The 144,179-nt window shown below is 28.2% G+C and overlaps 1 protein-coding gene, 1 long non-coding RNA gene and 1 other non-coding gene across 3 annotated transcripts; 2 read left to right on the top strand and 1 right to left on the bottom strand.

Moving 5' to 3' along the window:
• Window positions 1-9,653: 9,653 nt before the first annotated feature.
• LOC147815825 (uncharacterized) lies at window positions 9,654-15,833 on the top strand. The gene is made up of 2 exons (XR_015431404.1): window positions 9,654-10,000; window positions 12,480-15,833. It is a non-coding gene; the product is annotated as an uncharacterized LOC147815825 (long non-coding RNA).
• A 23,448-nt stretch (window positions 15,834-39,281) lies between these two features.
• LOC107457443 (neuronal acetylcholine receptor subunit alpha-10) lies at window positions 39,282-139,601 on the bottom strand. The gene is made up of 8 exons (XM_043046698.3): window positions 139,302-139,601; window positions 99,116-99,276; window positions 78,987-79,031; window positions 71,519-71,628; window positions 63,701-63,898; window positions 60,233-60,570; window positions 45,867-46,087; window positions 39,282-42,945 (listed from the first exon to the last, which is right to left on the bottom strand). The coding sequence occupies exons 1-8, from the start codon at window positions 139,420-139,422 to the stop codon at window positions 42,541-42,543; spliced, it is 1,599 nt and encodes a 532-aa protein (XP_042902632.2). The 5' UTR covers window positions 139,423-139,601; the 3' UTR covers window positions 39,282-42,540.
• Window positions 113,468-113,539, top strand: TRNAC-GCA (transfer RNA cysteine (anticodon GCA)). Its single transcript has one exon. It is a non-coding gene; the product is annotated as a tRNA-Cys (tRNA).
• Window positions 139,602-144,179: the final 4,578 nt, after the last annotated feature.

Below are 144,179 nucleotides of genomic sequence, written 5' to 3'. Positions count from 1 at the left end.
ATCTTTGTACAAATTGCTCAAAATGTTGACTGGCATCTGATTTCGTGGATTAGGTTTCGGCATTTCAGAAAAAAAAACTTTTAGAATGCTTTTTTGGAATTAGGTAGATGCTCAGCAGCTGCATTTCTTCAATAAATGTGAAATAGGTATTAATTCCCTAAATATCAGAACAGAATCTCAGATTACTTTGTCTCGTAAAAAATAATATTATTTTAAAATAATTAAATATAGCATGCTGGTAATTCATAGATTAATTTTTAAATCAGATCAGCAACTCTTCTACTGATTAAAATAAAAATATTTTGGAGCGGGAGTAAATTTTAATTGTGACACGAAAGTCAAAAAAAGATGCTCTATTACTTTTTCTTTTGCACAGTGCATTTTTTTTATGACGGCGATTTTGCACTTTTAAGTTAGCTACCGTACTCACTCGCACGTAAGATTTGAATCAACTGCGCATGCTCGTGTTGATTTTAGATGCTACGTATCTTTACGTTACGTTGGCGTAATTAACGCTACAAAGACGTAGCACGCTGTTTATTGCTGTTAAATGTTGTTTGCTGTTTAAGCCGATCTTCAAACTAAAAACTGGGATATGGAAAGCAAATGAGAAAAAATGTATTGGTTTTTTTTGTCGTATGCCTGTTTTAGGCAATAGGGGGGGCGATTGTTCCTGTTTTTCAGTGGCGCCATCTATGGCCAGGAATTCGACTTCTGCCACGCCATTTACACAACCACAACCCGTTTATAGGGCGGGTCACATTCACAGACAAAGGAGAAAGGACATAGAACACACACACACACACACAGAGAGAGAGAGAGAGAGAGAGGGAAAGAAACATCCGTGCCTTGCCCGGGATTCGAACCCAGGACCTTTCTGATGCAAGGACAGTTTCCTGCCCCCTACGCAGGCCGGTAGGAAAATGTATTGATGAAATTTAGAAATGAATCGTACCATATTACTACCAACTTACCTGTGTAATTTAAAGCAAACTACTGTAAGTAATGGCTATTTGTGGACCTAATGCAGAAACTAACTTTCTACAATCTTATCTTCGGTTACAAATCTAAATAATAAGCTTCATTCTTAATCGCTGAATTCATCAAAATCAGCTAAATATTTTTGCTTTCAGAACCGCAGTTTTACGTAAAGCAGAGCATCTTGAGTCGTATGCCACAGTTTTGTGGAGATCGTCTATGTCCATTGTAAGTGTTTGTTTTGATTTTGTGGTCAAAGTTAAAACGATATTCGACTACGTTCTACTACGAAAAAAATAACATCCTGAATAGCTTTTGATCTGATGATCAGATCTTCACTTTCTAGGACGCAACCTGAATTCTGCACGGGGGAGTGATCTTAAATATGCTACTTAATTAGCACAGACGATATTTTAGGTTACGAAATCAGACGTAAAAGCGTACTTTCTCTGATTCTTATTATCGACGGATGTGGATTTCTGATCCTCAAAATATAGGAAGTACCCGCATTCCCAATAGTTTGGTAAGGAGAGCGCTTCAAAGTTTGGACCCCATAATGTTAACTTTACTTTTTGCGTATTTCACCATATCTCGAGAACTTTTTAAGTGAACAAAAAAAAATTTGCACGAAATTTATAAAATTTGTTTATTCAAAGATAATGTCTTGTAAAAAATAACTTTTAGCAAATATTTATTATTTTATTTAAGAATGGTAGAAATTATTTTGAGTTGTAAGGTATACAATGTTTTGAATCATTTTAAAGAATGTAATTTCGCATGGCAAAATACAAACTTTGTGCTAAATCGGTTGAATAGTTCCTGAGAAATTGAATTTCAAAATTCAGATATTCAATATTGTCTTGACTTTTTACTGTACTATTTAATATCTTAAAATATTTTTTTTATTTCCAATGGCAGACATGAAAGACAGATTTGTAACTGAGAACAATACAAAGAAGGAACAAAAAAAACGGAAACAAGAGCTACAAAAAGAAAGAGTCTATAGGTCTCTAATAATGTATCTCGCCCACCAATAACGTTCCCACTAGGGCCCAGGAGGAAGTGCAGGTCAACATCTCAGATGGTTAGCGTCCACTTCTTCTTGCAGGTTACATAATGGACAAAAGGGGCTTTAAAAGATTTTGATTCTGTACAGGTGTTTTGATAAACAGTCATGGCCAGTGGCAAGGCGAAAATATCTTGTAAGTAATATCTTGAATATAAGTAATATCTTGAAATATTACTTATTTAAAAAGGCAGACCAGCTGGTCACTGGATGTAACTAGTAATATTTCAAAAGTGTCTTACAAATTGCAAAGGTTTTAATTTGTTGCTAAATTATAATATTAGACTGCCACTAAATGTTGCAAATTGCTTTAGTTTATTCCAAATTAGTGCAATGAACGTTATATTTAATGTACTGCATTCGTTATTCTAATTTTTATTCAAAACTATAAAACAAAGTTAAACAAAAATATCGATAATATCGATAGTTGATTTCATTTAATACAAGTTCTTTCGATAAGTTTTGAAACTAAGTTAACGCAGAAAATGAAAATGAGGGACTATTACAGAAACCAGGCGTTAATCACTTACTAATGCCCCTTAACCTATTAAAATAGTTTAACCGGAAAAAAAAACTTTTATAAGTGATGATCCCATTTTTCATGAGCATATTAACTATTTTTTGTTAAAGAAATATTTCTTCAGCTCATTTTATAGTATGATTTTGTTCAATTATCTTTCAGTAGTTTAGTAACGAAACTAATGTCTCTGAGGGTAATCTGAATTAATAGTATGAAAGAAATTACTCTTATTCGTAATAATAAGGTAAGTATTAGATATATTAATTAAAGAATCTATATATATATATTTTATTTAATTTTTTCTAATCTTTACCCTCATCTTAACGGTATCTTATCTAATCTTAGTTACATTTATTACTTCCCTTAGTATAAAGGAGGATATTTTTAAAAAGCAATGTAATTAAATTCTTTAAAGAAGAAAAGTTTTCAAAATTACTATTCCTTACTTCATGCAATTTTACACTTGTTAACGTAAATTAATAGAATTAAACTATTTAGTAGAAGAAGATATCAACTCACATTCTAAAAATGTGCTGTATTTCTTGTTTAAAAAGTGTTTTTGTCAGCTGTATGCAGATAACTTAGCAATGGTTAAAAACTTTTATATAGCAACTTTTATACAAACTTTATATACAAACATACATATTATATACAAAATTTTTATATAACTTCTTTAGCTTATTATAATTTTCTTTAGTTGTTTCTAAGTTTCAGAAAATATTATGTTGATTCATCTTCTCCTAAGCCCTCTAATATAATGTTTGTATGCGTGGTGCTCTGTTATGGCTAATCTAAGTCGAAAAACTTCAAATCATTTCGAAAATGAAGTAAATATAAAAAACATAAACTTTTAGATTCGCAAAATAGTATCTAGGCAAAAAGGAAAAAAAACGCACAACCTAAATTTAACGAATGACTACGGAGAAAGGTGGTATAAAAATCAAAACCAGTTTTATTGCCCGATAAAAGTTGCAGGTGTTTCGAATAATCATATTTAAGCTCCATTTTGTTCTTCTCGGTAATTAAACAGGTTTTTCAGGGTTGTTTTAGTCATACAAATTCTGAAAAAATCGTTCGTAATAAAATTTTTTATTCAGGGTGGTCATTACGAAACATCATGTATACTAATATGGCATTTTAAGCACATGCTTAATTATTTCTCAAATGGAAATTATGTATATTTATGTTATGTACTATTATTATGTTATGTACTATATTTTGCTAACAGCCAGATAATTTCTTTCTTTGAAAAGAAGTTTTATTTTATAAAATTCATGAATATTATCTGGTAGAAAAATATTTACAATTCAGAAAATGCCTTGATTAACTTTCAGATTTTCGCTGCAAGTGTGCTGTGCACTTTTTCAAATACTGTCACCGAAAAGTTTGAACTTTGAAGAAGCCTTCCTAGATGAGGATTAATCAGCGTACAACTTTTTTTGTTGACTCTCTATAACTAAACTAAAACTTAATTTGTGATTCTGGATTTCAGCTTTAGTTTAGCGTAAGCACTGACATTATTTTAATGAAATAACTTTTTTGAAGCAATTAATTCTTCAGGAAAAATTTGAATAAATTACGTTAAACAAAATACTTAAGTTTGCAGGCAATTCCAGGGTAGAAAATAAGTATGTTATATTTTCTGTTTTCAGTGAGTGCGTTCCAATATTTTTGCCATATTTTTCAATATTTTTTCAGTATTACACATGGTTTCAAATTGCTAAGAATGAAATGGGTCTTAAATTGTATTTTTTTTTCAAATAAAGAAGCCACAAATGTTTTAGATCTAGAAGCCTCTAGATCTCTTAATAAAACAGAATAATAAGACTTGAAAAGTCAATGACAATTGGTAAGATTGTGAAAGTTATTGCTAGTTCATCCACAAAGATTGGTAAGATTATCAAAGTTAAGCAGTTTCGTCCATGAAGATTGGTAAGATTACCAAAGCTATGGCAGGTTCTGCTTGCGTGTGTCCCAACAATATTGTTCAAACATTCTACAGCATTTGTATAAACTATTTTACAAGAGATGTCATTATTTTTTTATTTCGTAATTATTCAGTAAGTTTTTACCAAAATACTCATGGCAATAACTAAGAGCACTCTTGTAAATGAGTTGAGAGTAGTTACAAATTTCTTATTTCTTAAAACTTTGTATTACGTTTGTATTACAAAATTTTCTACAGTTACAGCATTGTCTGTTATAGGAAACATTATGATGAAACTATCATTGGTAGTTGCGAAATTTCAGGAATTATACGAGAGAATCATAGATTATTTTATAAGAAACGCACACATTTATAAGAGATTATAATTCGGCTTATATTTTACACTTTTACACTTATAATTATGCTTATTTTTTATATAATTCTGCTTATATTTTGCACTAGAATGGTTACCTTTACGTTACCCTTTTATATAATTAAGTACCGGTATTTGTGCCTTAAAGTATTAAAAATCACACAGAGAAAATATTCTGGTAAAATTACCGTACTATATGGTAATGATATTTTTGGTAAAAGAAACCATGATTCTGGTTAATAAGATCAAAATATACTGTATTTAATCCAGTCATTTGTTAATGTGTCAGTTCATGTGGTTTAGTTTGAACCGAGTTGGTTCATTGATTCAGGTTTTAATAATTATAGTTCTTATTACTACACATTTAGTAAAAAAAAACTAAACTTAAGAGTAAATTTAACCAAATAAATGGTTTTTATGTCATGCTCTATAGTATCATGATAAAGTTACTAAATTTTACAGCAATTTCCGAATTTTGTATATCACAAATTATAAAACGATCTTTTACTACTAATTTTTTTAAAATCATTACGAAAGCAATTAAGTAAAAATTACGGAGCTTCTTAGTTTTCCTACAGAGCTAGAAACAATGTAAGTTTAATCATATTCTGGTTGTTCTTTCCTGTGTGGTACTAAAAAACTCAGAGTTTCTAAAATAATTTTTATAAATAGGAATAAAAATTGAAAAAAATCAATCTTAAATCATTCACTCTCGCAAAATATTTTATAAAGCTCATAAGAAATATAGAGCAATATTTTCTCTTGAATACAAATAAGATTCGCTGCAGTGTATGAGACTATTTATAATCACCTATGTAAATTAATTTTAAATAATTATGAATATACTTCCAAATGTAACTATTATTAAGATAGCTAATTTGTTGAAATTTTATAATATATAAATATTCTAATAGTTCATTCTAAGAGTTTAACGTGAAATAAAGTTTTTAAATGTCAAAATAGTTGCAGTACTTATACAGCTTGTAGATACCTCAAATTTTGAGAAATGGATCATAAACTAAATTTCAGCGTTATTCTTGAATTTAAGAGATTTTTATTTCAATTTCTCTAAATTATTTAGGCTAGCGCACATAATATGCGTTCTAACTTTAATAAGGGGATTATTTCTTTGCTTTCCGAATATGATATTCATGAAAATGCTTGTGTTCAAAGAGTAAAATTTGCATAATACACTGCTGGACAATTGCTAAGGACGGATCACAAATTTGCATTGTAGCATAACATTAAGCGGGAAATGAGGCCTAGTAGGATAAAATATAGTTGCCACACTGTTTAGACGTTAGAATAAAGAATATTCATTGTTCTGGAAAGTACAAAAGCTATGAAACACCTGAAAGAAAAAAAATGTTCATTTGATGCTGTGCACGAAAAAATGGAACAATGCATCGAAATGTCAGCAGGCAACTTGAAGAAAGGTGTAATTACGGTATATGTCCATTGTGGAATGTGATGCAACATTCTATACGTCGTATCATACTTTGCACAACATTATCCAGCAGCTGCTGAGGCAATTTATCCCATTCCTCTATCAGTGCACGGATAAGGGTGTTCTTGTTTGTCGGAGGATAGTTTCGACCAGCAAATTGCCTCCCCAAAGCATCCCAAACATTTTCAATGGGGTTTAGATCTGGAGAACGTGATGGCCATACTAGGCGTTGAATACCCTCGCTGTCTAGACAATCCTGAACAGCGAGTGTTCGATGACATGTTGCGTTGTCGTCCATAAAAACAAATTTATCACCGACAGCACCACAGAAAAGACGAATATGAGGATGTAGAACTTCATCAATGTATCGTTGGCCCGTCATAGTCCCATTCGCAACCACATGTAGGCACGTGCGGCCAATGATAATGATACGGGCCCACACCATGACAATGCATGTCGGATATCGGTCCCTTTCCTGGATTTTTTCTGGACGATAACCAGTACTACTCTCGAGTCAGATCAGTAGGAGTCTACAATCCGATGACAGACTAAACCTACTCTCATCTGAGGATAGTACGCATGCCCAATCCAGTTCAGCCCAATTGTGATGCTCACGACACCATTGCAAACGGGCCGTACGGTGCTGTCTGGTCAATGGGACACACACAATAGGTCTGCTGGCGTATAGTCCTCCTCCCCTCAAACGTCTGGCAACAGTTTTTCGGGAAATCTGCTTTCCTGTGGCAGCAAGAAAGCGATTTGTTACCTGCTGAGCTGTGGTGCTCCTGTTCCTTTTTGCTGATAGGACGATGTATCTGTCTTCTGCAGGCGTCGTACTTCTAACACGACCTCCCCCGTGCAGCCTACTACAGATTCCAGTAGTTTTAAATGATTTCCACAGCCGTGAAACAACGCTTTGAGCGATGTCGAACTCCCTGGCAACATCTGTTATTTTTCGCCTTTCTTCGATCTTTCCAATAATTCGGTCACGCTTAAAATCATCTTAGTGATACCGGAAAGACATGCTGAGAATTTCAAGTTTGTCAACTAAATCTTTCGTGTAAAACTTTGACTTGAAACAACAACTCTCCACATGCGTCAAAACCTTTAAAGCTCTTATTAGCGCTATCACGTGATGAACAGACGTGGAAAAAAATTTCGCATACGCATACCTCTTCTTACTACATCCCGCACTTATTCTAATTTTCAACATTTTGCTTCCTTTCATTTTGAGGTTGCTATGAATGATAGTGTTATCCGTCCTTAGCAATTGTCCAGCAGTGTATAAGGGAATTCCAGAAAATTTTCAGTCCTCCTGTTTAGCATCAAAGCGCTTTAAATGCTTATCACATTGTAATGAAAGAAGATTAAGCTTAAAGTTCATAAGGTATATTTTATGAAAACAGTAATTATAAAAGTAATAACGTATGTAAAATCTTAAATTGAAATTTTCGTAAATGGTTTTGAAATCAGAATCTGAATTCAGTATTGAGTTGTTATGTCTAGAGTTCGATATTTCTTTATAGCCTCTTTCTTTATACATTTCCAAAGGTATTCTCTTTACTCTTTACGCTGAGTTCCAATTCAAAAAATATATCTAAAAATAATCAGTTAATGAAATCAATGAGTTACCAACAGCATTTGTAAAATTAGCGTACATCATTTTGAAGAATTTTTTTTCATTAAAATCGTTTTGCAAAAATTGTTTTTATTGTGCATTGTGAGCAATCATATAATGTTTATATCAATAAATATACATTTTGAAAAACATTATTTTGGCACATTAGAATAGTATATAACTTATTTCTAAAACAAAATGTAATTTGTTATGTGCCAAGTTAAAATAGAAAATCAGCTATATTAAAATTAGCGGTGTTTTCTACACTAAGGTGCAATGCATCGGTTTACATTGCATCTTGTCATTTTGGATTCCTTGAACAGTTTATAGATTGAGATCAGTTATAGTTTGAGATTTGGAACCTAGAACTACTTGGAAATTTTCGAATTAATGTATTCAGTTTAATTTGACACCATTTGTCTTCAGGTATTTTATTTGATTGAGGAACTGACAAACTATACATCGTAAAAATGAAAGAAAGAGAAAAAACTTATTGAACTAGAATTAAGTTTTATAACTAAAATTTTTACGAAGCAAAATTGCGAAAGTGCAGTAAAAATGTTATTTTAGAAGAAATACAGAAGTAAAAAAAAATTCAGAATTTAATCAAAATTTTTATCTTTTTATGAATATACTTTTTTTCTAAAATTAACTTCAATTAAATTATCTTGTAAAAACAAACTTTTTCTACATAGATGAGAATAAAGAATTCAAACATTGTTCCCATGCTTCACAACATGTTTAACCATTCCTCGTTTAATAAGTCTGAGGAAGCCAAATTCAGACTGACAAATGGGCTATATAATTTTAAATATAGCAACTGTATCGTCTTTTTTTTAAACAACGCATCTTTATCTAAAACAGATATTCTTAATATCTTATTAAATTCTGAATATTTGAGTTCATTTATTACATGATCTATTTTTTTGCTTAAGCTAGCTGTTTTGCATTTGCTAAAACTAGCTGTTTGAAACATCGCCTTACACTATAAGCTGTGATCAAATTTGTGACCAAAAACTAGTAATTGCAGAAGCTCAAGGTTTGTTTGTGTTTTCATATTACTTCAAAAAATGAGGTGTAATATTTTGTTGAACTTGTCAAGAAAAAACTGTCTAAAAGAACAGTTTATTTCAAGTTGACAACAAATAGAGGTTTCATATGCAACTTAAAGTTTGTAGTTAAATCCAAACTCCAAAAGTGGAAAAAGATACACCTAACTCCCACCCACTCACACAATACATGAATTATTTTTGATTCCGAAAACTCCAACGTTGGCACGCTTTGTGTATTGCTACTAGTGTATTTACACCGAGTGAGAACTGGCATAAATGTCTTGTTTTCTTCCGCGCTGCTCTACAATATCTACAGAAACAAAAGGTAGTCTTTAAAGAACGTACGTATGTTTTTAGTTGTGATATAAAGATAATTATATTTTAATTTTTAAATAGCTCTGAACTACACTGGTGGACAAAGTTACGAGATGGAAGGCATTTTCGCTCATTTCTATGACGCTATATTCTTCTATGACGCTATTTCTGGACGGTTATTGATATGGAGGGAACCTGGAACCCGATACCATCCCAGCAACATTATCGAAAGGGACCATTATGCTGGTGGAGGACTCATGGTTTGGGCAGGGATCATGCGAAATACCTGCACACCGCTCCATGTGTTTGACAATGGTTTCGTGAATGCCCAGAGGTACAGGCAGGAGGTCCTACACTCTAAAAACTGTACCTCTGATTTCAGAGGCACAGGCTAAATGTACCGTGTATTTTCTCGCGTAAGAGGCACATAACTAATGTGCCTTTAAAAATGAGAGGCACCACAACAAATTAAAGGTACCAAACGAACGCCAGTCAATGCGCGGTACAAAAAGACTTTCGTGCCTCTGAAATTCGCTTCATTTCTTTTTCTTCGGTACGATCATGTAACGGAGAACAAGCGCATGCGCACATCAGTGAAAAATTTTATGACGAAATACGTTTTCTGTCCCCTCGCATCCACGCTACCGATGGAAGAAGTTTTCTACAAATGTGCTCTATTGATGTTATAAAAATGCTTGAATTTGGTAAGTTTAATACTTGTATCTTATTTTTATATTAATTCCTAAGTAACGACGGCATCTTTTTTATTAATACATTTCAATTTTTATTAGTGAATTATTAATGCTACAAATCTTATAAAAATGTTTAAGCGAGAGAGCTAACCCTAGTTATGTTTACATTTCTGTTGTAGTTGTATTATTTATGTTTTATCATTATAATATTAAGAGGAATGTTTTTAAAGTGCCCTATATTTGTTCTGTAGTGTTTGATTATAATTTTGTATGAGGTTTTCAATGTGGCGATTGCTATGAATAAGAAATCATTTTTATTTGAAATACCAATTTGCTTTTTTGTTTATCTTAGTTTACATTCGAGAGCTATCACAGAAATTCTCTCACAGAATGATTGAATAATTTAAAAAACAACGAAGAATGTTTTCGAATTTTTATTATAATTATGAAAAGTATACTTTCAATCATTAGCTATTTTAGAAAACAATTGACATTGATATCTAATTATAATTATTTCAAACTGTTACTAAACTTACAATTGATATAAACCTGAAGAAAAAAATAAGATTATGCTTTATTTATATTTTAAATATGGTGTAAGCATGGGAGAAAAAGGCAATCTTCTAATGATTTATAAATTTTTAATTAGTTATTATTTTTTTTGAAAAAGTACTAATGTTTAAAAATGTTTTATTCTAACATCACAGCTTTCAGTGTATAATTTCAAATTTTAGTTTTGAATTTATGACTCAAAATAGATAACATGGGATATATAATTATTTATGACTGTGAAATTCGTTTTAAAAATTTTAGCATTTCAAATTGAAATTTAATTTATTTGATTTTTAAAAAGGATTAATAGCTTGCTCCAGGGTGCTCTTGTGGCACAGCTGGTTAAATTATCTTTCACACTGCTTAATGGAGAACTTGGGTAATGAGTTAGATCCTGGCAATGTATAAAACAACTGGCGTGTATACTTTGCATATAAATTATGCCACAAGTGAAAGTTCTCTCATTGGTTATCATGCAGAAGATTCAAACGAGCTAGCTCAAGCGGAGTCCACTTTATCTGACCAGTATCAAAATTACATGGCATTTTAACCATGGCCGTTAAAAAGTAAAGCCCTAGAAATAGGATTTTTGGTCATGGTTGAGTGATGGGCGGTGATGAGTACCTTGCTCTTTGTTTAAAATAATATAATGCCAAGTACTTAACAGCTTGAACTTTTTAAAAAATATTAAAGTATTGTTAACTAGAGCAGTTTAATTTACATAATTTTGATATCAATAACTATATATAAAAAATAAAAAAATTATTTGCATAACATTCATTGGATCACAAATGGATTAGATATGCAGAATCGCTGTTGTGTCACTGGCATTTTCCAAGAAAAATTCTTAATGCTTTATCGATATATACTGAATAATTTATTAAAAAAATATTTGGTACTTCATATTCAATGCTCAACACTTTATACTCCATGTTTTCTTGCTACGAAAAGCTACCTAGTAAAACTTTCTAATTCAGCATCAGTGATAATAATTTTTAAGAAACTTTTTTTTATTGTTATTGCTACCTTACCTGTGTTACTTAGAATAACATTATCAAAAAACTTTTATTAATCTATAACTAATGCTTTTCCTGAACTGTAGTAAAAAAAAATATGAAGCGAAGCAATTTTGATAATATTTAGAAAGAAAATATATTGATTGTAAGGATTGATATGTGTATAAACTTGATGCAGTGAAATTTTTTTATTTTTTATTTTTTTATTTATTTTTTTTTTTTGCTATCTGAAAGGCAATTTAATGTTTGTGTAATCTAAATTTATATTATTAGTATAACTAAATGATTAATAGTTTTTTTTTTGCTGTTACTTTGTCTTGACTGTGTTCCAGTAAATGCAAAAAAATGTTTTTAATTATTAAATATTTTTATAAATAATAATTATTTTTATAAATAATTACTTTTCGATTTACATTTGAATTTTCTTTGTTGACTCCAATTTTGTTTTGTGTTAAAAACAATCCTTGCACTTTCTTATGTATTTAAGCTTAGATAGATTTACACTTTTTTTTTTCTTTAACATGTTGAATGCCACACTAATTTTCATGGCTTGCCCGTCTGGCCAAAATGATTTTTTCAGTATATTCAGTATATTCATTTTAGTAATAATAATAATATAAAAAAAAATTAGAGCATTAAAAATTTGTTCGAATTATGTGTTTCGAATAATCGAGGTTTCGCCGTTCATCGGTGACCCCAGTGGCGCTACGAAAAAACTCAGCACCAGTTACCGGTGACCCCTATGGCATTCAACGTGTTAAATTAGTTCAATAATATTATATATTAAAATTATTTTAGCTAAACCTATTCTTAATGTAATAAAATCTTCATGAATGTATTTGTGTACATTGTGATAGAAACTTTTAACTACTTATTCAAATAAAATACTCTTACATTGATAAGTCCTGTTTTAAATGTTCTAGCCGAGCTGAATGCATGATAAAACACTTACATGGAGAGGAAAACCACTAAGCCTGCTACAGTTAGTCTGGCGTCCAGGGGACTCAAACCCATGATCCAACTACCTCTGAGGATATTTTAAATCAGCACTGTGGTCAATGCTAAACTATAAATAATGTGGATGCTGTGGGAAGGATTTGATCAGGCCTCCTCTGCAAATGCTTTGCCCATGTACCTCCCCCAGCAAAGTGTTTAACTTGAGCATTTTTTCTTCCGGATACAACCTTTAAATGTCCGTTGCTATTTCTCCGAATTATTGTGATTCTGTATTAATAACTAGTGAAAACTAAAAGAAAGAAAAATGTGTGTCATTTGATTTTTTTCAAAATTTGGAAAATGTTTTAATAAAAGTTCTCTGCGAAACATGTGGACTTTTTTTTATAAGAGTCTGCATTAAACGAATCTTACCATCTCCAAGTAAAATTGACTTACAGTTGTTCCACTCTGTAAAGCAAATTTATCTATATGTTATCACCTTTTACTATGATATTTTATTTTCTCATTATAGTGCTAATTTTTTTTAATTTTGTTTTATTTTAAACTGTAATTTTTGTAAATTTGGTTTAGGCTATTCTCACTGGTTAAATTACTCATTGTATTAAGTATGTTTGCCATTATAATTTTGCTTCCGGTGTTGTGTTTTCTTTTTTTACCAGCACTTTTTCTTTATTGACCTTTAATTATGATATTACTATATATATATATATATATATATATATATATATATATATATATATATACATAGCCTATACTAAGTATTTCAAATTATTTGCCAGATTTTAAAATTCTTAGCCAAAGGAAAATGTTAGAAATTTTTTATGATAGATTTTTTCTGTAGGAAACTTTTAAACATAATACAAATTTATTATAAATTAATTATTTTATAAAAATGCAAATAGAAATTTAGAGTCATTTTGCTGTTGGGGAGGAGTAAACGTGCAATGAATGGGGAAGAGATTGAAAAATGCAGCTGTTTTATCGTGTTTGAGGGGAGGAAATAAACATAGATTGAGGTTTATTTTTGGCAACGTATTAGATTAGTGTAGTAATATAAAGATAAACCTGAAACGACGCTATGTTCTGCGTTATTAAGTTAGTGCATATATTATTGTCATGAAAAAATATTTTTCTGCTAAAATAATCTGCATCTTGTTTTTCGTTTGAAAACAGCTTTCGCCAATACTTTCCCCCAAAAGGGAACAAGGTCTTTTTTCTTCAATTGTAAACTAGCCATTGTACATTTTCTCTATGGATTAGTTTTATTTTGTACATTAGATTGTTGTAATCAAGTTTAAGTTAAAATAATTTTTATTTTAATAATATTTATAAAACAAATGCATGTTTAATTATTGGGGATAAAAATGCGGAATTTCACGATTTTTAAAATACTATAAAAAATAAAAATTCTGAAACAAGCTTTCAAAAAAAATTGCAAAATGCTTTTCATATATTCAGAGCTCAAATAAAATTGTCAATTAAATAATATTAAGTGCAGTTAGTTCCAGGGTTTGTTGATTTAAATCAGCTTGATTTAAATCACGATTTAAATCATGATTTAAATCAAATGATTTTTTTAAAAAAATCATTGATTTAAATCAACTAATTTTTTTTTTATATATATTGATTATAAAAGTTAAAAAACAGTGTTTTAAATTATTGATACTTTTATTATTTTCTTTTCTTAGTTTCAAAATTTATTTTAAATAAATTGTTGCATTAATTAATTTTAGTTAACGAAATTACTTTCTTTCTTGGTGTGTGTTAAATTCCAACATATTGAAAATTACAATTTTAAAAGTCTTTTGATTCTTGAGATTGAAAGCACAGATTAAAGTAAACATTTAATGCTGTCTTAATATAGACTTGCATAGCTGTAGAAAGTAATTATTAAACATGAATTTTTTCAAAAAATAATGTAAATATTGTTAATTAAAATTCTACCGTTTGAAAGAAAAAGCATGGAATTAAAATCTACATTATATTTATTGGTGGAAAATGTATATTTTTGAAGCTTTTTTAAAAGCATATTAAAAAGAAAATACCCAATTTGCCAAAAATAGAAAGAAAAGAAAAAGGCCAATAAATTCAGATATTTTTTTCCTGATATAGTGTCATTCTTCCCTTTCAAACTCTATTTGAAACAGTAGGGTTATTAACTGGTATTTTTGCTCATAATATGTTTACAGTATCTTTGACATCTGATTTTCTATAACGAAATTTTGTGGAAAAAAATTCCTATGAGTACATAGATTTTTTAAAGAAAAATATTTTTAGCTTAACGTATCTATTTTGATATAGAATTAAAAGTGAATATTTTAATATAAAAATATATAGATTAAATATTTATTTTTTGATGAATGACTACATTTATAAACACAATCTGTTACATTTATTTTGTCATTTTAAAAATCAAACGGAAAAAAAAGGAAATTTTAAATTAAGATTATGGTTTGCTAATTGAAACTCTGTTTTAATAGTTAAAGTACAGGGGTCTGTCCAAGTGAAATTTACTACCGTTTACCGGTACCTACACAATTTAACTTTAGGAAAAACGGTAGAACAATTCCACAAAATACTTTTTTCTCAAAATTTTATTTTTGTGTCTCGTAAGAAAAGATAAATCCAAATTTTTAATTTTCAAAAATTATGTCTACATTTTCACAAAATAGTTATCTTTGAAAAACCTAGACAGACTACTAAAGTATTCTTTAAATTTTCTATTTGAACTAGTCCTTAAATTTCAATCATGCATTTGTTTCAAAATGGTTGCTATGCATTCAAAGCTATGTATTATAATGAAAAATTATTTTAGTAAGTTAAAATATTGTTCTAAATATTGTTATAATATAGTTTTATTATTAATTTTGATTAAGCATTTATAAAGTTTTTTTAATCATAAATTAAAGTTCTTACAGTGTATTTGAATAAAAATCAAAAAAATCTGATTTAAATCAAAAAAATCTGATTTTTTTAAAAAAAATCAAAAAAATCACGAACTTGGGTTAGTTCTAAAAAAATTGAAAGCTAATGTTCCCAAAATGGGAATGATGGCGCCTAATGGGTTAATATGCTTCGCCAAAATCAGGCTTTTAAAAAAAAAATTCATTTCAATAGAAAGAAATCTTTGATTTTACACTTGTAAAGTCATTTGATTAAACATATTTGATGTTATAAAACATACAAATTGTTCAAAATCTACATCTATAATTTTAAAATATTGTGAAAGTTCTATATTTTTCCATATTTGTGTGCAACTGTTACTAAATTATGTAATATTGTTCTTTATGTGTGAAAATAAAAGATATTAGATTTCATGATATTTAGTGTTTAATTTTGATTCTTATAAAGCTATTTTATTAAATCTCTAAATATTTAAAAAATATCTAAATTTATAAGAAATTTCCATTTTGAGGATACTTTTTGGAAAAAAATCCATGAATTATATTGACTTGGAATAAACAGAAATAAATATTATTTTTTTATACCTATATCTGATTAGAAAAACATCATTGAAATTGTTGAAGTATCATTAAACGCTACATAATTAAAGAAATTGTGTAAATTTACATATTTTATAATTGCCTATGAAAAAGCCTTAGATGGAATCCCTTGAGATGATCACCTCAAGTGGCCAATATTCAAAGAATTCAGAAATATTTTTCATTAAGAATTATTATAATTAATATCTTGGTAATAGTGTAAACCCCTTTTTATATGAAGTGCAAGCAAATTACAAATAGGTAAAAAAAAAAGTGTGTTCAAATCTGGTAAATAACAGGTTTTGGTACCACTAAATGCTTATTTCAATGAGTGGTTCATAAAAGCAAAATCTAAGGTACAATGTACTTTTCAAGCTAAGAGGTACATCTGATTTTGCCTCTGAAATCAGAGGTTCATTGTGCCTTTCATTTTTAAAGGCACGTTGTGCCCTTAAAATTCAGAGGCACAAACGATCCAAATGTGCCTCTGAAATCAGAGGTACATTGTGCCTTTCAATTTTAAAGGCACGTTGTGCCCTTAAAATTCAGAGGCACAAACGATCCAAATGTGCCTCTGAAATCAGAGGTACATTGTGCCTTTCATTTTTAAAGGCACGTTGTGCCCTTAAAATTCAGAGGCACAAACGATCCAAATGTGCCTCTGAAATCAGCGGTACAGTTTTTAGAGTGTAGAGGCCTATGTGCGTCTTTTCAGCGGCGCTGTTGGCCTCGAGTTCATTTTTATGGACGACAATTCGCGACCACATAAGGCTCTCATGGTTGATGAGTTTCTGGAAAGCGAGGATATTCAACGAATGGATTGGCCAGCCAAATCCCCTGATCTGAATCCTATTGAACATGCTTGGGAGAGCTATTACGATGCGCCAACCTCCCCCCAGAACCATTCTGGAGTTAAAAATTGCTCTGGAGGAAGAATGGGAGGGTCTTACACAAGTCCTCCTTAACTCCTTTATTGGCATCATGTATACTCGTTGTGCATGCTGTCTGTCTGTCAGGGGTGACCATACACCATAATAGAGGCAACACACATTGTACAAGGCTTACTTTTATTGTCATCTTTTATCCTTAAGTTCAGACTACATTGGATTTATTGGCAATAGGTCTTGCCAGTGAATGGCACTTTCATTTTTGTTTTGCGTACTTTATTATCATGGACTAAGCTATATCCATACCAAATTTCATTTATTTATATTCAGTACTTTCTGAGATATTTGAGAAAATGTCTTCCATCTCTTAATTTTGTCGACCAGTGTATAATAAATAATTACAAAATATTTCATTTCTATCCGCTTTGGTTTTGTTAAGCTTAGTGCAAATTCATATTAATATTTTCCTAGAGCGATTAATATTTTCCTAGAGATTTTATTCTAAGAAATGATGCATGCATGCATCCCAAATGTATGATTCTTGCTATGTATTGTATTTTAAAATTAACTTTGCGGATTTTTATGTGTATTTATCTTACTATAATTATAAAGTTTAGTGTTACTGAATAACAGACAAGGTGGAAACTATTTTACACCAAGTAGTGTAAAAGAACATTCTATGTGTTTTACTACGCCAGGAACTAACTTTGGTTCTTAGTGCAGTAGAACACCATTTAGCTGCAAAGTAGCATCTTAGTTGTCATCATTTTTAGTGTTAACTTTTACGTGGAAACTTTTTACAGTGCCGTATTGAAATCACCCTGCATTCAAATATATTCAAAATAAATAATCTGATATTAAAATTATGTTTGACATAAATAATACAGTAGCTGCCACCAACCAACATGTTTGTAATTTAGTAACACTACAATTTCTAATTACAGTAAGACATGATACACATAAGAACCAGGAAAGTTATTTTTTGCGAGACAATATAAAATGAGAATCAGAAATATAGGTTGTATACATACACTAATTCTTTATATGCATCGAAATTCGGTACTTAACATATGCTGGGACAGAACATAACATAAATCTATGGAATCTCAGAAATCTATCTTTCCAGCCTATTTATTAAGCCCTATTCCAACGATATTCTAGCTTATATTCCAATGAAAGAGTTTTCCATAGGATTAAGGAAATATTTTACTATAATAGGGATTTCCTAGCTTACATTTTTATTTTATCAAAAAAGAGTTTAGTTGGTATTTCATTGTACGTTTGTGTCATTTATTTTTCTTCAGTTTTACAAATTAAAGGCGCATAAGTAAAATCAACATGGATAATTTTTCGACACATTAGGGTGACGTTTAGGAACTGATATTTTGAAAGGCACAATCGTGTTTTTATGTTGATAGTTGCTCGCTTAAAACCATTTTGTTTATACCTAAATTCTTTAAAGTCAACGGACACTAATAAAATAAAATTGAAATTACGTATTAAATGACAACTCATGATGGGTTGAGCAATGCTTGTCATTGATGGACGAGTCGCACGATGGTATGCTACCTTTCTTTTGACCAGTTGAAGTTTTACAAGACTTCTCGTTAAATATAATAATGTAAAGTCTCTGGTAAGGGCAACAAGTATCAAAAAATGACTATCTTATTAATTTCCAATCTAAATACATAATTTTAACCTATCTAAAAACAGGAATATGTAATTTCATTGTATTAACTAATAAAAGTACTTGTGACTTTAGTAATTATTTTTATAATTAAAATAATGATTGACATAAATTTTGTTTCTCAGAAATCAGTATTGCGAAAACAAAAACATATAGCTAAGTACTAAGTGAAAATTAATCGGGAAATTTTATAGCAATGCTAAAAAGAGGTATTCCCTGGTACCGTAATGTTTTGTTTAAATATGATTAAAAATATTAATATCATGAGTTTTTTAATTCAAAATAAACACCAGCTACACTGGCAATTTAATATATAAGTTCCTTTTTTTGCTTAAACATCTCAAGAGTAAACTACTTGTTTTAGATAATTGCAATTGCTACGTAATTTAATCAAAATTTTCTTATTATTCATGAACATTTCAATCTCTAGAATATCGAATTTAAATTAAATCAGCATTATATTTACTATAATTATATAATGAATACCTAGTTTTAGTTAAATAAAAAATGACTAGTTAAATAATGAGAATGAATGGTTAAATAAGATAAAAATTGAATAACATTATATTTCAAAGTTAGTTATTTTTCAAAATTGCCATGATAACACAATTGATTTCTCTAAATTAATGTATTTTTGAACAAGCAAAATTCATATTTGCGAATATTGATTTTAACTTTATTATACTTTAATTATCAATTTTATTATCTATTCTTTTTGTTTGTTATAATGATCTTTTCGTTATAATTATGCATTTTGAATACTTTCACTGAAGGCAAATTGAAGCTTAATACTTAAAATAATTTTAAGAACTTTCAGTAATGAAGTTGGTGTTTTAAGCTTTAAACTTTAAACTGAAGAGACACTTTTTAACCATGTATGTTCACTCTCTAAGGTAAACTTTCCTGTTAAGGCAATTTAAACGGAGCTATGTTCGTTTAAATATAATTAAAGATTTCTCTTAAACTCTGAAACTTTAGATAATTAAAATTGAGTATCAAGGCAATAGTAAGGAATAGAGAAAGATATATTTTTATTAGTTTGTTATTAAAAAATACACATCTTACTTTTAAAGTGCTTAAGTCTTTATGCATATTATATAGTATGTAATTATAGAAACTGGTACTGTAAGTAACTAGTGACGGCATAGACTGAAAATATCGTATACTTTTTATAATAAATTGACAAAATAAAAAATAAATAAAATAAGGATTAGAAAAGTATATTTGAATTTCCTTGTATTCGACTAACCAAAAAGTACCGATAATTATTGGTTACAGCGTTGGGTCTTTCTTTTCTACGTCAGAAAATCGGAATCTAATTCGCACAAATAGCTATGGAACACATGGATAACTATTATACGCTAACAGATACTTAAGATTATTTTGACTAATACTTTAGTATTTTAACCAAATACTAAGCATTTTGACCAATAAAAACTTCGATTTTAACTAGCAGCAGCTGATAATCATTCATAAATAGGGTTTAGAGTGGTCGAAAGGATTGCGTCTGTTTCAGAGCAGAGTTGGACGTCAATTACAGACAATTACTTCTATGTAATTAATAACTTGTAATCACGATTACAGGTAATATCAATTATAAGTAATCATGATTTCTGATTACATCAGAGTCGGGCAAAAAAGTAATCGATTACATTATTCGATTACAGTAATCAAAACTTGTTATGATTACAAATTCTGATTACAACTGTAATTATGATTACAATAGCAAATAACAGTAATCAATTACTTGTAATCATGATTACGAACATTCATAATTTTGATTACAGCTGCAATCATGATTACATAACCAATTACGGTAATCAATTACTTGTAATCGTGTTCAAAAGTAATCAAAATATATGATTTCATGTAATAATAATATCATGCAATTATAATTGCAAGTAATTTAAATATACAATTATAAGACGATTGTATACCACTTAATATTATATTTTATGGTAAATATAGTAAAATGTATTGTACAGTGATAAATTTTAACATTTTTATATACAACGCATGTACGAATAAAATAGATGGCAAAAGTTGCTAGTGTGGATGGCAAGAAATTTTTAAGTATAAAAGAAAACAATTTGAAATAAGATTATCGTTTATTTTTCAAAACAAAAAGAGATTAAGTTTAATATGTTTTAAAAAATATTTTAAAACAAAATTAAACAACTTTACTGTGATTATTTTTTTAAAAATATAACTTATAAAACAATAGTGTTACGCTGGAGTAACATAATTGTTAAGAATATTTAAATTTTCTTAGTTTTGTGGGTAAATTTTGCGTACATAATATGATAAAAAGCAAACGAGGTTTTGCATCTCTTGATCTGTGGAAACACATTTTCTTGATGTCTAAATCTCACGATAACAAGTAATTTATTATAGAAATTGAAAAATGTAATCGGTTCTGTTTTTGTAAAATTCTGGCACTGCGTCAACTATTCTAACTAGATCGTCTATTTTATGCACGGTACACATCGACATTCGACACTAACACCAACTCACTGTTCCCATATTCTTTTATTTTGTGCCTAATTTTTCTATTATTTCGGGAATACATTGCCACTTCTTTATTTACAACTTTCTTACTACTCAAAACATTTGATTAAAGCAATAAAAAGAGAACTGCATTTAACTTGAAACAATTAGTAGTGATTATCATTTTCACTTAAATAACACAGTTCATTGTAATTTTCAAACGTACAGATAAAATTACAATCATCACTGTAAAGTATTTAATCAGAAAAGTATCGTTTGCATACTTTTAAGCATAATTATAATTTTCTTTGTATCGATTATCATATCGTTTGCATTTTTTTTCATCTTTTATAGAATTCTGGTTTAGAATATATTTAGTAAGTTTGTCTCTGTTTTGATCTACCACTCACTAGGTGAGCCATTCTTTTTGTTTTCTGTCGTTATCAGTAAGCTTTTCTTTAGAAACATTATACACATTTCTTTTTTGTAATATACAGTCGAACCTCTATTTAACGAAGTTGCTAAATCCCTATAATAAGTTCGTTATATGGAAAGTTTGTTAAACAGAAAATCGCCTTTTAAAATGCTTAAACACAAAACAGGTTAAATTCATAAACACTAGACATAATTAAAAAATAAGCGATGGATACACCTTTAGCTTGTAAAATAGTATCTACTATTTATTTTATAAATCTTAACCATAAAAGAAATCTGCATGGAAAACGAGAATAGAGCGGTGTTACACTATCACGTTATATACATTTTCAACTAAAAACAGCTAAATTTATGCATAAAATTTTAACTGTATTTATTTGCGGTATAAAATTATAACTGCAAAGTAATTTTAAATAGGGAAAGTGGAAGTTAAATAGGGAAGTGAGAAATAGGGAAAGTGCTCGTTAAATACCGTCATAAGTTTCGTTAAATAGATAATTCACCTCGCTATTTGGAAGTTAGTTAATGAAGAAATTTCCGAAATGTTTTTAGTTCCTAAAAAATTCGCAAAATGGAAAAATTCGCAAAATGGAAGTTGGTTAAGTAGAAGTCCGATTGTATATCTGTTAATTGTTTATTTAATATAGCTAAGCTGAAAGTTTTAATTAAAATTTTATCTATCACATCTCTTAAAAAATCAATTAAAAAAATATACATCTTTGAGAATAATCAAAATAAATGACATACGAAATTTATATTTCAATAGCATCTAATATTTGATATATAAAATTAAATATTTGATATGCAATCTTCTTTCTTAATTCAACTTAACATTTGGTATAGAACGCTATTTTGAACAGATATATAGATTTTAAATTTGATTTGTTTTATTACATAAAAAAATGCTATTTAAAGATATTATAAGAATTAAGTAGAGATAAAATATTCGATTAGAAATTCAACATAATGCAAAAATAAAACTCATTTTCATGTATTTTAATAGTTTTCTTGCTAATCCATGGCGAATCTCTTTTTCAAAGATTATTTTCAATCCTTGTCTGCTATCAACTGAGAAAGAGTAACTCTTCTTTTCCTGTTCAATATCCTGTAATAAGTATCTTCCTTTGCGATGAAAGAGAACTAAGTAAAAGAAAAATCGATTAAATGTTCCAATCTGTCAAAATTTTTATATTGCTATGAAAGTAAAAGATCGCAAAAACGTCTGCAAAGAATAAGAGAAGTCTATTATTTTCGCTACATTTAATATTTTAATACAACAGTTAATTTCAACTTTTTCTGTTTTTTAAAAACTTGTTTGCAGATTTTGAGTAGCAGTATTCATCAATACTATTTTAATATTATTATATAAAATGCATTCATTAATATTATCATATAAAATGCAAATATTCATTAGGAGTTAAAAAAGATTTTTATCTTTAATTTTAAGTTGGAACAGTATTTTTCTATCATGTTACACAAGTCAATAGCCCTTACAAGTACAAACTCTAATTATCTTGTTAGCTTAGAGTAGGTGACTTTTTCTATATATTCAATTAATAAGTTTTTAATAAGTTTGTAAGTTCAAACATAAGTTTGATACCAGCACAATACGTAATTTAAGAAGTTGAAAGTTACCACTGTTATTGTGAGTCAATACAGATGTTAATAGCTAATATTTTTTATATTTAATAGCTATAGTACTTAATTGTATGAAGAGCCAATTTTGTGTTGCATAATTAGAGTATTGAGTTTAAATGGTAAAATAGCATTTAAAATGTCTCCGTTACGGTTGAACGCAAAATAATTCAACTTTAAAATATAAGTTATAAACGTCTCAATATTTTAGTATGCTAAGAATCAGTTTAATTTCGTTGCAAATATCTATAAATATAAAATTTAAATCAATCCACTTATATTTGAACGTATATTGATTTTTACTTATTACTCAGTTTATAAGTTTTTCAAAAATATTAAATGTCATATCTTATTCATGTCTTATTCATGCCAAAGCTATTGTAATTTAACTTAATAAATGCTATTATTATTATTACTATGGATAAAGTTGTTGAATAAATTTTGCTAATAGATATTAAATTGAATTTAATTGGCATTAAGTATTTAAGTTTTTTAATAGCTATTTAATTTCTATTTAGTAGCTATTCAGTTGTTCCAATATTAATTAAAATATATTTCATTGTAAGTGAACTGCATTTAAAAGCTACGTAATTATGTTTAACAGCTATTTAATTATTAAATATTTAAGGCTTCAGTTCACCACTATTTTAAGAAAAAAAGCTGGTACCCAATATTTTAGTATAATTTAACACATACCTAAATAAAAATCTGTTAAATAGGCTAATTAAAATTGATCCTGATTTCCAGAGATTGTGACTCTTTATAGTTTCCTTCAATTTACTATTACATGGCTGAAGCATTCATTTTGTTAATAAGGAGTCAAATTTGATGACATTAAATGGAATAATTTAAAACAGGATCATTAACTGTATTATAATACACAAGTATTTATATCGCAAAGGATTGAAGTTCATGAATTTCATCAGAATCAATTTAAATCTAGTTAGTGAAATAAGTTTGTAGCAAAGACTTAAGATATTTAAATATGAAAATCATGGTGTTCTCAATTTTGTAAAAAATGTGCCTGTTCTTAAATTTTGAACGCTACTTAATACTAAAAATTATAAATAAAGACAATTTTGGGATTAGACAAATGTTAATCAGTATCCCATCGCTAGAAAAATCTCAAAAGCTAGGACAATCTAGAAAAATTTCTTGGGAAGATATGTACTAGTACTAAAACGGAAGAGAAACGACAGATCATTTATAGGTAGAACACTAACTATTATATATCATTTTGAGCGCAGGGTCTACTTTTAAAATATAAATAAACACACATAAATCTTATTTTACTGTGTTGAAATGATGCAGGAGGCTACATTAAATACCTTTAAAAAATTCTAAAAAAATTACTGCACTTTGTGTTAATGACATTTATGGGGAAATAAAACGCAATTCTCGTTAATAAAACCGAAATATACTATATTTAAACCATTAATTTAATATTTTTCAGTTCCTAATGTAACGTTTACCGGTAATTCCGGTTTCTAAGTTACAGTTCTTATTATCCCACATTTAGTAAAAAGTACAAAACTGAAAACTGCGTTTAAAGTAATAAATGGTTTTTGTGCCCGGCTATATCATGAGAAATTAACAGATTTTACTACATTTACCAAATTTTATCGCAGATCATTATACCATATTTTATTGTTATTTTTACCAAAATCATTACCAAAGGGCTTCCGTAAAATAGAGACAAAAATATGGTAAATTTTACAATATTTCGGTAGTTTTGACCACGCTTTTTATTCTCAGTAAACGATTGTATTTTAATTTTAACGAGCATTTTATTTTACCCTTATTTACAAAGAGAACTTTGATATTTTACCTTTAAACAGAGCATTTTTCGATGTGAAAAAAATAGGATAATAACCAAGAAAATTTTGTACTCAGATTGAAGTTATCTTGTTTTAAAAACAGAATTTTCATTCATAACAAGATTTTTTTTTTTGCTTTCTCAAGCACCCTAAGCCTTTTTTTACGTATCACGATTCTCTGATATTAAGATATTATTAAATATTTAATGAGTTGAAGGTATGCATGAGTAACAATTTAAAGCCTTGCTTGAGATTTTACATGTAATTTAATTAAAATAATTTTTAAGAGACAAAAATGCATCATTAAATTTCAAGAGCACGCTTTCACATTATATTTCTTTTCTGTTTTCCTGATTTAAGGATAAAACATGATTTATATTTTTTCTCGATAGCAATTTTAATATTTTGTTCTTAAATTTTGGTCTATGAAAGGAAAACTTTAAAACATAGATGCTGAGAAAACGAAGATTTTAAAATATTAAATTGCTATTATTATCTTAAACTACACAGTTGCCTAGAAAAAACTAGATTTTAGAACAATGTTTATTTTTCTGGATACAATCTCTCAAAAATGTATACTATCTCATCTCTAAAATGTATATGAAATGTTCTATTAGAGAAATGTTCTGTTTTTTGTCGTTTTTAAGCAATTTTTTAATATATTTTACCTTTGAAAAGGTAATATTTTAAAAGCTTTTTCCTATAATAATTGAAGAGGAAGTTTTATAATAAATAATGGATATCACGTTTCAATTATATATAAGATTTTAATTTTTTCATTCGAAAGTTTATTTAATAATGAATGCTTAATATCTCGTTTCTATGATTCATACGCTTGTAATTAAGAATGATTCATAAGCCTTTTTATCCTGGTGGATGAGCAAAATTGCAAAATGTGTGTAGTTCATTTATTAGTTATAGCTTTGATTTTGTTCAGCTGAGCAAAATTTGATTAATGTTTTCTCATATAATTTTGTGCAGTTTTTTTAAACTTATTTTATTAACTAATGAGATCCCCTAAAATGGATTGTAGCAAATATTTTTACCTAAAATTACTATAAGATTTCGTGCAATGTTTGTGAGTTTTTTCATAAACATGAATTCAAGTTTTTAATAGTGGTTGCAGAAGTAAGGGAAAAGTCTTCGAGACATTTATAAAATTAAAAAGTATTTTAAAACCAATTGGTTTTTATGTGATCATTTAGTAAGAATAAATTAATATTACATTTTATTCTATTAAATACCTATTGCTCAGATATATAAATAAAGGAATTTATAAATAAATGAATTTATAAATAAATTTATTTGCGTCAGTGAGATTACTTCTGAAACGAAATTTAAAAATGGAAAACTCATTATAAATTAATGTTTTTATTCAGCTTTAACATCATTTTATCATCTTTTCTATATCTTAATTATGATATTCAAAAGATATATTCAAATTTTAAACTTCTTTTCATTTAAAAAGATTCACTTCCAAAATCAAGTTATTTTGATGCTTTTAATCAAATTTTAATAACGTATTAGAATGTATACATCTTATCAGGATATCTATAACAGGTTATTCTTTAATAACGGAAAGCAATATTGTGTAAATATATTTTATACCAACTTTTTTTAATAATAAATATAGTTAGTGAGAAATGACTAACTATATTCGATGCTATCAAAAGACCTTAGCAGTTTTAAATAAAAAATTTTTTCAATCAAAAAATTATTCGAAATTTGGAATTATTAGTTTTTTAATCATTATCAAGATAATAATGTCTCAATTTTATATTTCTCTTTGCATCATTTATTTATTGACAAAATTACTTTTAATTATAAATATAATAATATTGGATTGGCTTTATGCATAATAACTAATTTATATACAAAATGTTACATTAAGTTGTTTTAGTATTGATGCATTTCTTTCCATCTCGCAGAAAGCGTGATAATACGAGGGAACTATTCTTGAGAAGAATTCCTCCTTGCATTTTTAATTCTGTCGCCTTTGTAAAAAAAAAACAGTGCTCGACTAATTATACAATTCTGCTTGATATAATATCAGTTCTTCAAGTTTCTTAAATAAAATATTTCTCAAAATTCATGGATCAAAAATTCCTTTGTCATGGTCGTTTTTATTGCAATTCTGTAATAAAATAAGTATAAAATTAATTTCTCTATACGTATTTCTAAATTTCAGTTATAGTTTTTTTACTTCTTTATTATTTTTGTACATTAAAATCGCAAATGTCAGTATTTTAACAGAAATATAGGTGATTTCATACATTTTATTTTGATATCATTTCGGAAACTATTAAAGATTTTCCTAAATTATAGCAATTTTCATGGTTGTTATTTACAGTCGTTGTAGTTTACGTTTATATTGTTCCATTTTCTTTTCATCAAAAAAAACCTATTTAAATTAGTTGTAATATTAATTTAAGCTAATTTCGATACTTTAAACACAATTTATACCCTGATCTAACTTTTATATTTACACTGTTGAAAATTTACACTATAACATTAACGTATTGGAATACGTGGCACATATTACGATGGTATTCAGATCTCATCCACTATAAAGTTAAATGTTTTAAATACACATAAATAATGTTTACTAGCCGCCTAAGGCGGCCAGCTGTCCGCCACGCTGTTGGTATCAATTTCTATTTCTATATAATTTCTTATGGTATCAATTTCTATTTCTATATCGCAACAAAAATTATTGTCTTCGGTTAAGAAAAAAAAAATAGAGCGTGGAAAGAAGAAGAAAAACTTATTATAACAATTATGAACAGCGACAAATATATCAAAGCGAAGCGTTCTATTTACATATCGAATATGTTGCCACATTTTTAATACAAAAGTTAAACTTTTCTCCACTTTGATAAATGTAAACTAATGCGAACCTTGCAATTAAATTATTTATTCCTTCGTATATTATTGGTTTAAGTTGTCAAAAATTAATTTTTCAATTGTAAGGTTCGCATTAGCATACATTTATAAGAGTGGAGAAAAGTATATGCATTTTTTAATAGTTTTTTGAATATGGTTCTCTGAAGACGAAAAAGCGTATGTAGGGGAGGTTTGGGTTTATTTGTATTTCTACCAATTCACATAAATAATGAAAGACTAGAAATTATCTAACTCTAAATATTTATTGAAAAGGACAAAACACATAAAAATAAAACAAGGATAAAAAATTACAAGAATTTGGAAGAGGGGGTTTTGGGCTCGAATTAAACGTCCGTGCTTAACGGCGGTTCCTGGCAGACTGTCTTAGTTCACCGCCAGAGGCGCTGTAGTGGGGGAAAGAGAAAAGCTTGTCACACATAGATTTTCTTACAAAATGACTGATAACTAAAAAACTAATCCAAATTTTTGAAAAAGAAAAAAAATACTTCTTCATTATGTCAAAACACAATTATGTTCCGAGTTTCGTGCCTGGGCGAGGCTTCTGGGGCGATATATTGTGATTACAGACAGACAGACAAACAAACACACACACACAGCCGCGTTTATTATTATGTATAGATGTATAGATAAACATTTTAAAATATGAATGAAAATAAAAAAATAATCAATTAAACTAGGATAGCATTATTTTTCTATCAACGATTTCCTTTATGATTACATTTATTTTTCTGTGATATATTTCTCCGAATAAAAACTTTCATTACATTAATATTTTTTTTTCATTTATATAATGCGTTAAACCTTTATACATTTTCTTAAAAACAAAGTTAACTTGTGAATGCATTCTACAAATATTTTAAAAGATGTGATCCCTTACTAAAACCCGGTGCCTCAAAGCTGCCCCCAAGCCGAAACAAATGCCCACCCTTGTTATAAATGCTAAAAAATAAATTTAAAAATAATTTTTTTTTTTATTTATGCAAATTTTGACATTTAATTTTGCAAGAGTGCACGGCTATCGAAGTTCAAACTGTGTTTAAAATATAAACTATTCAGAATAAAACGCTGGCAAATAAATAGATAAATAAGTACTATATATTTCTTCTATTTAATATTTATTGCAAATTTGGGTCTACTAGACACATTTAAATATACACATGCTTTTGAGTTACTGTTTAAAAGAGCAATATTTTAGAAAAAATCTTCCGACTTCGTCAATAAAACTTGTCAAAACGAACTATACATTATGAAACTCAATTTTCCGCTACATGAATAGTCTTTTAGTCTCGCTTAAATTTCTTTTTATAACCAAAAAAGAGAGAAATAGGAGTCCTGAAAACGTGAAAATATCTGTCAGCGAAAGAATAAAAAAGAATAACATGTCATATAAAATATTTGTAAATCAATTTAAAGGCGGAACGAAAGGCTTGAGTCCAATAGACTATTTTGAAACTAGATATGATTTCAGAAATACCGATTTATAAATTTAAGAAGTTTAGGAGCCTTTTAAGAATGCAATGCAAGAAAAGTATTAAAAAAATGTTTTGTTTAGTTGAAAATGTAAAAAATTTCTGTATTTTTTTTCGTATATCTTATTTTATTGGTAGTGAGATAAAAAAATATGATCAAAGCTACCAGAAAATGGTAAAATCTTAAAACTCTTGTCTTAAATACAGAATAACAAAATAGAATTGTTCTAAATAAGGCAAACAAGGCTTCATTTTGCCAAGAAAAGTTTTTGATTAAGCAGCGTATTGAAACTTTTTAATATATATCATGGTATTTTATTTTATATATTATCAAGCTCTTGCACGATTTTGCCTCTTAATGAAACTTATGAAAACATCAATTTGCATTTTAAGATGTTAAGATTTAAACTTCTTATATGTTTCGTATTAAACTACTCTCTTAAAATGAAAGAATTATTTCCCGTACTCAAAAAAGAGTTAAATTTTTTTAACTCCACTTGAGTGAAATACATTCTTATTTGAGCGAAATTCTTGCTTTGCATTAACTCAAACTTGAGTGGTATTTATTAAGCAATATTTGAGTGCTTTCAGCTCAAACTTGAGTGATTTATTTATTATTTAATTGTGTGCGAGATATAAGCTGGAATTTCTATCGCTTTATTTTAAAAAGCAAACAATAATAAATCTAAATAAAATTGTTATGTTCTGTGATCTAAATAGATTATGTCTTCCTTTTTTTTTACGTTTAATTCTTTTTTTTCTGGAGAATATGTCATTTAATATTTTGAATTAAGAAGAATTAAAACAACTTTTAGTTCACAGCGGTATTTCTGAAGAAGACGCTGTTTTACTTTTCAGTAAGTAGATATACTTTGTTGTTTTTATTTTGAAAATACTTTTATTTTGAATGCGTTATATACGCATTCCATTTAAATTAGCTGTTTTTCAGCGTTTTTTAATAAAATATACTATTCTTTTAAATTATTTGTCAAAAAAAATTTTTAAAATTTAAAGTGTTAAATGTGGATGATTATGAAATATTAAAAAAATTTGATTCCTTGCTAGAATCTTTGTCAAAGCATGAGGGAATATATTTTATCTGATAAGAGTTTTAGAATTTTTTCAGATTTCATATTAAAGTTTTAACATTTTATTTTAATATTATAAATTTATATCCATGTTTTAGTTTTTTTGATGTATAATTTTGGTACAAAACATTTCTGGATAATTAATTTCATATCATTCTATACTTCTTTTATAAAGGATATTTACGAAATTATTTTTCATACAGTCCATAATTGCTGTTATTTAAATTGCTTTCTATTAATAAAGTTGACTGTCTTTAATTTATGAAAGTTCACGTCTGCAACATCCATTCATTCAAATCAGAATCTTCAGATGTTCAATGTATTTTATTATAAATATATCATTCAAAGAAAAAGTGGAAAATATTATATTTAAAAAAATTAAGCAGCATTTTGAATTTTTCTGTTTTTATCCTGTTTTTAGCTTTTATTTAATTGGAATTCAGAATCAATACTATCTCCTTATTTCATAAAGTATTTATCACATTATACAAACTATTTTTCCTTTGTTGCTAGCATAAAAGTTCTTACCACTTTTCTTCAAATTCAATTTTCGAGGCAAAAGTGAAAATGCAGAATTAATATTTAATTAAAAATACAATGCTAATTAAAGTATTTGAAAATGCAAATAAATTAGAATTTTACAATAGTTATAGATTAATAGTAAAAAAATAGGAGAAAAATTAAAAGTAATATTTATTATGAGATATAGTTCTATTTGAATTTATATACCTATATCCCAGCTAAAAATAAACTGTAGTTATTCTACAGAACTGAAGTAATTTCGTAGTTTTTCTAGAGTTAACTGCAAATTTTTTGTAGTGCAATCTTAACTGTAAAAACTCTGCAGTTATTTTGCAGCCAATGCGAAGTAATTTCTCAGTCATTTATTTCGAAAAAATTTTAGCTATTGTCTACAAAATTACTGTAGTTTAAGTGAGGTCACTTGAAAATCATAAATTTAGAAAAAACTGAAACTTTAAATCCGTGGTCATTCTGCAGTAAATTTGAAGTAATTATGCAGTCATTGTTTCAGAAGTATACTTTCTGATGAATCTGCAGAAAAACTGCAGTTACTTTGCATTGTTGTAAAATTGAAAGAGTTTGATGTCTTCAATCTTGCTTTCCTGGCTGGTATATTAAATTTTTATAATGTTTTTTCTTTTTGATTATATATTAATTTCTTACAATTAGGTAAAAATTCTAAACGTATATATTGATAACGGAAATAACGTTTACTATCTATATTCATAATGCAACGGGTAGTTTATTTGTAGCACTAGATGGCGCTACCCCTCTATCCCAAAAACGATATCAACAACTATTTTTTTCTGACTTAATATGAGATGACGCAGGACGAGCTCTGTGAACCATCCTGGTTCCCCTTTTCCTACTCATTTTGAGTAAACACTTTCTAGTTCTTTTTGTTAGTTAATGTTATATTTTTTTTACTCTTCATTGTTAAATGTTTAATGTGATTTTATAATTAAAAATATTGAGCTCATAATGATGATATTTTTATTTCATCATCTTGCGTCTATTACAACTGGCGCCTCACGTTGGGGGCCATTTATGTAGTGTAACGGAATATCGGCTAGCTCAAATACGTTGTAAATTACGACAAAATTGACTAAAAGTGCACTTAATAAAGAATTTTAATTAATAACCACAGACACAAACATAAATTACACTTAAGCAAAAAGTAAAAGAAAGATTAAAATTTAAGAAAACTCGGGGATAGGGGAAAATTCATGTTTAGGGTTTCATATCTGAACTTGAACTGAGTCTCGGTGGTGAGGACATAGGTGACACCACAGGGCATCGCTTGGTTGCTACAGATTTGCTGCAATAATAGTTAAAATTCATAAAATACATACTTGATTTAATTGTAATTATTTATAATTCAGAAGCGATGCAATTTAATTAATTTAAAATATGCCTAAAATTAGGTATTTAAATATTTCTGTATTTTAGTAATTTTATTAAAAATGTCGTTTTCATGAATTTTTATTATTTATTTCTTTTTGACTTAAGAAAACTATGTTTGAGCAAAGTTTATGGTAAAAACAATATTAAAGTAAAGTCAAGTAGTTAATGTTAATTAGTTAATTTTTTTATTCGAATTCATACTAAGCCAGGATTATTGCAGAACAAAAATCATACTTATTTTTTTCTAATCAAAATAAATATATAGTTTGGATTTTAAACAAATTTATATCAAAAGAGTTTGTAAAATTGAGTTTGAAAAATGGTATTTAATCCAGATTTTTTAGCTTGTCTGATTTTTTAGATTTGTCTTAAAAAAATTTAGGCAATTTAAAACAATATACCTTTTTTATTGCTTGAAAATAAAGCTTTATAAATTAAACGAATAAATTTGTTCGAAAAAAAATGACTCATAGTATTTTCAATTGAACCTAAAGGAGCATAATATTTATAAAACTGCCAACTTTAAAAATTCTTTTAGAGCTCCTTTCTTTTAAAAATTAAACTTCAAAGAAAAATGACGTAACTTAGGGGAAAGAAAAAAAAACTCAAAACTACAGTGGTTAGGAATTTTTCATAAAAAAAAAACCTCTTAAGTAATAATTAATTTAATTGTTGTTTTATCGTATACAATCAAAATAATTGGATAACCACAAAATGCTGCTATTCAACCTGCTAACTCTGAAAAAATTTTTTAACTGTGTTTTCACCTTATATGATTTAACAAATAAAAACTTTATCCTCGCCAACAAGACCCAGCTCATGAAACTAATTAGTTCTTTGTAGCCGTCTTGTCACAGGACTGCAGCCCAGATGGTTAATCGGTCAATCTCACGACAGACGGGAAGCCAGTTCGAATCCCAGCCAGTGTCGACACAGCGAAAACTTTCACAAGTACTATATTATCTAATTCGATACTTAAATTCAATAAACATTAAGATAAAAAAAATTCCTATCTAAGGCTTTCTCTATCAAAAGGACTTTTTTTGAAACGAAAATTATAGTATTTTTTATCGCTTACGATAGATGGCACCACTAAATACAAAAATTTCGAATATTTACAGTAAAAATTTTGACTGCAATTAACAAACTGAAATACTGAAAATCGCTCAAACACGAGTTAAAATCACTCAAGTTTGAGTGAAAACGATTCACTCAGGTAATACTGAAAATCACTCAAACTCGAGTGAAAATAACTCAAGTTTGAGTGAAATTTTTTTCACTCAAATTGAGCTATTTCCATATAACTCTTTCACTTGAGTGATTTTAACTCCAGATGAGAAGGCCGGTTTTTTCTAGATGAAAGAGTTAAATAGCACTCAAGTTGAGTTATTTTCACTCATTCATTTTAAGAGAGTACATTATACATTGAAATATAAATTGTTTTATGTCATGTCGAAATAAAACTAAGATCCTCTGTTTGATTTCTTTATTTAAAAACTCAAATTTACAAAATATATTTGTATGAAGAATTTGTTTACAGAATAAATAACGCAGATAAATTTTTGAAAAACAAATCACAAATTACTCAAATACATGAGTTTGCAAATCCTAAGAAAGTGATACTCTTATTTCAAAATCGAATACTCTTATTTCAAAACAAATTGAAATATATCAAAACATTTATTTGAAGAATTTGATGGAAGCATTACCCAATCCATTAATGTTTAAGCATTACTATGATATACTAAGTTTCAAGAGTAAATTAAAAAAAATAATTTTTATTGTTTAGAAATGCTTTAATTCTCATCAAATTAAATAAAGAAAGTAAATGCCTTAACTATGAATTTAAAGATGTAAGAAAATGAAATAAAATATTGAAAAAAATTGTAGATAAAGGATGCATTTATATTTAATAAAACTCTTTTATATAAAAAAAAATAAACATGTGTTATTCATAACAATTATACAATTCATAATATAACAAAATAAGCATCTTAACCTGTAAAAACTTTTATAACCTATTAAAAAAGTAACTTCAACACGGTGATACATCGTGAAAATTACTAAAGTTTTAATTAATTCTTATGTCTATATTTTGAAATTTATTTTCGTGGTGTGTCGTGAATATCATGATTTGTAACATGTCGAACATACGATGTTGTCGAATATGATATTATCATGAATGTCGATAAATTTAATTTTAGCAACGAATTTATTGATTAACTTAAAAATAATTAGAAAAATATTTCGATAAATCGAAAATTACGGATGCTTCTTGTCGATATAACGCAATGTTAAAATTTGATATCGCCCAGTACTAATCATAACCTATTAAATACCGATATAGCCTATTAAAATGATTATTAATGTATACCTTTATAACTTGATTAAAGATCTTGCTATTGCTAAAATGTGATTTAGAGTAAAAAGTAAAATAGGTAATGAGAAAGTAGAACAATAAGTAAAACCATTTTATTATAACTTAAAGTTTTACAGTCTAACATAATACATATATCTGTGTTGATCACATTTAAATAATCATGCTTCATGTTTAAATCATATTCAAATTTATATTGGGTTTTATAAAAATATAATTGTAAGCTTATTGAGACGTCATCAACTTAACATATAGGTTATTCTCCTTTTATTTAAATTATATCAAGTCTTAATTTCATTTAATATAGTTTATTTAACAAAAAAAAAAACCACCAAATGTTCAAGAGTGTTCAGTTAATACTCTAAAATACAAACTAATCTTGAATTTAATTTTTAATAACTTTCTAACACTTTTCTAATTCCGTGGCTAAAATTCCTTAATTAAACAATAGCAAACTTAATCATAGTATCGTTTAAAAATATTAAACTTTAGAACAATCTACATTCATAAATTTATGAGTAGTTTCTAATCCATTCTCTGGTGGTCTTAGAATTTGATGAATTCTAAAAATTCTTATGGTAGTTGATAAATAATGCGAAAATGCGACTTCAATTTTAACATTAATGGTTTCAATATTAAACAAAATGCAATAGATATTAATTTTTGCATTTACACATTAAACGTAATATTTTCTCTCAAAATTTACTTTATAAATAATTTTACTGTAAAAAAAAAATTAATTAAAAAAATACTAATAAAACAGAAAAAAGCAGCATAATGTAATTAAGCTCATTAAAAATATTACGCTATTTTATTATTCTTATGACTAATAAGCTTAATTTAGTAAAATACTAAATTGAGGTAACAAAATATTACACAGCAAGATCCTACTAAGTAACCTTTAAAATTTTTAATACCCCTCCATAAATATTAAAATTTTATTAGTAATTGATTTGAGTACAATAATAATAAATAATATAAATTACTTTTTACCTAAAAATGCAAATAGTATTAACATAAATCTTTAGAACGTATGAGGAATAAATGTTTATTTTAATTAAATAATTGAAATTGTGGTATTGTAACAACATTACTATGATTTTCAGTTTGAAAATAGAAAAAGCAATGTTAAAAGTTAGATGTAGAAATAAATAAAAATAATGTCGTAGTTATTTCAAGGCAGAGTAGAAATCAGAACGAATATGCTTAAAGAGTTTCACGTTTATGAATTTTGAGCACTATTAATCCAGAAACGTTAGAACACAACTGGAAATAGATAAAATAGATCAAAGTGAGTAAGAGAAATAGAAGTCCATCATTGGGATATAAATATTCAAAACGAATTCATAGCTAATGTAATTTATCACACACGTATAACTACTGGAGGGTAAAAATATATTAAGTTCATTATTTAATTTAAGGCAATTTTATATAATATCTATGAAAATAAAAATTTAAACACCAATTCCAGGAAAACTATAAAGTTATTTTATTCAATGTAACCATCTTTTAGACAAAATTGTAATAATATTTATTAACCTTCCGTTAGTCGCGCGCACCTCACAGGTGCATCCCTACTGCATTTCCACCTCCTTTGCCGCCAATAAATTTTTCCGGGGGTCGAGCCTAATATTATGTTCCTAACTTTGGATTACTCAAATGTCCGTGTAAAACCGACCTTAGAACATGTCGATGGAGAGCTGGAACCGCTCAAATCACCCCTCTGGTGCAGCGCGTCCATTGACGCAAGTATTATGGATATAATATTTTTATGAATTAAATATATATATATTATCTCATTTTCTTTCCTACTCAACGTAGCAGGTATAAATGGTCAAGTCATATACACAGAAAATGGTTACGGCGTAAAAAACCGCAGAACCTTCTTGCGTCAATCGGTTGAACATCTTGTGATGGAGGAAGAGATCCGACGCGGGAGCAAGAAAAATTTATCTTCGGTACTTCACTAAATAAGTTTTTTGATATTTATCTCTCTAAAGAGCCTTAAATTGGTAACAATTAACTATTTAAACTAAACTAAATTTCATTTGGCTTTCAAAAAATCAGAAACACCTCATAGGTGCAACGCGATTAACCATGTCGGAAACAAGTGCGCGACTAACGGAAGGTTAATAACATGAGTTTTATATTATTAAATTAAAAGTGTTTCAAAATGTTTTCCTTAAGGTAGTCTCATTTATTAAAGCAATTTATATGACTGAACTAATATACTTACTAATTTAAATATATTAAATTCTCTTTACATATTTCGAGTAATAGTAAATTAGATTAAATGAAAAAAAAAACTCAAAATATTTAAATTTTCTCATTTTTAATTTACCCATATCTAATTTCTGCTTAAATTATTCTTGGAAATATAGATAATTTTCTAAATTAAAAGTAATTTTCATTTCCTGCATTATTCATTTACGAAGTTTTTTAAATTATATTTTTGAAATTGAAAACATGTTTTCAGATCGTAATCTAAATAAAAACCTAAATAACTTAAATTAAGATTTCAAACTTTTTATTACTAGTGTTTATTAAGCTCGATGCTATTTGAGCGAAATGTATTAAATTTCTTAAGTCAAGCATTCAGTCAGTAAAAATGGAATGAAATTAAAAAAAGGTACCTGGATATTTTCTTTAAATTTATTAGCGTTTTTTCACTCAGACAACTTATTTATAAAAATTAATTTATTACGTAGTATTGTAAGAATAGATTTGAATATAGTACCTCAAATTTTAGCGTAAAAGGAAAATTGAATCTAAGTGATTGATTCGGTTGCGTTACTTTCATGTTTTGTGTAGTTCATGTTTTAATGACAGCAAAAAATTAGTGATAGTTATTTTTGCTTCATATATTTTTATGCAATTTTGTTAATGTGGAACTTAAAATCTAAAATTAATCTTCAAAACCATTAAAAAACAATAAAATATTATAAATAATATAATATGGAAATAATAAAATATAGAACAAAAAATAATAAGATGTAATAAAAAATAGAATAAGTGTGATTAATGTATTATGAGTAGTAAAGAAGGTTAATTTCAAATTAAGCCTCGTCAATTAGGATTTTTTATCCGTATTTGTAAATACATAAATGCAACAGAAAGCAAACAATAGAAAAATTGTCTTTTACTCCTATAAATAATCAAAATCATATGAGTTGCCTCTGGTGGTTATAATTTATACTACAGGCAATTTTTTGTTCTATTTTTATAGATATTTTGCTGTTACATCTTCATATTCAGAAGAAAAAAATTTGTAAACTATTATTTTAACTTACTGTAGACCTTAGATATTCATTCATTAGGAATTTTTTAAATTTCTCAGCATTAAATTTCTCAGATACTCGAATAAATATCGAAAAAAGGGACGATGAATTTTATTAAAATATTCTAGAGATAGTTTGAATGAGATAAAAACTTTCTTCCATAAAGATTTTGACGAAGTTTATATTTACTTACGTATTTTAATTAATGTGGCCAAATCTTGAAATCGAGAGATCAGATATCAAGAATATTTTTTTTAAAATTTTTAACGGATTCACTATTTTGATAATAGGAAAAATTCGATTAAGATAAATACATTTTTCGCTAGTCTTCAATTTCACGCAATACTTTTTCCAAATCAAAATTTATAATTTTTATTAGTTTTAGAGTTTTATTTATTTTCAATGTTTCCTACATTAATTATACGAACCATTTATTTCTCTTGCTATTATTAGGAGAACGCAATGTGTAGATGAAATTTACTAGAATAATCCCTTTTTCAGACATTGTACAATTTCACATTGTTCAGTCCAGATATTGTGCAATTTTAAGAACATTGTAGAATATTAAATTAGAAATCTAATGTTTATTAAAAATTTGTGATGATTGGGAGGATACTTAAAGGGAAACAGAACAGTGAAATTTTTAAGAAATGAAAATGAAGCTAATCGCATTTTTCAATATTTTATCTTTTGAAGATTATTGTACCAAAATATTGAATTCATTTTCATAAAAATGCAAAAGTTACAGCATATGTCCAGCTTTACGCTCCACGTGCTGGAATGGACAAGTGAATGTAAGCTGATCAATGGATTTGCTTACTCTTAGCAAAACATTTTAATTAAATACGATCATTTATATAATTTCATTGAAATAATTTGTTTAAATTATGTAAGAAAAGGAATTAATGATACTTTCAATCGAAATAATTAAACCTATTTAGCTGCAATAATTTTAATGAAGGTTGCAAAGGGCTATTGATAGTTTTATAACAATTAGCAAAGAATTTAGGCCCAAGAGTCAAAGAATATGCTAAAAATTAAGATGATCGCTTAATTTCGGCTGTAATTCTTAAAACACACGAGCCTTCCAGTTGAGGATAGATTAAAAGAAAGAGTTAGACTAGCATTTAAGACTTTTGAAAATAATAGAGAAGAAGAACCGGTATTGATAATTCTTAGTTGCAATTATTTTTTTTATATTTATATAGATTATTAATAACTAAACCTTTAATGCTATTTAATCGCAACAATGTTTCTCTTTCTTGCTGTATCTCTAACTAGGACATTTTTAACTGATTTATTTTATATTTTGGTACTATGTTCACAATAAATATAGTTTTCGCAGCAAGTGTGGATTTTTTAATTGGATTGACTGGCTTTAATAAATGAAAAAATGTAAATTATTTTAGTTCAATTTCTCTTCAAAACACTATCATTTAGTGAAATTTTTTTTTAAAAGATCCAAGTGAAATGAAAACTACATTTATGTAATTTAAATTAATCAAAACGTAATCAAATTAGGATGGTTTGTTTTTATCAACAAGTACAACAATTTAAGGATAATTTAAAAACTAAGTTATAAACATTCTATTATATAAGAGCTAATTATCAAAATGTTTGCATTTTAAATATAATTAAAATGATGATTTAAGTATGTACAATAAGATAAAAAATGCACAAGTTAAGTTATCTCAATCATTCGTAAAAAAAATCCTTTTTTACAAGATTCCACTGTGTTGCTCTTTCTGAAATGATAAATGAGGTTACAGTATTAAAATATTAGAAGAGGAACTTGATCAAATCGGCTAATTAAGATACAGTGTAAGATTATTTATTAAATCTAGGACTGGAATGAAGCATGAAATAATTAGAGCTATTTTATGTTAGGGAAAGTAACTTAAGGGTTAATTCAATTAGCAGACCTTAATAGCCTTAAGTAAGCAGCTCATAAAGAATTCCAATTTGAAAGCGTAACTCTGCTGATCAGCCATAAAGATTATAAATTTCAACTAATTTCAATTGTTCCAAAAAATGCGTAATTTTATATTGAAAGACAAAAAAAGCAAAAGATTCCGAAAAATAATTTACAATTTAAGTAAAAGTAGATAAAATAGTTGCTAAAAGTTATAAATTGCTAAAAAATAAAAACACATAATATAAAATTGAAATAAATTTACTGAAATTGTTTTAGTTGTAATTTCCTTTAAAGTTAACCTAATGTTTAAATAGATATTTGAATTAACAACTTCAAAAAAAGTGTTAATTGAGACAGTCTATAATTAATGAAAAAATTCTAGCTGAAATAAATCATTAAATGGAACGAAAGTTTGAACATGCAATTTTCGTTTCAAAATATGATTTTATTAAATATAAATGCCTGTAAAGAAGGCTTAACATAGCCTAAATTATTTTGGTATTTTTTTCCTTACTTCCGCACAACACGATAACTGCTTTCTTGCTTAAATTTACCTTTTATTCACAAAAAAATCTTCAACGAAATTAGTCATCCCTTAATAAATTGAGGGCTGGGATATTCTTATCTAAAAATTTTTTTTTTTAATTTTAATATCAGCAATGAATATACCCAGTTGTTTAAAATAAGTAGGTAATTGTTTGCAGATAATTAATATTTGATATTAAAAAGACCGCAATTTGCGAAAAAATAAATAATAGATATAAGCAAAGGAAATAAATTTATAGGAATAAATAAATAGATATAAATAAAAAACGAACTGTTGTAACCCGAGAATAATTTATTTTACGCAGTATATACTTGATTTAAATATCATTTCGTATAAGTTGTTTTAAGCACCTTAAACAACTTGGTAAAACAATATTTTCCTTCCGCCAAGTACTCTAAAGCAGGGAGGCAATGTTCGCTCTGTTTTGTGTTATTTGCAATTGTTTTCTACTTGTCTTTAATTTGACAAGAGCTTATTGAAGACTACAATTTTTTTTCAGATAGATGAATAAATTTATTCTGTTATCAAGTAGAACAAAGATCTACTATTATAATTTGAGAGTTACTGTTCAATTGTTTATTTCAATATTTCTTAAAAATCGCAGGGTCAATTCTAAAATTTCCAGAAAATTTTGAATTTCTTGTGAAAAGGCAAACTTCCTTATAAAAAAATAATTTTTTTCGTCGTAGTTAACGTTGAATTTGTTTTACGATATCAACCTAGCTTATCAATGAAAATTAAAAAAATCTATGCATGAAAGTCCAATGATTCGATTTAAAATATTTAATTTCCTTTTCAGAATCCTTTCTGGAATTTTTTAGAGGTGTAAAACTTGTAATATGCATAGTTTGTTGCTTAGTCAACACAACATCTGTAAAATTCACCTTTAACAAAACTCGAAAAAGATTTTAATGTGGCGAAATAATAAATAAAACAATTAAAATAATATTAAACGATATATGCTTTGTTTTGTACTAGCTGAAAAGATTAAAAATAAATTTTTATTACAAGGTGTAGACATAAAATTATAAAAAATGTATATTTTGTAATCTTTTAATAAATAATAAAATAACATCTTTCGTAAAAGCTTAATTAAAGAGATAGCTTAAACATGAGTAAGTAGAATGAAGATAGCTAGTACTCATAATATTTCAATATTCGTACATCTGGATTAACATGTAGGAATCTAAAATTATTTCTGTGGTTTAATTCAAAAGTAAATCAATGTCGTTGTATCTACCCAAAAAAACTTTAAAGAAAATATTTAAGTTTTTATCTTTATTTGATCTAATAGAACACGTTGCCGTAGAAATCTATACTTATTCAACAATAAACTTTATTACGTAACCGTAATTTATATAATGATGCAAATACTATCATAAAATACAAAAAAGACAATGGTACGATGAACTAACAGATAATTTCCTCAGGGTTGCAGGATTAAAATAGACATTCTGTTTAAAGAACTTCACATCTAGAAATTGATTGTTTTTGAATTAGTCCACAGATTTAAGCTATTTGAAAGAAAGAAATTAATCTGTTTGTTATTTACTATTAACTATTGGTAATATATCCAGATAATATTTTCTATATCCCAGAAAAATCGTTTCAACTTTCATGAAACATAATATGAGGTAAATTTGCAGCAAATCTTAATAAAATGTTAAGTAGAACGATGTTTCCATATAAGTTGGATCACCGCAGCATGAATTACAAGTACGATAACACAGTTAAACTTAACATCAAATTTAAATTTAAGCAAATTTGCACAGTAATAAGGTTTAACACGTTCCAAAATTTCTAAGAATGTATCTGTTTGTATTTTTTTAAACACGTGAAAAAAGTATTAGATTAAGATATTTTAATGATCTAATGAACAGCATTAAGTAGCACGGATTTCTTGAACCATTTCTAAAAACACTTTAATTTATGTTAATCGGAGAATCCAATAATAAGAAACTTAATTTATCTTTGCACCATCTATTGCAAAGAACGAACGAGTAGGTATCTCACTTTTGGACGTTTTCTTAGAAAATTACAACTTTTTGTTAAAAGCTGCCAGCTCTTTCTACTTTTAAAATCCATGTGACGTTTTAAGTAAATCGTAATCCCCGTCGATGCAAGGGCACTATCACCAAGAAGGATAAGGAAGACACCACGGTAATAACAAAGAAAATCCAAAAGAGGATTCTGTCTATGACTAGCGCCATCTGCCTCCATTCGTTGACAACTCTTATTCGATGGTCTTCTTGTTCCTGCCTGTATAATAAATACTGAAGTGTTCTTAAGATCTCTTCCTGAATTTTAGTTCCGGGAGCTCCGCTGGAACCCATTGGTGAAGAACCGTTTGCTTGACCCTTATTAGTTGTAATGCCATGAGATCGACGCTTGTTGGAAGACATGTCTGTGCTGTTGTTACTTTCGTTGCAGGATAGCTCTGGATTCATCTCTTTTAGCTCTTCGTGCAGGCTGTCAATAGTCATTCGGAAAGTGTCCCCCTGTAGAATTAAAAAAAATAAAAAGTTACTGTAATGCTTATTATTACTAAGGATATAGGTTATGTAGGGATTTTGTTGCTTTTTCAGGAATTCAGTTGGTTCTGATTTCATTTTAAAGACGTCAGCTCGCGAATCTTAAGATTTTCTGTAATATGAAGATATTTATTGGAGGTATCCGGCAGCTATATCTCCAGACCTGAATTTGAATTAGAATGTTTGAGAGTACCTCAGTTAAATCTTTGTATCTTACCTTACGATCCTTTTATGAGATGGGGAAAGGATGCCAGGTCTATGCTTCCCATTTAGACTTATGACAACTAAATACAATAAAACTGGCGTTATGAAGAATCATTGTCACCAATGTATTTCAGTTAGAAGTAGACTCATTCCAAGCAAAACTGCATTCTAGTAATGTTTCAAAGACAATACGATGCATTTTGTAATGTTTCAAAGACAAAACGATGCATTTTGTAATGTTTCAAAGACAAAACGATGCATCTTATAATGTTTCAAAGACAAAACGATGCATCTTGTAATGCTTCAACGACGATCTTGTAATGTTTCTAAGACCGAATGTAACTGTGATATAATTTTTTCTGTCAGAAATGACTTTTCTGCCAAATTTACTTTTTTGTGGTAAATCATGTTTCTGTTTGTGCAAATTTTTATGTAGCAATAAAAGGGAACTGTTAGGACACTTTTTCTCTAAATTTCATGTTAATATGAATCGTTTTAAAATTGCATTTAGAAAACAAGTTGTTCCTTAACTTTTGAATGGCGACATATTTCAAATTAAAAGAAAACTGTTTTGTGAGTGAAAAATTTTCATGAATTTAAAATACATTTGGTAATGTTTACTCCACTTTTAAGTATCCTATTTTGTATAGCTCTTTGCATCGACTTTGAAACCAACAGATTTAAATATTTTTCAAGACAGTCTTATAATGTTAACATATTTAAACATAAGACAAAACGCAGTATGCTATTGATTGTATCATTTTTTTTCTTTTCAAATTATCTAAATCAACAATACAATCTAGCAGAAATATTTTTATATTATTTTTGAATTACTTTTTATTACTTGCTAATTAGATGGAAACGATGGTTTAATATTGACTGTTTAAAAAAAGTCTAGGATACTTTTTCCTACCGAGTTTGTAAGAACAAGCAATAAAATTATATTAACAATATTTCATATTATTATCCTCTAAATAATTTTGAATATTAAATTTTCAAAACTCGTAGAAATTTAAGTGTGTCCAGATAAATGACAGTCTGGAAATTCTTTCTTGTTTTAATGTACTCCTAATTATTAAAAACATCAAATATTGCGAACTAGTTAACCATTAAGTTTTTAAATTTAGTAAAAACCATTTTCAAATCCATTTTTTTTATTGTAATTTTTATAAAAATATCTATTGGATACTTATGGGTGTTGGTAGTTTTCTTCATGGAAATTCGCATCGAACTATAGATTTTTTCGGCTAGTAATCAATATAATAAATGATAATGTAATATTTATTAAATATTATGTAATATGTAATATTCATTAAAATATGTAATATAATATGTAATAATGTAAAATTAATATTAATATATATGTAATATAATATGTAATCTAATAGGGGAAGCTTGGGCAAGATGGGACCACCGGGCAAGACGGAACATCGCTTTTTTTTCTATGCGCATTCACGGTAGCGTTTTCGGAAAGAAAATATTATTGTTCTCAATACGCACAAGTTTTTTCATCAGTTCACAAAGTGTTACTGAAATGCAAGCATTGTTTTGTTTTTCTTACATCGTGTTAAAATATTTTTCCAGGTTTGTATGCTGATATTATTTGTTTAATACGTTGCAATAAATTTTTGAAATTTGTAGCCCTGTAGTGTTATTATTGTAGAAACAGAATGAGTAGTGTAAATTAGAATTTATTTGTTTAAACAAATTTTCAGATATTTTTTTTAAAAAATTACTATCCGGGCAAGATGGGACAGCCAAAGTAGAATAAAAGTGTAATATAAAAATTAACTCTCCGGATTTGGTAAAAAGCATAAAAAATAAGGTAATATTAACAAAGAAAAAAATGAACTAGCAAATATAACTTGACAAATTATTTAAAAAAAATTATTAAAAAAATTTATAATTAATTTCAATATTCAGACTATATTCAGATTGCTTAGAATGAGTTCATGAAGTGTGCAGTGCTTATTCCGGTTTTATCCGCATCTTATGCAGTTACTGTGATGTTTAAGAAAGTTTTTTTGTCGATTATTCTTTAATTTTGACATTAATTTCTGTAATTTTTGAAATATAATTATGTGTCCCATCTTGCCCGGGTATCCCGGGTAAAATGGACCAATGTTCTATTTTTGTTTAAAGTTATTACTACTAAACTTTATTGTTTATTTATTTTCTGTATGAGATATGTAAGAGCAATGTTCCCACTATATGTTTACAATATAAAATATATAAAATGGCTCTAGTATACTATTTTCTAAACTAAGTTTCCTTAAGCGGTCCATCTTGCCCGATCTTCCCCTATGTAATATTTATTAAAAATCTGTGTTGAAAAGAGCTTGCATTTTAAGATGTTGTTTTATTACAAGCAAGAATACTTCTTTTCTTTTTAATAAAGATGACAATATTTTTATAGAAATATGTTTAAATATAAAGGCATTCAAAAACAAGTTGATTTTTGTATGTATGTTACAACAGCATCTTTTTAAGCTTAATCTATTAAAATATAATTACTTTTATTCATTGTAAATACGCGTATTAAGGTTTCTAAGATAAAATTTAGATCCAGATATAATTATAATTATTTTTATGTATTTTTTCAACCAAGCACTGCCATTTTTCATAACTGTTCAGTTAGAATAGCTAAATGTTATACAAACAATATTATTGTGTTTCTGAATTACCTTAAAAACAGGTGGCAGATGAATGCCCGCAGTATCGTAAGTGTTTTTCTTTTTTGTTGGTGACCTGAAGCAGGAACAGGAGGCGAATCTCTGGAGGATTAGTTGCCTGAGGTAAGGGGGCACCTCCTTTCTGCTGGGACCACGATAATGGAAATTCAGCACCACAACCGTGACTACGACAGAAATGGACGTGATGGCCATCACTACCGTCAGGTAGATGCCTATAGGAAATAGAATTATATAATAGATAACCTTATATATTCAAGTATTTTGTAAGAAAGCATAATGGATGGAATACAATTTTACCCCCTGCAATCAGTTTGCGAACTATGTAACACAAAATGGGTTATCATTACGACTATGTACTGTACCAGCTAACTATTAAATACAAAATTAGCTATTAATATCTATATTATATCATAATGACAGTGGTACCTTTCGAGTTAGTAAATTACGCATTATACTGAAATTAAACTCATGTTTGAATTTATAAACACATCAATTAAATATATTAAAAATGTCACCTACTCTAATCTAACACGTAAATTTAAAATTGTCTTAATTTAAACTTGTACACTTATATTAACTTGTGTAACATATTAAAAAATACTATTCTGAGTTAAAATTAAAGATAAAAATATTTTATTGTAATCTTCTTAAAAAATACATTAATGATAAAAAATTACAGGATGTTAATCTTTTTTTTATATTTTAAATCTCTCTAAAAGCAATTTTATTTCACTTAATTTTCACTTAGCTGTGTAATTTTTATCACGTTATAAAATAAATTTCTAAAACTTTTAGCTCTTATATTTTCTGAAAACCAAAGTTTTCTAGTATTTTCAGAATAGTATTTGCCATAGTTACAAAATTAAAAGTTGCGACATTTGGTTTAGCACATCTATGCATGCTTAAGCCATGAAAAAGGATCAAAACTAAATAGTAGGCAAAAACAATTTTTCACGAATACATATATTTTTTTAAAGTAAGTTTTAATTTGTAACAAAAGCAATTTTAAACATTTCAAAGTGACAATATTTTTTTTTAATTTGCAAAGATTTTGCTTATAATGAAAATTCTCTGATGCCTGATTTCTTAGATCTGAAACAAACAGTTGTAATATTTGGTCTGAACTAGACGGTACGTCTAAACCAATGACAAGGTTTCCCACACATCCTATAATTTTGAATCGAAATTCATAATTCATGTACAATTAATATTTTCCTCGTTAAAAATATTAAATGGTTTTACAAACAATTTACATCACTATAGTTTGCCACATGCCTCAATTTTTAAACCATTTTAAGTTTTTTGTACTTTTATTTATTAAGTACTAAGTAGGGATTTGCAGAATGTAGTGCATTTTTGTTTCGAAGATTTACTATGAATCCTAGGGAGTCGTTAAGAACTTAAGTGCAACTGTCGAATTTAGGTTCGTTTTAGTTTCTAAAAAGGATTTATTACTATACTGGCGTACTTGCACCATTCTCATATGATTAATTGGATTGGAGAAGGTAGTTATCAAGCGACAAAAAATATTTAAAAAAAATATTACTCATTTATTTTATTTTTACTTGTTTATTTTTTACGCAGGCAATTACAAAAGTAAGGTCTTTTATTTTATTAGAACTTATGAAATCAGCTTGTTTCTTTAAATCATTTTATCATTTTAAAGGTTGAAGGCGTGTATTTTTAAAAAATTGCTATACTCTAAGATTGCTATACGTAAAATTTGCAGCTATACGCAAAATATGTTACATTTCCTTAATTGCTACTTGTGGAATTTTAAGTTTTGGCCATTAATTTATGCACCTAGTTCCCTCCTTTGATAAAAAACCCAAGTTCCTGTAATTATAACTGACTTTAGTAAAATTAGTATTTATACGGTTAAAATATAAAATTTCTAACTCAATTCGGGGTTGTACGCACTATTCCAGGGTGGTTGCACTATCGGGCCACGTGCAAAATGGTCCCGGGTTTGAACCCAGCAGGTGCTATTGGAAATTCCTTTAGCACCGAAAAGTTTTGTACCTCTCGGCAGATGACATTAGTCAACAATTTCATCTCGTCTCTCGTTTTGACTTGATTTGATAAGTAAGTTACATCAAACAAAATCTTAACGTCATTAACAACGTCATGGCCCGAGCCAGAGATAACTTTTAGATGTATTACGTTAACTTAAAGTCAGGGGCAATATATTTTGAGGGGGAAAAATTAGCGTCAAACCTGTATTTTTAAGGTCACGATAGTTTTATGGGCATAAATTTAATTTTGCAGTTGGTGACTGGACCGCTATTTGCCGGCCACTAACTAGCAGTGAAATATTTTTAAATGTACTTAAGATCATTTTTTTTTAATTTATCCATTATTTTGTTGTTGTGAAAGTTAGTGTATATCATTGACCTATTCACTCTCCGCTATGCACTCCATTGCACTAATCTTTCACATCGTCTTTAAGACCAAATATCCTTTTAAATGAGAAAATAAATGGTGGTCACTGAATGCTAAATCAGGAATATAGAGAGGTAGCGTAATCATGTTCCATTAAAACAACTGAAAAGAAAAACGCAAACTGAAATGGAGCTTGTGCAATAAACTTGAAAAATTTGTAACAGTCTCTTCAAAAAAGTAAGATTAACAGCAATTAGAAAAATTATAAACGTAAGTAGAAAATGGTTCCTCAAAAAAAAAGGAGAAAATATATTTTAATTCTCTTATAAATGTAAAAAAAAAACTTTCCCTTCACAAAAATTACGTTTAAGATTTATAACATATTTTTTTTATCCCATAAAACATAGTAATTTATTCTCTAAAAATATTTCTATGCAAAGCAACACCTTTGAAATGTTTTCTTTAAAAATGCAATCCTTTTAATACCTTTTAAATATTGAAGCAAAATAGTCACAAAATGAAATCTTCATAACATATAGTGATAACTTCGTTATTTTATCTCCTGATATTTACGGGCTGTGAAAATGCTTCAAATGTTCGTAAATTTCGACTTGGTGGAAAATTAGAATCGAGTAAATTAGTTATTCATTCATTAGTTAAGTATAATATAGACTTCAAGAAGCAGAGCCAAATTTAATCATTATTTGTTAATTCTTTTCTCGCCAATAAACTAATTTCGCTCAGCAGAAATACATGGACCTATTGCTGTGCACGAAGCTTATCCGAATAGTAAGGTCACAAATTTGTGACGAATTTGGTTCATTTTCTGTAATGCGGTACGCATTCATTAACTCTCAAGAGACAATATTTGTGATCCTCACTAGCCTTAGTCCTCATTAAGAGATGTTTATTTTAATAGATTAAAAGGAGCATAAATTTAACGAGAAAGATTCTTTAAGGAGAAAATTAGTTTGTAGAGCATATTTGAAACTAAAAAGATATAAGCCAATTGTATAAATGTAAGAAAAATACATTTTTTGAAGCTATATTATGTTGTAAATAATAAAAAGACCATAGAGGTAAAAGATTTAAGTAATCATTCGCGACTGCATATACGAGGGTTGCTATTTATATTTCTGGCCTACGCAACAGTAAGTGTTGCTAGGTGACCGCAGACGATTTTAATCGAAAGTTTGATATTTTTAAACATAAATTCAGAAGACAATTTACCATTATAGCTTCATTTGTGTTGTTGACAGTAAATTGAAAAGTTCTTCTCTTTCAAAAAATGGAATTGAATCGTGAACATTTTCGTGCCATTATTTTTCATAACTTTCGACGTGGATTGTCAGGACAAGAGTGCTTCGATGAACTTAATTCTTTATTCAGCGATAAAGCGCCATCCTACAGCGCTGTAAGAAATTGGTATAACGAATTTAATCGTGGTCGATGTTCGATCCAGGACGAATCCCGTGCAGGTCGTGCAAAATCCGTTGTTGTGCTAAAAAAGATCGATGCTGTGCGTGAACTGATAAAGCAAGATCGTCATTTGACATACCGTGAGATAGAGGCGTCTTTGGACATTAGTATGACTAGCATCAATAAAATATTGCATGAACATTTGAGCGTAAAAAAAATTTGTTCGCGTTGGATCCCGCATAATCTGACAAACGCTCAAAAAAAAGCTCGTGTCGATTGGTGCAAGGAAATGTCGGAAAAATGCGTTCAAGGAACATCAAAGGCTGTGTATAACATCTACACAGGTGACGAATCATGGATCTATGCATATGAGCCGGAAACAAAACAGCAATCAACTGTATGGGTCTTCCAAGACGAGGCAAAACCAACAAAAGTTGGTCGAGGAAGAAGCACATCGAAACAAATGATTGCCTGTTTCTTCGGCATTAACGGTCATGTGGCAACAGTGGCGTTAGAGCAACGCAGGACGGTCAATTCTGAATGGTACACGACCATTTGTTTGCCAGAAGTCATCGGAGAAATTCGAAAAAAGCAGAAGAACAGGCGAATCATTCTTCATCATGACAATGCGAGCTCTCACACATCGACTCAAACAAAGGCATTTCTGACGGAGCGAAAGATCGAACTGGTGGATCATCCGCCGTACAGCCCTGATTTGGCACCCAATGACTTTTTCTTATTCCCACACATCAAAAATAAATTACGTGGACAACGATTTTCGGCCCCCGAAGAAGCAGTTGATGCATTCAAAACGTATGTTTTGGAGTTACCTCAATCGGACTGGAAAAAGTACTTTGAAAATTGGTTCAAACGCATGCAAAAGTGTATTGATCATCATGGAGAATATTTTGAAAAACAATAAAACCAATTTCGATCCTACATATTTGTTTTTTCATTATTAGGCCAGAAATATAAGTAGCAACCCTCGTAGTACTGTTTTATTTTGTTATCAAATTATCCAAATATGCTTTCAAAGCAATATAGAAGCTTTTAAAAGTTAAATATGTCCGACAAAAACTTAATTTTTGCTACCTTTTACAATATATATCATAGAATTATTAAAAAAAGGTTATAGTTTTGTAGTTTTACTGGGATCTTAGGCTTGGCGACGTATTTCGATAAATAAGGAGAACATTCGTTCTTGAAAAAGAAACAACTATATGACGTTGCAAAATCATTGGATTTGATTGGACCACAAAATATGATGCTATGCTGATAAGACCTTAGCAAATCAAATTCTAGATAAAGAAATTTTACTTTTGTTTTGTTATAGAAGAAAATCGTCTGGAAAAAACAATATTTCATATTTTTTAATCAGTTTCTTTTTAAATGCGAACAGAAAGTATTATTTAAATATGATGAGAATTTACCGAGTAATGATGGGAATGATTAACCGGGAAAAAAACACTAATTTTTATCCAATAAGTTTTGTTTTTCTCATTTCACGCGATTTAAGAAAGCATGCAAAAAAGATGGATGTGCAAAGAGTTTCAAGAGTTGGCAATTTTTGATACATGTTCGCGTTAGGAGCTTGGCATATATTTTGTGTGCACTTAGATGCAAACACTGCTTGTAAACTGCAGCAGTTTTTGCATGCCCATGTCATGCCAACTCCCAAACATGTTTTTGAGCAAGCGCTGTACTTCATATGTCACCCCGCTGTCGGAGGCTGACCTCAGAGTAGGCTGACTTCATACACAACAAACCCTGACAGGTCTGGATAATGATGAAACTAAGATGAGCAATTCAGAACCGGAGAAAAGAATTGTTGCTCAACGCATTTTCATAACAACATTATACTCAAAGATCAGTTGCACCAGTGCTCAAATAGCAACTGCAACTTTAAGCCTTATGAAAAAACTAGGCCTATTTGTTTTCTAAGAGATATCAGCAACATATGTCAACCTTTTCGTTGACGAAGAGAGGTTTATTGTCAATTAAAGTTCAACCGTTTTCCGAATAACAAAATGTCTTAAATTTAAACTGCAATAGGATACTTGCGCTTCAAGAAGAAAGATATCATGGATACCCACACATGTGACCTATGGCATCATCTTCAGCTTATAAATTATAAAAAAATGAAGTGTTAAAGTTGAACTAATTTTCTCCAAATAAGTTGGAATGCTGATTAATGTGAAGTTAATTAATTACAGTGCAGTGTCGCGGATTTAATTTGTTGAAACATAATTTTTTCTCGCCTACGTCTTTTACTTAACTTAGATTTATGATTTGTTTACGTATTTTGTTGTATCAGTAATATATTTTTGTTTTGTGTACCTGACGACTTCGATCCATATTTAATTTATTTTCTACATGGCTTCGTGGTGCCTGTCTTTGTGTTAAGTTGAAAATATATAATGAAAGAATTGGAATCTTTGTAAAAGAATGTTTGTGAAAGATTATAGAATGTGTCACTCAAGAAAATTGATACTCGACGAGCTTGATTTATTCGAAATAGAATTGAAAGAGCAGTTACTGACGTAAGTAAATGCCATGTCTCAACAGCCAATCAAGATCGAGATAGACACACTATGTCAATTGTAGGTATCCAACTCTAATCCTGATAACAAAAAAAGGTTAATGTTGCCTTGTGTACGCTACAAGAAAAATTTATCGACAAAGGAAATGTATGATCAATTAAAATTTCAACCCCACTTTAGTCAGGTGGAGGGATTGCACTGATCCATATAAGATAAAAATAGATTCTCTATTCTAACTCAGTTGTTCTTTTTCATTATAAATTCTGAATTGACCCTTTTTGTTACCGCGTTCGTCAACGTTTCGAAAATCTACTTTAGTGCTGATAATAGATAAGCATATAAGCGATACGCCTACTTTTTCATTTTAACTCTTAATACCTACCCACGCAATTGTATAACCAGCTGTATTATATACTCGGGTCATTTTGTCCGCTGGTAGCTATGAAGGATCAAAACTGACCAAAATAGAATTATTTAATCCTTTTCAATCCACTGTAAACGCGCAGTTTTTGAAAATTGTTATTTTATTACACTGTATAATGCTAAATACATTATTTACGAATTAACATGCTTAATAAGTGGAACTTTATATTTGAGTATAATTCTTTTTTTCAATTTTAAAAAAAGTTTTTAATGAATTACATGGATAAGCAAATTTCGTGTTTAAAATTTATAGTATTCTTTTCTTTAGTTACAAAATTTCATTATTAAATACAATGTTCTTAAAATCATTTTATTTAAATGAATTTTTTCCGAAAAGAAATTATGAAATCTGAATTTTAAATGTGTGCACTAGTTTTAAAGTAAAATTAGCATAATTTTTATAGAATTTTCAGTAACAGTGATGTGGTATCTTCTAAAGCTCCAAAAATATTTTCTTGAACTTCTTCTTAAACATAGTTTAAAATAAACTCGCAAAGTGCGAGTTCATATAGTTTATAAAGTGAAATAAAATGTTAAGCAAAATCACTACCGCAGCAGCCCGTTGTGGGCTAGAGGTCGGCATGATTATGAATAATTGGTCAACACTGCGCACGGGCCGTCTTTACTTCCCTGACAAGCTGGTATCCATTGATCTGAAGCTGAGTGAGCCATTTTTCACTTTGACAGTTCAGTGCCTTAGTCACTGAGCCATCACCACTCAGAATAAAATATAAGCAGAAAAAAGTAGGACTTTTTTGTTATATTGTAGAAATATCTTCTTAGACTGAATCTTCATCATTCATTTCGTTTTTCATAAATTTCATTAGTTCAATTTATTTTATCCTAACAATATCTTAACATTACTTATAGACTACTTCAAAGTTAACAATATTTCTTTGTTACATAATTTTAGTTGCAAGAACACAAGTTTTAAAATTTATATATATGGTATTTCATTATTCGTAAAAACAATACAGGTTTGAAATACTTTGAGTTGATTCTTACAAATTAGAATTTATCTATCGAAATCAAATTTTAGATTTAAAATAATAACATGTTTTTCTTTTGAAGGGATTTAATATGTTTTTTTAGAATGTTTTAGCAACATAGTGACTTGACAAGTAAAGTAATATTATAATATATATAGTATATTTATTATAATATCGCTATAGAGATAAAATGTATGTTAGAAAACGTGTAAAGTTTACGATACAAAATGTTATTGTGATCTGCGTAATATATAAAATAAGCAGATCTGTTTACTGAAAATATTACGCTTATGCTAGAGAAAAATGATAGTATTCAGTCAAAGAAATGTAAACGCGTTAAGTCTAGACTATTCACACAAGAGCAAGAGGATAGTGTATCGTGTATATCAATTTAAAAATGTTAGAGCCTTAAAGTTTCTGGACTAGAGTATTTTTATTACCATATAACTACTATAATACAACGGAAACCATCATTTATCAGTGAAAGTAACCTAAAATATATATTTTACTTTAGATTCTTTAAAAAAGGAGCTCTACACCTGCATATTTTTCATGGCTGTTATTAGGTTATCAAAACTATAAGTAAAATAAAGTAAGCTTCATAAAGAATTACTTTGCTATGTTTTTTAAAAAATAAAAGTTAAATCAGGTGACTTTTTAATCTTTGTTGATTATGTAAGTCTGAAATACTATAGCAAAATAAAAACAGATAACTTTAATAACTTTTGATGCAGTTGTCGGATTTCTGGTTGAGATCTTAATGGTTTCATAAGCCGGAGATCATAAGCCGGCTGTTCATTCAAGCAAGTTATATTTCAAGTTTAATAATTAGACTTAAGAATGTATACTTTATATGAATAAACCTATTTTTTAAGAAGGGGTTGACATTCGTAAAATAGTCAAAATAGTAGTGGGTAGGTAATAGTGTCAGAAAAAAAAAGCATATTTGATGTTTTTTTTTAATTTCTTAAGAATTGCCAGCACTTTCGGTGCATCAATCGTAAAATCCATTTTTCCAATAAAATATTTTACCGTATTTTTGCAGTATAAGAGTGATTCAGTGATTTTACGGTAATTATTACTGGAAAATTACTTCATATCAGATTTTTTGAACATGCTCTCGTAAGAATGGATTTTACGGTAAAAAAAACAGGCGCCCTGAGTTTATCGTAATTTGATTCTGAAAGTTTTACAGTGTACCTCCACAGATATGCGTATTAAGAATCGAAATCCGTAAGATATGAAAAAGTTAATTTAAAAAATATATGGTTTTCTAATTCTGTAGCTGAAATTTTTTTCAGTCAAAATTATTTAGAACTATTTATTTAGAACTATCAATTGCCTCTGGAGCAATTAAAGTAACATAATAATACATGTAGATTCAAACATTAAATGAAAAGTCATTGTGATGCCACAATAAGGCATTACATATTTACTAGCTTTTAAAATTTCTTTACTTCCTTAATTTTATTTTTTTAATCATTCTTAATCGAAGTTAATTTGAATTAAACCAATTATTTAATTTTTTATAAGGCTAATATAAATATGTTATTCTTTTCTTAACAATCAGTGTAAAGAAATTTTTTTTATTTAAATACTAATGAAAACTTATAAACTCTCTGTCACTACAAAATCGAAAAAAAATCTTTTTATTACTCTTTATTTCTTTCCACAAAAATGTTTCAGTTACATGGTTATTCTAATTCTCACAGTCTTTTTGGCTATAAGCTTTCGCCAAATTATTTTTCAAATTTAATATTGAGTATAGAGACTTAGCTTTGTTTTTGGCTATTTTATCTCTCGAAAAATAGCCAACCATGAATCTCTTCCCATGCTCCTAGCTGTCTGTTGAGAACAATTCAATCACCCATTAATTTGGCTTGTGATTAGACTGGCCATGGAGGATTTATCTCCCATGGCCTGTCCTTATCAATATTATTATGCAAAATTTATTATTTCAATTAGAAGGTCTTATGGAGGAAATATACTTTTAATTTTGTATCTCGAGCTCTATAAATACTACTGAATAAATGTTTTATTATAACTATGATCCAGTTTTCCTCTTCAACTGTCATTTTCATTATCCTGTTTTCATCACAATCTTCAATTAGTCAATTATACCATATAACTCTTCCTCCCCTCTCGTCATTATAGTCATTAAGGTGCTCTGTTTCTTTTTCTGTCTTTTTTTACACTGCATATCTCGGATGAATTTTGAATAACGTTTTGAAAAGTGACTACAAAACACGGGAGCATATTTATTAAAATAAATGAAATATTCCTTTACAGAATTTATTCAAATAATAAGGAGCAAATATTTTTAACGGGACAAAGATTTTTAAGAAGTTTTTATTAGTCACAGAAAGTTTAAAATACCACTAGCTCTTTAAATAATTTGTAGTATCCTAAAGATAAATATTAAATTAGGTTGTGATTTCAATAAGTTCTTGTTTAAATTATTAATGAAAATGTTTTCCAAGCAACTAAATTGATTTAAAACTTTTTGTTCATCAGATGAACTCTCTGTAAGAATAGCATAAGATATATACAAGTTCTAACTTACGAACATTCTTTAGAAGTTGATTTTAAGATAAATAATAATCTGAACAATTCAAACTTATTTCTTAAAATATAGTTTACCTAAACGAAATGCATGTTTAAAATAATTTCATTTCACGAAAATGGCCGAGAACAACATAAACTTAGGTTTTTTTTTACTTAAGAAAAATGGAAAAAAATAAACAAGAATGTTTGGTAACATAAAAAATAGTAATTTATTTTGTAAGAAAGTGTGAGAAAAATTATGTTGATCATGAAGAGTGAACCTAACAGAGAGCATAATTCCTAAGCAACTTAATAAAAATTTTACCTTCAAGAAATATTCTATGCCTTCAAACTTAATTTAGAATGTTAAAATTGAAAGATATCTATTAGATAGGAATTTTAAAAGTAAATAAGAATTTTAAAAGTATATACCCTATAAAAGTATAGAATATACTCAAGATAAGAATTTTAAAAGTAAAAGATTTCTTAATGCAGAGAAGAAGTAACTTAATTTTTCTGAACTAGTTGCTCATTCATTATCATTTATTTTAAGTAATATCTTAAATCAGTCAAGCATGCTTTTATACAAAATGCAAACAAAATTTATTGAATGGAAAAAAACTGCATGAAGACGAACTAATTTGAAACGAAATTTAAATTGTATGCCTAAGATTGAATTCATTTTTAAGTTTTGAATTAAACAAGAATCTTGTAATTCAGTAAAAATGTTAGGATTGTTAGGTCATTGTAATAATAAAATTAATTTAAAGTCAAACAAATATTTTTTATTGTTTACACTTTAAATTTTGAACAAGTCTAGAGGAAAAAGTTTAATTTTTGAACAAAATCAGACAATTTAAAAAAGATAAATGTCTTGTTTTACGAACACGAAAACAAGACGTAATTATATTTATCCACTGGTAAAAAAAATAAAAATTATTTACAAATATTTACTAATGTCACACACGATTTGAGAAGAGTCTTGCTGATTGTATTTATTTACTTATTTGTTTAATTTTAAACAAAATATGTAAAAAAGATAAGGAATTCGGTTCCTAAGCAAATATTTTGCTACATTGTTTAAGATTTATATTTAACTTGGTAAGGAAGAAAATTGATTTATTTGCATAGTTTTTTTTGTAACTGTAGTTGCTTAGATGTATAGCTTCTATGATTATAAAATGATGCATTTCTGTGTGTGCGTCGTCGAATATATGTCCCTTTTATAACTGCAGAAAATTTTGCGTTAGGAAAGAAAAGTTGATTTTTCTCATAATAGGAAGAAAAAAAAAGGATTTTAGAATTATGGAGAAAGGAAAGTTATGAGTTAAAAAGGATTTTTCTCACAATTGGGAAAAACGAATTTTTCTCAAAATACAGTAGTCCACTTTTAATTATTTAAAAGATTGAGTGATTACCTATCAATTCAATCAAGAATGATTTTCACTGGAAGTTTTTTGAACGTGTTTCATTATCTTTGACTTTTTTTTGTCAGGTAAGCGCAAGCAAAATCAAAGTGGTTAGCATGTTTGTACGTCGTCTTGAAAGAGTATTGTGAAATCTACCTAAAACCAAGTATTTAATTTGTTTATATTCGCGTTTCGAAAATGTGTATCGATAAACTTAAATAATATGAAATAAAAAATATCATGTCTTCTAAGAAATTTCCGCAAAATTTGGAGAGTTGGCTTGTAATTGACACCGCTATCTCACGTTTCCGAAGAAAATAGGTCCGTACCCGTAATTGTTATGAACTTCGGCAAATTAAGTAGAGTTTACCACTGACGTAAATGGTTTACTCTCTCTTTCAAAAAAAAAAGTCAACGAAACGTAATAATATCTTTCTTGTATAAAGATCTTCTTGATGAGCAGTAATAAAAAAATGCGAAAGATACATGTTTGACATTTTTGTAATCACATTATTTTAAAACACTGAAAACTTTTGAGTAAAATTGTTGCATATTTTAATTATTTTAAATTCTGACAAAAATTTAGCAGTTAAAAAATTCTGTATTTTAGTTATATTTAAACTAAAGATATTTTTATTAAAGGTTTTTAACCTTTAATTTCATTTAATTTAATTCAAACTTGCCATTTTACAATATTGAAATTCATGCAATGCAATAAAATGAATGCATAAGTCATAGCTGAAATTTATTAATGGAATATTTAATGACTACGTTCAATTATAGATTTTAGATTGCATCTGAAAATGTATGCATGGATTAAATGCATCGATAATATTGTGCATAAATTCCTTCAAAAAGAAGATAACGACTATAAACTTAGAAATGCATGATAAGTTTTAAAACATATATTTTCATTTCTTAAATTAGCACTTCAAGCTATTTTCCTTCTTCAGTTAGTAATACATATAAGCACAGTTAGAAATAGTAAAAACTACATATAAAGTTCTTTTAGATTCGTTTTTTTTCACACTTCATGTATTATACAAATTAATAGTCCCATTAACCATCTACTAAAAACTTCTTTCTGCTTTTCTCTAAGGATAGAGTGGATTTCAGTCTTGCAGAAAATTAGTCTTATCTTCAAACGTGATAACCTAAAATTATCATGACATTCTTGGAAGCCAATTATGTCTTTGCTTTAGAGCATCCATGCAACTCAGAGTTACTGAATCGATATATCTATATGGGAATAGACTATTCATCGAACCGATTTCTCAATGGAGATAATTTTAATTTAATGAAAACAATGGTTACAAGGCCTGATAATCGAGCGATTAATAGTGCTTCAAATAATAAATCATGCATTTCAGAGTGTTATCGATCTCCATTAAATTGCTTGTTTGATGGCTCTTAGATGAAAGAATTGAGGAGAAAAAAATTCAGCTTTTTTATTCACAACTTATCATTTGGTTAGATTACAGATGTCGCATGCTGAGAAGATTTTTTTTTTATAATGAAAATATTATTTTTGCATTTTTGTATAATTAGATTAAAACTAAGAAAATTTTTTAAAAGTATGAATTAAAAACCATGGAAATGAGACAGATCTGGGTATGAGTACAATTTTGAAATTTTTTGTGTCATCTTCTCTGAACAGTACTTTTCATTCTAATGATTTGTAGAGTAAACGTGTCAATGGCAAATCGTTTTGAAATACAAATAAGTAGTAACTTTTCCATTTTTTATGGTGTACATTCTTACAGAGGTACATTTTAAGCTTTAATCCATCTATTTACATTCAAAAATGTGCATACAAAATTATTTTAATGTAATCATCCCAAATATTCATTTTACCTACGCTGTTTTTTCTCTAGTAATAAATAAAACTTTTAACATGAACTTTTTTTCTAAACATTTAGTCGTTGATATTTTTTTTAATATTTGAAAAAGTGAATGTTTAAAACATTATAAAAAATTTACGTTAAAGTAATTTGAGAGAATAAAAAATTATTTTGAAAATGAAATCAGTATTTCCTGAGATAAATAATTTGATATTTGTCTAATTTAGACTGAAATGAATTTTAAAATATTGGTTGCAAACTTTCATTATATGAATTATTTCTACGGCTTTAATTTGCTTACAATGACCGTTTTCTTAGAAATTTTGTTAATTGTATTAATTGTATCAATTGTATCAGAATTATCAGATGATATTAATTGTATCAGAATTACTAAATGAATTATTTATATAATGCAGCCATTTATACTTCCAAGTTTACCATAAAAACAGTTTTTTGCAAGGTTAAAGAAATAAAATTCCAAGTTCGTTGCATTTTTAGCAATTGACTAATTCGTATCCAATAAATACAATCGCATGAATATTTTTTTTAAATCTTCCATAACTTTAGAATTTGATTTCCTTTAGGACTTATATAATTCCAGAATACATCATGGCAAAATGCATATTCCGGTTTAAGAAAATTTTATATACTTTTTAAAAGTATTAAAACGTTTTTAAAGTCTTTTGCTGAAAAGTTACTGAAAAATAAGTTTTCAGTAGTTTCATGACTTTACGACATAGAAATTTAAATATTAACAAAAATGAGACTCGGTATTAGTGAGTTAAAGTTGAAATGGAAGAACAAACGTACCCAGCAATGGAATGGATTCTGATGTCTCTGGCATTTTTTCAGCGATCGCCAACATAAAAACAGAAAACGCCAACAGGACAGTTACGCCAAGAGCTATCTTCTCCCCGGAATCTGGTGGAAGGCAGAAGACGAGAAGAGTTAACACTGACATCATCATACAGGGCATCACTACATTGTACATATAGTACAATGTCTTCCTCCGAATCACCAGTGTTATCGTAACATCTGGAAAAGGTTCCACACAACACGAATAGTACACTACGTTCCTGACTATTCTGGCATCTAACAACTCCCACTCACCGTTTGGCACATAATTTGATAGGTCCACTTCTGATGTCCTGGAAGTTTAATAACATGGGAAAAGTTTAGAAATAAAAATGAATGAATTGCTAAACATAATGAACATAATGAACATGCTAAACATAATTGCTAAACATAATGATAAACATAATGTCCTAAATGCAAAAGAAGTAAGAAAAAAAGCGGGAAAATTTCAAATATCACAGAAATGGACATATGATCTTTTCGATACTTTTTATTTGTATCATTTAGGTAACATCTTCATCATTATCGAAATACTGATTTTTTTTAGTAATTCTTCAATAAAGAATTACTTTATTATAGCATTGGAAAAAACACGTGCTTGTAAAATCTGTGGAATTATAAGTCAAGTGGTATGTCTCTGAGGAGTACCATGGGTTCAGGGACCTGAAGAAAGTTTCCTTCCCCATCAGATCTTTGTCTAAATTTATTAAGAAGCCTCACAAATGGGGGGTGCTGCCATCTATCTGTGGGGTTCTGAACAAATATGTACTTTCACACTTGCGGCGCCATTGTCAAACGAAAGGAGCTCCTTTTTCTTGACTTAATTTGCAAAATGTCATTGGTTGGCGAGTTTGGCTTATTCATGCGTCATTAGAAGTAGCAACAACAGATCGCATGTCTGTTTATGTGACATTGTTTATACTTTTTCACATTTAAGTTCACTATATTTTCGAAGTGATAGAACATTTCACTTTCGGAAAATGATAATCTTAGTCACGAAACAATTACAATATTTTTCTTTTCCTTTTTTTTAATAAAAAAGGAAACGTTTGGTTGTTGTTAACGACCTGATTTAAGTATTAGGAAGAATATATTAATGCTATAGTCGACGTTCAGCTATTTACATTTTTACGTATTGTACTGAGCGCAGGGTTTCATTGGGATTGAAGATGGATGAAATCGTCCTTAAGACTTCAAAATTTTATTTTCCGAAATTTCCAAAAAAATATGGCTGTTTAAAACTCTCAATTACAGGTCTAATGGCAGGGTAATACAGAAAAACACAGTGTTCGAAACCTAGGACGAGTCAATTAACGAATTCTTTTCAGATCATTACTAAAATCGCAGTCAGACTACTCCCTCTATTGGTATACAAAATGAACAGTTTATCGAGCTGGAGTATGTAAGTAGTGATCTGACCTAAATATTTCATCGACCAATACTAGGTTATGAAGCCTGTTCCTTGTTGTATTGTCATGTTTCAAAGATATTTAAATAATTAAAATTTATTAGCTTTTAATATCTAATATCTATCTTTAAATCTAATATCTTTATCTATAAGTCTAATATCTGATAAATATCTTTATTTTTATAAAATTAACATTAAAAAAAATTTAGCTTCATCTAAAAAGTTTTGAGGAAAAATTCATAAAAGTTCTAAAAATTATCTAGCTTTATTTCATCTGATCTAATATAGGGACCCTTTTATTCCATACCTTATTTGAAAGGTATTGTGCTGTCTAACAATACTACATCATCAAAAGGTTTTCAAGTTCAAAAAAATATCTAGAAAACGCAATTTAAAAATTTACCCTGCAATCCAAGATGGTGCGGGTAGAGGTCTCTAAAAGGAATAATAAAGTTAAAGGATAATATTTATAAAAAATACAGCCTTTTATTTTTTAATGCATGAACCAAAAACTTTTCTGGGTTATCTTTGAATTTGTTTATTTATTTACTTATTTATTTTTTTAAATTTTTGGCTACTATTGACATTGTTACTATTAACAAAACTATTGACACGGTTTAGTTACGTTATTGGGAACTCGTTAAATGTTTTTGACAAAAAGATCATCTAACACTACTGCGAATAGTTAATTGCTGGTACTTCTTCATAATTTAAAATAATTATTTTTTATAATTATTTTTATTACTTAAATTTATTGTTACCTATTTTCCTACATGCAATATATTATGAAAATAAAACTTTTTGATAACTAAATCTAACTTATTTAGCGTTAAGTAATTGTAAACATACTTATTGTAAAATGTTGCGTAATTAGATAATATCATAGAGCTACTTTGAAATATACATAACAACATAATTTTTAGTTTAAAGCCTTTTGTTTGGAATAAAATTGTCATGATTTTTTCTTTTAACTTTTGTAAAAACACAAAAAAATATGTGAAAAGACAATCTAAGATAAATATTAATAATAGCTAAATTTAGTTAAAGATAATTTCAATAAATGTATATTAAATATTTCCGTAATCACAATAGAACAGAAAAAAAGTACCGCTAAACAAGTGATAAATAAATGATTTTCAGGAACTCTTTATTAATTATATCCTTTATTAATTTTACGTTAATGACAGCCAAAGATTTACGGTTCTTCTTTGTTAATTAAGAATACCATCAAATGAATTTTCCGTATTATAAGAATGTCCCGAAAACAATGAGAAACAGCTTCAGATATTATCTTTTATGTTTTATGACGAAATAAATATTTTGAGATTTAAATTATTTTTTTTATAAATAGATTTTCGTAGCAAAATGAATCACCATTATTTAGACTTATAGGAAGATCCATCCTCGCTTCGCTATAGTACCCCCTGATTTGTAGTCACTTTTGTTAAAGTTAGTAAAAAGTTAGTAGTAAAGTTAGTAAAGTTGTTGTAGTTAGTTGTTTTGTTTTGTAAAAAAATCACCATTATTTAGACTTATTGGAAGATCCATCCTCGCTTCGCTATAGAACCCCCTAATTTGTAGTCACTTTTGTTTCTTATTGCTAAACTAAGATGTTTTTTGAATATAAAGTTTAAATCAATTGATATAGTGTTTTATTTACTCTTACTCACGGCTCAATGTTCGCTTCCAAAATATTTTGCGATTTGAAATACACGTATGAAGGAAAGTTTTGCTTAACTAAGAGCCTGATAATCAAGAAACCACCCTCAAATTCATAAAATTCTTTTGCAGAATCCAGTTGTCAGTAAAGAGGGTTATGACTCCAAAATGGCAAGAGGAATGACGCAGGTTAAATGATTTATAAATTCAATTATTTCATCATTTTAAGTTTCATTGTATCTGCGCAACTATGCATATAGCAAAGTATAAGTAAAAAAGAAATAGATATTATCTTAAAAAACTTTTAAATAACGTGAAAGTTGAACAAATCCTTGACGCAGAGTTAAACAGAATACCTGTTCATGACGTCCACTTGTAAACCATCATAAATCCAAGACCCCATTTTCATTATGCAAGTTTGGTCATCAAAAGGAAAATATGTAACGTCCACGGGACACGTACTTCTTAATTTCGTGGGAGGTGGCCAAAACACATTTCCACTTGGTTCCAACATTGCTCTTGAATTCATGTATCCACGCGTGTAGTCATCAGCACTAGAAAAAGAATCTTTAAAATTGAAAATAAAAAATCGAAGAGAAATAAGCAAATAAACCGTAGAATCAATTTTAGCATCAACGTCTGAACTCAATTAATCTTTTGATCAGTGCCTTGTAATCAAAAATTCCATTAACTTCGAAGGATACATCCAAGTTCAGAGTTTCATTATTATTTTTTTTAAAGATTGAAAGCTAATTATTTAACTATAGCATGTTCTCAACTACATTTTTATACCGAGTACTGAATGATATCTAATTAATTTTTGTGACATCAGTGTTCCGAAACTCTCATTCTCTGCCATATTTATTCTATTGAACACTAAACGATGCTCAATTCATTTTTATGTTTTTTGTACCTCTTACTTACCATATTTCAACCAGAGTCTAATAATCAGGATTTTTTTTACTTCAAAAAATACATCCATATTCAGAGTTTTATTTTCATTGTTTTTTAAGATTGAAAACTAGTAATTTAACTCTGGAATATTCTCAACTACATTTTTATAGCGAGTAATGAACTATATCTAATTAATTTTTGTTGCATCAGTTTTCTGAAACTCTCATTCTCTGCCATACTTATTCTATTGAACACTAAACAATGTTCAATTCATTTTTATGCTTTTGTTGAAGCTCTTATTTACCATATTTCAACCTGAGTCTTATAATCGGAAATTGTTTTACTTCGACGAATACATCCATATTCAGAGTTGTATTATTATTGTTCTTTAAGGTTGAAAACTAGTAATTTAACTCTGGAATATTGTTAACTACATTTCTATAGCGAGTACTAAACGATATCCAATTAATTTTTGTGACATCAATGTTCTGAAACACTCATTCTCTATTCTCATTAATTACCATATATATTTTATTCAAGACTGAACGGTGTTCAATTTATTTTTATGCCATCTCTATTCTGAAGCCCTTACAGACCATATTTGTTTTATTGAGTACTAAACGCTATCCAATTAATTTTGTAGCTTTCAATCTCTACCATATTTATTTTATTGAGTACTATAATATGCAATTAGTTTTGTTTTGTTTAATAACTCTTTGAAAGTTCACCGTTTTTATTATTAATTATATTGAGTACTAATTAATTTTCATTTAATTTCTCTCTTTCTCTACATTAATTATTATGTTGGGATTCAAACCTTATCCAATTAGTTTTTGTTTCATAGAATTTTCCGTTCTTAATTACACTAGTACAAAAGTCGAAACTTCAACATGATAGCGCTTCAACACACAACGCTGAAACAAGAAAAAAGGGGAGTAATGCCAATGTTTCGAGATTTTCTAACATTAAAAGAAGCCTCTATACTTGCTATATTAAAAGTTGGCTGAACCCAGTGCCTTAAATTTTAATAGGCTTGATTTTAATGGCATAAAAGTTTGGAGAAGATGAAGAAACTTTCGTGGTGGTGAGGCGAGCAAAAGTTGCTGCCTAGTGGCAAAAACTTGCTGCCTAGAGGCTAAAAAATTGTGTTTTTGACTGTTGAGATAAGGCACTTGGAAAAGCTTAATTACGTTGCTCCCTGAATTCATTATTATTGCATTGTAGTTTTATTAAACTTAGTTTGTTTGAAAAGAAACTAGATAGAAAATGATTTTTGGAAATTATTAACACTCCATACATAATAATTATTTAAAATTTTAAATCCAAAATATTTTAAAAATGGGAAGTAAATTGTTAAGAAAGAAGAGTATCTACAACAATCAGAAAAAAGAAATGAAACTTTAAATTTTTTCAGGCTATCTTAAAAATTCCTAAAATAGAAATATTTCTATCATTTTCCCTTGCATATTTTAAAATATGCGAAGACGTCTTAAAGATGAACAATTTTTCAAATTTTCAAAAGTATTGAGACATCATCGATTTTCAAAGGTTCTTCACAATAGGTAGGTGTTAATAAAAAGTTGCAAAAAACTTTTCGCAGCTTTTCTTTTATGTCTTTCAAGCAAAATACTTTTGAATCATTTTTCTACAGAAAAGAAATTGAAAAAATATATTTCCTTCGAAAGCTAACTTCTTTTTCTTACTTTTTATTTCCATTTAAAGGAAATAATGATAGATCGAAATTTATTTTTCTGTTGAATAAAGAAATACGAAAAAGTACATCACAAAATAATTCATGATGGAATTTTATTGAAACATTATATCAAAAAGAGCTGCCAATGTATATTAAAATAAGTTAATTTTAAGGGAAAATATTTGCTAGGTTTTATAAATGTAAAAAAAATAATAAATGTCTTCAATTTAAACACTAGTTCTACACTAATAATTTAAACACTAATTAATCTTTCCTTTGTTTTCGTGAAAGTATTTTAATTGATAATTACACGGAGAAAAAAATTCTTCTAAAATTATCGCACTCTATGACAATAACACTTCAGGTTAAAAAAGAACAACAACATAATTTTGGTTAATAAAACCAAAATATACGGTATTTTAGCATTTGATTTGATAATTTTTCCAATCATAAGGTAACGGTTTACCGGAAATTCTGGTTTTCAAAATTATAGTTCGCAATTTATAGTTTTGAAAACTACTCATTTAGTATAGGATACAAACTAAAAAGTAAAGTTTAGCATGATAAAATTTCAGGATTTTATCACATTTTATCTCAAAATTTGTCACACATTATAAAACCATATTTTATTGCTAATCTTACATAAATAATAAAGTCATTACTAAAGTACTTCGACAAAATTGCGGAGTTTTTTGATATTTCCATACAGCTAAACTATTAGAAACTTCTCGAAAAAATTTTTACCATATTCAAACAAACCAGTTAAATAACCATAAACAAGACAGTATTCAAACTGTTAACTGTGAGAAAAACCGTTTATTAACTGCTTTTTCACATTATGGTTAAACGATCAGAATTTTATCGCTGCAAACTAAGCCCACCTAATGAAGCCATTAAGTTCCTGGCAATTGCGTACATATTACAACAGAGGGGGCTAATCAGTCAATCTCATGACTGACAGAATTGGGGTTCTATTTCCAGCGTTTATGCCACAATATTACCGCTATTTCCTTCAACACATGAAGATTTTCCAGGGCCCAATGTCCATTAACTAACAAAAAACCTAGCTTCCATGTTCAGGCAAAAATTGTTCTGGTTTTGAAACCATGTTAGTTGCAAATGATTAAAAATTGTATAGTTTTGTATTCATTGTATGATTTATTGTTATACCCATGCTAGTTGTAAACGGTTTCAAAATCATAGAGGTAAAAAGGTAGTTGTAGAGCTCATAGCCAAGCTCATAGCTTATAATATCATAGCCAAGTAATGCAGTAAGAGTTAAAATGTGTGATGTATAAGAAATTTCTTTTAACTTTGATTTTAAATAAAGTTTAAGAACTGTTACTTTTTATCTTGTTTCAGTTTTTTTTATAAATAAGTATTTAAAAGTCTTTAATCGTGCATTTTACTCAGAATATTAATTTAGCTACTATTTCACAAATTGAGTTATAATTTCTCAAAGACAATTATTTTTAAATAGAATACAATCAAACAAGAAATTCACCCATTTTTTAGGGATAATGAAGAAAAAATGGATACCTTAATCATATTTATTTATTATTTTTTTGACGGATGAGGGAAGAAAAAATATCTGTAGTGGTGTTTAATCATCTCGTAGAAAGAACAGAAAGAACGAAGCAACAGAAGCACGAAACGATAATCAAAAGAAAATAATTGATATAATCTATCATTTAAGATAAATCTTCTATGTTTTTTAATAATTAAGGTGACATTCTTCAAAATGTAAATGATTACTTTTATATAAACTATTAGAAGATGAAATTGTATTTATTTTTATTATTAGTTACTTTTGTATCACAGATTCGTATTACAAATATCTTTTTTCACTTTGTGTTCTTATTTATTTTTTTAAAAAATACATTAGCAGTCATTGCTTTTTATTAGGTTTTAAAACTTTCCATTCTTAAGACAGGGCGCCATTTATGCGAAGAAATGTTGTCCATGAAAGACAAGCTTACAATTCAGGGTCGCTTAAATTTTGATGCTGCCAAAGAAGACAACGCGTTTTCATTGCTGAGTAAATTCTGAGGCATATATTTTCCCTTTTTGCTGAGAAGGGCTGGTCACTCAATTTTTTATCACAGTACCTTTTCCTTCTTGAAGTATTTAGTATTTATTTCAAGAGGCCCATAAACAACCGGGTCTTGAAAGAATTGACTAAGTGCGGCAACAGCAAATTCAGCCATATATGTGTTTCAAAAGGCCATTTACTCAAAATACTGCTCCATGACTCTTACTTTAAAAATAAATATTTTCTTAAAGATTTTTTATTTAAAAAAAAGAATTTTTTGTACTGAAATAACGTATAGCGTAAATATATTTAAAAATATTTTTTCTTTACTATTGTTTCACTAAAAGAGTATGGGTATGGAATACGGAAACACTTCTACACTAATACATTTTTTAATATTTCTCAAGAAATACTTAAGGAAGCATTTTATAGCTTCAGAAGTGTGCAGATCATGCGATTTCTCATATTTATCAAGGAAGTTTAAGGCCTTTACACTTTTAAGGGATAAACAATAAATTACGATCGAAAAATAGTGTTTTTTTTAACAACCTATGCCAAAATATGTAGCAATAAATTTGTAACTTGAAGCAATATTTTTGGTTATTACATGCCATAATTGAGCAAAATTTCGTAAACCTAACTTAAATACTTATGGAGATATTCACAGTTTTATTAGAAACTAACTTTTTTGTCTTACGTTTTTTTGCTATAATTTTGAGAATATTCAATAAAACTAAACAAAATTTTAAAATTAATTTGAAATTAGTTATAGAATTATTGTTTTAAAATTTAGAAAATTTCATCACAAATTGCGCTAGATATAGGTAATTAAAGTAGTTCTTTCATGCGCTGGTAAAGTTTGAAATGTTTTTCTTAATTTTGAAAAAAAATCGTATTTGGCAATTCATGAAAAAGTCCGATTTGAATATCTAAAAAATTTAAAAAGTCTAATGCACTTTTCTAAGTAGTTTTTGTATTTTCTAAAAGAAACGCAAAATGATGTTGGATTTTGCATAAATTTAACTTTGTACTATTAAATAAAATTTATTAAAAATTGGAATGGCATTGTTTGGGATCATCCCCATAAAAGTATCTTTCTGCATGTTATCTTTTCTTATACAATTGTATTTCTGTGTATGAACATTTATTGTATGGCATTAACATTTGTAATTTAATTTTGTCTCATGATAAAAAATAATGTTTGCAGAAAGCCCCTTATGATTTTGAGTTTCTTTTAAAATGCAAGAACTACTTAGAAAATTACTTAAATTTGTTTATATTTTAATTCAAATCGGACTTTTTCATTAGTTTCCAAATACGATTCTCTACAAAATTAAGAAGAAAAAAAATTAAACTTTTTATTATATCTCCATAAATACTTAAGCTAAGCTTATGAAAATGTGTGCAATTATTGCATTTAGTAACAGAAATAATTGCTGCAAGTTATAAATTTATCGTTACTTTTTCTGGCATAGGGTGTACAAGAACACTATATTCCGTCTGTAATTTATTGTCGGTCCCTAAAAAGTCTAAAAGCATCAAACTTCATTGATAAGTATGCGAAATCACATATACTTAACTCTTACAAATTAATAAAATGATTCTGGAAGTATTTTTTGAGAAAAACCAAAAATTGTGTTAGCATGGAATTGTTTCCATCATTTTGCCCACCCCCCGTTAGTATTTTACAAATTGAAGCAAAATAAATAAATAAATAAAAGAAACAAAAAAGAAATAAATAGAGAAGGCAACTAGATCTCCACGAGAAACGAACTATTTCCATATATCATCCCATTTATTTATTATTATTAGGAGAGCTGTGCTTAATTACTTTGCATCAAACTCTAGTTATCCAACTTTCTAAATTTACCTTACCCTTCTTTTCCTTTTCTTATCTCAGAAATATCAACATCAGAATTTAGTTGCAGGATTTTTCATCTTTGATAAATATCATACTTGAGACATTACTTAATGAAATTGAAACAAGTGAAACAATTTTTGAAATAAAACAAATCGCTCAAATCTTAAAGTTAAAAAATCACTAAAACATCGCCCATGTTGTTTAGAAAATGATGGAAAGTCTTCAAATCCATAACTATCTTTTTCGAAGAATCCAAAACTTTAGATCCCAAAGTATTTTTTACTTTCCCTCAAAGGAAAAAAATATCTTCCAAGGCAAAGTAGTTTATGATGCTTTTTCTATTGCATTCTATTTTCAGCAACATGCAGAGATACATAGTAATTCATAAAGCGAACTTTCAGGAAGTAGCTCGACTATAAAATCATGCAATGGTTGTTCGTAGATTTATATAATGGGATTATAATGACGACATCTGAAAAGAAACGCTGCTGTGAAATATTATCCCAATATCAAATATTAGGGACATGCATCTTTTTGACGTGCAGTTTTTCATAAATGTTTTGTTAGATGTTTTTCTTTAGCCAAACTAATAAATTAGGAAAAACGCATACCCATGGTTGATTTTCATATGATATTATAATTCAAATTTTATTAGCAACGAATTTCTCAAAATGTTGCAAACCGGTTTTGGAGCTATGGTTTTATTTGATATAATTAGTTAAAACATTGTAAGACATTTAAAAAGTATGAAGGTTCCTGAATCATTGTTTATTATTTAAAACTACCTCACACTTAATATGGTTACATGTTAAATGATATTTTCGCATATCTTAAAATTTATTCCATTATACAGTAACTTAACTTCAACCGTCGAGGTTTAATTTAGCACATTTTGTCAAATGTTATGATTCAGGGTACTGATAATTTAGTTCAACGTGCAACAAACGTTTGTGAAAATTAGTTTAATATACTCGATAGTACGATTTTACTCACTTAAGTTGTATTCTGAAATTATATTTACGATTGTCGTATTAAAAACATACACTGAACAGCTAATTGATATTTGAAAGAAGTAGATTTTTGACTATTGGAGATATTTTCTGTCAGAAATGAGCAGTTTCTTTTCTTTAAATTTTTTTTATTATTATTTTTCTTTTTTGCATTTTGCACATCTTAAATTTTACACTATTCAGTGGTTCAATTTGAACCGAAGCATGGTTCAATTTAACACATCATAGCATTTGAAAAATTATAATATTTGTCAAACGGTATGGTTGAAGGATCTAATAGTTTTGCTCAAAGTGCAATGAACGCTTTTGAAAGTTCAGTTATCTTAATGTTGTTAGTTGAATCTTAAAATTGTGTTTATGATTGCCCAATTAAAAACATTCACAGAACAGTTTATTTAAATTAAAAAATGGTTTTTTAACTTTTGGGAATATTTTTTGACTGAAATTGTAGAGTTTTTTTTCCTTTTTTTAAAAACATTTTTCTTGTTTTTTTGGCATTTACGCCGTAATTCGAAAGCTAATTTCTCCCACGGATATAATGTTGGTGGCACCTAAATAAAACGTACATTAAGCAATAAATTTTAATAGACATAATAACACTTTTAGTGGTTTTCCAGGATTTTTCTTACTAACATTATATATGTTTTTTAATATTAAAACTAATAATAAGAATAATAATATTACTTGTTATATAAAACAATATCAGGAAGCCATATCTTTTCACAAGGCACGCGAATCTTGGTCAGATTGCCGTATTCAGCTGGGTTCCAACTTAAATAATCATCCATCCATTCCTATAGAAAAGGTAAATCCAAGTTGATTAAACTGAAATTATTTAAGTGAAATATTATTGGTCCAGAGTATCTAAAAATAAATGCATAAAAAATATTGTTCTATGTGCATTTTTTAAAAGCTTTTAAGCAGTTTTAGGTAAAAATGCTGCAGTCTTTTCAGCAACAATAAGATATTATAATGTTTTTCTCATTGATGATTTTTATAAGAAAAGCTACTATTCAAATTCTAAAGGAATTTTTTTTGTTTAAAAAAAGAGCATTGAATGTTTTTTTTGTATACAATCAGTATGATACACTGAGTATAGGTTGAAAATAATAAAATACTAACATTTTTACATTATGTTACACCTGTGTGAAAGGTACTGTTTTATTTTGTAGGTAAAAAAGGAAAATGTTTTAATTGGTTTTGAAGCAAGCGAACATACAGATGTAAAATAATTATCATTACTACCATAAAAAATAGAATGGTTAGAAGAACTGGCAAAACTGAAAGTTTATTTGTTATAAAAGAAAACATTTATGATTCTTTTAAAATCCGGAAAAAAATTCTTGAAAATAAATTTTTGATGCCAATTAAATGTGCATGAAAAGTACGCTAATGTGTGTTTAATGTGCATTTAAAAATTTGCATTGCACTCTTATTGAAAGAAAAGCTATCGGCCAAGTAGCAAAAAATTCTGGTTCAAATTACGGTATAAAATATCGACACTTTGGATGCATCATCCATAAAACCCATTTTTACAGTATAAATACAACACAGTAATTTTTACAGTGATATTTATTTAGTTAAAGAGATTTAGTGATTTTATGGTAAGTACTTCTGTAAATTTTACGGTATATCAGATTTTTTGACCAGTAACATGTTCCGGTAAAAATGTAATTTACGGTAAAAAGCACCGGTACCATGAGAGCTAGTGATTCTGAATTTTTTACTAGGAAGTGAGCAGTGTTATTCTTTAAACAGCAAAATGCCACAAAAAATTGACGAAGTCCTTACATCTACAAGTGTCTATAATTTCATTTCTTAAACATTAAACTAGTTTTATGAATCAAATTTTAACCCCTACCGAGACCAATTAAAAAATGTAACTAAGAAATCGCTTTAAGGAAAAAGCGACAAAAGATTTAGTGGATGACTAGTAAGTATTTACACAATCGTTTCCCATAGTAGAATAAAGGACCTAAACGACTCTCTTTTGGAAAGCGTTGGTGATAAACGATCACTTCAAGCATCAACGAGCCATAAAACGAAGTAAGACTCAGAGGAACCACTAAAACTCTTGAGTATCCATTGAAACAATTATTCTTTATTTATATCTTCTGTGGTTTGATTTTTGTTGATTTTATTTTAATTTGTTTATTTATCTTCTAAGTAGACTTTGAATATATATTTGCGTTTTGCTTATTTTGTTATTTTGCTTTGCTTTGTTTTGTTTTGCTTGTTTTTATCACTAAGATAAGAGAGTGAAATTACACTAGAAAAAAATCGAAGCTTCCTGAAGATGTAAAAGAAAAATTTATTTGTGGCTGGAAATAAAAATTGATTTTTTTTTCTTTATTTAAAATTGTTAAAATTTTTTTTTTCAAAAAATGTAATTTTTTTCACTTTAATTAATTAATAATACAATTTGCTTAAATTACGAGTTATTAACTTATTAATTCGGAAACAATTAGTGAGACAGATGAATACTTTTCAGGTAGCAAGGATTCATAAAATAAAAGTGCGACTTAAAAGAACCATTAAAACTCTTGAGTATTCATTGAAACATATATTCTTATTTATATCTTTTGTGGTTGGATTTCTGTTGTTTTTATCTTAATTTACTTATTTATTTTCTAAGATAACATTGAATTTATTAATTTGCATTTTGCTTGTTTTTATCACTAAGATAATAGAGTAACTACACAAAACAAAATCGGAACTTCCTGAAGGTGTAGAAAAACAATTATTTTAAGGCTGAAAATAAAAATTGAATTTTTTTTCCTTATTTAAAATTTTAAATCAACACATTTTTTTAAAATTAATAATTAAAAATTTTTTTTTTTCAAAAATTAAAAATTTAGAAAAAACAATGCTTTTTTAAGAGTTTTAAGTAATTTTTTTTTACTTTAATTGTTCAATAATATAATTGAGTTATTATTTTGGAATTAATTAGAGTCACAGATGATTATTTCAATCAACAAAGAGTCATAAAATCAAAGTATGAGCCAAAGGAAAAATTAAAACTCCAGAGCATTCATTAAAACATGTATTCTTATTTATAAATTTTGTGGTTTAATTTATGTTGTTTTTAGAGTTCAATTTATTTATTTATCTTCTAAGTAAACTCGGAATATATCTTTTCATTTTGGTTGCTTTCATCACGAAGTAAACAGAATATTAATTTGTTCCTTATTTAAAAGTTTTGAAATGGTATTATTTTAATAATAATTAATTACCCATGTAATTTGATCAAATTAATAATTATTAACTTAGTTCGAAAAAAATAGTTTTAGATGTTACTTCAAGAAGTAAGGAGTCACAAAAAATGGGACTCAAAGGTGCGACTAAGACTTTAGAGTATTTATTGAAAAAATTCTTCTTATTTACATCTTTTGTGGTTTGATTTCTGTTGCTTTCGCTTCAATTAATTTTCTAATTAAACTTTGAATAAGTATTTGAATTTTGCTTGTTTTTATCACGAAGATAAGAGTTTAAAATTATACTACAGCAAAACTGTATTTTCTTTTAAGATGTATAAAATAATCAATTTATAGTAGAAAATAAAAATTAATTTATTTTCTTCACCAAAAATTTTCGAAAAATGAATTTTTTAATAATAATAAATTGTGAATATAATTTAATTTTATTAAAATTTTTTAGTTTACTAATTAATAAGGAAAAAAATGTGATTGATAATTACTTAAGGCAACAAGGAACCATTAAATAAAAGTACAACTCAGAGGAGCCACTGAAACTCTTGAGTAATTCATTAAACCAATTATTCTTTTTTTATATTTTTTGTGGTCAATTTTTGGTGCTTTTATTTTAGTTTGTTTATTTATCCTTTCAGTAAATGTCGAATAAGTATTTGCATTTTACCTGTTTTTATTATGAAGAGAATGAAAATTTACACAAGAATAAAACCGAAACGACATTGAAGATGTGAAAAATTAATTGATTAATAACCGAATATAAAAATTTGATTTTGATTATTTAAAACTTCTGAAAAAAGGATTTTATTTAATATTAAAAAAATACATTAATTTAAATTCAATGGTATAAATAATTTTACTAATTATAATTTGGTTATAATTACTTAAAGTAGCAGCGAGTCATAAAATGAAAATAATCGATTTATGGCAAACAAGAGAAAAGTATTTTGATTGTTTTTGGAGAAAAATGTATTGTAATGTTTCCAGTTGCTTTTGTTTCATATTCTTTATCCATTATTCAAGCAAATATTGAATTAATTTTCGCAAATCTTTTGATTTCATAATAAAGTAAAATGCGGAAAATTACGGAGTATAAAAGCGAAGCTTCATGATGTCGAAGAAAAGTATTCCTTTTATTTCAATTTGTTTACTTTCTTTCGATTGAACTCTGTATTTTTTTAATCTTTCTGTTGCTATTATAAAGTTAAGTGCGTAAAGTTGCATTCATATTACCCAACCGAAGCTTCGTCTAGGAAAGTAATTGATTTCTAAAAGAAAAGAAAAATGTATTTTACATAATCATGAAGCTAAGTAATGTGTAAAATAATTATTAATTAATCCATAATTATAGTTCTTTAAATATTTAGTAATTAAGTAAACACATGAATTATTAGATTTTAATTAAATTAATCAAAGTTTTAAATATTTAAAGTGTAATTTCTTTAATTTAAAAAAGATTTCTTAACTCTTTGACGCAGAATTTTTAAAAAACATATTTTTCACACGTTTTCATTATTTTTTTATTAATTTCGGTTGAAATAAGGTAAAAATTTATATTTAGCATATTAATAATTTATGGTTATGAAATATAATAAGAAACATCGTGTCCTTAATTTGCAAAATAAATTACTGATAAATTTTTAAATATGCATGAATTTTTTTTACAAAACTGCTTTATTTGTATTTTATATTTTAGAACACATTTAGTTCCGATAATTTAACAGCTATTTCGGAAACTATTAGACTGTTTTTTATAATAAAAAAATATCAAAGCTTATTTTTGACTGCCATTATAGCGTCCTAAAAATCTTTAGAGCGTCAAAAGGTTAACCTTAAGGAATATTAAATCTTTTTAACTGTGCTTCAATTGTGTATTTTTCATTTAATAGCCGCTAGAAATAGTTTTAATTAAGGGAGAAGTAAATTTGAAATTTTTTTTTAACTGAAACATAATTTTATTATTTTAGGAAACAATTCGTGATAAAAAGTTTCGAATAAAACATTATTCTAATAATTTATTTTAACTTGCTATTCATCAATCAAAATCAAATTTCACATTTCAGTTTAAGGTTAATTAATTTGTGTTTTCGATTATCTTTCAGATGAATTTGATTTAAATAATAAGTTATTGAAACAACTAAGTGAAAAGTGAGTTAGTTTTTCTTTATTTTTTTTAAAATTTGTTTTACATCTGTAATTTATAACCAATTTAATGTTTAGAAAACAACCGATATTATACTTGAAAGAAAAACTTTTGAAATATAAATTTTTTTTAAAGAAAGGAAAAAAAAATAGCTATTCATTTTTAAAGAGATTCAGGAGATATAAAATCTATCTGACCAGTTAAAAACTTTTTGAGAATTTACCCTGTAAAAAATAGTTACTCAAAATTCAGCACAAATATGTAATAAAGCTCCGAAACAAATGTAGTCGAATTTGAAACCCCATGTACTCATTATTAAGCACATTGAATGCTCAAAATTAAAACAGCGTATAGAGAAAAGTAGGATAAGAACATGTATTGAGATTCTTAGGAATATTAGAGCTGAACTGTTTGCTCTAGAAACTGTCACATTTAATCAAGATATTCATTGTTTAGTTGCGTACAATATATCATTCCAGAAAATTCTTAGATGCACTATTTTTAATGAATAATTTTTTTTTATCGAAAAAAGAAAATAATATGGTCTTACACCACTAGTGAGGTAAGACTGAGTACTCAAAGTAACACCATGGGAAATTTAGAAATGCAAGAATTTATGAGAAAAAGTAGCAGGCATTTTTATTTTGCATTACAATTTAAGAATATTCTGCATTTATTTTACATGTGATGCAGTTATCTTCCTCTACTGCACTGTAGCTTTCATGGGACCAGCATGGACACACATCAAGGAGGACATGGGAGTACCCAGTCTTACTTCGAGAGCAGAGGTTAGCGAAATAAAATGGAACTGTCACTATTAGACTAAATCCTTATTGTTTGTTATGGTATAAATCTTTAATAAATGTATAATAAGCATGATTAACAATTAGTTTTATAGCTGTAATGTCCAACAAATAAGACTAATTTAAAAACAAAAGAACATTAGAGAGTTGACATAACAAAACAAACTTATCTACACCGACACCCATGAACTAATTAAGAACAATACGGTAGGTTCTTCGTCTTGATAAGTAACGTATAATTCAGAGCCTGTTCTTTATAAAAAAGAACTAATTTCGTCACAATCGAGGTATTCTGTCACACTCCAGCCTCTACTCATTTTTTAGCAAAATAAATAGTATCAGCAATGACACATCATAACAAAAGGAACCATCATCATAAATTTAATAAAATTCAAACTTTTTTAGTTTATAAGGAACAAATGTTCGAAAAGAAAGTGCAATTAGATTAAAGTTTGCTGCACTTAACTTCAAGAATATTACATTCTCATAGGAATGTTTTCAGATTGGTAATCAACAGTTTCCTACTTTCCCACCATATTTATTTACAAACGAAAACGGAATTTCTTTTTCAATTTTAACCGCGTCACTATACTCAATAATGAGTGCTTGGGATTTTCATACTTGTTTCGGAGCTATTTTATCCCGTTTTTGCTCAATTTTGAGAAATCCTTTCTTGCAAAGTATTTATAAGTAGTTAATCTTTTAGAGAACTTTTAAAGCTATACAGATATTGAAATTCAAACAATTCTGCAGTTTAGAGAAAATCGAACCAAACACTATAGCATTCAAAATTTCAAAAAATAAAAAGTTTGAATTTGTTAACAAGATTTAAAGTTTCTATTCAAAAGAGGAACTTTGATAAACCGGCATTTGAAAGCACTGAACAAATAGCGCAAAAACGTCAGGACTGTAGTTTCTTTGAAATTTATCCCGACTTAAAATGTTAAAGTTACAAAAAGTTTAAAAATCTGTTGCCATTCTTTTTAAATACACTTTACACGTCATGAACTATGCTATTTTACGACAGACGAAAGGTTTAACTGTAACTTTTCGCTGTAAGGAAGAATTCAATTTTATCTCGGCACGAAAAGAAAAAAAAATTACAATTCTGTTTATTTAAAAAATCAAACAAAAAGTGCATCCTCTGTAAGATGTTTATCAAAAGTTTTTTTTAAAATTTTTTAAACATTTAAAATTGAAAGTATTTGCTAGTAATATTTAAATTATTCTCTGGTTGGGTTTAATCTGGTAGAAAAAGTTTTACTTAGCAGTAATTTTTTTACAAGTCTAATTCTTTAGAAGACTTAAGATGTTTCAGCACACATATTTGTTCATACAACGTATATAGATACAGTTTTTTTCCTGAGCTTCAGAAATAAAACTTTATTTTATAAAATGGAAAAAGTAAGCAGCTTAGTTCCATGTCTCTTTCCTCTTGAAAGAGTAACAAATTGAATCATAAAATGAAAAATATTAAATTGTAACTTTTTTTTCCGTTTATCATACATTTTCTAAAAATAAATATATTTAAAGTCATCATAAATTTGTAAAAATCTCCTTATGTCTAGAAAAAATCATTTCAGTAAGCACGACATCAATTTTTGTAGTCTATGCAATTGGAATAAATTCAAATTTCTTTTTTCAACCGGACTAACTATATAGTTTTAAAATACCTTTAAAAAAAAGCCTTTTTCTTACTTTATTACGAATTTTTAGCACATGTAGCCCATGTTATTTTAAAAAGTCGATGTATTTTAATTTTCAACCTAAGTTTTATTTTTTTTACCCTATTGTCTTATATTTGTAGTTTGATATCTGACCTTTGAACATTTTTTCCTTTGCCTCATTTCATGAAAGCCATACTCTTTAATATTTAAAAGTCATGTAAATGTTTGTTAAATATCTACAGTTCACAGTTTCAAATCTTTACAAATTTGAAAAATCAGAAGTGCATTGAATTGAAACAATATTTAAAATCACATTTCAAAGCTACTTACTTGATCTAACCAAACATTAGTAGTCAAAACTTGATTTTTTTCATCCTAAAAGTAATTAATGAAAGGCATTTTTAATTGTCATTGAAAGTATTACATGACAATTTTTGAAAAGAAAAAATTAAGCAAATAAAAATTGTTTATTTATTTAGTATAATAAGGTGACTTACTGTTTTGATCAAAAATACAGTGATCACAAAGCACAGTAAGTTGCATTCAACTATTTCTGATAATAAAACTAAAATATACAGAATTTAAATAACTTATTTGGTAATTTTCCCTGCTCACTAGAAATTCTGGTTATCAAAATTATATTTCCTATTATTTTACATATAGTAAAAAAATGCGAAACTGAAAAATAAATGCAACCAAATATATGGTTTTTACGCCATACTCTAAAGTAACATGATAAAATTACCAAATTTTTCCTTATTTACCAAATTTTTGACACATTATATACCAAAGCGCTTCGGTAAAAATTCCGGTGCTTTTTGGTGTGCATACAGTGTCAGAAGCACAGTAAATTTCGCCATATTCTGGTAGATTTAACAATAGTGTTTGTTCTTAGTTGAGAAGCATATTTTTAGTCTGAAGAATGATAAAAATAATTTACAAAACCGAAGGTATGATACATAACAAGGAACTCTTCAGCAATACTATTAATATTTTTAAACCCTATAGAAGACTTAGCCCCCTGTTCGTTTTGCTCCAAAAGCTCCATGATTGCTTTATCACTTTTTTCCCTGGTGGTGAAGCAAATATTTCATTCAGAATCAAAATTTATTCTGTTTCATATATTTTAAGCTGTTGTTACTCACGACAGAGTTACGTACAACTCCTTATTCTTTTCTTATTTTGAACGCAATTAAAAACATCTATTGACAACGAAACTAACTCGTTTGTTAGAAGTTGTCCCCAAATGAAATTAGTAAGCCTTCATGTCATTTGCATACATAGCAGAACTATATAAACCTCTCATGTTTGCTTAACAACAGCAGGACTTAAATTTTTGATCATATGAATCCTGGAAATAGTTTTTAGCTGCAATGTCCTTCGTACTGAGAAATTCCCTATTAGTATACTATAAAGGAAATCGAATCAAATTACGGTAAAAAATACCTGCGCACTACCGTAACATCATTGAATCACTCAAAATAAATATTAATATAAAAATTAGGGTATAATATTTTAGGGTTAAATGGAGTTTACGGATGATGCACCCGAAGTGTGGATACTTTATACTGTACTTCGATCCGGAATTTGTTACAGTGTACATGTCACATTTTTTTCGCTTCGCATATGCCTTAACTTCTCAATGTTTTTCATATATCATCTCAATTTATTTTATATTATAACTCATGATAAATAACTTATTCTAGGTGTAAAATTTGAGAAATTGACGCTTATATCCAAGCCATAATTAGAACAAATTCGCTTTCTCTTAGTTCATGTTTCGTTTATAAATATATGATTTTTATCTTATGATCAGTACTTAGATTTCTCAACTATATTTTATTTCACTTCATCATATATATTTATTCCTGTCTACACACTATGACACATAATTAATTATAATCTAAGTAAAATTATACAAAATAAAATTATTTAACTTTAGTGCATTCACTAAATTGATGGTATGCATGAAATTCTGTTGATAGCAAAATCTTTCATCGCATTAATATTAAGTAGTTTTTAATAAAACTAAGAGGACAAGCATTAAGACAAAGTCATATTTGGAGGCATCTGTTGAAGGCCGTTACAAAGAGTAGAAAACCACTGAATGTTCTTCTTTTTTTTCCAGCGTCAACAGCACTTCAACCCTACTAACTACCAGTAAGTTAAATTTTCTTACTTCTGAAATGGTCTATCAGCATGACATTTTTCACTATGTAGGTGGATTTCTTCGCTACAAGTTTAAAATTTAATAATTCTTGAATTAATAATTGAGTCTTTTTTTTTATAACCGTCGTTGAATAGCCGACCCAATTTTATGGGTTTACGACTACTAATGTTCAATTCAGTAGGCTTGTAATTTTGAATGCAATCCAGAAGACAAGGGAACTCCTGGATCGAGTATTGGTAGAAATTTGCCTTCGTGGCGTACTTTTTGATGGAACTAACCCGCATTTGCGTTACATGGAGAGGAAGACAACGAGAACCTCCCACGGTTAGCCTGACGACTAGGGGACCATGATCAGTCTACAACTGAGGATATTTCACGTCAGCACTGTGGTCGGTGCAAGTCGGATGCAGAATTCGTATCGACTGGGATTCGAACCCGGTTCGCCTCATTGGAAGGTGAACGCCCTATCCCCTGAGCCATCGCGGCTCAATAATCGAGTTTTAAAATTGTTATTCTTCCGAACTCTTCGCACACTTTTCTACACACCTTTGTAATTTCAAGTCTTTAAGTCTTACAGATTTTGTGCCGCAACAAAACAAAACGTAACCAAAAGCAAAAAAAAGTGGGTAAAAGTTCACAATAAAACACTTAAAATAATTGGAACAAAAAAAAGTTTGGGTGAAATTCAGAAACAAAAAAGGCTCTAATGGTATGTCAAATTTAAACTCTGTTGCTCGAAGGGATGCCAGCATGATATTTTCCCTTCAAGTTTAATAGTTATTAATTCACGATCCAATAATCGAATATATTAAAATTTTTTATTCCATTGTACTATTTTAAGTGTTTTCGCCTCTATTTCGTAATTCCAAGTTCCTAAGTCAAATAAATTTTGCGTAGTAAAAAACGTTAAATATCTAAAAAAGCGACGGCACATGAGAATTCTTTCATATTTGGATGTAGGAAAGACTTGTCCTTTCTTTTTGTTGACAGATTTAGAATTTTGTCTAGAAATATGGTCACAAAAACTTTTTTTCAAAATCAATTATGCAGCCAAAATTGTGAATCGCCAATTATAATTTTAGTTTTCTAACCATATCTTTAGGATGCTTTGCGTTTAGTAGTTAGTAGAAAAAACAACCACTTATTTCTAATTAATATTTTTTAACGAAAAGTCAGCTTTTATTAATTATTGCATTATAATAATTAGTTGTTATTTATTATATATAGGCTATGATTATAATTGTAATTTTTTTTTTATAAAAAGTATAATTATTTTAATATCATAAACAACACAATTTTTAAAGATAAAATCAAAAATTTAAAATTAAATTCCTGAAATAGTTTCCGCAACGTAAAATCTAATTTAAAATGAACTATTGATTTTTTTCTACTCTAGCTTCATAACTGCTGCTAAATATATTAACTTAGATAAATATTTTGTTTAAACACAACTATAACAAGGAATACAAATAAGTGTCATTTTAGTTGATTTCGGTTTCTTTCTGAAACATTTTACTACTGAATATTACATTTTAATAAGTTAGTATACGCTATAACATGGGAGTTAATTATATCATGTGACTTTTAAGCTGTTATTTTTTTAAACGAGATATGCAATTTTTCAGACTCATGTAAATCAGAAATTTATGCACGTCTTATTAAATTGAGTTTACTAGTTGCAAAGTAAATCTGAAATAACTGTAATCATAATGATGAAATTATATTCATTAGATTACTTTCAAAGGTTCAAGAAAGTAAAATGCAAAAAAATAGTAAAGAAAAATAAGTAATAAGAAAAAAAGTTAAATGAACTTTAATTCGATTGAAACTTTCGAAAGCAAAGTTCAGTTCTTCCTAAAATCTAAACTAGATTAAAAGTAGGTGAACAGTTCGGGTTGATTACTGTTTCTCAGTGTAGTACGAGTAAATAGCACAAGAAGTTGACAGTGCGTCCTGCAGAGAAAGGAAGTATGGTCAAAACTATCAAAATATGGTAAAATTTAGCATGTTTCCTCTATGGAAACACCAGAAAGACCGGAAATCTTTACACAAGCAACTTGGTAATGACTTTGGTGAAATTAACAATAAACTGCGGTTTTATATTGATCTTGATCAACATTTAGTAAATGTGGTAAAGTTCGGTAATTTTATAATGATACTTTTGTGCATGGCATAAAAACCATTTATTCGGCTAAATTTACTTCTCAGTTTTGTATTTTTTACCAAATATGTGGTAAAGACAATTCTTATTTTGAAAGCTAGAATTTCGGGAAAACTATTACCATGTGAATGAAAAAAAGTACCAAATATTGGTTTAATTACCATATACTTAGATTTTATTAGCCAGAAATCTTATTACCCTAGAGTGCTACTGTTACTAATACAGTTTTTTCTCCATGCTGACTGGGGACAAATTTTTAATCTCCATTTCTCTATATTCAGTCATTCTGTGGCCGGTTACCCCTATGCTAATTTTACCCATGTGACCCCAAGCTTTTTTACAGTAAATTAAGATTAGCAAAAAATATTTTTTTTATTTATTCTCCAACTCAATTAGCATACTATTTAAGCAAACAAAATTAATTTGTAAACAAGTGTTAAAACATATTAACGAAACTATGAAAATATTGCTTGCATGTGTGTTTGGAGCACTTTAGGGTAACTCTAGTTGTAATCTTGCTTTTACAACTGGAGTTTCATTTTCAGTTACACTACTTCTATAGAAAGTGCTCTCTATAGAATCAATCCCGCCTAGGAGTATTCTCGATAATAGGGTAAAATGAATCATGAGGAAAAATGGCAGTCCCATCCATTGTCTTTTAACTAGGGAGGAGATCAGAATGATTGACGGAATAATCCTCAATCTCATTATCGTCTGAGAAACATGAAGTCCCCTGTCGTCTTTGTTTGTTACCTTCCAGTGAGGAGCAGATTTATTCATTTATGTCGCTTAGTAACAGCTAGCGGCAGCATTATACTAAATTTCAGAAAGGAAACAAATTAGAGAGTTTCCTTTGCACCAGATATATAGATCTCAAATAAAATTTGAAATAAACGGTGAAACATATTCCTCAGCTTAAATCTCCATATGCATGCTTAATTATATTTCGGTAGAAGCGATGTCGTGTATTTGATATCTTCATTTGCTTGGAATGTAAATAATTTTAACGCATAAATGAATGAATGAAAATTCCTTTAAATTTTATCGTAACACAACTGTGTTTAGTTTCCTTGGTTCTTATCGTTCTTATCTGCGAAACTGAATAAATTTTACTGTTCGTTAATTTTAAATTAAATTATTATCTGATACGATTTATTTTATTCCAATTTTGGTCACTATAAAAATGAGGTGGATGATCACTGTATAAATTTTTGAAGAAAAATACTGTCTTCAAAAGCAGTTTTGGCCTTAAAAGAATTTGTAATTTATAGAATTATAAAGAAAACTGGTTTTATAAAATGTTTTTAAATGCATACATTTTGCACTAAGGAAAAAAAAAGTATGGTATAAAACGAATATGGTAAATTTGCTGGATTTTTGTTTCTTTTGACACTTTAAAAAGCTCCGGAATTTTTATCGAAGCTCTTTGATTATGATTTTGGTAAAACTAACGATAAAATAATAATAATAATTAGCAATAAAATATCTAACAATAAAATAGTTTTATAATATGTGATAAAATTTGGTAATTTTATCATGATACTTTAAAGTATAACATAACAATTTTTTTCCAGTTTTATATTTCTTACTAAATGTGGGGTATTAAGAACGATAATTTTAAAAACCAGAATTTGTAGTAAACTATTAATGCATGGACAGTAAAATTACCGTATATTTTGGTTTTTAATACCAGATATATGTTTTTTTTTGGCAGAATTGTATTTACCAGAATTGTTCATTACCATACAGTACGGTAATTTTATCAGAAGTTTTTTTTTCGTGTGGAATATTCCATAGATAAATTCCATTCCATCTTGCAAAAAAAAAAAAAAAAAAAAAAAATATTGCGAAGTAAATCTTTTTTCTGCTTGATTCTTTGTTAATGATACTTAAAAATTCTGATTTGTACTTAATATAATATTGCTATTGTTGATATAATGCAGTTCATGTAATTTTTTCTTCTTAGAAAAATTAATAATAGGTATGTATTCACAGAAAAGATGTGTGATCATGCAAAATGTTTATAATTGTTCGAGTTCGGTTTAGAACAATTTCGGTACCGAAATAGATGCTATTGATCTAGAAAACTTATGAAAGTCAAGATTTACCCTTCAATCAAGTAATTTTTTAAATAAATTTTGCATTTTAGTATAATATAAGAAATTTCGCTGCCGAATTATGGTCAGTGAAAAGCAAACATTGATTTAGAAAACCAGATTTTTCACTAAACCATGAATGGAAAAATTACCAAAACGAATGGTTTAAATATCGTGTATTTCGGTTTTATTAACCAAAATTATATTTTTTTCCAGAATTGTCATTACCATTTAACTGTAATTTTACCATATTTTTGTCCATGAGTTGAACCATAATTTTTTCTCCTTGTGCTCTCTGCATTAGATAGATCAATTGAAATAATTAAAGAAACCTAGTTTTAATCAAATCAGAATTTTATTGATTTATTTGTTTTTAATATAAAATGAAAGGGAAATTGACAAAATCTTGAAAGAAACTCTGAAACCACAAGAAACTTTGCTGAACTTTGAGACCAAATAAATATTTCCAAAGGGCAACTTTATATTTAGTTTGTTTTGAGATATATAAAGTTAACTCTTAAAGTATACAAAGAGCAACATCTAATAATGTAATTGGTTACAGCAAGGAAAGTTTAATGATAGTTCAAATTCATTCCTCATTCAATTTCAAAAAGGAATAAATTGCCACTCATATATTGTTTTTAATTCCATGAAGCAAACAAAATTTCAACTTATTTAATAATTTAACAAATCAGAATAATTTTTTTAATGAAAGACTTTGTACTAATGAGAAGCAAAACCATTGTTAATTTATCATATAATTATGACTTTTGTAAAATTTGTGACTAAAAAATTCTTTAAGAATGTGATGCAAAGGACAACATGTAGAAGGTGAGTTAAAACCTCTGTCTCTTGTGTAATATGAGTTGATTCTCATAAATTTACTTGCCCTTTAGCTAAATAAATAATTATACTTTAAGAAATTAAAAGACCAGATATGACCTAAGGCAGTTGTGGCAGCAGTTAGTATTATTGGCTATAGATATAGCAAGTAAGTGAATAAGGACTAAGAATGAATCAGTGAATTCTCAAGAGGGCGAAACCGTAAATCAGTATATAAATACAAAAATAAAAATTTTGAAGTCTGCAATGTCTAATAAAGAATTCGATGGCTTTTTCTTGTTTTATTTACTTAATTTATAAATATTAGCAGATTATTGCACCGAAATATTTTGCAGCTAAAGTAGGCCCCAACGAAAATTTTTTGAAAAGAGAATCTAAATTAGGAACTTCTTTTCGGTAGTGTCGGCGATAAAAATCACTATACGATAACGTGAAGAGCCTTAGTTGAACTTGATCTAGACTAATATTACGCAATTGTTGTTATTTAAAACTTTTATTTTAACATTTGTTCAAGATTAATTTATTATAAATATTTGTTTCCAACATAAGGTTTAAGAATTTAAAAACTTGACGTTATGAAGTTGTGTAAAAAATTGTACAGGACATAAGATGGAATAAAAAATTTACATTCGATAATTAATTCGCTTAACATTCATTAAATTAACATTCGATAATTTTGAGAAATACAGTAACCACTCTGCCATCCATGGAAGTGCAAGAATGGATTTAAACTGGACGTGCTAAAACGGCCTTTTTTATGCATAAATATAGCGTGAGTTTTCTCTTTCTTGAAATTACAATTTCTTATTGCAGTTTAAGTGCCTTTTCCCCATTTCTTAATTTTACATTAAATACTGATTATTTATTATTATTTCAGGAAATTTAATTCATTTCTCTCGAGATCTTTATTTTATAGGCTCTTTATTGAATGAATATTGAAAATAATAAAAAAGAAGCAAAGATATTAGGAATTTAAAAAATACTTTTACTATAAAAAAAATTGTTTCAAGATAGAAGAAAACGGTCATTAATAATGATAAAAACCTTATTATAGAGTAAAATTACTTCTCATTCTTCCAGTGAGTCACACAAACTGTATTCCTCAGTTTAATTTTTTTCAAGTACTGCTGATTATTTATTTAAAGCTCGGTAACTTTTTATTCTGTTACGATTAGAAAATTAACAAAATGTTCCAACATAAAATGTATTAATTATGCACGTATTTTTTTAATTAATAAGATGATCTTTCAAGGAAACGAATGAATCAGACGAAATCAGAGGGGTTGGTGAGTGGAGTAAAGCAGAGGACGCAACCTCCTAGTTTTAAGTAAAACGTAGCGTAAGTGGCATTATTTAGTATGTATCATGCCTAAATTTATAAATTTGCATTCATGACTTCGCATCGTCATAAATTCAGATTGTTTTAAAATACGTAAGTACGTATGGTATTTTGTATATGCACACAAAATGTTTGGATTTCGAGTATCAAGCATTTGAAAAATTCTTTTTAAGACCCACTATCTCTTTACACCGTAAAATAGAATTTTTCAAAATGGCTTTGAAATAAGTTATAGTCGAATTTAAAAACTTGATGTACTAATGATTGAGAATAGTGACATGCATACCCAAAAATGTATACTAATTATTTGAGATTATGCCCACTCTCATTCAAACAACTAATTAGGGGAGAGTCGGGTAGCCCTGCCCAGCGGGTACCCCGCCCACTGTCAATTTCATATGTATAGATTATATTTTCAAGTCAATGGGCCATCGGACACTAATTTTTACATTAAAAAAAGATTATTTTCAAAGTTTCAAGTATTTATGCAGCTGTTAACATGGTAAACAATAGTTTTGAAAATATGTTGAATACAGTAGTCATGAAATTAAGAAAAATTGGTTGAATGTTTCGATTAAACTTCATTTTAATACTAAAAAAATAATTTTCTCTATACATACAGTATTAAAGTATGTAGTCTTAAGTTTAATTTGAAGCAAAGAAAGAAGTTTATTTGTTAAAAATTGTTCGAGTAATTACAAATTTACAAAAAAATTGGATTTCGAGTAGCCCCGCTCACATGATTGTCGGGTATCACCGCCCAATTTTATTTCGTCGATAAATGTATGGTTGCAAAGATTATTATTTTATTGCTTCAAATTTGAATGTTATATGCATTTTTAACAAAAAATATTATTGTTATTAAATGATTGTTATTTAATGATAGAATTCACTAAAAGTATATAAATGTGCAATAAATAAAATAATTTTGTGGTAAAAATAATAAATGAGGTTAATCTATTGTCAATACATCGGTCATTTTCATTTACACCTGAAAAAACAGTCAAGAAACATAATTTTTGCAACTGGGTGGGGCTACCCTACACATTTTGAAAAGAGCTGAAAAACATGTTTTTTTAAATTTCTATTTTTTTAAGTTAAACTGTTCTTTTTTTGGTTTATTCTTTTTGCATTGTTTAATTAGATGATAAAATAATAGAAACATACAAAAACATTGATTATTACTCAATATTATACAGAAATATAAGCAATACTCCTTAAGTGGGCGGGGCTACCCGACTCTCCTCTGCACAAAATGAGTGCATGATGTGTCCTTTTTGAGACAATGCCCGCTCTCATTTAAACAACTAATTACTCAAAATGAGTACATGATGTGTCATTTCTGAGACAATGCCCGCTCTCATTTAAACAACTAATTACTCAAAATGAGTACATGATGTGTCCTTTTTGAGACAATGCCCGCTCTCATTTAAACAACTAATTACTCAAAATGAGTACATGATGTGTCCTTTTTGAGACAATGTCCGCTCTCATTTAAACAACTAATTACTCAAAATGAGTACATGATGTGTCCTTTTTGAGACAATGCCCGCTCTCATTTAAACAACTAATTACTCAAAATGAGTACATGATGTGCCATTTCTGAGACTATGCATTTTGTCAAAAAATGAGAGCATGCTGTTTTGAGGATGTCACTTTACTTAATGATGAGTACATAGAAGTTTTAAATTCGACCATTATTTATTTTGGAGCTATTTGGACACACTTTTGCTCAATTAAAAAAAATTTTTTTGGCAGTGTGTAAGTTTCAATCATTCTACATTCAAACATTCTGCATTCTAAATTTATGTATTTTTTATTTTATAATAGTAATGTACAGAAACCTAAATTCATTTACAAATTCACCGTAATGTAATTAAATTCAAACTGTTTTGCTCTTTTATAAAAACAGAAAAACAAAAACAATCTAACAATAAATAGAAATATTTTTCTGTCACTGTTCATTTGTTCTTATAAATTTTCAATAATTTTGTTTGCTTTTATAAACATAAAAAAAAACTTTTACCTATAAACAAGTTAGAATTCAAACCGATGTATGAATTGAATATGAAATTTTACAAACAAGATAAAATCAAACCTTTTCAATAGCAGCGTGTCACGATATTTAGAACATTCAGTAGTAAGGTGAAATAAATATCGAAAAACTTCGCAAGAATTTTAAATTCTGAGAAAACGTGCTTGTGGAATAATTTCGATACCGATTTTAAATTTATAGAGATTTCTTCCATATCCAGCACACAATTTGGTTATTAATTTCAGTTGAGTAAGAAAGTTTAAAACTGAGCAATTTTAATCTAATTTACAAAACTCAGCTAAGAATAAACTTAAAGTTGTTCATCAAAACGGCTTTGCTGAAATATTAGTTATTGAAAAACAATGTGGTATTTAAACACTCCTCTTAAGATATTTTATTGTAGTCCTTGTTAAAAATGAAGTAAAAAATGAAAATATTAGAGGTCTTAAATATTTGAAGCAAAGAAAAAACAAAAAGTGAAAAATATCGTCATTGAAAAGGTGGTTGAAGTTGAAGGCATAAAAACCTGTTTGACTGCCAGAAGAAACAAGTGGAAATGAAAAAGTGGTTTACATTTCATTCCACAATCACAAGAAACACTTTCAAATTTTATTCAGCAAATCAAAGTGATTTTTTATGTTTCTAACCTTGTTTTACTCAAGAGAAATTCATTTGATCTTGATAACGCTTTTGTTTTGTATTAGAATTTGAAACCCTAACATATGTACTTTTTTCACCGTATTTTCGAAGAAGATACTAACGTTAAATACTAAGGGAAGTAATCACGGATCACCCTACATAAATTAATAAATGCATCATAAAGCGTCAGTGTTTTTTAATAGTACTTAAAGTTTTAAATTTGGTTGCAGATATCATAATTACCTTTATCGCCAAAATGAATTTTTTTTTTTGAAATTGATTAATTTAATTTACATGCTTTTTGAAAGGAATACTGAAGCAGAGTTATAGATAAACAATTATAAATTTAATAGCTATTTTCTGCATTATCTCTTAAGTGTTATCCCCTTTGAAGAACCTCATTCTAATTTCAGTCCCGCAGTGGACTGATCGTTAAGACGCGGTTCCCAGCAGATCATCGAAATCAAGCATCGGCTGCCGTCAGTGTGCGGGTGGGTGACTACTTGGATCAGTCTGTGTAGGGACCGAGGGTGTGCGGTATTGGTCCTCATTAAACTGTTCTACGATAAAGTGCTCGACTTCGCGTGAAGGTCGTTGGGCTACCGAAGCGGGTGTGCCCTTCCCTTTGCAGAGGATCAAAAATCGTGATGGCATGTCTTAGGATCATGTTCAGGGATGTTTCCCAAACCATCGCCAATAGCTCATTGTGCAGCTCTAGTGCGACGTAAATGAACTACTACAACAACAATCAATCTAATTTCAATTTGCTTGCTAATTCTATTAATAGAAGTGACGTCTCAGAGTCAACCTTAACATTATTTGAGTAGAAGAAAGTTGCTCAATATACGACAGTTCTTCAAACCTTTGCTTATGGTCACTTAGCATGATGAAGGTGGTCATCCTGGTCCCCCTTGTTGTATACCCGACGTAAGCAAAACGTTAATATGTGATACACTTGTTGTTACCGATGAAAATGGTGGATTCAAGAAAAAACAATTTAAAACACACGTGAAGGTAGTTTGAAAACAAAAAGAGAGAAAATTGAATCATTCTTTTGTGTTTTGAGTTCTTAAATTGATCATTAAAGTGCATTATTTTTAGACAAATGCTAGTGAATACTTTGTTATTTTATATACATTCTTATTTTAAGTAAGATTGTGCATAAAATGTCATGGTACAGTGCGCTGAAAAAAATGGATCACTTCACGTTCTAGGACTTAATCTGAACGGTTCAAGAGGGGATCTCAAATACGTTAATTAATTAGTGTAGAAGATATTTTAATTTAAGAAATCAAACACAAAAACGTACTTTATCTGAATAACTATACCTTGTTTTTAGATGGATTTGGATTTCTAACGTTCCATAAAGTCGCATTTTTAAAATTCGATTTCTCAGGAACTATTCGACTGATTTCGAACCAAATTTTGTATTTTTCCATGCAAAATTACATATTTTAAAATGATGCAAAAAATTGTATACCTTATAATTCGAACTTATTTGATTATTATTAAATAAAAGAATAGAAATAATAAATATATACTAAGAGTTATTTTTTGCATGGAATTATCTCTGGAGAAATAATGATTTTTATAATTGTGTGCAAAAGCTTTTTTTATTCAGTTAAAAAGTTTTCGAGACATAACGAAGTATGCAAAAAGTAAAATTAGCATAAAGGGATTCTAACTTCGAATCGCTCTCCTGACCAAACTATTGAGACAATATTTTCTGGATTGGGGATTTTGCATCGGAAAAAAAGTATGATAATTCTGAGAAAATATATTTTTGATTCTGATTTCGTAACTTAAAACATCGTCTGCACTAATTAAATAACATATTTTAGTTCACCCCCTCGAACTATTAAGAGTGAGTCCCAGAATGTGAAGTTCCAATCATTAGGTCAAAAATTGTCCAGGGTGGTCATTTTCCATTTAGGTACTGCAGATGGTAATAATGATTTGACCGTAAGTAAGTAAGAACATCTTTCTACTTTACCATTTTAGAACACCCTTTCTATATTTGGCAATTCCCTTAACATTACACTCTTTGGCACAATACTCACGGTTCTATAGAGTTTTGGAAATTTACCCGGTCTCTAACGATTTACACCTGTTACAAGTATATAAGGTATAGTAATAATGCTGCGTTTTTTCCAAGTTTACGATTGAGTTATATGTTTACAGATTATTATTAATCAATCAATTAAGTTTTAAGTAATAATCGAATGTTGATTCACACATGTTATGCAGTATATCTATTAAAGTAACAAACCATTGGATACTGACCACAAATTATTCATTACAAATTGTAATTGGAGATTTTTTAATTTACTACTACTAATTAGTAGCCTAATTATTTCTGTTAACTTTTATAAATCAATAGAGATTTAAATAGTTTTTTAATCTGCAATATAAAAAAATGTGAATTTATAAACAACAGTGGAAAATATTTATCTTGAAAAAATGTTTGCCTCAACTAAACTTGAAATAATTAACCATGTTTTCTTAAATTTATAGTTGATTAAACAAATGATAATAACATTTTATTTATTAGCTTCATTTCCCTCCAAAAAATTGAAGTAAAAATTTAAACAACGTAATTAAAAAAATTAGAAAAACAACCTCGGGACAGTTTAAAAATTAACTTAATGGCTTATTTTTCAGTTTAATTGTTGTTTTAGTCAATGCATTTACTAAATAAAATAAAAAATCCGGAATTAAGTTCTTGAATCTCATAAACATGTAAAAAATTAAAAAAATTCTGCATCAAACAGTTTTTGCCCAAGATGATTATGGAAGCTAAGAATCTACAACTTAGAAAGGATTTAAACTTGTAAAAAACTTATTTATGATCAATTTGCATTAAGAAATACAATTAAGAGAATTTCATTTCTTAATTTTTAAAGCAAATATAAATTTGAGAAAAACTACGCAATAAAAATAAAATATTTAATTATTCTGGTCAGAATAATTTAGAGAAAAATGCGAATTGATTTTTAGTATTAAATTTATGAATGTAAATTTATTCTAAAAACTGGAAAAGAATTTTTAACAAATATTGAATTGAAAAACAATTTTTTTATTCATTTAAGTGGTGGCACGAATATTACATAAAAACTGAAGAAACTGGGCAGACATAAATGCATTAAAAATTTATAATTAAAGTGCTATAAAATTACTTTTGTTGCAAAAAAATATTTTAATCATAAGAGCAAAAATAAAAGGCAAATCATTAATTGGTAAGAAAATTGGTTTTAAGAAAAAAAGTTACTGATGTAACCACTTTCAAAAAATAATATTTTGTCACATTGTATTTTTAAATAATATAACTTAGGTTCTAAGATTATGTTTATTATAATTTAGATTAACTTAGAATAAATTAGAAAATAGCAAATTAGTTAAAAGATTATATTTCTTTAAAAAAAACTATTGTTAAAATGACACAATGAACAATAAATTCATGGTTGATAAAAATAAAACCTAGTAAAACAAGATATTCATAAAACTTTATTGAAAGAGTCTCAGTTTTCAATTATTTTGTTATAAATAATTGAATATCTAACAAATACATAAAACGTGTTATTCTATACAGCTATTTTCTTAGTTTAAATAAATTAAAACCATTAAATACTCACCGGTAATTACTTTGTTTTTAACACTTCCATTTAAATAATATTAATAATTTCACTCTTAAAGTACAAAGTACAAGTGAATTTGTCTTATAACTTCCATTCAAAATAAATAATTTTATATTTTATTTTAAAGTTTTATCTTTAAAATGTAAGGTATGATTAGACATTAAAAAAAATGAAACATGCAATTTTTTAATAAAAAATATTTTTAATTTCATCTTAAAATTTATTTATTACTTACAAAGTTTGTAAACTAACAAGAAATATTCCAGACGTAATAACAGAAAATAATAAAATAATTCAAGTTTCTTTTTAAAATAAGTTTACTGCACACCATGAAAATTGTCCTTTAAAGGAAAATGTATAAAGGGAAATTTAAATGATTGATTGATTTAACTGAGTGATTAAATGACCGAGGGATTTAACGTATTTTAACTGCACTCAATAACAACTTGCAGACAAAGGAAAGGCACGCTTACTGATACGCCAACTTGGCTACTTTTTCGACATTTTTACTGATCTGTCTTCTCGAAGTTTCACTGCTCTAAATGCGTTAGCAAGCGCAATTAACTGCAACGTGTGGAAATACTGAATCACTTAGTTCAATCTTAAAGGTAGGAAAAACGTTTAAATTTGTTTTTCAATGTTATTATCATCATTAAATTCTCATTAATTTAAATGAAATTTTTGACACGTGTTGATAAAAATTTGAAATTTGAAATTATTATTATTTTTTTTTTAACCTTTCTTACTTAACAATCTTATACAAAATATCCTACTGATTTTGAATTTTTAACATATTTCAAAAGAATGCAGAAAGAATTATTCTCTGTGATTAACTTCTTGTGACTTTTTTGTGTGACTAACTTTGTAATAAAAGAGTTAATATCTTTTTTCAAAATATTGTTTGAGTTTTTCAATTTTCTGGCAATATAAAGAACTTAAGCCAGTCCCCTATATCAAAAAGAAATATATTGGATAAATAGAAAAAAACTTTCAAAAGTTATGACGAGTCGTCTGCCGCAGGCTTTATGCCTTAAACGGTTCGCTTAATGATGTATTCTGGCTTTAAAAACCACTCTTCAAGAAGTATTCTTCAAGAAGTATTTAAGAATAGTTCCAAGAAGAACTTAGAATAACGCCAATTTCTTATATTTTGTTTTTAAACTTTAGTTCAAAGAAGTTTTGCTCTTATTTCTGTTACCTTAAGATAGTTTTCCCAAATAGTTTCCAGTAAATAATTGTTCTTTTACAACTCGCATGTCTGTATTGTGTTTTTGATCCTTGAGTTTATGATAAATTGGTATTTTTCTGTATCATTGATCAATGTCAGTGTAATCACTGTCAATGTTTATTATGACGAAACAACAGATTAATTATATAGTGTTTGTTTTGGTACAGCTTTTTTGAACAAGTTTCTGATTATTTTAATCTTTTCATATCTACAATATTTAAATGTTTAACTTGAAGCTCCATATTACAAATTGCTTTACATAATTAATTAGTTCCTAGTGAATAAATGTTTTTTTGCTTGTAAGCTACAATCGGGTTTTTTGTCTTGTATTGAATGTTTGATTGTATTTCTTTGTCTTGTACTGAATGCTTGATTAAATAATTGTCTTGTATAAATGATTTAAAAATTTAATTATCGTACAATTCAAACGCTTTCCGACTACTGTTAAACGAAAATAAAAATAATTCTTAGAAATTATTTTTTCAGGAAATTATCTTTAGATAAACGAATTATACGTATTTGATTACTTTATTGTGGCCAAAAATTTTCTTATGTGAGCTAACATCTTAATATTTGCTAAACAATTCCCGAGATATACTGTAAAAAATTCTGAATCAAATTACGGTAGAAAGTATAGACTCTCAAGCTACTTTTTACTGTAAAATCCATTGTTGCGTTACACAAAATCTGATATAAAGTAATTTTTACAGTAATATTTACCATAAAATCACTGAATAACTCTAATTAAATAAATATTACTGTAAAAATTAAAATTTTACAGTAACATTTTCCGTAAGATCACTGAATAACACTAATTTAATAAATATTACTTCAAAAATTAACGGTACACTATTTTATGCTTAAAATGAATTTTACGGATGATGCACCTAAATGTCGGTACTTTAAACCGTAATTTCATACGGAATTTTTTAGAGTCCACTTTTTATAGTGTTTCATAGTGTACAAAAAAATTTAAATCAACATCAAGGGATGTAAGCTTTTAACTGCTCTTCGGATTTAACAATTGGGGCTACCGTTTTACTATTTTGAGGGTCAAGAATCCAAATCCGTTAAAAAAAGAGGGCATATTTATTACGAGCAAAGTACGCTTTGTGTCTAATTTCGTATCTTAAAATATCGTCTCCTCCAATTAGATTGTATATTTAAGGCGAGGCTTCAGAACCATTAAGACTGCGTCTTGGCACATAAAAATCCATTCATTATATATTAAGTTATTAACCGATCACTGGTCTAGTGGTTACTGTACTGAATAACGGGGCCAGTGGCTGTAGATTCGAATCCCGCCTTAGGCATGGGAGTAACTTTCTCTGTGTTTCATGTCCTTTCTTCTGTGTGATTTTGTGAATGTAATCCGCCCAATAAACGGGTTTGTGGCTGTATGACGTGGACGACGCTACTCCGCTGTGGCTTAGCAATAGGTTCCCCACTGGGTAGCGATTAGAGAGCAGCAATTCTGGCATTTCTAAGCCAAATAGGAAAATGATAAGTTGTTCAGGGTGAACACCAATTTTCAAGTTTTACTCACAGTACAGCTTGATTAGTTTGCTAAATATTAGTCTCGATGTGATTTTTATGATAAGATCATCAAACCATTTATAGAAAGTCAGTCTGTCTCACTGAAGGTAATTTACCTATATGATAATGTGTCCTTAAATTTGGTTATAAATCAGATTATTTGCTTTTTAAGTCTGAAACTATTCAAAATATGAATCAATGCCGCTAGTTTCTCACAGTTTTAAACATTATCAAATAATACTGTTAATATCTCACTGATATCCATGTTTCGTTCACATGGTGGAGTCTCTTAAAAAAAAGTAATGACAATAAAATTAAGTAATTAACTTTTTCGTAGGTGCAGATATTATTGAGTAAAGCATACTTAATGAAATCAGAGAGTTATATTTCAAAAGCTTAGAATAGGTGATCCGAAGTTAATTATATTTTGATATTGAATTTCTAAACAAAGGAGAAATATATTTTCGCGTGTATGAAAAAAATGTTTAATAAGTAATATAGTTAAGAAGTTAGCAATAGGATGTTCGAAGTTAATAATTTTTTTTATATTAAATTATTAAACAGAGGTGAAAACATGAAAATTAACTTAAATATACTTAAAACTTAAATATACTTAAAAGGAAACATAAGAAAATAAATTAAGTTCTCAAATCATAAACTTCCTTTTAAAAAATTTTCCTTTTTGACTCTCTTTTTCTTTTTGACTTCCTTTTAAAAAATTTGCCTGTTTAATTAAATTAAAGAATGTATCAGCTTTTTAAGTGAAAATTAGGAAAGCCGCAGGAGGAAAATGTTTCATTATTATGTGGCCACCGCTTAGCGTTAACATCGTAAAGTGGATATTAGAGCATTTTCTTGTTCTCCAAAGAAGTGCTTTTTCTCTTCTTTCTTTTCGACTTTCTTTTCTTTTTTTCTTCTTTAAAGTAATTTAAAAGTAATTTTAATAAAAAGTCTAAAGTGATATAGAATCATTAATAATTTTTCATACTAAACAAAATATCGAACAATTTTGATTTGCAGTTACAATCACCCATGTCTAATGATTGTTATTGTGACTTTTAAAATCCCTAACAACCCTCAAATGAAATCTGTCAAAACCCTAAAAATTCATGATTTTCTTAGTGCTTCCATCGAAGTCAAGCATCACTGGCTGCGGTCAGTGGGCGAGTGGGTGATCCACTTGGATCAGTCTGCGTAGGGACCGAGGGTGTGCGGTATTGGTTCTCGTTAAACTGTGCTACCGTAAAGTGCTCGACTTCGCGTGCAGATCGTTGGGCTACCGAAGCGAGGGTGCCATCCCCTCTGCAGAGGATCAAAATTGTGATGGCATGTCTTCGGATCATCCTCAGGCATGTTTCCCAGACCGTCGCCAATAGCCCATTGTGCAGCTCTAGTGCGACGTAAATGAACTACAGCAACTTAGTGTTTCTAATTGTTTTCAACACCGAATTAATGTTTAAAAACTAGGGTTTGCATAAAATAACAGGAAAAGTGTAAATTAATATCGTCTTGTAAGTGAATTACTCATGGCCAAGATTGCGATTTTCAGACTTCATGAACTGTACTACTGGTAGCCTACGCATAACATGGAAAACTAGCAAGCAGCCAAGAGGGACGAATCGGAAAACCTCAAATCAAATAGGGGTGAAGTGATAAGTAACGGAGGGGTTAAAATAATTCGTCATAAACAAAATTTTCATATTGGAACTTGATGGCAAAATGGATCACGTATCTTCAGAATACCCTTGAAAACTAATTAATTGGTCTATTTCCGTCTTCAAAACGGATGTTTACCTTTCCACGTAATCTCAGGTTTATCAGTGAACTTCGCTGTCAATAACTACAAAATAATGGACGTGGTCCAATTAAGCAATATTTCCCAGCAATTTGTGTATAAATATTTTTCTCGATAAATAATTGATTTTTTTGTAAAACTTTTATAGCCTAACACGCATTCAAATATAAATAGGATAATAGAAATTATTTACTTCGTCAACATAATTTTTTTTTGCTTCGTTTGTAAAATCAATGTAATTCTGAACAAGTCACAATCAATGTAATAATCGTTTGTAAAAACAATGTAATTTAAAACAAGTCACAATCATAGATGGGTAAGGTCAATAATAATATTTTTTACTTCGAATCATAAATGTGATAGTTTTTGGACAGCCTTATTAATTTATCATGAAAATCAATCACCATCTTACTAATGAATGTTTATTTATATTCTTCATCATAGGCTTTTAAGAACATTAAAACAAACAAATTAGAAGAAAAAATTCAAAACAATTATATACCAAGTCATATTTTTTTTCCAGAGACATTCCGTTCAATGTCATTCTGCTATAACTAAAATAAGGTTACAAAACCTGATGATAAATTAAACAAAAGACCAGATTATTCAATAAAATATATTAAAAAGTTATATAATAAAAAATTAAAAAGTGTGCATAAGATCTTTAACGAGCTGAGGATTGACAATGATCATGATGATTTAAAGCTTTTTAAAACCATTCTAAACTATTGCAGATTGCATGTTTTTTAGATATTAGTGCAGGGTTCAAGTGAAATTAAGTAAATAAAGTTATATATCTATAACCTTTATAAACAAATGTAATACAGATAAGCAATAACCATATGGTTACTGCTTATGCACTCATTGAATGAAACAAAGTATATGTAACTTCAAATGAAAACATCTCATAACCATGTATCAACATGTTAGTATGTATGCAAAATCATGAATATACAAAATTAGCTAAAATGTTTTTACTTACCAAATCAAAAATTTGCGTAAGAGTTATTCCAAGTCTTATAACAATTGCATCTGAAGCATTTTTGACTGGTCGTACACTGTTATCGTATCCTCTCATTAATTTATCGACTAATCGTTTTTCGTCGCTGTAATCCATGTGAAATGTAGATTTTTCCTCATTTCCTGAAACAAGTAAGCACTTTTAATAAAGTTTTGTAAAAAAATTAAGAAATACAATCATGAAATTAATTTAAGAATTTTAAGAGATCATTCAATTGAGAAAGAAAAATCAATCAGCAATATTATAAATACCTAGATCAGTAACATAGATATTAATAGATTACGTTTCATGTAAATTGAATGTGTAAATAGAAAGTGGTATAATAATAGCGTCAGTAATAAAAAATAGATAAAAGAGCCAAAATTCAGGGTTACAAAGAAAGTTAAGAACCTGTCATCGTGGATTGCAAATAACAGTTTATTCGTTCACATGAGAGCATTTAATGTGAATGTAAAGACGCGCTGAAAATGGTTGCGTCAAAGCAGGGGTATGATCAGTTTTAAAAAGGGCAACACAAATAACTAACTAATTAATTTTTTTTAGCACAATCAAATTTTCCAAGGCATAAAAAATAAAAGAATATTAATGTTTATGAAATGCTACAAATTTGAAAATGAAACACGCAATCTGAACAATACCTAGAATTACACAAATTTGGATAAATATATTTAACGAACTTGTAAGAACGACAAAGCATTGGAGAAATCGCATTCTCAATTTATAAAATTTTAAAAGTTATAATTACTTACACATTATGCATAGGTTTACTGAAAAGCAATTTACAAACTTTTTGAACAGCAGAATTGCTTATTAAGAGAGAAATCCAGAATATTTTAAAGAGAGAAATCCAATAAAGATATAAAATAATTCTCACTAGAAATTAGTGCATTAAATGAAAGGAAACAACTAATCACATTTAATTCAAATGCAATTTTATCAGTCGAAATGGACATTCAGCTGTATGAATGGCTAAAAGAATATTACAAAAAAATTGGAAGACTGCCAGTAAGGATGTTTTCGTCCAAATACTTTTAAATTTTAACATATTTGAGATTAAAGATGATTAATTCCTCCCTTGCATCATTCCAATTTTATCATCATCGCTAGATTTTCTCCATTAATAGATAATTCTGCTGCTCGAAAAGCTTGTAAACTGCCTTATAATTAACATAATGTGTGTAAGTAATTATAGTTTTTTTTACGAAATCATGGATATATTTCCTCCAATGCTTCGTTGTTTTTGCGAACTCATTAAAAGAAGTAAGAAAAATTCTTAAAGCAATCACTCGCTAAATTATTGCAATTTTTTTTATTAAATCACGGTCAATTCTCAACAGTCCGACAATGTTAAAAAGGAATCCAAACCTTTTTAGATATCGAAAGAGGTATTCAATTACTGCTTAGTATATGAGAATATTAAAAAAAAAAATATTCGATAATTTTCTCTTGGTTCTATAGTTCTCTAGCAACAATCATAATTAAGTTGGTCTTATCTTATTTCTTGATATATTTATTTTTTTAATGTTTTTTTTTAAATCTTAAACTTTTTCTCATTAAGATAGGTATTATGGAAAAATGAGTTTCAGATTCAAACTTATCAACTTTTCAAACTTATCAACTAATTCTTTAGCAGAAGTTTTCAAATCTCACCCATTATCTTTGAGGTTTTTTTTAAAATTATGCCTTGCTTTCAATGCGTACGAAGCAGAGTTAAAATTTATGTCAGTGCTTTGTATTAGTTTATTGAGGGAATTTCATTAAGTGGTTTGAAATTTGAAGTCTTTTACTTCATTTCGAAGGCCTTTTACTTTAGTTTTATATTTAAATTTACTAGTAGATTCGTAAACATCTGAAATAATATCATCAACGATATCATCATTTTGAAATCTTACACCTTGAATTCTTTCTGTTCTGCATTCTCATCTAGTTTCAAAAAATGTTTAACGGCGAAATATTTTACATTTTCTTTTCCTCATCGATGATTTAAAACGGAAAATAAAATATTTATTTGTTGGGTAAATCAAAGAAAAAAAACGGAATTTGTTGATTTAACCATGATATTGAGGGCTGGATCTAAGCTTTGGCATCCAGCATCCACGTGGAACAAAATATGTTTTTGGATTTTATTACAGTACCCGAAACTTTGTACCAACTATATTTTTCAACTGCTCTTAAGTAAATGATAACAATGGGAAACTTTTTTTTCCTGTTGCATGAGATTTTTTTAACGAAACTGGGAAAGCTTTTGCGTCACTGATTTCTAATCTGCAATTCGTTTCCCTCTCCGAGCTACATTTTTGTTTTTAAAAATAATATTTATAATATATTTCTTGTCGAAATATACAAGTTTGAAAATACTATATATAGCAAAACATTACGTAAATTTTGCGACAAACTTCTAAGGGAGTTAGAGCTCAGGCTCAAAAATGCATAGGTACCCATGTCCGGGAATGTCGTCTTACGCCTCTAGGGTCACTTCTTAACAGGTCACAGTAGGCAAACACATCTATCCGCTTATGACGACATTTCCGGGCTTGGGTTCCTATGCAATTTTAAGTCTGATGATATGCCCTAACTTTTTTATAAGTTTATCGCAACATTTACGTGATATTAATTTCAGATTTGAAAACCCTGCACCTGAATTAAACAAAATTAAGTATTTGTATTAATGCAACAAAAAATCCCCCAGAGTAATCTCAAGAAAGCACAATGAAGATGGCTAAGAGTATATTTTTCTGTAGATTTGCCATTATTTTTCTGTTGTAACTGTCATCATCTTACGTTAAAACGCTTAATTTTGATTAATCTAAAGTATTTGTCACCCCAATCTTTTGTGGCTTGAATTTTGCACACAGATCTTGAATCTGATTACTATTGTCACACACATATAGGAGAGAAAATTTTTTGTTTTATTAGTTTTTGTGTTTTTATAGTCTTTTAGCACTTTCTAACTTTTTTACGATGTTACAAATAAAGAACTTTCAAAAACATTTGACACCAAGTAGTCAACGAGTAACTTTAAAGAAATTTCTTTCCTTTGGGAGCAATTTTAACTCGAAGAGATGGCTAAAGCCAGAACGCAATCAGATCAGATGATTCAGTATAATGATTGTCAACGCATGAACTTTAAAATTTCATGAAAATGTTCCTTAATCTTCAATCACTCAGAACGTTATTTGTTACAATAATTTAAAACAAAATAGCATTTATCGATGCAACTTTCAAATTTGCCATTTATCAATAAAAGTTGCAAATAAGGTTTACCCGAAACAGTATTTTCAAATTTGGTAGGAGTGCACTGTAAAAAATTCCGGAAGTCAAATTAGGGTATAAAGTAACGGCACTTAAACATACATAAGGTTCAGTGCTTCGTCTATAAAATCCATTTTATTGTAAACTCCTTTTTACCGTAAAATTTCATACCGTAATTTATACAGTGCTATTTATTTAAGCAGAGTGATTCAGTGATATCCCTGTAATTATTACTGTAAAAAATATGGTACATCAGATTTTTCGTTCAGTAGCAAGTTCCGGTAAAAATGGATTTAAGGAAAAAGTAATAACACCTTGTACTTTTTACCGTAAATTGATTTTAATTTTTTTCCCTCGAATGTAAAAAATTAACAACAAATTATCTAAATCACATTTCTTTTTTTCCCTACTTATCTACTAATTGCATTCTCGAATCCAATTAAATAAGTTTTTTAATAACTATATCTAAATTACCACTTTTTCAATAACTATATTTTATTACCACTTTCAGTATTCTTGTTTTTTTTTTAAATTTTTAACTTTTTAATTTTGTTTTCAATTTTTTTTAAATTTCATTTAATAGCGTCGTTGTAAATGTAATTAAAAAAACATTTTTAAATAAATACATTTCATAAATAGTGACTTTTAAGAATATTTTTTATATAATTAGACTTTTAATTTTTAATTAGATAATATGTATTAAGGTAATTTCTATAACAAATTATACAAGAGTAAATTAATGTATTTTGATCACAAGTTGAAAATTTATTTAAACATATTTCATAAAGAAAAAAAAAGATGGTTGTTCTTTAATAAATACATTTACAGTTTTTCAAAGAAAAAGGAGTCTTAAATTCTTTGTCACTTTGTTTACTATCGTAAATTAGTTTTTTTTTTTAAACCTCTAAATTGGAAGCTGAGTTATCCGGTTTCCGGTCATGTAATACCATATGTTTTTTATAAAGTAATCATTGATACACATATGCTTTTGTAGTTTCTGAGCAACATTTTCCTGTTTTGAGTCCAGATCATTTAAACTATCAACTATTGGTAAATAATTTGTTTTGTCTATTGCGGTTCTAATGTTCATGGGATGTAATTTCTCCCGGAAATACTTCCTGTGAGCATTACTCTACTAATGAACTTTTTTCGTGTATTTTCTGAGCAATGTCCTTTTTTTCTCTCCTTTAATTATCATTAATTTTCAGCAATAACCAAACCCATTTAATGGTATAAAGCCTCCTTTGACTCAGTTCCCCTCACGGATTTAACGACCTCACCTTAATTAACTTATGATAAAATGGAAAATCTGACGGTTTATTTCTTTAATAAAATAATTAATTTCTGAAGAATTGCTGTTGAAATTGCTTTGTTTATTTAATCTTGATCATCATATAATGAATTCATGCAAAAATTTCCCTGTTGAACAAATGGCGTTATTTGTTAAAGTTTAAAGCAGAGCTGTGGAATCAGCAGTTGAATGTTTAACACAGACTCCAAATTTTGTGACACAATGACTCCGAGTCCCGCAGTGGACTGATCGTTAAGACACGATTCCCAGCAGATCACCGAAGTCAAGCATCACTGGCTGCAGTCAGTGTGCGGGTGGGTGACCACTTGGATCAGTCTGCGTAAGGACCGAGAGTGTGCGGTATCGGTCCTCGTTAAACTGTTCTACCGTAAAGTGCACGACTTCGGTGCAGGTCGTCGGGCTACCGAAGCGAGGTGCCATCCCCTCTGCAGAGGATCAAAATTGTGATGGCATGTCTTCGGATCATCCTCAGAGATGTTTCCCAGACCGTCGCCAATAGCCCATTGTTCTTCTCTAGTGCGACGTGAATGAACTACAACAATGACTCCGACTTGAACGTAATCAGATTTTTCGCCAAACACCAGGAAAGCTTACATTTTATTATTTTGTGACTGTTACTCTATAAAAACATTTCGTGTATCTGCAACACCAAAAAGGGTGTTAATCAATTTACATCAAAGTGGTGTTTCACTAAATGTTCCATTACGCCAAAACCGATGATAGTTCCTGGTGCAGTGAAACGCCTAGAGTGTTCTTTTACACTACATGAAATGAAATAGCCGCCACCATGTTTGTTATTCAGAGACACTAAAATTTACAACTGGAGCAAGATATGATACACATAATAATCAGTAATGTTACTTTTATCACACCATATATAAGAAGAATCATAAATTTAATTGCAGATATACAATATTTCTAAGAATAAAATTTGTCTGTTAATCAAACTTAGACGGTAAAAAATTTACTGTACCTCCACGCATAAAATGGTGGCGACTTATTTACATTAAAGTGTTGTAGTGAAAAGTCATACTTTACTCTTGCATCAAGTTTATCATTACACAAAGAATGTTCGTACACACTACTTGGGGTAAAGTAGTCGCCACCATATTTGTCACTCAGTAACACTAAAAAAAGAGCTGATTTTTCAGAGTCTAATTAAGTTTAAATTACTGAAATATATAGATTCCAAATTTCACTTTTTATACAGTTATCTTCAATAAGTTCTTAGATACTTCATTTTCAAGTGAAAAGAAAAATCATACCATAAAGTTTAAGCCTCTCTTAAAATTTCAGTATAAAGAAAAGTGAAACGAAATCTTATAACGCGTTCCGATTGAGATAAAAAAATTTTTTTTTCTTCATTTGAAAGATAATTAATTTTTCTATTTTTAATTTTTTAATTTAGTTTTTAAAGTTGCTGAAAAAAGCTCATGATTTTTTAAAGTTCGTGATGCGTCCCAGGCTACCTTGAAGTGCATTATCATAGTCACTGTTTAGAATCGTGACACACACATAATGGGAGATTTATACTTAACTAACGTGAAATTTGCACTTGAGATTTACATTTTATATTTACATTATAGATTCGATAAGCGCAAAAAACTTAACATCGCAAGTTTATGTCCTTGAAACTAAATTCATGCAATATCACTAAAATAGAATGCCTTTCGCTAGTAAATTTCTGATGTTTTTCCAAAAAAGTTAGTTACTTCAAGTAATTAAATATATCTTCGAAAAAATTAAGATAAAAACTGCATTACCCATCGAGATAAATACTCTAGTGTAATGATTTTTAAAAATTACCTTTGTAATTCACTCAGCTAATATCGAGATTATCAGAACCATTTCGATAGTAACTTTAACGCATTTGTAACTACTAATTTCGGGACGCTTTGCGCACTAATTTTGGAACGCTTCTTTTAAAAATTTGGTAAAGAAACATTTGTCAGAACTCTCCAAAATTATACAATAGATGTCCTAAGTATTTGTTCTTAATATGTAGTATAGATGGCAGCACATTTTGAGAATTAAAAAGGTGGTAGTGGTGCAGAAACGGCAGCAGACGTTCATTTTCCTGATAAAAATGGCGATAAGAAAAGTAAAGTTATTGCACTTATTTTTAATAATAACCATTTTATAACTAATGTTATTTATCAGTTAAAATAATATTTTAGAATACGTATTTCTAAATTTTTTTATATTTTATATTTTTTGAGGGTTTTATATCGTCCTTATTTTGGGACTGTAGGCACGAAAGGATCCGTGTTTTTTCCCGCTCATTCTGTGCTTTACAGCAATATTTTATCTTATAAGATATTTTTAAAAATTAATTTTAACATATCTTCCGGAATATTCGATTATAAAAATAAATTCTTAGATTTTTAAATATATATGTATATTTTAATCGTTTAATTAATTTTACCTTCTATTATGGAAAAAGTACACTTTTTTTTAAACAAATTTGTGCAACCTTTTCAAAAACCTCTTATAACTTATTCAAGCATAAAAATATTTCAAAGCAAACTATAATATTGAAAATAGTCAGAATTATTAAATTATTTAATAATTTTTGAAAATTATGAAGCATTTAGAATTTTGGTTTTCTCATTAGTACTAGAAATGTGAAAACGAAAGCATCTTTGAAAATATGAGAATATTTTAATGAAATGGTCTTAAAATGAATCTTCTTAAACAATGCATCATGTTATCATAAAAATTTGACATAATTAAATATATTAATATCTGAAATATTTTTATGTAAAATAAGTAATATGTCCTGAAATTAATGTTTCATATGTTGGTTTTTGAAAATTAATATTTTCAATAATGTATTTGTATTTGGGTTCAAAAGTGCGATACTAAATACTTGACATATATATAGTTTATGCCCATTTTCTTCATCAAAACTTTTGGATTTTCTGAGTTTCAAACGAGGAAAATGTTTAACATGTAATCAAAAACAACTTCGCCTGGTTCTTCAGGTAGACCTATTACTAAAACACGCAGATGCAAATTGCAAGATTTCATTAGATATAAACCACTTTGGCGAGGAGCATAAAACGCTGTTATGCTGCCAAAATACTGAAAAAAAGGGCAAGAAAATGCAGTAAATGTAAAAATGAACTGCACGATAATTTTGTGAGATTTTCCTACAAAATAACTACATTTTTTTTCTAAAGCTACTAATAATCTTATTTTGAAGAAAGGACTTAATTTTATCAACTTTTAAAAGTATTTCAGCTATGTTATGTTTATTAAAAATTATTAATCTTTAGATAAAACCTGTACATTCATGCGTATAGCGACCCCAAATTGGGAAATTTTAATTTTTATAAAATAAATTTTAAAAAATTGAAATCTAATTTTTAATATTTTTATGTTAATTCGACACCGTTTTCTGAAATTAAGCAGAACATTAAATTGGAAAAAAAAATCAGACATAAATGGGTTAAATAAGGCAAATTTATTACATTCTGCACAAATTACACAGATATGCATGCTTTTTCAGTTTAGTGACGTATGGAGTCAAAGAATAGAAGCAAACTCAATATAGAAATGGATATCGAAAAGAAAATCGATTTTGCTCAGATTTAAAAATAATAATTGTTTCAATTTCATTAAATATTCAACCAATTTTATTTACATTTACAGAACATTATAATAAAATATATTTTAAATCTTAATATAATATGCTTTATTACTATTTTTAAGCTATTTTATGTTCTTTTTTATTTTATCAATGTTCATTTCTATAAAGAGTGTTTATTTCTCCTATTTCTTGAAGTTTAATTCATTAAAGCCAACATGGGAAAAAGAATAAGAATTAAGGAATTGGTGTAAAATGAAATAAAATAAAAGTTTACTCAGACGAAGCTTATTTAGGGACAAAAGAATCTATCCTATTGTTTTTTCTACTAAGTCTAAACACATTTTACTGTTGACTTGAATAATTTGCAAACGTAAGCATTATCAAAATTTAATAGGAATACCTATGCACAAATGGTGATCAATTTCAATCTCTTATCTTAGAAAAACTTAACTTCTTTTCTATACCCACCTTTTGACCCTGTCCCTTGATTGTGGTACTAGTTCTATCATTGCGAGACTAGTTTATACCAGCACTGCTACCGTAGATAGCCATGCAATTCATCCAACTATCGACAGAGTTATGCCAAGGTTGGTTTACTAGTTTATACCAGCACTGCTACCGTAGATAGGCATGCAATTCATCCAACTATCGACAGAATTATGTCAAGGATGGTTTACTAGTTTATACCAGCACTGCCTCCATAGATAGCCATGCAATTCATCAAACTATCGACAGAGTTATGTCAAAGATGGTTTACTAGTTTATACCAGCACTGCTACCGTAGATAGCCATGCAATTCATCCAACTATCGACAGAGTTATGCCAAAGATGGTTTACTAGTTTATACCAGCACTACTACCGCAGATAGCTATGCAATTCATCAATCTATCGACATAGTTATTTATGCCAAGGATGGTTTACAAGTTTATACCAGCACTGCTACCGTAGATAGGCATGCAATTCATCCAACTATCGACAGAATTATGTCAAGGATGGTTTACTAGTTTATACCAGCACTGCCTCCATAGATAGCCATGCAATTCATCAAACTATCGACAGAGTTATGTCAAAGATGGTTTACTAGTTTATACCAGCACTGCTACCGTAGATAGCCATGCAATTCATCCAACTATCGACAGAGTTATGCCAAAGATGGTTTACTAGTTTATACCAGCACTACTACCGCAGATAGCTATGCAATTCATCAATCTATCGACATAGTTATTTATGCCAAGGATGGTTTACAAGTTTATACCAGCACTGCTACCGTAGATAGGCATGCAATTCATCCAACTATCGACAGAATTATGTCAAGGATGGTTTACTAGTTTATACCAGCACTGCCTCCATAGATAGCCATGCAATTCATCAAACTATCGACAGAGTTATGTCAAAGATGGTTTACTAGTTTATACCAGCACTGCTACCGTAGATAGCCATGCAATTCATCCAACTATCGACAGAGTTATGCCAAATATGGTTTACTAGTTTATACCAGCACTACTACCGCAGATAGCTATGCAATTCATCAATCTATCGACATAGTTATTTATGCCAAGGATGGTTTACAAGTTTATACCAGCACTGCTACCGTAGATAGGCATGCAATTCATCCAACTATCGACAGAATTATGTCAAGGATGGCTTACTAGATTATACCAGCACTGCTACCCTAGATAGCTATGCAATTCATCCAACTAACGACGAAGTGATGCCAAGGATGATTTTAGTTAGTGAATGAGGATTTATTTCTAGTATATCAATATTAATCTAATTATCTAATTATAATATCACTTAATCTAACTTTTATTATTCTGTTATGGATAATTAGTTCAAAGATAGTCGCTTTTGTGTATTTTTATGTAGCTATAGAAACACAGAATAAAAAAAAAATTATCTTTTATCGTTCCTTGCATTGCATTAAATACTCTTTAGAAAACTCGCTCTTTTCATCAAAGACCTTAATGAGAGTCATTAACACTAAACTTGTTATCTGGAAGGGATTCCTTAACACGAATTAGGGATAGATGCTATCTAGACTTATACAGTATAATGTTTAATGGATAAGTCACTTTTACTTACCTAAAACTATGCGAGGGAATAATGCCCATCAAGAATAATGCTTCCTTTAATAAAATTTAATAAAATAAATTAGGAGCTTAAAAATGAGTTTCAGTTTAGATTGCATAATTAAAAAAATATTTGACCGATATTTTAACTCTTTGACGCAGAATTTTTATTGAACATATTTTTTATACGTTTTTTTTAATTATTTTGAATTAATTTAAATAAAAATAAGTGAAAAATATTATGCGTAGCATTTTTATAATTTTTGATTGGGAAATACAGCATGAAACATTGGCGACATTTTCTGCGTTAAAGGTAAAATTTTCCACACACTGCTCACATCCAAACAATAACTTTTAAAATTTGCTTTTATTTGCTGTTATTTATGCTAAAGGAAAACAGTTGTTCTGATTGAATTTTCGTTAATTTACGAAATCAATTATTCCAAATAAATTTCTAATATGAAGAAATTTTATTTTCAAACTACTTTTTTTTATGTTTTATATTTTTAGTATAAATATAATTCCGATAATCTAACAGAATTTTTAGTAACTATTAATCTTTTTATTAAAATCAAATAATATCAAAATATATTTTTGCTTGTATTTAGAGCCTCAGAAAAAAATATATAAAAGGGTCCCATCTGCATTAAAGGGTAAAAACTATAGCAAAAAATTATGTTAATTTGTTTCATTTTTTTATAAATAATAATTAGTTTTATAGATAATGTTTAAATCTTTTCCTTATCATGTATTGAATTGAAATATAATTAAATGCACTTAGAAAAAATTATTAGCTATAACAACTACTATATATATTTTTATATAATTATTTTTTAAAACCTTATAAAATAATTTAATTAAAAAAAACTTGGGTATAAAATGTTTTAGGCATTACTATAAGAAACATATTCAAACTACCACTTTTAGGCATACATGCTAAGTTTAGGCTATTTAAAATCTTTGTCAAGATAGAAAATAAAATAAAACATTTAAAATGTTTTCTCTTTTAAATTTTTGAATACTCTAGGTCATCTACTTTAAAATGTAATTAAATTATCTACATGTTTAAACATACTACAGTGTCATAATTTGAAACTTCTATGAAGTGCAAAAAAGTAGTTTTATACAAAATTGTTACTTTTTTGGGCGTACTTATACATTTTAAAATCATCATCAAGGAGTTAATATATTTTAAAATCCTCATCAAGGAAGAAAAACGAAATTGTAAAAAACTTCGGATTAAATTACAATAAAAAATACCGGTACTCAAGGGGCTGGTATTTTTTACCATGAAATAAAAGTTTTCTTTTACGGAACACAAAGCTGATATACCCCAAATTATTTTAGTAATAATAACAGTAAAATCAGTGAATCACTCTAATTAAATAAATATTACTGTAAAAATTACGAATTAATATTTTGCGTTAAAAAGGGATTTTATGCTAAAAGGGTTTTTTCAGATGATGCATCCAAAATACCCGTACTTCATACAGTAATTTGATACAGAATGTTTTGCAGAGTATTTCCTTTTTTTATACCTGATGAAGGTTTTAAAAATATCTAAGTGCATCTAAAAAGTAAATATTTCAAAAAAATATTTTTAAAAGAAATCAAAATGTATCTAAAAATTAATATTTTGAATTTCTAATGTTTCGAAGATATATTATTTTTTTTTAAAATCAGGAAAAAAAAACAAAGTAATTTCTATTTAATATCTACATTTTTAAAAATTTTATTATATTTTATTTTAAAACTCTTATCAGGTATTAAAAAAGATATCATATATAAACTGACTACTTTTTTAAATATACTACCTTATTTAAGAAGAAAAAAATCTACTCAATTACAAAAACAATTCTTACATAAAATTCCCACTTAGTTTAAATATACTACGCTAACTTTTGTTAAAATCTTTACCAAGCGTAAAGAGGAAATATCTTGCATAAAATATATACTAATTTTAGATATACTTCTCTAACCTTTTTTAAAATTAGTTTTCATGCTTGAAAAGAAAACATCACGCTTAAAACATCGACTTTTTTAGTTACATCTCCCAAACCGATATTCTACCCAATACTTTAACTCCTACATATATAACTCGTGTATCCATGTTTCATTGTTTTAAAAACCTTCCTTGTTAGCGAATATTTCGAAACCTTTAATGAAGTCTAGACTTCTTTTCAAGCTGCTTAATCACATATAACCTTTTCAACCTCACGTCCTTTTCACCTAGCTAATGAGTGACTAAAACAGCAAACACCAAGCTTCAATGTTCAAGCCTCGGTCACAGTTAAAAAGACCCCAAGAAAAGCTTTGTTTTGTTAGTGATGAAACTTCATCAAAAACAAACATTATTTTAAGAACTGCTGCTAAACGATTTTACGTTTTTTTCTCTTCATTACTGTGGAGCTTTTTGCAGGGAAATTACTTATAATACATACGAAGCAACTATATAAGGATATGAATTTCATTAGGAAAAAAGGAGCAATTAGTTAGAAGTATTAAAATATTTTATGTTTAGGAAAAATAGTATTTTAATAATGTAGAAAATATTTACATTTACTACAAAAATCTGTTTTAAAGCATAATTGGTTCACAGCCGGTTGAAAAGATTAAAAAAAAGTTTCAAGGTTTTACAAACTGTTTGTTAAGCTGAAATATTATTTAAATAAAAGAAATCATAAAAGAGAAAACAATGTAAATCTGATGTAAAAAAAAAACAAGTTTGTAAGAAGTACTAGTATTTGAAGATAAAATGAGATTTTTTTAACTAATTAAGAAGGTTTAAAAGTTCAAGGTTTTACTGTTCAAGGAAAAAATTCCTATCATCTTGTCGGCTAACTAAGAATTCGATTTTATCAGAATAATATTGAGAAAAAGACGGCAGGAGCGCAATGATGATTGCAATGCCACCAACCATTCCGCCGTTGGTATACTATGATTGAATCGATAGACTAATATTCAATTAGCTATATGTTTAACTTTTTTTCTTACATCGATCCATTATTTGTTTAAAGTTTTTGGTCATAAGATATTATCAAATATAATGCTGCGACAATAATTGCTTAGGTCTGTAACATACAATGATTTGTGTATTGAAATAGATATTGTGAAGCATCAAATAGATTCCATTCTCAATGTATTGTACAATTTCCTATAAATGTTTGTAACTGTAATGTTGTATAATTCCAATTTAAAACTTATTTCAAAATTTTTCTCTGTAGTTTGATTTAATCTTTACTAAAAGTATACAATGTCTTATATGCTTTTCTTGTCTTTATTCGTTTTAACGAAAAACAAGGTAGTTAGATTTATTATATTTATTTTAATAAGAATTTTTAGAGTGTCCGTAAACTTGTAAGTTTCATTGATTTCAACGATTGAAATAAGTTAAGCTTTTTCCTTGGTGCTCTAGAAATTAAATTTCGTTTCTTCTTTCTTTGATATTCTTAAATATTTCATAATGTATTCGAGTTCGTTCGAATTTATGAGTGAATGTTAACAATCTAAATTAGTTGTACCCCCCCCCCCCAATTAGTTATTGAAACGTCACAATACTTAATAACCGCGCGGAGAATTCGAGTTAGCAAGTTTGACCAAGTGTTTTCTCAAAACGACTAATATTAATAAAAAAAATGCTACAATAAGTCTTAAAATCGAAAGGAAAAAGATGTGTTCTAATTTTTAATTCCAATGTATTTGTGTGACGATTTAGATGTTCTCAAAATGTACTGATATACCGTCACGCAATAAAAAGGACTTCAAACGCCAATACAAAAAAAAATAATAATAATAATACAAAAAAATAGTCATGCTTTTGGAAAGATGATGATATTTTTGGTAACAATCTACCTGAGCTGTTGAAATTTATGAGTTTAAACAACACAATAAAAGAACAAGCTACAATAAGAAAAGAATTTAGTTACTTTCAACCGCAGCAATAACTAAACGAAGAAAAGAAAACGAGTAACAGATGTTAGGTCGCAAACGTGATTTCGACGTCGTTACGCAATAGGTATCAGAGAAAATGAAAGATACGAGTTTTATCTAGAATTGTACATAATCAAAATTCCTTTAAACGATTATGTGGGGGTATAGCTCAGTGGTAGAGCATTCGACTGCAGATCGAGAGGTCCCCGGTTCAAACCCGGGTGCCCCCTGTTTCTATTTTTTTTTAAAAAATGCATTCACTTACTAAAAATCATATGGAAGTTTGATAAAAAAAAATGTCTGAACTTCTTATAACAGAAATTTAAATTTTTTAAAATATCTTTCAATTGTAAGTTAAAATAATACAACAGAAAAGTTAGATTAAATAAAAGGTAATTAGAAGAATAAAATTTATTCTGTTCGCTTTTTTTTTCAAAACATGATTAAAAATTTCGATTTTTGTTTCTGAATCTGAACAAAATTAATATTACAATGAAAATAATATTACAATGCACGAAAGTTGAATTTGATAAATAAGGAAGATATGTATTCAGTGGCAAGGCATGCGACTGCAGACACGGGTATAAAACAATTAAAAATGACATAGCACATATCTTCTGTAGTAAAAATATCCATAAGGCGAATTTTCTATTTACATAAAAAAATGAATTTATTAATTAAATAAATATAACTTTTTTATGGGAATTCATTTATTTATTCTCGAAAATTTTATGTTTGCAGAAGCGGTATTTTTTGCATTTTTTACGCATTTATAAATAGATTTCGTAAGATATATAGGTTTCTTATATGCCTGCAACTTTTTGCTGCTGAATTTAGTGGAATAGTTCGAAAATTAAACAGTTATAAGACTGCGTTAATTTTACCATTGCGGCAGAATACTAGTATTGCTTATATATTTAGTAAAACTAGTATATATATGATTGTAAAACTGAGAGTTTGATACTATTTTGTCCCAAAGAAATAACGTGCAATAATTTGCTATCTGCAGTTCATCTTTGAGTCAGATGGCCTTAGTGTATTCTTTATAAAAACTAATAAAAACATTTAATTTTTTGCCAACAAACTAAATTTATGATGATATTATCACCGAATTCACTTTCCAAGTAACTACAGCAGTCAAATTTAAATTAGAGTTCTCTGCTGGTTAACCCCAAAATCAAGGAAAACCACGAAAACCTTCCATGGTTAGCCTGATAGCAAGGGGACTCTAACCCATAATCCATCTACCATTGAGAGTATTTTACGTCAGCACTGCCGTTGGTGCGAGCTGGGCGTGGAATTCGAACCCGGTTTGCCTTATTGAAAGGCGAGCGCCCTATCCACTGAGCCACTAAGGCTAAAGAAGAACTTGTTGCGAATTATCCATCGTCAATAAATAGCTTTAACTTTTGAATAACTAGAAGTTTCAAACTTCAAATGGAGCACTAATTCAAATTACAATTGTTTCCTAAATGTTGAAGTAAAAATTTTCTTCCTTTCATTGCAAGTACCGCATTTAGACAATATAGAATTAACAGAGAATAGAAAAACAAAATAATTGAAGTAAATTAAATTAGAAAAAAACTTCTTTATCCAAGGGGACTAAAAAGAATAATTATAATTATTATTAATAAATAATAATGGTATTGATGCATTAAAATAATAAAAATAATAAGTGAATTATAAGTCCTTAAAAATTCTTAGTAGTAAACCTTAAAGTAAAGTCCTTAAATTAAAAGTTCTTTAAAGTAAAGTCCCTAAAATAATTGGAGATTTATTAACACTAATAAATCTCTTTTTGCCTCAACTAAAATGAAAAACGTAGTGCATTTAAAATTCGTAATAAAGTTCTGTCACCAACGAAAATCTTTCTCTACGTCTAGCGAAAGTGATGTGCCTACTTTTATAATTTAGGTGTGATGAATTATTATTAAATTGCCTACGTGAAATATCTAACTAATTATTTTAGAAAACTTTTGACAAAAACATGCAGCTTCAAATATTTATTAAAAAAAAACATTTACATCTACATTTTTAAAATTATTTTCTCTAATTTCATGCATGATGTCTTAAAATCTGTTAACCTAATTTACAAGAAATTATGCTTAATTGTTCTTTATATTCTTGGGAGAGAGGTTACACACTAACAGACCAAACTGATAATTTAAATTTTGTCTCAAAATTGTCTTTTAGTCAAATGAGATTTGATTTTACAGTCAATTAATTATTTTTGGCGTATTTCAGGTGTCAAGTAAATAGATAATTTCTCAAGTAACAAACCTTACATATCAAGCAAACCTTAAAAATAATATTACCTTAGCCTTTTTTTTTTAAAGAATGCATTCATAAAAAAAAGTAAAAAATATTTTTTATCGCTTCATAACCACTATTACTCCCTAAATAATAAAAGTATTTGAGGAAAAAAAATCTACATTGGAAAAAGAAATTCTTAAGTTTTAATCAATAAGTACCATGTTTTATTGTAAAATACATCCATAAATCAAAATTTAAAAAAAAAAAAATGAAACTAAAATATTTCTAAATTTGCTCTCCAAAGGATAACATGACTGAATTTAATTTTCGCAATTTTTTAATTTATTTTATTCTATTCAATGTGAATATAACTAGATCCAATATAATATTCCCAATTTTCAGATATAGAAATAGCTTTTTTGTGCAGTTCTCTTAAAAATCACTTTTAAGTTTTTGTCAATAACCAGTACCACACTCCCGGCTCACAAAGATCCGTTCTTCATGATAAACGTACATGGGAAGCCAAGCTGCTCTTCAATTAATCTGAGAGACATGGTCCAGTTCCTGCCAACAGCCTCTAAGCTATTGGCTACTTTTCACAAAATCTAATTTTGCCACCCCGCTTCCTTCAAGTGCTCATTGATTGACCAAAGGACATCCCGTGATTGATCTTGTTGGTCTTTCGTAAGAGGCACCAAACTTATTAAAGAGCGTCATTTCTAGGAACTTTTCGAACAATGAATGCTTTACTAAATAAAAAAATTTTTTGGAAATTTCGTATTAGTGAGAAAAGAAAAAACAATGTAATGCATTAAAAAAATTATTTCAGAAATGCATATTTAGTTAGGAAAAATTCTATACCCAAAAAAAGTACAAAAAAATCACAAATATTCTATGTGTCATTCTAAAAGAGATAAAATTTAAATTTGTTTTCAATATTTGGTGAATGTAAAAGTATTATGCTTCAATGCTATTTGTATAAAAATATCCATACTCTAATTTGCTTTCAGTATTTTTTATATTTAGTGTTTGAAAAGTTTATTTAATTAAATGTCATATTTTTTATTTTTATTATCTCTCACTCTCTCTCTCTCTATATATAAAAAAACTGTCACTGCTGTTTTGGATGTTCAACTTAACGTGAATTTTTTTTCGTGCCTAAACTGTAAGACTCTTATAACTACACTATGGATAGATAATCAACAATAGAAATTATAGATATACAACAAAAGGTAAACCTGAAATTGCCAAGGTATGTTGAAAAATGTACAAGAATTACAATGGAATAAAAAAATATAAGACTCTTTTATATATTTGGGAATTATCAACTGTTCCACTTATAATAAAAATTGTTGGCCGATTTACAGACTGCTGAACTGTAACTACGGAGTTGAAATGTGATAATTTTGATTTGTTACCGTGCTAAAAGATCATTTTCATTTATTACCTTAAAACGATTTTTTCCACTTCCAGTATTTTTGATAATTATTGCAATTTTAGATGCCTTTTTTCAACTTTATTTCATTACTATTTTTTTTTCTTTAAATAATTAATGTTGAAGGGAGAAATGCATTTATCTCTCTCTGGATCTTTTTTTTTCTGGATCTTTATCATTTTATAAGCTCGAGCTTGATTTGATATCAAAAGTTAGAAAAAAATTAATCTCATTCAAAACTTCTAATTAAGTCACATAAATATTTATTCCTAAGTTTAAAGTTTTCTTCTTCTTCTTTTTCTTCTTTTTTTTATAATATGCAGTTGAGTTTTTACGAATCCAATAAATCGTTCTTTTCATTACGATTAAGATTAAGACCGGGATAGCCTGGTTGTCAGGGAGTTAGGCTGTGTCCAAGGGGGCTTGAGTTTGATCCCCACCGGCCAAAAACACTCCGTGAAGTAAATGGTGACTGATGCACGTTAAATCTGTCGGGTCTCAAAGTCCTCTATGCTCCCATAACAAATCATATACCTCTAGGGATACTAAATTAGAGATTGATTGTTCACTGATTCAGGCCAAAATTACGGTCTGTGATGAATGAATGGGTCCGCTTATGAACGGGCTGTGACGTGAATGTGGCTGAAGTCATATTCTTGGTCATAGATGGCTTCACAGAAAGAAAACAAGAAACTCACACTCTGCCTTACATTCTTTTAGTTTCACCGAGCAGGCTGGTTGTCATTGGCAAGTGGCAACAACAATAGCGATTAAGATGTTATGAAAATTTTCTTTCTTATGCTATAGTTATTATACATTTTATTAAAAAAGTAATTATTTAATTATCCGATCATTTATTTGGAAAATATCGAGTTTTAATATAAAGAAAACATTAACAATGAATGGAGAGCATTACCCAGGTTTGATGAATAGAGCTTCATAATTCTCTTAAAAAAAAGTTATAAATTAAAATCTGAACATGTTTTTCCAGTTTCCTGAAGACAAATTGAATAATGATAATTAGAATACATGTTTTTAAATTTTATGCTGTTACCTCTAATAAGTTTTGAGATAGCCAGTTTTTAAATTAAAAAAAAAAGAAATAATATTAGATAAAAAAAAAGTCTACAAAGTTTCAGAAATAACTTTAAATTCAGCATAGTGGAAAAAAAAACGATGAAAATTCTAACATCGCGTCCTAATTAAAAAATTTTATTAGTAAAATATTAATAAATTAAACTTGATTCAGTTACATATTTTTCAATAATTTTTCTTTTTTACTACATGCAGATGAAAAAAATTACGACTAACTGATTCGACTTTTTAAACAAATTGAGTATTTCAATCAAATATATATAAAACATCTTCCATTTAACAGTGTAGCCGATAATTATTATTTTAAAAAAACAACACTATTTATGGAAGGAATTAAATCCAGTATAATATGGCCTAGTTTTTCTTAAATAAATATTGTTTTAAATATAAATTTTAATAAAAAAATAAACGAAAATGAAAATATTAGAACTGCTGATTTTTTCATAACTTTTTTATTCCCTAAAAGGCCGCGCTCCTTCCTTCTTCCGCTCGCTAACCCCCATAATTGCTTCAGAATATTATTTTTCACCGAAATAGATCGTCTCTCTAAATTAAAAGAAAAATTCAATTAAAAAGTCTCAAATTTTTTTAATTGCGATAATACAGATTTAGTTTGAAGGAAGTGTTCTCTAAAAATTGGAACATAATAAATTTTTAAAATAGGAAAATACATAAATATTTAAATAAGCATGGTTTGTTTCTTAAAATCTGTTCTACTTTATATTTATTTTACTTTATATCAGTTTTACTATCTCTTCTAGTTTCTTTTTTCTAGTATTTTATGTTTTTAATAGGTTTACTTATTTCTTAAATTAGAAACACTTTGATTTTAGTTATTAATTAAAAAATAATAAAAAGTTGTGATCGCCTTATTACAATTACTGGCTGCCCATTGGTCAAATGCTTTTTCTTTCTGGATTGATTCCGTTAAACGCCTCAACATTTCAAATCGTGGGTCGCTAAAACTGTCTCAATTGATGTTTATCGTCGGATTGGTTTTAAAATCCTGCTTATGTACGTCAAAAAAATACTTTTCCTTCTTCAGCATTCATATTTATATTGAAATCACCATCAAGCCTGTAATTATACATTAATAATAAAAAGAATATAAAAATACTTTAAATTATTGTTGCGCAAATACATTAAAAATGCCTGCTAATGAAAATAAAAACAGCAGCGGTTGCCATAGCAATGCATACAATGACGGCGCATGCGCACTGTTTACTGTTACTCTTAAACACAGTTGAAAAGTGTGTGGACGCCATCAAATCCAAACTAAGACCCATTTTGCCAATGGGTAATAGAAAAAGTGAAACAGTAATAGCTTTTAAAATTATTGATGTTCCGTCTCCTTATCAGTTAACTTGATTTTGGTTTAGAACTTCGCTTATTACGCCGATTTAATGACATACATTTTATTTATTTTGAAGTACAGCATTTATAAGAAGATAAAATATATTATTTAATTTTTTGGAGAACATTTCCGCATTGTAGACAACGGCAAAAAGTCGTCTAATTTTAGTGATAACCGGACAGCTAATTTACATACTATCAGCCTTTAACGAATCGCTCTTTTTTTTGGAGATTTTTATCTTGGCTGTAGTTGGTTCCAATTATAATGTAAGCTTTTACTTCCTTTAATATTTGTTACTTGAGCTATAACAATGCCCAAAATCAATCTTTTTTCAAAAAAAAAAAAAAAATAGTAAGCAGGGGAATGGGTTGTTAAACGCAGCGGAATTATGAAATGGGCAATGACATGTACGAAGGTTTTTTATTTCTTTTTCTAGATAAAAAAAGCAGAAATGGGCCAGCACGAAGGGTATAGCACTTAACCATTCCCGAGAAAACTGCTACTTATAAAAATTGATGCAGGTGAAAAAAATTGATTTCTTTTGCACGATATGAAATTTTCTCCATATAATAATACTAATATCCCCTTATTTAAGCAAAAGCTCCTGCTAAAATAGAAGAAATTAACAAAGAAATAAAATTAATTCTTAAATAAAGGTTATTTTAAGATTTCAAGAAAGATTGTTTTACGATTTATAAAAAAAGATAATTATTAAAAGGTTAAAGAATTATAATCACAACGTAATTTTTCCCCATAAAGGGCCTATGATTTCATTAGATAAATTCATTATTGCCTTAGATCAGAATTTTATTAAATCACTAGTTCCTCATTTAATTCGATAAGATTTTGACTAAATCATATTGCATCATTTCATTAGATAAGATTTTTATTAATCCATCATTTTAGTATTTCATTAAATTTAATATTGAATACTTAAAATTTTTTATTTGTTTAATTAAGGTATTAAAAAACAAACTATGTATTAATTTATATAAAAATACAAATAGCATTAAGGAGAGAAAAAAAATTAAGAGATCTTATATTTACTTGGACTATTGATGAAATTGTCTTATAATAGTGTGCAGAAAATATATTATTATTATTAATTGAAATAGATAAGAATTTTATTAAATCATTACTACATCATTACATTAGATAAGACTTTATTAAATAATATTTCATCATTTCATTAGCTAAGATTTTTATTGATGCATTATTTTAGCATTTCTTTAGATTTAGTATTGAATAATTAGAAAATTTTATTTGTTTAATTTATAGGTATTAAAAATCAAACTATGTATTAATTTATATAAAAATAACATTAAGGAGGGAAAAAAATTAAGAGTTCTTACATTTGCTTGAACTATTGATGAAATTGTTTTATAATAAAATGCATAGTACGTATTAGTATCTGTTTTAATCACTAAAAGGTCGGATAAAAAATTTTTTTCTTATGACAAATTGTAAGTCTAGGAACAGATTGTAAAAACTGGAAGAAAAGATTTTTTCAATGTAATTTCTTTCAAAAATAAATATTATGTTTCGATTTAGCTGATGTATCAGCAATATTTACACACGTATTCGCATTAACACGGAAAAATGAACTTCGTGACAAGCAATAAAAGTTTAAAAGAAAAAATTTGATCAAATATTTGGTTAAAATATTTCCCGAAAAGCCAAACAATAGGTTGGATTTTTTTCAGGTACTTTTAGCAAAAAAATGTGAGTGATAAAAATGTTTTTATTACAAAGTAATCTTAAAACGTAGTTCTCTGTTAAATGTTTAAAGGGGTACGGAGATACATTTTTGAAATTATTTTGAAAAATATATTCTGTATTTGTTCTACAGTTCTCGCTTTGAATATATGTTTTCAGAGCCTTTGAAAAAAAAATTAAGAAAAAAGTGTGGCGATATAATATTTAAATGAGGAAAAAAACAAAAAGGCTATCAAACTTTGACAAAAAAAAAAAACCACTGAAGAAAGTGAACTTAGCTTAATTGCCAAAGAAAAATTCAAGAAAATATTGATAACTGCTTTTCACTTCCTGTCAAATTTATCGTGCAATTAAGAATGTCTTGAGGTTTTTAATCTTATCTTCCTCAACTGTGAGTTATTAGATTTTGATATTGTTTCCGAGCTACTGCATACTGATTTCTAAACATTAACATGCAGATTTTTTGTTTTCATTTTTGATTTATAATTTAAATATGTATATTAAAAATTTTGTTCTGCTTTACCATTAAAAAGTATGCGAAATCAATTTAAAAAACATTATCCGTAAATTTTGTAAAAAATTATATCTTGTCAAATTTTTAAATAGATGTTATTATTTTATTATTTTTATAAAAAAAATCTTATTAAATTGAAAAGAATTCAAACAATTTTGAAATTTAATTTACAATTTTTAAGACTAGCTAAATGAAATAAAAATTAAGGAAATTGGAGCAAAATTAGAGAAGTTAAAGTAAAGCAACTTAAATATGACATAGTGTAAATCCGTTGATGGTACCTTTTATTTAGCTTTTAATCTTTCTCCCTCAGAGAAAACATGAAAATATATCTTAGGACCAATTTAAGATCACTGAAAGTAAATAGCAACACCAAGTGTTATCCCGTGGTACAAGAAAGATTTTCTACAACAGAAAAAGACAAATGTAATTCCCACACTGTTCTTACACCTAAATCTGTTAAGTTTACGGAAAAAAAGTGTCAGCTGGTGTTCCGTGTATAACTGTTTATTTCTCAGAATTTTTTTTTATTTATAAACGGATGTCTATTTTTCAGGAGACTTATTTTTTATTTTTTAAGTGCTGTTATTTTAACAAACAAAATTCGTTATTTAACGAACTAAATCTGTTAAGTTTACGTAAAAAAAGTGTCAGCTGGTGTTCCGTGTATAACTGTTTATTTCTCAGAATTTTTTTTTGTTTATAAACGGATGTCTATTTTTCAGGAGACTTATTTTTTATGTTTTAAGTGCTGTTATTTTAACAAACAAAATTCGTTATTTAACGAACTAAATCTGTTAAGTTTACGGAAAAAAAGTGTCAGCTGGGGTTCCGTGTATAACTGTTTATTTCTCAGAATTTATTTTTATTTATAAACGGATGTCTATTTTTCAGGAGACTTATTTTTTATTTTTTAAGTGCTGTTATTCTAACAAACAAAATTCGTTATTTAACGAACTAAGTCTGTTATTTTAACAAAGAAAACTTTACAGCATAACTGAGTCAACATTGTAGTTGTTAAGAGCTACAAGCAGAATTCGTACAACCAGTCTATGCCGGAATTCGAACATGGTCACCCCATTGCAAGGGAGTGCTTTGTCTCCTGAGCCACCGAAGAGCAAGTTTTCATTATGATAAAAAATCATGCAATTTCTTTATCTTTAAAATCTTATTGAACTCATATTTAAGTGTAAAAAACATTTAAAACTACATTGACCCGCTCTTATAAAATTGCCTTAATTCATCAAAAAATGATCTAAATCTAAGGGAATCTAAATCAAAAAATCTAAAGGAACATATGAATCCGGTCGAGAATCATTTTGATAATAAAGTTGTTTCGCATTTTTATATGATGTTCAAAACCTTAAAATAATTGCTGAAGAGCAAAAGCAAGTAAGGAAAATAATCGTAAAATAATTTGAAACAAAAGCAAAGTTATCGCAAGGTGAGCAAAACAGCATGGCTAAAGCTAGAATTTGAACTGACTGTTTTAACCCGTTTATGATAAGGTTAAAAAATAGAAGAACGAAAATCGTTTTCTTAACAAAAGAGCTTTGAACCATCTAATATACCGAAAAAGTCTGTAAAAACAGTAAAAGAAAAAACGGAATTTCTTTACATTTCACGGATACGGTTAAAAACAGTGAAAAAATTCTGTATTTTTTAAACAATTTTTTACTATCAAAATATTTCTTTTTTGGAATTTACTGTTATATTTTACAACGCAGACATTTTGCAGAAAACTAAAAAAATAAATAATCAAACAAATACTTAATTTTTTACATCTTTGTGCTTAATACAATTTTAAATTTTATTGCTGTAAAATTAGATCAAAACCCTTACAATGGAGCCTTACAAATGATTTATTACATAAATTAAGGTTCAATTATATTGTAAAAAAAGTTCTTCAGATACTAGTATTTGCAATTATCTTTTAACCAAAGACTAAATTTAAAATACAATATTTCGTAATTTTACTACTTTATTTTAAATGTTTATTACAAGGAAATCAAAATCAAAGCTCGAATACTTGACTTACATTGCAAAAAGTAATGTTCAAGAGCTTTTAAATGGAAAAATGTATTCTCATTTAATGAAATTAACGTTATTTATAAAACTAAAACTACTCAGGATTATAGTTGTTGAAAACTCAATGTTTTCAGTTTAGAAAGATGTAAATTACTTCTCCTGAAAACAAGTATTATTTGTGTATAAATATTGTTTCAAAATAACGTATTGAATTTATAGTTAATGAATTTAAATACATTTCGTAATAATTATGGTTTTCAACTGCACCGTTTAAGTTTGATTGATTAATTGATATATATATTAAGAAGGCACATTTATTAAAGGAGTCAAATATTAAAAATATTTCAATTCATTACCTACATCTGGAGTTTTAGTATATCTAAATATAGATTAATATACACCAGTAACAGCCTGTAATTTTTTTAAAAGTCAAGATTTATTGCAAAGAAAATAAACAAAAATTTACCCATGGGTCTAACATGGAGGTACATTTACTTATTCGAGGGAATCTCAGAACTACAGGTGAGTATTTTTTTTTTCTTTATTTTAAAATTAATCGTAACTATTCAAAGTATCTGTTTTACGCGAAATGAATGTTATCCATGAAATTTGTGAAATAATTAATTTTTAAGGACATAGGAAACTGTACTGCGTTCTTTTTATATGTCATTTATGCTTTATCATTCAAAAACAAACCATTAAGTTCTTCATAAAGCATAAGATTTATTTCTCAAAAGTTACTTCTAATAAAAATAATTGCATCGGCGGACTAAATTTGAAGTTTAAATTTTATATTTAAAGAGTTAAATCAGTTAACCTTTACAATAAGCCACCTAGCTGGCAAAAAAAACTCGAGTGGGGGGAAAAACTACACGAAATGAGATTCTATACAATAAGCATGATTTTGATGCAAATTAAAGTAAAAAGTGGGATAAACTTCGCCACATTTAGTAGCTGATTCCGCCCTCATTCTGCTTCATAACCCTAATCTGGACAATTTGGAAGCTGGTAGTCGTTTCTGTCTGAACTATGTTTAAACATAAAAACTTTACCTTCTTCACATTTTATGTCCATTCAATTTATGTTTTAGTCGAATACAAATGGATATTTCTATAAAGCATTCTTATGATGTCAAAAGGGTTGAAAGTATGATGAAATAAAGCCTAAAAGGACTAATATATTTCATGGAAGCTTTTAAATTCAGATTAGAATTTCCCTAATATTATTCCTGAAATATCCCTGAAATACTCAAATTTGAAAATTGCTTTTGTATTGCAAATAGTATGTGTCTGCTAACTATAATGCTACGTCAATACCAAATGCTTATATAAATGACAACTTAATTGTACATTTAAAAACATAAATTTTTTTTTCTTTTTTTCAGTAGGATTTTATTTCATGTCTAGGTTCGCAATAGGAAGCATGTATGCAATTTTAAAATCGATTGAAAAGGAACAGAGACAATGTTCCATTTCAAATTGGTTTATACGATGAAACACTAGCCTTCATTTTAAAGATTGAATTATTCTAAATGGATCAAATATAGGAAACTGTTTCAACTTCTGAAGGTGAATAAAATAGTTGTATAATATACGGAGCATACCTATGCCCTTAAAGGAGAAAAAAAAGTTTCTTAAATTTTCTTATGTGCTATTTCTTCAAAGAGCCTGTAATTTTATCTGTTGGTAATCAAATTTTTAAAAAGAAAATTTTTCGTATCATTTGACAAAATTAAGAGAAAAATTTTATTTGTTATGAAATTTCTTTTTAATAAATCTAGAATAATTTAGCCGAATGTTTTTCTGAATAAATGACAAAAAAGTAGTTTCTGAAGGTATTGAACAGAAAGAGAAAAATTTAAAAAGCGAGCGTAATTGAATTCAACCCTTAAAAATATTATTGTGCAGTTTTAGCGTAGTATTAATTTTGAATTTACATCACTTTTACATTTAATATTGATTGTCTTACAAATGACCGACTACGAAAAATCAGAAACCGAAAAATGGACAGAAAGAGAAATCTACGTTCTACATTTGAAACCGGAAATTTTATTTTTATCCAGTTTTATTAAAAAAACTTCGTCAACCGTTGTCGTTCCAACCCCGTAACACAAAATTTTCACTAAGCATATTTTTCTAACTTTTCTCAGTATTTAAGTCAAAATAAGTGAGAAGTATTATATTTAGCATTTTAATAATTATTGTTTATGAAATATATAGAACATCGAAGTTCCTTTTTGGATTAAAGGTAAAATTTTCCTCACATAGATCACTTCCAAACAATATTCTTTTTCAAAATTTTCATATTTGCAATTATTTAAGAGAAGCAGAAATCAAACATTGAAATTTCTTTAATTTTCAAAATCAATTATAGATAAATTTTGATAAGAATAAGAAAAAAATCAAACTACTTTTTTTTAGATTTTAGATTTTAGAACACATATAATTCAGGAAATCTGACAAACATTTTTTAGAAAATATTAGACAGTTTCCTATAATTAAAAAAACGGAATATATTTTTACTTGTAATTAGAGAGTCAGAAAAAAATATATAAAAGGGACACCGGTGTTTCATCTGCGCCAAGACATAAAACGAAAAAACAGGAAAAGTATTTTTCAAAGTAACTACTATTTTCTGGTACGACGTAGAGCTATCTGAGGTCAAATGTAACAGATTTCTGTGCAAATACTTCATTGGGAATGGTTTGATTGTCAGCATTGTTACGGAATGGTTTGATAATTTTTTTCAGTTATTATAGCCATTTGTTGACAACCTTTGTAACTAATTTTCGACCATGGTAAGACTGAATAATTTGGTTTCATTATAATTTACAAATAATATATTTTAGTTTCCTTCTACTATTATTTCTTTCATTTTTTCCAATTTTCCATAATTTTTGGCTTACCTGGTGTAAGGAATAGATGATAATATTTTTTTTTTATCAATTATAAATAAACTTTTCTTTCCATCAAAACAACATATCTAAGGATCTTTTCTTAGTGTTTTTATCGGGAAAACATTGTTTTCGGAATTCTTCCATTGATCTTGAGATTGAGGAGATTAACTGGGATTTTATTCGAAGTTATCAAGTTGGCTAACTTTCTTATTTTTCCAGCATTGTCTATTTTACCAAAGTATCTAAAGATTTCCTAATAATACAGATAAAACTTGTGTGGTCGGTAATGGAATTGACAACTTGAAAAAAGATAGCAAATCCAAATAATGATGTTTTTTGGGGAAATCAAAATAAATAAGCTGGAACATACTTTTCTGATTCTACTTTTTTATTTGTTCCAAGAGAAATCAAAGTTGGCAATCAAAATAAGCAACAATAAGGAAAATCAATAATATCTTGCGATACAATGGTTGGACTTTCATAACTAAGTTGTATTTTCTATAGTTCGAGAAGGATTTATTTAATTTACCACATAATGAGTGATGAAATTCAACTGAATAACAAAATAAGACCCAAAAAATGATTCTTTTATCAAAAAGCAGTTTGACTTTTTTTTATCAATTTATATGAAGCATCGCTTTTTGTAACGACAAAAGTAATTCAAATTTTAATGTCTATTTTATTTAGGGGTCAAATATTTTTGGTAAATTAAGTAGTTTATTGTTTTTTAGTGCATAGGTTAAATATATTTTCATCTATCTGGACCTTTAATGCACATATATGATCAAGCCCTTGTTCCTGAATTAAGAGCAACTTCAATCCTACTCTTAATAAAATTATATTTTAATTCACAACTGCAATTTTATCGTAATTGTATTAAAGCATAACACACAATCAATATACAGTATTCCAAATAATTAGTGGAAATATACTCATTAAGAAAATCTCCAAAAATTTCCCCGAACCCAGATGGAGTCATCTATTAAAATGAATCGAGATTGTAAAATTTTCCCTTTTAGATGACTTTGATTTAGTTAGAGAAAAATCTTGAAACCTATTCCCTTTCAAAATCTCGAAATAAATTACGAGACAGCCGGAAATTGTGGGGTTTTTTTAAAAATATTTTCATGACAAGATATCTTTGTGCTTAATCCCAATCTTCTTGTGGGAAAACATCAATGTAAACTATGGAAAGATTCAACGTACGCTGTGAAATAAAGTTAATTTAAATTTAACAATCTGCCAATTTTTTTGAAATTGCTCAATTCTGTTATAAACTCTATCCATTAAAAGGTATATAATATATAGGTATTTAATGCCTTATCCAATACCTTTATATACATATAAAGCAGGCAAGTTCAAAAAAATTAAGAAGAAAAAAACATATATGAGTATTTTTTTATCAATTTTGATTTAGAATTAAAAATCAATTAATCCAACAAATAATATACATTAGTACTTAAAGAGGCTATCGTTTTTTTTAAAAATAATTTAACGTTTCAAGTTTTGAGTTTTTAAAAGATCTCTGCAGTACATTGAAATTAAAAAAATGATCGTTGAAATGAAAAAATTGAATTTCATGTTGTTTGTCAAGACCTTGTTAACCAACTGACTCGAAATACTTGTAAAACTGTATTGAAATATGGAGACCAGAAAATCAGACAAGTATCTTTACTTTTCTTCTAGTTAATCTATAGTTATATAACTTTTTTAGTATGAACAAATACTTGCTTTCATGTTGAAACTGAATCCTGGCAAATAAATCAAATATTTTTCTTAATGTTCATTCTGATGAGAATAAATATTTAATCTACATGTTGGGAATTTCGCAGATAATGTTCTTTGGATATTGAATACTCCCCATTACATTAAACAACATCCTGCGAGATATCTTTTGAAGAAATATTTAATTCTTACCGCAAATCCGGGTAATTAGAATTGTAGCAAATAGAACCATCACATTTTAGTTTATTTTTGTTGTTGTACACCATCCAGACAAATTTAGTAAAACATGCATATGCTTGCTTATTTTCTCAAATAAGTTTTATAAGCTTTTGCAATGCAGAAGGACAGATATAACAATTCAGAGAAAGACAGCATGAAGGAACATCCAAGATTACGGTGGGATTCGAACCCTCTACCTTCAAGCTGCGGAACGTTGGCGGATATATCCGACGGCTAGGGAGGCCCCTATCCCGGCAAAATTCAATTAATTAATTAAGAAGTGTATATTTTGAATATTTTAAGACGTAATTGTTTCTTTTACGCTTTTAATATTTCTGAAATTATTTCTATTGTTTTGTATAATTTTAGAAGGAATTGAAAAATTCATTTTGTGATATCTAATAAAATTATTGTTTAAAAATATTTGCAACTTCACGTAGAATAAGTATTGTGCTTCAAGATGTTTATGAATCTGAGATTTTAAATTATGGAACCCTACGTTCTGAGGCATATAAATTATTTTTGAAAGGGAAACATAAATCACGTTTTTGAAGAATACGTCAAATTAAGAGCTTAAGAAAAATGCTTTAAAGTGAAACTTAGGGGGAGGGGAGATGAAATTTCTTGGGAAGAGGTGTATTTTGATTTTATTTAAGTACGCAGCACTGATTTATTTTGTCAATTTATTGAATTTTGGAAATATTGGTGAAGTAAGGAGCTAAGTAATAGTTTTATTCATTTTTGGTGCATTTTGGCTTGACAGAATTGACCAGTAGCATAAGAGAACCTGTCTCTTGAGATCAAATTAAAAACATAAACTGTGAAGTTGAGTTATGGATTTATAGATTTTTTCAGCTGAGAAAATTACGGGCAAGAGACTTAGGCAAGACATCAACTTTATTTTCTACCGTCACATATAAACTTTCTTTTAACCTCCATTCCATTCACTGATCACTTCAAAAGAATCTCTAAACTTTTAAATTTAATTCGCACAACATTTTTTCCCCTTCATTTCAAGAGTATTTTTGGGATTAGAAATATTTTATCAAATATTTTACATTTAAATGAATTCATTAATATAAGATTTACATTTAAAATTCAATTTTGGGTTAAAAATTGTATCGAAATCTGAGTTAAAGCTTTAAAAGTAAACAGCGTAATATATCATTCAAATGATATGAAGAATGTATTCAATTTGATGACTTTGAAGCATTTTTAGGAAAATAGTAAAGTAGGCTGGGTTACATTTTCTCCAGGTTCAAAATGCTTTTTCTTCAGAATATTTTTTTTTTCAATTTTCTTAAGTCTCTAAAAAGAATGAATTGATTTGGAATTCTAATTCTATGAAAATTGCACAGTTTAAAAAAAATTGAAAAATCCTTTTGTTACGAAAATCGTAAAATCTACCTCAGCCATAATAACGACTTAGTGTAAAATTTTAACCTACTGCGTGAGTAACATAACAAATTCATTGAAGTATTTGTGTAAGATCATAACTACATCATTAAAAAAAATTTTACAAGAAAATTTTTTTTTGTTTTAATAAAAAAGTATGTACAGGTTGAAAAAAATAACATGAACAAATTTTTAAAAACAAATATTCCAAACCATCCCTAAATTTGAAATTTTTTTAGTAAAATATTGAATTATTTATTTATTAAAAAATTGAATTGTGTACAGAAACCTGTGAGAAAGAGCAGAATATAGCAGAACATAGCAGAAAATTTTGCGACGTGTTTAACAGTGAAGATCAAAGATGTTCACTTAAAAAATTTTTAAATATGATTTAGGTAGTAATATTTTAGTGTTTATTTAAAAGTTTTGTTGTGATATTTTAGTAAGCATTAAAATGTTAGCTTATGCGTTCCTTATTAATACATTTCCTCCTGCATTTTCATTGTTAGCGTTTATGACTATATCAAAAAATAAATAAATAAATTATCGGGTGTTAGACTTTATGACCATGAACATAACTAGCATTAACCAGTGGCATTTTCGATTCCACTTAACTTAAACACCTTATGGCGAAACAACCGAACTCAATCACGTAACAAAAACAGCGCCAATGATCTCTTATTACCTTTCATTCACTGCATTACCAATAATACCAGACAAACATACTGCTTACATTCTGAGCAATTCAATTATCTCGATGATTCTAGTTTCCAAGAGAATTGCGTGACAATTGAATGATTGAATCTGGGGATTTCGTTTCTCTATAAACGATAGAAAAATCTATTGCAGGAACTTGGATTTACTAATCCCGATATTTTTAAAGCTTATGTTTTTACCCGCAAGCAATCATTCTATACTAGCCTAAGCATAGTTCGATTTCAGATATTTATTGTAACTCATTTATGAAACCACACAATTAAGAGCATTTCTTTGTAGGAAAAGGGATGTTTAAGAATGTTTAATGAAAACATTACAGCATAGACACAAGCAAACATTTACATTTTGGCAATATTTATGAAAATTTAATGTGAAATGAATAATTATCGATAAAGTTTTGTAAAACTCAATGAAATATAAATTATAATGTAGTGCATAATTTAGAATAATGTAATGCATAATTTAGAATAGAAATAGTTTGCTAAAAAAACTGAATTTTTCCTCACTTTCAACCAATTGAGGGCCTTGCAATTGTATAACTTTGCTTAACAGTTCAGTTGTTCTCGTGTTTCTGGATAAGAAAAAGTGGTAAATGAATCACAGATTTGCCTATTAGAGTGAACCCTATGGAGAATTATTTCAACAAGTGTATTTTTTCATTAGAACATTATTTTTATTATGTATTTGAATTTAGGGAAATGTTTTTAAGTTACATATATATTTATTAATTTAAAAAAAGTGTGAATCCCAATAAAAGCGAATGTTTTAAATTTCCAATATATTAGTTATTTGATAGAAAATTAGCCATGGGAGATTTTTTAGTATGAGTTTTTTATTGGGGACGTTTAACATTTTTCTTGGAGTCTGTTTTCTTCTAATGTTGGCCTCTGTTTAAATGACATGCATCGTTCGCGTAGAAAATGTAGTTTAACATTGGGACAGCATTAATCTTAACTAGAGAATTATGTCTTTCTTAAGTGTTTCAGAATGTTTAGATACTATGTCATTAAGCTCCATATTTAAGTAAATTCATTGAGTAATTTAGAGATCATAGATTTCTGCTTTCGCTTTTTAATTTTATTCAAAAATGCATGTTGCCTGTTGCGTGTCAAAAATGCATGTTGTATGCAAACATTAAAATCCCTCGAATCTGTACAAAAGGATGATGTTGATGTGCCAATTATTCAGCCACATTTATAATGTAATTAACTGACGTAATATGTTATTCAGCTACAGAATGATGTAATGTTATTCAGCTAAATTTATATTAAATCGTATTGAAAAATTAGAAGGGCATTAGGAGAGCAAAATTTAAGAGGGCATTTACCAAACGTGTTATTTCCATACATAATTGCAAATTCTTATTCAATATGATTAAATAGAAAGCTGTATTTCATTTGAATTATCACTGTTTTGCTCACATTAGAAAATAGGAGCTAAAAAGTTTCAATTTTTTTAAATTGATTTTTTTTAAATTTAAAAGACTCTTTAGAAATACGATTTAAGTATTAATGGGAAAAAGATTTTTTTAAATATTATAAACAGCAGAAATTTGTTCATACCAAAAAATAAACTAGGTCGATAAATCTTTCACGCTTTTTACTATCCAAAAACTAATTTAATTTACTTCGCAAATAAAAATAATAATTAGAAATAATTAAATTAATAATAAAAAACTAAAAAATAATTAAGAAAATAATTAAATTAATAATAATAAAAATAATAATACCAGTGTTTTTTTGTTATTTAAGTATTATTTAATCAGTAAAACTTCTCAATGCTTTAGCGATTGAAAATATAAATACTTTTTTTAAATCTTTGAATGATCCATAATAAATAAAGCAGTTAAGGATTGTTTGGTATTCAAATAAAATTTGTTAATTTCATTTCAATAGTGTATCTGTATCATTGATTGAAAATTGCGTTCGAAGACTACGAAGAATTTTAAAATAGTTAAAAAACATTTTTGTCTCAGACATAAAAAAACATTTTTGTCTTACTGGAATGCACTACGAGTAGTATTGTATATTAGACTATGAAGCATATAGGAAGAATTCTGGTGGATGCTCTTCAATTTTGAGTTTATAGGCAGGGAATCCATGCGTGGTTATGCTCTTGATTCAATGATATTATTCAACAGTGATATTAAGCTTTCAGAGTTATAGAATCAAATGAGATTCTGAGTAAAATCTGGCCTAAAATCTAAGAAGAGTATGGAATACACAAAATGAATCAAAAGAGATTTCTGTCAGAAGTAATCGGTAAAGCCTCATAATGAAATAAAATTAATATTCGGTTGCTAAAATTAAAATTGTCTGTAAGCTGCTTAATTTTATTTGCTTACGCAAAGTATCACTTGAGCAAAACAACTATTTGAACAAAGTACATTGCAACCAAGTAAAAATTAAAGACAAATAACAAAGAACATTTCTTCCAATCTTAGTGTGGTTTGTGATACCAGTGAGGCATATATTCAGTAATAAAATACAAGTTTCCGATGTCGTTGAAAAATTTACTCGGCAATATGAAAATTTTTCACAAAGCTGTTTGTCATAGATTTAGGTGATTATCTTGAAAGGCATGCTGCTATGGGACTTTCCTACATTTCATTTCTGTAACTGCATATAAAATATATTGCACTTGTTTTATAGGAGCTAAACTATTGATTAAAACATATTTAATAAACAAGTACTAAATTGGGAATTATATTCTCCCCAAGCGTTTTAAAACTTACTGGTAACATTTAAACACGATGCTTATTCTAAATATCTTAAAAGCAATAGCGCATGAAGATATTTGATTCTAGGATTTTCTTTAGTAGATATGTTATATTTATTTACGTTGATGGAATGCTTATCGCCATAGTGTATGTGAGGTTATAATAATTATGATCTTGTAATTAAAAACTGCTCGTACAGCAGATTTTATTTCTGAATGAAAATAAATTCCACTTATATTATGCGTTAAATAAAATCTTCTCGTGATGAGTTCTACGGCTTTAGAACATCACCCCATGACTCATTGACCATTGGGAGTATCTTATGGAAGTATTGTGTTTTGGTGGAGTGGAAGAAGAGCGTAAAACAGTTGGATATTGAAGGAATTAGAGCTTTACTGATCGAACAGTAAACATTTTTGCATTGAATTTTAAAGATGCAAACCAACACTGTATCGTCTACACTGCAATGCGCCATACGCTATTCGTCCGGAGCAATGGCGGTGACTATAGTTACAAGGTTTAAATATTTCAAGTAGGGTTATTGGGTCAATATTTAGGACAGATTTTGGCTTGGGTCAGCAAAAGAAAGGGAACAAGGGGAGAAAGTCCCCATTTTGAAACGTGCTATTTCTGGTTACATGTACCGATTCTATTTTGCTTGTTTCCATTCATGTTGTTCCAAAATAGTAATAAAAACTTTAAAAGAATGAGTTAAAATTGGAATAAGTTTCAAATGATTTGGATCTTCTGAAAAATCTCGTGTTAAACAAAAATGGCCTATTTAACAGTTTTTTAACATTTTTACTCTATAGTTGCACTTCTGGACATACGAGAGTCTCGAATGTTATTTTTTACCACAGAGTAAAAGTTTCTAATTTTTGAGAAAATTATGGAATGTTAACTTTTTGTATTGTACTTCAACACATTCCTTGTACATTTTTCAAAACGCTTTCGTGATTTCAAGTTTCTGAGCCTTATAGTTTTTGGGCAGCAATACAAAATGCAAAGTAAAGTTTAACTTCTAAAGCAGCGGCGGAATCGACTCTTACGTTTTCTTATTAGAGATATTTTAATTGTATTGCTTTTGATTGTTCTGCTTTGGTTAACAATAAGTTCATTCTTTTAATCTTTTATTTCGTTCTATATTTCATTTTCTTGCGCCTTTCTCCTTTTTATTTCTAATCTAATTTGAATTTATATTGGAATCATTTTCACTATATAAATTAAACAAAAGAAACTATTTCTGCTAGTGCTACAAACCGACCTCGAAACTATAATTCTTTTTAAATAAACAAATAAGTAAGAAAATTAGAATGAATAATTTACTTATTTTAGTTTCTCCACCCTCGTGTCAAATCAAGTATTTAACAAGTTACTCACTTTAAAAGAGAAACTCGATAAGACACAAAAACATTTAAAAAAAGGAAAGAGTGCTTCGCAAAATATTAAGACCAAGAAGCAAACAAAAAGGCGAATAACAGAACTGTCCTCAAATAGTTTAATTTACCTATGCAAATTAAATTCAAGTAATAATTACAGTTCAGATTTGTTACTTTTCATCAGTAAATGAATATTTCACATTTATTTTGACAAGGATAATTCCTGTAAGAACGTAAAATAAAATGTAATTAATATGGGAAAAGAAAATAAAGGTTGGAAATAATTTTAGAAAGTTTCAAAACAAAATGCTTCAAAAGCCTTTATTCACCTTTTTTTGCTTGAATTAGTAGTTCATCGTGTGTTTTAAGCAAGAAAATAAAATTAAAATTTGAAATAGAAATAATTATAACTTTTAATTACTGACATGTAATATATGTTTTGTTGAAATCATTAATTAAGTTTTCAGAACCTTAACAGATGAATTTCAACTACAAAATATCCATAAATGATGGGGGAAAAATATATAACGTATTTTATATGAAAATCTATCAAATGTTTTAGAAAAACTAATTTCAAGTTCTTCTAAATTATTTTATGTATTTTTTTAAATAAACAATTAAGTAAAATATGAAATAACGTCAAACCGATAAATAGTTTTGTTATTTATATATTAGTGAATGTTCTAAATAATTTATGTTCTATATTGTTCTATATTAAGCATTTGTTTTCCAAATCAGCAGAAATCTTTCTGAAAAAACAAAACGTGTCTCCATAAGGGAGTTTGAATTCGGCTAAATTATTTTGGTATTTTTTGAAAAGAACCCAATGAACGAAAGAAAGAAGTAACCAGCGGTTTTTGTCCATTTCATGATTTTGCTGCATTAACTACTTAAACAGTTTAAAAGGAGAAAGTTTGTAAAAAAATTAGTTTAAAAATTCATTTTTCAATCATTTTTTATTTGAATTATTTTAAAAAAGCACATAATATACATTTTTTAAAAAATATCTGAAAAGCATAAGTTACGGTGGAACAAGTTGAATTTGTACCCAAGTGTTTGATGTATGTGTAGATAAATGTTCGAAATAATTAATAAATAATAAAAGAATGTCACATTTGATTAATTAATTATGATATTGCTTTTTTAATTTTTAAGATATTAGTCACAAATGTTAATAAATGCTTAGAAATATCTATGGCTTAAATGTAAACTGCTGTTTGTAGAAAATGCAACACCATGAAAGAATCATCAGAATCAAATGAAATTTAATGCAGAAACGACTTGTACTGATACAAATAAATGATGAAATTTTCAAAACAAAAGAAACAAATTAAGCGTCCGAAATCAGTATTTGGTGCAGCCACCACGCGCTGCAATAAGTGCTGCTATACGACGTGGCATGGAGTCAAACAGATGTTGAATATCTGCTTGAGGAAGAGAATTCCATATCGCTTGTATGCGCAACCAAAGTTCGTCTTTGGAAACTGCAGGACGCGGATCACGAGTGAGACGCCGACCAACCATATCCCACACGTGCTCAATAGGCGACATATCCGGCGAATAAGCAGGCCAAGGAAGAAGTTGCATGCGTTGTGCTGAACAGAAGTCTCTAACAGTCCGCGCAACATGTGGGCGTGCATTATCCTGCTGAAAGATAGCTCCAGGGATGCCTTGAAGGAAAGGAACGACTTCGGGCTGTAGCACTTCACGGACGTATCTGTTGCTATTGAGATTACCCTCAATTCGTATCAAATTGGATCGTCCATGATACGAAATCGCACCCCAGACCATAACTCCGGGTGTTCGACCACTATGTCGTTCAATAATACACTCAGGAAGGCAGCGTTGACCGGCATAACGTCTAACACGAACACGGCCATCATGGGTCCACAAATTGAAGCGTGATTCATCTGAAAAGACAACTTGGTGCCAATCAGCTAGCCAGTCTCTGTGCTCAAGAGCCCACTGCCGACGCAGCCGTCGATGATCCGCCGTGAGGGGAATCCTGTATAATGGCACCCTTGCACGCAATCCACGGCGCAGCAGACGACGACGAATTGACGAAGCCGACAATTGTACACCTGTAGCAGTAGACCAATGTGCTGCCAGCTGCCTGGAGGAAGCTGTGCGATCATTCACCGCCATGCGGAGCAGGTGTCGATCATCGCGCTCTGACGTCACCTTCTGTCGTCCAGTGCCTGTTTTTCGAGTTGTTCGGTGCTCGTCGGTCCACTGCTTCCAAACTCGCATCACTGTGGAACTGTTCCGCTGCATACGAGCTGCTATTGCGCGATAGGAAAATCCTCCTTCTCGAAGGCCGATTATCCTCCCTCGTTCAAACTCCGTAAGTTGCTTGAATTTCTTATTCTTCCGTCGTGGAGGCATACTCAGGTCTCACTAAACGTTTGCCACTAACAAATAATCATAGACTATTTTCAACGTCCCGCTACAGCACTTTATTTATACGCTTTCAGCATCAATTCAGAGGGCGCTGCGCGCGCCACGCACGCGCGATGGCTCTGAAACTTTATTAATTTGCATAATATCCTATAATTGACATTTGCTGCGAATTTCATTTGATTCTGATGATTCCTTCATGGTGTTGCATTTTCTACAAACAGTTTATATTTAAGCCATAGTCTGAATTTAAATATATAGACTAGAAGTATTCAACCAATATGTTGCGACCAACAGAATCTTGATCATGACTTCTTTCAAGATAGGTCCCCAAAGATTTTCAAGAATAAAAAAAACCTAATCATTTTTATTTCTAATCACGAAGTAAATTAAGGAAATTAAGAATTGATTACACTGGGGAACACATTTTTTTTGTACATATGCAAATGCTTAAACTTAACTAATTCGAAAGGGGGCATTTCAAATCTGAAATTAGTTTTGTCCGGAAAGTAAGATATTTTTAAAAAAAATTATATCTTTAGTTCATTCATATACGTGTGTCAGTTTCAAAAAAAATAAAAAATAAAAAACTATGACATTAGCGTATCGCATCATAAACTGAAATGTATTATTTTTTTCCCTATCACTCCCTACATAGCAAAACATTGGCGGCACTTAGTGTATTTTAAAAATACTGGTTAGGAATATATTATAAAACTACATTGAAACTGTAGTTTTTTTAGAGAAACAGATTATATATTTTAAATCAGCATTGCAGCAGTATCTAAGATTCGTTAAAAAATCTAGTGCAACAGAAGAAAGAAATGTTCCACAGTGTTATCAATTATAAAATTACTTAGCTTAATCTTATTGCTATTAAACATCACAATTGTTTTTAACACAGTCCCATTTAAATATGAACACCTACATTAACCATTTAAAGTTTTCCTTGCATAGAAAATCTCAACTTTTTTTTAAAATATACGAAAAAGATGAATATTTCTTGTATTTTAAAATTAATTCGTAAGTCATAAGTCTTGCCTGATTAAATCGTTGCGAAACATTCACAAGAAGATTGGAATACTTGGCCAGATACATCTATAATAGTATTTTGTACTTAGAAATGTGTTTGGAATGTTCAGAATTGTATATTACTTCTGTAAAACAATTAACAACATAAGAGTATAACTTTATAACACATCGTAACTTGTTTAAAACATAAATTTAAAAGTCAAAATTCAATAAATATACTCTAAATACTCACTTTTTAGTGTCTGGACTCGCGACTGATTAAGACCATACGTCCTTATTTGAAGATGGTCCTAAAAGTGCATTATATGGAAACATAAATTTTTACTGACACTTTTTATTTCATTTAATTTGTTTCACTAACAGTTTGTAAGAAATGCGCTACGTTGTCTTTCCTTGTAACAAGTTCGGAACAAAAGTACCATTTTACCAATATCGAAAAGTGTTACCTTTTGTTAATGTTTATTAGTTTCTTTGTAATATCTGTTTTAGTTAAGTAAGGTTTGCATTTAGGACGATATTATATAAAATATAATTCTAAGAATACTTCTTCGGAATGTTATATTATTTAAATTTTGATCATTTTAGACTTAGTATTTCCTTCTATCAAAAATTTCATAGATTTTTTAAACTTTTCTAATTGAAGCAAAGTGTTTTTATAAGTAGGGTGTTATAGATGATTTTTTACTTGATGTGACGACACTTAAACTACTGAACTTAAAACCTTAAGATAACTCGGGCCAAGATAACTCAGCCTGATATAAGAGGTTAATATTTATTGAAGAAATACGCATTATTGAAAAAATAGGCATCTGACTTTATGGGTTCTGTTATTAAATTTTTAATAAGTTAGGGCATATAAAACAATTTTTGGCATTACTTTAAATTCACAGAAACAAATTTTGGAATATCTTTAGAATATTTAGTTGTATTAATTTAAAAACAAATTTTAAATACTCTTTTTGCAAAAAATGAAAAAATATACATGTAATTGCTCTATCATTTACATCCGAAGAAAAATTACACAAAAATTAAACATCACACACAATTTAATATTTAACTTAAAAACACAATTTATCATCGATGCATTTTTTTTTCATACTTCACTTTAAAATTCTTACCTGATTCATTTGAGCCAAAACTTTCTTTAATACACCAAAATCCGAAAAACAGAACAAAATTCATATTCAACAAATAATTTAATAACTTTCCAAACTCATGTAATCCATTCGAAATATCCATTTAAAGCAATTTTATATGAAGTTGTAGGAATGATAATTGAAGATATCCAAAAGAAATCACTAATGCCACAGATTTACGCATGCGCAGTTAAGCTAAAAAGAATTGTTTAAGACGAATTTTGCAGCTTTTCCCTCCGGTTGTAGAACGATAGATGAGCGCTGGACAAACTGCCGACGATTGGACAAAACTCCAGAAGGTGTGCAGATTCGGGATCGGTACACCAGGGGGCAGAGTGTGATGAGGAAGATCAAAAAGATGAGAGGAAAGTAAAGTTGTATCGAAGATATCGTCAATGGAAACTTTTGCTTTGTTCTCTCAGAAAACCGCTGCTTTTGCGGTTCCGTAATTGAAATATTAAAGAAAGGTTCTTTTGGGGATTGCGGTATTTTGGGAGAATAATGAGGTGATAGTTTTTATATTGCAAAAATTCAGCCTTGCATCTTGTATCCTTTCGTTCCAGAAGGAAATGTGATTCTATGAAAAGAGTTGATTGTAAATTTTTATTTAGTGTTGTTATACATAAAATTATTTTTTTCATTCTATTGTGCAGAAAAAAAAGAAAATAGTTCTGAAAGAGATCAGAGAAAGGAACTTAAAGTATTTCGCTTTTTAAATATGTAAATAAGATAAAATCGGGTGTCTGCTGAGCACAAAATGAAAAAATATAAAATATCTGAATAACTTTTGAATTAGTATGTGGATTTTCAGGTACTTAGATGCCATCATTATGGTTCGAAGATTTTACCGTACATATACCAGGTTATTTGCACAGACGATCTCTTAATTTACCAAATCAAACAAATAATGTATTTTATCTTAATAACTTATATTTTTGTATTCGGATTTACTTTCTCAATCCTTAAAATATTCGCAATCTTCTAATTGTTAGATAATATAATCCTATAATTGTTTAGTCGTAAGAATAACAAAGAACTTGAGTCCGTTAATATTAAAATTATCTTTTACTTTCTTTTTTATTGACGCCCGTTGGATTAGTGGTAGCGCTTCATACTTTTGTGTCGCAGGTCCTGAGTTTGATTCTAGGGGCCGGGCAAGGTTTACTCAGTCGACATTCATCCCTTCAGTGGGTCAATAATATGAGTACCTAGTAGGTTTGAGGACTAAACAGTGCGGGTTTCGCTTTTTGTTGATCACCCAACCGTGGCATCTGCTCCTGCACCCCAGACCCCAAGGTCAAGAAAGTAGGACACAGTAGGCCTTGGACCTCAATGGGCTGTCACGCCACTGAATTTAGTTTTACTTTTCCTGCCATGTCCCTAAAAAAATTAAATTAATAAGAAATTTTTTGTATTCTGTTATAAAACTTTATTTTTTAAAAGGAGCAAAAATGGTCTTAAATAATTATTTATTATGTTTAAGTTTACATATGATCAAAAAATTTTCTTCTATGATTACGCACATTTTTATTTTATTTTAAATTATTTAAATTATTTGTATTTAAATTATAGATCCCGAAAAAAATATAAGATAAATCGACTTTTTGAAGAATTATTGTACAGCAAATATTCCACCGATTTCTTTCAAATTTTAGATTTGGTTATTCAAAATAATATAATTTTAGATAATGTAAAGATATGGCTTGAATTGAATTCAAAATTTTTGAATCAATATGAAATTTAAAAATGGAAAAATAACAGAAAATTATAAGAAAAAATACTTTTGCTCTGATTTTTTTTTATCTTATAATTCTAGGATTTCCATATCACTGAAGATGCTTTATACCAAGAGACAGAAATAATTACTACGCGAAAAATAAAATTAATTACAAAGGAATCCAATTTGATAAAAATACCTACTTATATAGACTTTTGGCACAGTACTTTCTAAATTTCTCTCCTCTTTTTTGTATCAAAAATCAAAATTTCTGCAGAGAATTTAGGATTTGTTTGATTTCGTTACTTAATTTATCGTTTACGCATACAATTTAGCAAATTTGAGGTTAACCTTGTATAAGAAACAATAGAATTTCCGCCATTACGTCAAAAATTATTCAGTTACTTTCTTAACAGCATGCTAAATGAATAAACATTTTTTTGGTGACTGTCATACCTTCAACACTACAGTATTTAGCACGAAATTAAGCCACCTTGGTTTTATGTCATAACTGAACTCAAATTAAACTAATATGAATCAAAAATGTATATATTAAAAATGTGTATTATTATCAAAAATGCGTATTCGATATCACTTATAGCTCAATATAAAACTTTTATCTTACTTTTATCTGATTTAAGGAAATAAATTTCAAATACTTAACATAAAAAAGAAATATTTGTTGTTGAAATATTGTAAAAAGTAATATACATGTTATTAAATAAAACTCACCACAAGCTCACTTTATGAGCGGTGGAACAAAACTAAGACAATTAATCAATTCTTTACAATTGGGTATACTATAGCCTACGTCACAGATCGTGTTATTCCTACTAAATTTAACTAGTAAACAGCATTTTCTACGAACCTGATTTCTAGCAACAATTTAAAGCATCAAACGAAGTGTCTTGTTATAAGTCGCTACTCGCCAGGTTGGAATTGTATTAGTCTAGTTCCTTTGGAAATAATTTATATTGTTGTTTTACCGAAGTTTAGGAACTTAGTAAGCATATTTAAAACTAAGTTTATTAATTAAACTAAAAGGTAAATGTCATTCCTAGTAAGTGGAAGTAGTTGTGCTTTTTTCATATTTTACCCAATTCTATTAAAGATTAAAAATTTGAAAACGATATAATAATCGATATGAAAAATACTAAATAATAATCACGCTTAAAAATATTCAAACAATACGATTATTGAAATAAAAAACTCAAAATAATAATCATGCTTAAAAATATGCAAACGATATAATAATCGATATAAAAAATACTAAATAATACTAAATAATAATCATGCTAAAAATATTCAAACAATATAATAATCTAAACAAAAAACACTGATTAATAATCATGCTTAAAAATATGCAAACGATATAATAATCGATATAAGAAACGCTAAATAATAATCCTATTGAAAAATATGCAAACGATAGTTTTCTTGTGCAAAACTTTACACATGTATTTACAAGGTGTAACTCATTTCTTGAGGCACATGGACCTCCTCCAGACTTTGACGCGGACCTAGATTTGTGGAATCCTTTCCTACTCCACCTGGAAAGAAAAAATATTTCATAAGAAGAAAAGGAGGAGGAAAACCGTCCCACAGAAGCAAAGCTACTTCTGATTTGAGCCAAAATATTTGCCTCATTTATATAAGTTTCAAAATATGCAATGTTGCTTACAATTTGTCAATGTCTGGAAGGCAGTAGCATCAATATCATGCGTGGTTCACAGATTGAAACTGTACTTTTTCTTTTGTATAAATATCCATACTGAGGATATTCCTCACGTTTTCTTGAGGATTGGGGTAATGGTAAGGAGTCGGTCGAAAGCAAGTTAACTTGTGGAGTGCGGCGTCAGTCATCGGATACTGGCAGTACAAAATAGGAAACAAAACTAAAAAAATTGCATTGACATTGTTTTAAGTAATTACTAAAAGTTGATTTAAAAGTTACTTAGTTTTTTTTAATTTATTTCAATCTGTTAATCGTGCGCTTCGCATTGCTGCACCAAAATACGAACGCTTCGAAACAACACGCGCGGACTTATGGGAATTTCCATAATAATACGTGCGGCACTCAATAAGTTTATAGAAGCCGAATAAAAAGCGTGTAAACATATTTTATCAGTAAAATATTTGTATCAAAAGCAAAACCACCCTGTAGCCACGAAAAATATTTCTTTTTCCTTTAACTAAACTGTGACTTAAAAAATTATATAGCTCAGTTTCGTAACGAAAAAAAGTCTCAAAGCATGAATCTTATCCAATTTTTAAGAACTTCATTTTAAAATATTTTTCAAAATATCTGGTATTGGAAATTTTATTCACAAACGCAAATGAAATTCTGGTTTTGAAATGTACTTCCGGCTTTTTTTAAAAAAAAGCAAGAAAAACAGAGAATTTTTTAAAAGTTTTGCTTTCTTCCTTATTAAGAGTTTATGGACAATAAAATACTTTTTGTTCTTTTTCCTGAACAATTTAGATAAGCAAGCAGTTTCAAAGCTTCCACTTGTTTGCTTTAATAGAGGCTCTTTTAGTGATGAAGGACATGTTCTGTTTTTGGAAAGACTCCAAATTTCGATAAGTTATTTTTTCTTTCTTTTTTTTATTAGAAAAAAGTGTTAACGAAAAATTCACGCTTGTCTGTAAATCTAGAAAAGCTTAGGATTTCACTGTGAAAAGTGTTATAAAAAATATACATAATTTTTTTTTTAATATTTATGTTAAAAAATATAAGAAAATATGTAGTAAAAGAGAATAAAAGCGTTTAAGTTTAAAAAATAATAAATTTCTAATTTAAAGTTTTTTTTTATTATTATTATATAAAACGGAATTATTTATCATTCGGGAAAGAAGAAATTTTATAGTTTTCACATTTTTTCGAGGTAAAAATAAATACCTATTTAATTGGATATTTTTTAATTACCTACTCAGAGTTTTCCATAAACACATCCTATAAAATATATTTCTTAAATCCTCCGAAAAATCCCACACAAAAAGTCTAAAATTAATATTGAGGTGTAAAAAACTACAAAAACTTTATCAAAATATCAAAATCTGTTTTATAAAAAAAAGTAACAATAAAAGAAATAAAAGAAAGTAATGATAAAAGAAAGTTGGGTAAAAATCACAAATCTAGTTTG

This window comes from Parasteatoda tepidariorum, chromosome 2 (genome assembly GCF_982258835.1).
Source record: "Parasteatoda tepidariorum strain Cologne lab strain chromosome 2, Ptep-v5.0, whole genome shotgun sequence".
NCBI lineage: Eukaryota > Metazoa > Arthropoda > Arachnida > Araneae > Theridiidae > Parasteatoda > Parasteatoda tepidariorum.
The sequence above is the reverse complement of the archived record's forward strand: the minus strand, read 5'-3'. Positions and strand labels throughout refer to the sequence as shown.

Coding starts and splice junctions, on each gene's coding strand:
- LOC107457443 (XM_043046698.3), bottom strand. CDS start 139,422: ATGGATATTTCGAATGGATTACATGAGTTTGGAAAGTTATTAAATTAT. Junction 71,629..78,986: donor CTAATGTTTGGTTAGATCAA/GTAAGTAGCTTT, acceptor CCTTTTCTATAG/GAATGGATGGATGATTATTT. Junction 63,899..71,518: donor GATATTGTTTTATATAACAA/GTAATATTATTA, acceptor TTCTTTTTCTAG/TGCTGATGACTACACGCGTG.